Below are 144,179 nucleotides of genomic sequence, written 5' to 3'. Positions count from 1 at the left end.
CCGGTAAAGCACTCATACCCGCGTTCTGCTGACGTTTTTCATCGTTGTCGTTTTGTGCACTGACGCGAAACACTGGGTCAAGTGACTCATTCGTTGGAGTGAAAAATCATGAGATTTTCGGAAATCTCTGTAGATCTGTAGATGTTTCAAAAAGTAGGTAGGTGTGATGATAAATCTGTAGGTGTGGCAACACTGCTCTATGCCTGTCAAGTCAGCGGGCTCCCTGTTCTTCGCGTATGTCCGTATTAGTATGGGGAACCTCCGTGAGGTGGCGTCAAATCCCCAGTATAACCAGAGCCGTATATAGGGAGAGTTTGGCCATTCTTTGATGTTTCGCCGCCGTGGGAGGAGGAGCGTTCCGTGACGTAGAACGGGTCATCATCCCCCCACTTTGCGCCGTCCTGGTCGGAGCCGCCATTGCACGCCTCATCGCTCCAGCTGGTCGCATGGAGTAAGGCGCAGTCGTGCAGTGAAGAACTGCGTTCAGCTTCTATTTCGGTGATTTGGATCGCGGTTTAGCTGGACATGGGGTGCTGCAGTGCTGTGGGATGCAGCAATTCCGATCGGAAAGGTTTCTGCAGTATACTTTCCCGAGAGATGCGAAAAGACGGCGTGAATGGCAATTGAGAACCAAGCGAGGTGGTGGCTGGACACCGAAGGCAAAAAGCCAGCTTTGCGAGGTAAGTTTTTTGCATCTTGGTGTTCATTAAACATTCCTTGGTTAGTGCGGCGTCTTCTTGTTGATATTTGAAGCACATATAGCAAAGATAGGCCCAGACGCGGCCAGCTCGGCCTTGTGTTGTGGGCGTATCTTGCCGTGAGCACGTGCATGATCGGCCAGGCTTTAACCACTTGCCGGTTCAATCTTGTATGTGCCTATGTAGCCCTTTTTCTTAGCGTTTCACATCAGAGCTGCTGAGGACCGTTGTTGAGGATACATGAAGCTGTTTATTTCTTTTTGGCGGATCAGCAGTGCTTCTTAACATCCTTTAATCACATGCTACTGATGACAAAATCACAGTTGCATTTTGAGGCGAGCCAGTTTGAAACACACAGAGCAGACAGCTGGAAGAAGCTCAAGTCAAATGCAGTTCCAACCATCTTTGCTCACACAAAGCCAAAAGCACAGAGGGAGCCCCCAAGGGAAAGAGTTAGCAGCTTTGTGAGTATACGTATATAGCATGTCTTTTACTGCATTGCCCTGATTACCCATTCACGCTTCCGATGGAGCGTTCACTGCCCTGTTGTACGATATAGCCTTCCCACTTTCCAAGGTTTCCCAGCCACGGCAAACAGCTAAGACCCTTTCCACGGGCTGTACTTCAAATACATCGACAGGTAGCTCCTTGCCCCAGGTGAGTCCAATCAATACAGCATGTCTGAACAGATGTGACCTGTCAAATATTTTCAGAATCCCCCAGACAGCTTGAATCTGTCAACAAGTCACCATCCTTGTGACAGTGATGAGTTCCCCAAAAGTTCACCAACGCTTCCAGACAGTTCCAGACACTATTCTGTAAATCCATGTGTATATATGCCCCCATCACCCCCATGTGTATATAACCCCCCTGCACTGTATCCCCACCTTGACGTGGTGCTGGGGCTTGTGTGCTCCTATGACGTCATGAGCTATGTCAACTGTGGCATTTGTGCCACTTCAGGGTCACCCATACTGAACAGGTCATGATTGAGGGGAGAGACTAAGTGGGATACAAATTTGAAGTCTGTTTATGATGGCTCTCAATAAAATTGTTTTCTTTGTGACAACAGTGTCATTTTTGTGCTCAATGTGTGTGTCATTCATGTTGAGCCGGCTGGCGATTCAGGTAAACAAATAGTTGAATCATTTACTTTTCAGACACGATGAAAGATTGTCAAATGTCCGTAGTGTAGCACCACTATGAAGATTTAAACGATGTGCAACGGTCATGCCGCTCACCTGCAACGTTGTTCACATGGTACATTTGTGTAAGTTGTGATGTCCGCACATTCCAAGGGCAGTATTTATCGAGGCAATATTGAAAACTCTCATACAGTACTTCGCCACAGTTCGTACCCCCGATTAGCTACATATTTTTAACTGTTACCCGTAGTTTCTCTTGTTGCAATAGTTACTCGAATCGCCGGTTATAGTTGCTACTGGAATAACCGGTATGCGGAATGAAAGTGCTGGTCACATAAGAACTGAACAACCAGACGGCATTATAGAACGAAATCCCTCCGGACACGAAGTTTTAATCGCCATTTCGTCTAAAATATGCTCGTGATGTTCGTGCCTGAGGCGTCCGCGTCGTTCACCCTTCATGCCGATTTAATCACGGCAAAGGCGACAGGGCAAACATGTGCTGTTAGTTATTTCAGAACATCCACACAACTAAACATTGCGCGTTTGATTCTGTTGCGGCAGAGCTCACCAACATCCACAGAGTCCCAACTTCATACGATTCAAGCATACACGCCGGTGCGAGTGAGGCGCCTAATGGCGGACGCGCCCGGAGGGATCGCCGACCTGTCAATACTGTAACCTAGCGCCGGGGAGCGTCACATGACGCGCCTTGACATTAGGCTCCTCCCAATGGCCAAACTCTCCCTATATACGGCTCTGAGTATAACGATACGTGGGAGTGGATACGTAGATTTCAATGGGAGGCGGGGTTTCACAGGATATGTGGAGGAGTGAGGAATCTTGTATACAATGAAGTGGGGAGGACTGCAACGAGATTGCCCAAGTGATGGAGAAAGAAATAGCAGAGCAAGGCAACACCAAGGTAACTTATGAAGAGTTCATGGGTACGATGAGGGAGAAAATACACGTAATTAGTGGAAAGAAGCGTAAACATAAGGGTGGGGGGCGAGGAGATCCAGAAAGAAGTGGTGGGACGAGGAAGCACTGCACGCTATTCAGGAAAGAAAACAGCAGCAAGGGGATCTAGAAAAGGGAAGCAGACTAATTCGGCGATGGTCGAAATAAACTGGAAAGAACACCTAGAACTCAAAAGGCGAACAACCAAACTAGTACAAGACAAAATCCAAAAGGAGGTATGCGGTTGGCTCACAGAAATAAATGGTAGGTAGAAATCCAGCGAACCGGTAGAGATGTAGGAAGGGAGTTGCCTCAGGACAGAAGCCGCCGATATTTCGAACAGAGACTGTTCTTCTTCTGGACGAAATCCTTCCAGAATAAGAACAGTCTCTGTTCGAAATATAGGCGGCTTCTGTCCTGAGGCAACTCCCTTCCTAGAAATAAATGATAGGTCGATAAAGGATAGATCGGGCCCGCGGAAGTTTGGGGCTCATGTACAACAGCTGGAAAAGAAGACAGAAAGGACGCAACGACACTTGGTTACGGACGAAGGAACCAAACTTAGTGAGGAGCAGGAGGTGGATTACCTTCAGGACAGAATGGAAAAAGCGTTTCAACGACGGGGAAGCATGCCAGATATCCCGTGTAGTCAAGGGAATACGTCATATCCTATGGGGAATGGGACAGGGCAATGAAAAGTATACCCACGAACACTGCTACGGGATTGGATGGAATACCGATATCGCTAATACGGGCACTAGGACCACGAACTATGCGACTCCTACAAACAATAGTTAGTAGAGTGCTTCTCCTACAGCAGTCGATATTGGGGCATATCGACCAATTACTGTCACACCGTTAGTCTATAGAATAGCAATGCAGTTGCTAAAAGAAAGAATACAAAATTGGATTAAAGGTTGCCTGGGAGAACTACAGAATGGGTTTCGAAAAGAGAGGCGGCTGGAAGACAACCTATTTGTACTGACACAGATTATAGAAACGACCCTTGTGGTTGGGTTTTTTGGATATTAGGAGTGCGTATGATTCGATGGATCACAATATGCTATGGAAGGAGTTAGAAAATGCAGGTATGGACAGGGCAATGATTGGAATATTAAGGGAAATATATTAAAACAACGAAGGTGTAGTAACATGGGAAGGGCGAACAACTGGAAAAATAAAGGTAGAGAAGGGGCTCCGTCAGGGTGTCCATTAGGGAGTGACTTTTTCTTTTTTTAATTCCGTGTTAGCGCCGCGAAGCAACTGTGGCTATGAGCGGCGTACAGACGTGGATAGAGGACAGGAGGAAGGAGTGGGGGGTTAGTATGCGTCCTGGGCCGACTTCAGGGGGAACTGTGCCGTCTGGAAAGTCTTCGGAAAACCCAGGGAAAACCTCAGACAGCACAGCCGGTGACAGGATTCGAACCCGTGTCACCTCCCAGTCTCGGCGTGGAAAGCGATCATCCTAACCACTATGCCACGGGAGTTGGTTCGGGTTAAATGCCTTTCTCAGATTCGGGGATAAAACACGTGCTCTGGAGAGAATTGAACGATGGTGTATTGAATGGCAGATGTCCCTGAATCCCGACAAAACGGTGGTCTTAACAGTGACACTTAAAAAATCAGTCTCTGAATTTTGTTATTAGTTGAATGATGTGTCATTAAAAAGAGTCAAGGAAGTCAAATATCTGGGAGTTATAATTAAGTCAGATTTGTCTTGGCATTCCCACATCAATTATATCGTAAATAAAGCAAGCAAGAAGCTTTGGTACTTGCGAAGAAACTTGAAACATGCGACAAGTAATACTAAATTAACATTATACAAACCGCAAGTTAGGCCGATTCTGGAGTATACCGCCGTGGTATGGGACCCGTATCACAAAACTCACTCTAATAAGCTTGCAAAAATTCAAAATCAAGCACTAAGGCATATCTACAACACTTACGGCAGCGGCCACTCCATGGCTGACAAAGGCAATCTAAGTTACAATCCGTTCAACGCAATTTCACACTCGAGAGACCGAGGTTCTTCTTTCAATTAGCTAGGGGAGCATATGGGATAAAGTTTGGTTCTCACGCTAAATTACTCGAAGCCCGTCCGACACGAAGCTTTCATCCATTGAATACATACAACATTATGCGCATGTTAATTGCTTTAAATATTCCTTTTTCCCGCGTACCATCAATGATTGGAATAAGCTCCCTCACGCTATATTATCTGCTGATAATGTCGAGAAGTTTATTCAACGGGTTCACGGGCACCTGCCATTATAGCATTATCCATTTTGTCTGTTGTTTATGTTTTGTATCCCTTGTTACAGTGTTGGTTTTTTCTGTGTCTATATATTTGTCCACTCCTACCTGGATCCCAAGTGGGATTCGGAGGAAGATGGACGACCTCAGCGCCTTGATGGCTAGAACCCACCTTCGACCTGAGGGTTCGTCCTCGAAGTCCCCTTCCACCAGTGCTGACGTCCCGGCAACAGAAGAACGATCTAGAGGCCCGGCTAGCGACGACTGACCGGAACGAGGTGGCACCTGACGACGACGTGGTGAGCGAAGAGACGGACCGACGAGGACGGTAGCCCCGTTCCTGGGACCGAGCCTCCAAGTGGGACGGTAGGCCTGCCGCAAAGTTGCCGTCTTCGCTATTGTTTCACCTAGCCGTGGACCAAGAATGGAGACCAGAGCGGATGAAGTTCGACGGAAGCAGCAACCGAAAGCCACAGCATTGAAAGCCGGCCGCGTAGGTCACTGCCAAAGTCGTCTTCACAGCTCGCTTGCCACGCCATCGTACATGGCCTGGTGAAGAAGTGGTGTCGTCGGGGTGCGCAAAGTCAGCGTCAGTCACTCTTGCCACAATGTTATGTCTCCCGCATTTGCATTTCTCGTGCGAGTTTCCGACTCTGTAGTTTAAAGTGGACAACGTCATATATTTAAGTTGTGTCCACTTTATCGCATGTGGGTTATTGTCAGGATTTGTGTTATCGTCCATTTGAAGTATCATATCTCATTTCTAACCGTTTAGCAGAGTTCATACGAAACCGAGTTTATTACTGTCGCGGCTTGTGTTATGAATAATTTGAAGTGAATAATACGCGTTTCGTTGTGTTCATGTTAAATCATGTTCATTATTGTTAACGAAGTGCGTGGTGTTTCCTTCTCGCCTCTGCAGGTGCCCAGGTTGAGAGTATCCCCTTTTCTTGGTGAATTTTGTGCTCCGTCCCCTTCGGCTACGACAAGGGACGTCACAGAGTTACAGATGTTATTGAATATGTACGTCACAGTAGGCGAGCCCCTAAAGCTGGAGTTCAGCAGTGAGAAATCAGGTTGTATGGTATTTCGGGGTGCCCAGAACTTTTGACCATACAGTAGAAAACAGACCAAAATGTAAGTAAGTACAAATCTTGAGGAGTCTGGGTAAATACGGGCAGTAACTGTTTAAATAAACAGGAAGACTTTTTGATGAAAAAAGCAAAGCGATATTCGGTAATAATTAAAAACAGATGTCTATGGGCTTATAGCAGGTACGAAAAAATCCGTATGATTTGAAAGGGGGTGGGGATGAAAGGTTGGAAACGCAGTACTTTGCCCGAATCCGAGAATACAGTCCTGAAAACACGCCAGACGGGTGTAGGGAGACTGGCACTAGGCGCACATGGAAATACACCAACTTGCGAGGACGGAATGTTCCCATGTGCGTTATGAACGCAGCGTAGCGGCTGGCTAGAATAAGACGACAACACCAGCGCCACTCACAACTCAATTTTAATGTGACCAAAAGACACAATCGTGCACATCGCGACGCCACCTACGCAAGCAACAGCCCCAATCAGGGTCATCCCAAACACAGATAAGTAGCCTCCATGCGCTGCTATCAAGGAAGAAAATCTCCCTCTCAGATAATGTTACCGACGCCTGACTCACGCTCTTAACGCCCATCTTACTGATAGCATAGGCCTCTACTATTTCTCTAGTCAAGGCATTAGATGACACAGCAACAACTACAGTGTCTTGAAAAATCGGTTACATAGGAATAATGTAGTTGTCTCCAATGCAAACACCGGCAGTGTGAATAGTTCTGATCATGCGAAGTAACTTCATCTCAGTAACGTATCAATTCTAGGCTAGATGGCGCAAGCTACCGCCAGCTCCAAAGGGAAAAGCTACAGTATCCATCCATCCATCCATCCATGGAGGAAGGAGACACAAGGAGCGGCTCTTCCCTCCAGACCACTGCTCCAGACAAGCGTAGCCACCCTCTAGCGGCCGCTCGAGTCAAAATCGCCATTGCTTCCTGTCCGCCACGTGATCCCCTCTTAAGTTTCGGTTTTGCAAGGCTTTATTTCTCGCGCTGCTCTCCGTATGATTTTGGTTTTTGAAAGTGATTTATTGTGAAAATGTGAGCGTATCGTAATGTGTTCCTGTCCCGGCAGCGGCTCTCGTTGAACTGAAATCAGCTCTGTCACGGGAACGCGTTTTGTTCGTAAGTACACGGTAACTTGCTTCAATCGCCCGTGTGTCTTCGAGTCATCTTGAATTGTTCATTTGGGACCTCAAACTCTGCCGCAGATTCATTTCATATCTTCTGTTGTTGTAAAAATCTGATTAATGCAACGGCATTCTTTACTACTTAGTCAAGAAAAGTACGTACGTTGGAAGTAACCGTTGCCACACGTGATGTTTCCGGTCCCGCGTACTCCTTTTGCGTTCTGCACACTGTGACTGGTCTTCTAATAGAACAGTAAACATTCGAACACACAGAAATGAAGTGCAAGCACGCATTCAACGTAGTATTGCCATCTGAACTGCGACACAACTACAGCTCGCGTCGTCTGCTTTGCTGGAGCCATGCTGTCTGGAGGGTCACGTGAGCGGTCACGTGGTAGACAGGAGCATCCCAGAATGCAATGCGAGGCCGGCTACGCTCGTCCCGATAGAAAACTGTCGGAGGGGCTGCTCCTTGTGTTTCCTTCCTCCATGCATCCATCCATCCATCCACGTGCATCACGTGATACGCACGTAGCAGTTTGCAGTTGCAGCAGCCGACAGCCGTCCGCAAGCAGAATTTAGGCCAGTTCTCACTTGGCGACGCCCGACGAGGCGTCGTGTGCGGGAAGTAGAGCCGCATTTCCGCCGCCCCGTCAGTGCGCACACGCTTAAAAATGAACTTCACCGCATAGCACGCTCCTAGCCAACCATCATCTTGAACGATATCGTTATCTGCCCTGATTTGTTGAAAATGGGGGCGTATGCCTTTGTTGTGCAATTATGCTGTTCATAATTGTCACAAAAAAGGCGTACGCCCCCCGTTTTCAACAAATCAGGGCAGATAACGATATCATTCAGTGAGTCTTCACGCGCGGTCGTCATTACATCTTTGGAAGTCGTCAACAGTACGAGGCCTTATGTGTAAAACTGCGCGTTTTACTGTGAGATTATCACATAAAAATAATTACCGTGATCGAAAGACATCCAAAACGTCGCGCAGAAACAACAACCGCATTGTTTACAAACGCTTTGGCCGCTGATCACGGGCGCCGCCATCTTTAAGGTCACGTGTACCTTGACGTTTGCTGTGACGTGCGACCAGGACCTGTCCAGGATGCATTGCGTTCGCCCAGCACGCTCCTGGGCTGCCTCTGAGCGATCGTGTACTCTCTGCTGCCCATGTGCCGCTTGCGTCTTTCTCCTTTTCTGATTTTTTTACAAGGAATAGCAAGTCGGCTTCTGCCTGGCTGACCTTTCCTTTTGCGTGCCTTTTTTTTTTCGTAATAAACATATCCCCCCCCCCCTTGGAAATAAAGTGCACAACGGTCTCAATCTTCTTCAAAACTGATTTTCTGAAAAACGTCTTGCATTTTTTGTCTAGACATTTAGGTCTGCAGGTTCCAGGTGAGCTGCAACCATTTGGGGGGTTCTTGAATTCGCAGAATGGTGAATCGCAGTAGCAGACGAATTCTGACTATATATACGCACGTAGCGAAGGAGGGAGAGGAGGCAATGCTTTCTCTATCTAGGTGGTGTTTGCTCTCCTAACCGCGTGAAATATCTTGCAGATCAGTCACAAGATATTCCTTAGCAGACGACATGACCAATGGTGCTGTCTGCTCCAACCCCCGATATCTCGGCGCGGTGGGAATGCCAAATGCTCAACATAAGACGCAGCAGAAGTCTCGTCAGCAGCTTTTACTTTTCCTTCCACTACATGTCTCTAGAATATTCTGCGGAGATGTCCATCGTGTGAATACACGGTTATAGTGCTTAAAAACGCCATGGATTAATTCAGATGGCAGCCAGATTAAATTGACTAGCGCCCGGGTTAAATTGAATGGCGCTTGGATTGTTTCAGATAGCACATGGACTAATTCAGATGGCGGATGGCAGATGGACTGAATGGACGGGGAAACCTGTAGCCTCAGCAATCGTTCTCTTTGCGTGTCCTGGTTTACGCAGCAGAAAAATGTCGACCTTAACAGTATGGACATTGCATTTTCCAATGCCGCTGACAGCGTGTGATTTATAATTTCTCTGTACCTTAGAACTACCTCGAGGTATCTCCTCAAACAAATCACGAGGTGCACTAGCATGGTAGATGGGTAATACAATTCACCCTGATCTTGCAGCCTGATGAGCCTATCAGAAAGTGCGTCCGACGTATGTTCGATAGCCATGAGCTGACACTCTTCACATTCCTCTTTCACTGATATAACCCTTGCTAAGTAGCGAGGCACAAGGGCTGCTGATGCCGTTTGTGGATCTGGATGCAGGTGCTGACAAGCACAAAGTGCTTCCAGCAAATGTACGACGGGGAAACACGGTGGCATCTGTAGGTCCGCTGGCTGGACAGGCTTGAAAAAAGATTTGCAGCTCTCACAGTTTTGCAGCTTTCTGAGCCTGACACGTTGCTGCGTGCAGAGTCTGAGATGATTCCTGTGCACAGTATTTTCTCCAGTCCGGTTGATTGTGGTTGACCTGACATCGACCTGATCGTGGCACCCAGCAGAGCGCCGTAGGAACCAGAAAATGGCTTCAATCTGGTCACTTGAAAACTTTCTAGCTAAGACAAACCGAAAGTCGTTTTCCTAGAGCAGATAGCGGACGCAACGAACGTTTATTTATTTATTTATTTATTTTGAGGGTACCCATCAACGACCGTGAGGTCTAACGGATGGTGCACCACGACACAGGGAACACAACACAAAGCATAAAACAACAAACAGCAAATAATGAAATGTGAAGTGTTAAACAGTTCTCGCGTTGCTGTTAGGAAGAGAAGATTTAAATGATGAGAATGAGAAAAAAAAGACGTTGGGCACTTCTGCCACACAAGAGGGTTCTTCTGGTCACGGTGCGGGTACTGTTGCTAATATCCATCAGTGCGAACCATTTATGAATATGTTCCATGAATGTTATTGTTGGGCCTGTATCTGCAAAATTTTCATTGCACATATGGCACGCGTGCTCTTTCATGAACTGCGAAGAAACAGTTACAGGAGGAAAGAATACCTGAATTGCTCTAAGCACATTCATTTTCTCCAAGTTGGACGGTAACAGGTGCTTGAATGTAAGGCACCGGATTGGTTTCAGTATAGTCTTGTCTTCTGAACGTTGAAGATTTCTTTGATGAAATGAGATGAAATCTCGCTGTTGGCTCCCAGACTCCTCGCAAAAAATTGATTCCTCAGATTCTTCAGGATGTGTCACTGGTCAAAGAAGAGCATTAAGGGCTTCGATGGATCCGCAGGGCGAGGAGCATTATGGCCTATCTTGCCCAGGGGTCGAAACCGGAACTGAACCGTTACCGAAAACCGCTATTTTCTGCTGAACCGAACCCTAACCGAACCGTAAACATAATAGTGAGTTTTAGTATGCCGTTGATAAAGTTATCATCTCTATCAGAACCAATCGCACTCGTGCGTGACTCAGAATCTTATCCACTGATTGGTTCCAGTTGATACAGTGAGACGCTAGCCACGTTATCAACGGTCTGCTAGAACTCTCTATTTTCTCTCCCCTTGAACGAACCGGAACTGAACCGAAAAAATATGATGCGGTAACCGGTTCGCCAGACGGTAAAAGTGCCCATACATTCCCACTCGACTGCCGCGCACCAGCTCCCGGCCTCGCTCGGAATCTTGCCGAATTCATAGAACGGACAAATTGATAAACCAAGAAGTGGTGAGTCCGTGCACCTCATACAGCCTCACCTCAAAAGGTTTGTCGATATCCCTATACATTTTTGTGACTCCAGGTGTAAAAAAAAGATGTGCTACACGACAGCTACACTTTGCATTGTTGCCTCGGTTGCTTCCTTTCATTCAGCGTTGCAGTGTAAATGCGACGTAAATTTTAATAGTTCACAGTGACATCCACAATCAACGCAAACGTCTAGCGACCACGGGAAAGAGGTTGGCTTATGGTCCAGATCATAGATGAAGGAAACACTGGAGCGACCTCTCACCCTCGTTTCAACGGGGAGCAGTGTGCCGACCTGCGCATGGGACTTTGGGATACTCTTATCTACCACCGTGACCGCTTTCTTCTCTTTTTTCTTCTTTCTTTGCGATAGCCTTTTGCAATGGAGTTCAATGGTATGCTGTACGCCATTCGCCAGCACTTTTCGGTACAGTAAAGGATGATCTGCTGTGAACCGCATGGTTCTTTGCACCTATGAAGTGTAGAGGCGAGAGGGTAAGAGGAAGGAAGGAGGAGCAAGCGATCTCCGGAACCTGATATTACCTCTCACATGTGGTATACTGATTAGCACACCACACGTAAACCGGTTTGAACCGTTTAATATCGGTTCAAACCGTTATTTTGTGCGCTGAACCCGAACCAAAAAAAAAAAATAACGGTTCCGAGCCCTGATCTTGCCACCGCACAGTGTCTCCATTGCTCCGACGTTAATTTGTTTGACGACGTTTGTGGTTATGCGTCACAAGTCGGACCACGCAGAAACCGAGAGCTTCGATCTTCTAAATAACTTGCTTGATCAGCTTGGCCAGTAGTGTTGATGTACATCCTCTCGCAAAGAAATATCCTGCAGGGATTCTGTAGGTGTGTGACAGATCACATAACAGAAAGCAAGGGTTTTCCGAGGTTGACTTCGCCGACAAACGTGTCCCTTTGCTTGTGATATTGAAGCTTCTGTTGAATGTAGCATTTCGTCTATAATCAAAGAGAACGTCCTTGACATTTCTGAAGGCAGACTGGCCATTTCGGCCTTCAGTCTTCCTTGGACGTGTATTGTGAACCCTGTTTCTCCTGTTGAGCCTCCCAGGTACTAATTCCTTACGCGTGAACCGCATGGCCTGAAAAGCGTCCGAATTCTTTCCGAACCGAATTCGGACCGAACTTTTTTCGGAGGCCCGATCTGGCCAAGCCAGATTTTTCCTCCGAAACGGGAAGTGACGCCAACCGAAGTAGAAGCATCCAATGGCTATTCAGCCGGAAGCAACGATGATGTAGAAATCGGGTCGACTGTTGCCGTGTGTGCGACTTCTACCCTATATGAATACAGGGATTATCTCATTGAGGTGGATGGTTGAAAGGCGATGTCCCCCAAGGTCAGAAGTCTTCGGACGAAATTCATTCATTTTCTACCGGCGTTCGGCGTTCTACCTCAGTTTTATTCGGGGTGCATTTCGGCATAGCATGCGGTGATGCACAGAAAAAAAGTTCGGTCCCGATAGGCTTTTGTAGATATGAAGAGACGAAGCGATGGAGGAGTGTGGGATGGCACATAGTTCAGCAGAAGTAGATGAGATGGTGTGGGAGTCAAGTCTTGAAGACCACGGCAGGTTGTTAGAAGGAACAAAGTAGGCGCTAGAGGCAGAGTCTTGAGATACCGAGCCGTCGGTATAGATGAGACTGTGACAGCTGTAGTGATTAGAAATGTGGTCAAGGGCCTTGTGACGTGAGACGACTGCTGGCGCATGCTTTTTTCCTTGAATGCCCCGTATGGTGGTAACTGTGTTAGGGAAGAAATCTCTCCAGGGCGGTGAAGGCGAGTTTTCAGAGTCTTGGGGAGGTTGCAGCTGTCAGCCGCTCCTTAATGTTCTGGAACTTCTCTGTGGCAAGTCTTGGGGCAATCATCCTCTGTCTATGCTTTCACTATACAAAGCGCTCATACTAAGCCGCATGAACTACACTCTTTCCTTCATTGATCCCTCTTCCACCAACTGGCAGCGCCTAGAACGACTTCATCGAACTGGTCTACGCATCGCTCTGGGTCTTCCGCGGGCGTCTGACATCGAGGAAACCTTACTAGAAGCAGAAGAATGGCCAGTACGCATTCACGCGAACATCGGAAAACTGTGCAAGTTCTACCTCAGAAAAAAATTTCAAACAATTCTCGTGACCCTCGGGAACCAGTGCCGTGTATGCCAAAGGGAGTCTGGCCATTAGGAGGAGCCTAAAAAAAGAGGCTCGACCTGTCAATCAAACTTAGGTGCATTTCCTTGGTTACCGTTTTCCATGGGAGCTGCCATGGCACCAACATTTCTCCAGGATGGAGGATAGTGCTTGGAACGGCGAAGCGGAGATTTCATGACGAAAAATTTTCACAGACTACTTTAATTTAATGCTGTGAGTATATATCCTCATGTAGGAATCTGCAAAATCAGCTTCAACTTTCGCTCCGCCGCCATTATTTACGCGAAAAGGGGATGCTTTGTCGCTAACGTAGGCCTAGTTAAAGGGGCCGTAAACAGGTACAAAAGGTGCACATTTCTTTGTGTTATATAATTGAAACTTAGGCAGTGAAAACTCCTTACAATTACTAACGCTCAAAAACAAAAGGCGCTTGCATACGGATGAAATATTCACTGCACTCTTTCGCAATTTAGCTCTGCCCGCGCTCTAACTTGACGTCATTTTGACGTAGAGCTTTCCTCATCAATTACGATCGAGTGTTCCACATATCATTTTATTTCAAATGCGGAATTGGACTAGATGAACGTGAATCCTCTTCTATTCAAAATCTAAACAGTTACAGCCTCAAATTGAAAAAGAAATGCGTTTAATTTAGGTATCATACGCGCACTACGTTTTCTGGGCAGTAGCACGCAGCACACCACGAGCGCGAATGAATATCCGGGACTACAGTTCTGGAATCTTAGGTAGGTGCGCGATGGAACATCTTCGTCATCTTCGAATGGTTCCGACAACTGGGCTGTCGTACTCACTGATCTCGATTGTAAAAGGCTGGATCGTGGATAGGGAGCGCGAGCGTGAAGAAACCGCCGCAGCACCACCAACAGCCGCCGCAGCGATCATGGCAATTTTTTGCGATTACGGTCGTACCAACCGTACTGGCAAGGTTACAGGGCCTAAACTTATACAGGTGAGTCACTCTTCATCAAGGAATAAATAGGCGTCCATTCTGTACATTTATTTGACCATTATGAAGTGTTTTTTCTTTTGCCCAAAACGAGCACTGGATGCAGGTTGCTTGATCGCTCTTCCGACGTTCAATCGAGCACACTTGCATTTTACCCGGCGGCAAATACAGTTTGAGTGCATAATACGCTTGAAAGAACATGTTACACTACACAGGTAGTGTTGTCATCAATATATGTGCGAACACTCGAGCGCTTTTTTGCATGCATTGCTAGCATGGTACGCGGTGTTCTCTGCGGAAGCAAGTGCCACATTCATTTCTTTGAATTACCTTCGCGCACAAGTTCGGTATTACGTCATAATAAGACCACGATTGTCACATTTTTTCATGTATTGGTATTGTTTTGTGCCTTGGTTTGATTTGTGACAAAGAATCCTACGTAACGGTGGTGTGGCGCGACTTGAATAACGCCTTTGTGTCTGAGCTGTATCGTCAGCTTGTTACGATAGTAATAATTTGTAGCGTGTCGTGCTATTTGTAGCAGTTTTAAGGCAAAAGTGGTCTCTCAATACAGGTTTCGTCATGAGGGCTGCCCAGTGAATAATCTGTGCAGTGTGATACGGCTGGGTGTACAGGTAAGTATCACGTTCCTCATCCACTGGTTTCTACTTTACAGGAAGGAACAACCTCAGTGCACGCACTGTGGTTAGCCTCTCTCAGTTTTGCATATTTTCTTACATGTTCACATCAGAAACAGACCTTACACTTTAGGCTCCTTAACCCAGCAATATAATAATTAGAGATTATAATTCTTTTTAGAAGAGTTCCCCATATTCTTTTTAGAATAGTTTTTAATCTTTTTAATTATTAGAAGATACAGGGATTGTAAACCATGTTTTAAACTGATGTTTTAACATTTGTCCAATGCATTTATTAAACAACATATTCATTTTTAACTGGTTGCACCCAAACCAATGTTCTGATGTATTATTTCCTTTGTTGTCGATGCACCATAAAAATTGGAATAATCATCATCAATGCAGGTTACTTCACAGCTGCCTCGACATACTCAAGAAATGGGTGCAGAACCTGCGTAATGCCCACAAACTTTGACTACCACAGCATCTCCAGAAAGTAAAGGGATATGTGTCACATGGATTTTTTTAAAGGCATTCACAGTATATAATACCTTGTATGAACTGTTGTAGATCTAAGCAGCTTCTACAGTACACTCTCAGAAATTAAAACTTGTCAGGGAACTGTGATAATTGTTTCAGTTAATAGGCATGCACATATACGCTATAAGAAGACAATTATTTATTGAGAATGCACTTCTTTGGCTACTCATGTTGTTTACATCTACTGTTGATCACATTCATTTATCACATATTCGATCACATTAAATTTAAAATTTAGCATATATGAGAAAATATCAGTGGGGAAGTTGCTATTCATTGCTCATTCCAACCTAAAATTGAGTGCTACAAATTTAGAGAGCGTACCTGACCATTGTCATTCCTAAAATATATATTGCCATTGTAGCAAGGTCACAAAACAATAAATGTAGCCTTTTGCGACCTCCCTGCACGTTCATTGTATCCTGAAACGCATAAGTGCAAGAAATAAATCTTGAACTTGAATAAACTTGATGTTGTATAAACTTGACATAAAATGTTGAATAATATAATGAATGATATAAAATATTGAATAAACTTGAACTCGTATATTCTCTTTACTCATCATCAGTGATCTTCATTACAAAAGCATATCGTGTTAGACTTTTTTGTTTGCGTTTCACAGACTGGGTACACGAGGGCCAAAATGACAAAATCACAACTGTTTCAACCTCCAAATAGTCTTGTTGCAATTGGAAGACCATACGTGGAGCTGCATTGTTTGGAACATGCTCCACATAACAAGCATGACAAAGTCAGCACTGGATAGCAGGACCCCGTCCCCAAGCAGCTTTTCTCACGCAGCAGTTGTATTCAACAAAAGCATGTGAGTGCTGGAGAAGGACATTCAGTTTGGCACAACCGCGCCTGCAAATAATCAGAACAAATAAAGGAAGAAGCAAACAAACATAGAAGGGCTGTACTTCAAAAAGAGATAAGTCCTGTGTCTCAAGGAGGTGTTACCACTTTCTAAGTAACTTAATTGACTAAGCTTACATCACTACCTGATTAACTGTCCTAACGAGCGTGATCTAATTGCGTGAAGTATTTAGGGCTGCTTCGGTGTGTCCATATTTGCGAGGCAAAGCACCGCTGTCGTTTACTAAAAGACTGTTTCTGCGGCAGTGCTTGATATAAATCATACTAAACCCATACACGACTACGGCTGTGATTCTACATTACGATCTTTTTCTGCCATGCGAGTATATATCATCCCGGACCGTTCTTTATGGAACAATTTTTGTCCAGAACGCAGCACGGGATATTACATACATGGTTGTTGTTAACCTCACATCGTTTCTTATTGAAATATTGGCTGGGAAACGTACTGTAGTACAATCCCCAGCGCTGCCCTGCCGTGACGGTCTAGTTTCGGAATGCAAAACATAACGTAATTAAGAATCGAACGACAGGACACCTGTGAAACACTGTTAGTATACATCAGTATACTGGCACCTTACAAAATTGTGTGATGACAAACAACGATCAACGCCTGCAGCGCAATAAATACTCACAATCTCCGTTGCCTCCCATTGTTTTCTATGGGCGCACACTGCGTTTTAGGGCCTCTCAACATGGCGGCCCGAATGCACGCCTCTCCCCCACGAGCCCCTCTCCCATGCGCGATCCAGCCTTTATACATAGAGATCAGTGGTCGTACTTTGGTTTGAGCCTCGCGGCATCGCGTCACCAGCTCGCGTGGTACAGTGGATAGCCATGTCACGTCGTGACTGGGAGGAACCCGGGTTCGAATCGCGTCATGTGATAGCAGCCCAACTGTTGACGTTTGCGCCAGCCGGAGATGTTGAAGATGTCATGACGTTGAATTTCGGAACCACGGAGCGCAAAACGTCGTTTCACACACGCTCCGACTCACAGGTGATAACGAAGTATGTTTATTGGCTGGTAATTTGAAACGTCATGTGCGCAGCTCGGCCCCCCGATTGGACGGCAAAACGCTACGTAACCATGTGACGTATGCGTGGTGGAGAGAGGCTCGCTGGTTACTCATCTTTGAAAGCAGTTATATGGGTCAATGAGCTGGCACGAGCCGAACGAAATGTATATTTGGGTATTATGATCTGCGTTCTTTCATGGGGTACCATTATTTCAGAAATGTTTGATGGTCTGTTTACGGCCCCTTTAAGACCGTGATACCATTTTTTTGCATTATATAATTGCAATTTATTTATACGCACATCTTTGCTAATTTTTTATTCGATCTACTTACATTACGTGATTTAAAACTTCATACCGGCAGACGAAGAAGCGGTTGTATCGCTCTCCAGGCCAATCACTTCTGCCAGCAACCATTTCTGCACTTCTGAGCCTTCCCAACATGTCTCTTTCCATGCAGATGGCGTTGATAAACGTGGGCGTAAAATCTGTCGTTTTGATCTGTCACCAGTGATATCCGCTTCAATCCGAATCATTCGAGTTTCTCCAAAATGGTGGCACCCAGTAAATAAGGGTGAGGTATAAGTACTGGATGGATGCAATAACAGACAGCTGTATTTCGACCTGTGATTGGCTAGATACCTCAAAAAGTGGGTGGAGCCTAAGTTATAGGCATACACGGCACTGTCGGGAACTAGCAAGTACACTCTTAAAAATGAACTTCACTTTTCACAGGTTCATTTTTAAGACTGTGCACGGACTCTACAGATGTCAACATTTAATAATGAAATGTACATTTATATACATTGTATTCATCGCGTAGGTTTCATTCTTTTTTTCGCGTATTATATGAGTGTGTTTTAGGAAAATTTATTGCACGAACAGAATTACACACAAACTGTTAAACTAGACAAATAATGACACGATGAAAACAACCTGAAGCTAAAGGAAGCAACTCAATGTGCAGTTCGCTACATGAAGTCAACGCGCAATAACGTATGTATACATAAGTACATTATATACACGCTAAAACCACAGTATATTTACACTATGTACAATCACTATGTACATCAGTGTACGTTTACAAGACCGGTGCGCAAGGAAGCTTGGTTGCTACAAACAAACATTCATGTGCAGACGAAAGCCCAATGTGATCGATCTTCCGTTCTTATATTGTGTCAAGCAGTTCATCATGACGGCTTGGTTCGTCCCTCAGTTTCATGTTCCTCTTCACTCGGGGTCGACAACCTCAGACAACAAGTGTTCCAGATAAAAAAAATTCAGTTCAGGAAGAAGCCTTTGCTAAAATTCTTCATCACGCTCAATATGAATCACTTTGAAGTCCGACGGGGAACACACAGCTAGCTTGCAGTGCCTTCGGCGAGTGATATTTAGTCGCGCTTGAATCTGATAGAAATATCTGTGCTACAGTTGCAGTATGTTTTTGTGGAGTTTTACCCCGATGGAATGGCTCCTCGGGGAGGAAATGTGCGCGTGGACTGCTCCAAGGGAAGTGGCTACGAATACCCATGTCATGTCGCTGCTCTTCGATATAACACGCGCGGTCCCAAGTGGCACTCCTGTTTTACGAAGAGGACAGTCGGAAGGAGCCCATGTTCTGCCATGAAGAAGCTGATCCAATCCAAAGAAAAAGAACAGAGTCGTAGTCAGGGCAGAAGAACATTACATTTCTGGAAGCCCAAGACGTCCAAGGACCCGAAATTCAGGAGCGTTTCTGGAGACAAGGATTATGGTTCGCGGTCGGAGAAGCCAGACTTGTACAGTACAATATTTGTCACAAAAGCAGGGGAGTTCCTTTCCAGAGTAGCAATTACCGCGGAAGAAGCCGAGAACCTTGAAAGGTCTACAGTGGAGTCTACCTTGGAGGTCTACGGTAAATGGCCCGAAATGGCTTTCTGCGGCACCCTCACGTCCGCAGCAGTTAGCACCTTCCTGCTTATCTTCAGTCGAGAAGGATACCCTAACGAGATTGTATCAAATAACGGACCACAGTTCACCTCATCGGAGTTCCAGGATTTTCTCCACGGCCGCGTTATATAACATTCTTTCTCCTCGAACTACTACCATCAACCTAATGGCTTGATCGAACGTTTCAACCGGGTACTTAAAACCTTGATACTGGTAGCACTCCTCGAATGTTGAAGCTTGATAGCAGCAGTAGAGTAACTTGGCGTGTATCGTGCAACCCCCCACAGCAACAGCACAACCGGTTGTCCGCCAGATCTTCTCCTACATGGCCGCAATCCAAGAACCAGATTGAACATTTATCGGTATCCCTATTCCAGAATATCAAGAAAACACGGCATCGTCTTCGCAAGATCTTCGTCACAGGATTCCCTCAAACACTCTGCAGCTATAGAAGATACGTAGACAACAAACAAGGAGCTCATACAGTTCGAGTGAAACAACTTCAACATGTGTCATGTCTTCTCACCACCAAGGAAGGTTATTGCAGCCCTTGGAAACAGTTCCTTCTTGCTAGGCTACAATAAGGACAGGAATGCAAGCAAATTATCGAAAGTTGCGAAAGAAGCTGTCAAGAAGCTTGCCCTAAGTGAAATATAAGACGAACTTGATCGGTCGATACTTAGTTCAGCAAACTCAGCACAGCACCCGATACAGTCGTTTGACGTCACTGACGCTCCAGCATCCGCGCACGCACACATTCAACATACTCAGCCTTAGACTCTGCCCGCCCAACACAGCACCAGGAAGCAACTCCTGATTTACACTCTTAATTACACACTCCTAATTTACAGGACCAAACACTCCAGGGAAGCCGTAAGGAGACCACCGCAGTGGCTACAGTGTTCAGACTACAGTTTTTAATCAAAAAGTGAAATAACTCTTCCGTTTTCAATGTTCTCTTGGGACATTATTTACTAGACCTTTTCTTTGTGTTGTTTTCTCTAGAGGGGGACGAATGTGGTGTCGCCACATCGCTATCATCCAGACTCATCGTCACCAGTATTATAGATATAGCACCACTTTGTATATAAGCAATTGTCCGGAATAAAGCGTATGTCTGCTGCCTGGGATTTGCCGTTCCATACACGCGCTATCGGGAAGAGAGTTAATACCATATTCGTGCCCAGTTGGGATTACCTAAGAGCACATGGCGCCCACACGTGGCGTCCAGGTGAGATTTTTTGGGCTGATCCCGTACGGGGATTAGTCCTGAGTAGTGCTTGAATGGGGTAGATTAAAGTGGGTTTATTCCAAGAGCCCTGTTTTCGATACGTTCTCCTTTATGGAAGCGCTCGTTAGGCCGCGAGGCCTCCACGAGGACCTTGTTGGAATCATTTTTGTTTGTTCCAAAATTACGGCAACGTTGTTAAGGGTAGGGTAACGAGCGTATTTTTCTGTTACATTTTTGTTATTGCAATATTTCCTTGTTGTTTACTCTGAGATTAATGAGGCACAATTTGAGACACAACGCAGCGGACACAGAAAAATCGCACAAACGCGGAAAGATCGCACAAACACTGAGGCTTGTGTTTGTCAGTTTCCAGACGCAGGGTATGTTAGGCAGTCGAGTAGAAATTTTAAGACCCAAGTGAAAACGAAGCGCATAGTTATACTAGCTGCGTTCTTTTTATCCTGCATCTCCTGAACTATTGCGAGGAGTGCAACACTCGCATTCTTTTTGTCATGCACTCGCACTGCACCTGCGCGTCCCCATTCTTTTTGGGGAAGTGCTGACCTAATAAGCCTTCGCTGTTTTAATAACTTTTAGTTATTGAAACAGCGAAAGCTTATGGGCAACAACTTTTCACTCGTGTTACCTTTCGCCTTATGTTAACGTCGTTCTTGACGGACGCAACGACGGACGGACGTATTGAGGGCACAAGAGACTCTGCGGCACTACATCCGACTGCGCACGCAACACGACAGACATCCTCTGGTACGGAAAGTGCACCGTAGAAACTCTTCTTTCTCCGAAGCCGTTTCCCCATACCGCAAGGACCAGGGTGTCGAACCGAAAGGTTTTTCGTTCCGGTTTTCGTTCCGGTTACATCATAAACGATCCGGTACCGGTTCTGCTCCGGAGCAAAAAAATAACGGTTCATACCGGTTTTTAACCGGTTCCGCTTCTGCTGGGAATATTCATCCCCCCCCCAAAAAAAATCCATGTTACAAAATGTAAACCCGTTTATTCCGCATACGTAGTATTTAATATTAATAGACAGCTGCGAAATTGGTAGCTCCTGGTTCCTGTAGGTTATACTGTCTGTTCAAATGTTTGTCGTGATGTCATACGTAAAGTACTTTCTTGCTGGATTGGAGCGATTGCGTCCCATCCGAATGTCTGTTTCTACTGTCTAGCCAGCAAGCACCACCGCACGAGTACGACGCAAGTCGAGGAACACCTTCACTCACAAACGTGCTCGACGGCTCCGTTTTACTTTCTTCGTGTCCTGTCCACAAAAGAGTTGCCACTTTGTACGGGCTTGCCCTCGCGTATACGTAAATATATTCAACTTCGCTGCTCTCAAACAAGGGACGCGTTGCGCGACATTACCGATAAAGAAGCCGTTATGCAGCCCCCCTGGGTCGCTGTTTAGTTGGCGAGATTTTTGGGGGATCAAATTAAAACGAACACTACGGCACATTGCTAGAGAGTCACATGTACCTCAAATTCTGTGTGCGTGCGCGAACGATAAACCATTGCAAAGGGAGCCTAAGGGTCGTACTACACCGACATACATTCCACCGTAACCGTAACCCTCGTATAGTATCCATGACATGACTTCAGAGCACACGACGTCTGTTTCATTCGCCTATCCGTAGTCCAAACCGGCGAAGCTTTTTTCTTGGACCGAAAACCGTTAAATATATTTTTCGGTTTCCCTCCTGAGCGAAAAAAACGTATACGGTTTCGATTCCGTTCCGGTTCGCACCAAAATAGCGGTTTTTTTCGGTTTTCGGTTCGCTCCGACACCCTGCGCAAGACTCTGCCTAAGAGGCCTTCTCCGTGTACGATCTCACATCCTTCATGGTCGCTTGGCTGTCCTCGCATCTACACCACGGTGCCAGGTGTCCATCATCAAAAGTCAAACCTGCCGCCTTCGGCCCTGAAACAATACTGCCTGTCCATGTTGAAGAACAACCAGCCAAGAATTGCTATGTTCACCGATGGCTCCACGACGAAATCCGGATCTGCAGCGGCATACGTGGTACCGCAGCACTCCAAGGAGGGCATAGTGCGGTTATCCCGTAGGACCTCTTCCACGACAGCGGAACTGGTAGCTATACACCTTGCCGTGAGATACACTCTAAATCGTTTTACACCTTAAAGGGTGTAAATCAAAATGTTCATGGCGCACACCTTTTAAGGTGTATTTTAACACCCTCGTGGCAGTTGGGATGTAGAGGTTGTAACGCCGAATAGAACTGCTGGGTTCGTGGCAATATGCTGGTAACTTTGTATTCACAATTACCAGCATATTGCATATAATCACATTGAGGTCCATATATGTATGTACATCAATGTGATTAAATATGTGTGTAAACATGCACAGCCGACATACAGAAAATCATGTATGGCGTGGCAGCTGTGCATGGCAATGAAGCATGGCAGCTGTGTATAGCTTTTCGTGAAATTGTAGACCTTCTCATGAGCAGGCACATCCCCCATATGCATCTTCATTACTTAGAACGTCGCATTTATTCGTTTCTTCAAGGCTGTGCAGTGTTGTTCCCACAAATACCTAACTCCTGTAAAATGCATTACATTGTTCATTATCGGCGACTCATCAGGATGTTTGGTCCTCTCCTGGCTGTATGGTGTATGCGTTTCGAAGGGAAACACCAGCATTTTAAAGATGTTGCTAGAAAAACTCGACAATTTAAGAACATAACCCTTTCATTAGCAAGAAGACATCAATTTTATCAAATGTATGTGTGGTCGCAGCTCTTCATCAGAAATGCCACATCTGCTGATGGTTCCAACCAGATACTGCTTCAACATGCCCCAGAAGCAATTCAGAGTTACATTCATGACCGTGATATTCACGCAGAATCTATAGTCGATGTGAAAAGTGCAGTTGAGAATGATAACACATTTGCTGTTGGCTGTGTTGTTGCCAAAGAATCTTCCGAGGAGGACTTACCCGTGTTCGTTGAGATTACAGACATATATGTTTTTAACTCTGATACCATTTTTCCCATACAAACATTAACTACAGTTGAGAATGATGAGCACTACCGTGTATTTGTTCTGCCTTGCAATGAGGAGCAACGTGTTTTAAGAAATTTAAGCATCGTATCTCAACATATCTTCTAAATCTGCATACATTACTAGGTGGTAGACGTATTGTAAATCCACACCATGCACTTTTGTAATGTAAATTCCCGTTCTCTGTTGTTGTATATATTTACTTTTGTTCATGTGAACGCAAATAAACATACTGCCTTCTTACACCCAGGCGACACACTTATCACCATATTTCACCTGAGGGTGTAGTACACCATTGTTACACCCTCAGGAACTTCCAAAACAAAGTTGCAGGGTGTGAAAGGGGTGTGATCTTTGTTAATACACCTATTTTACGCATTTAAAGGTGTGAAACGATTTAGAGTGTACATAGCCATGCACGCGCGACCTGCGCACTGGATTGTCTACAGCGACTCAAAAGCTGGACTGGAGGCCATGTTGGCTTTCTTGGGGAACAGTTGGACAGCTTCAACGGTGAAGGAGATCCTAACGGAATACAAGAGATGTACGGACCTGGGACATGACGTTATCTTCCAATGGATTCCGGGGCACATTGGCATCCGCGGTAACGAAACTGCAGACGAGCTAGCTGGAATTGCACACCTGGCTTCCACCAAATACGTTGTGATGTATACAGGGTCGGACATCAAACTTCTACTAAGGTCCATGACAGACGACATGTGCAAACGCAAATGGCTACAAGGTGATGGTGGGTCATCTCTTCTCAATAACGCGTCCTGGAGTAGCCAGTCCCGAGTGGCTCGAGACTACCATCTCCATTTTTTTCTTTTAAAATCAATCAATCAATCTTCTCAGAAGAACAGACCCGGAACTAAAATTCAGCATCCCTCCCTCGACTGCCAGAAGTATCGCAACATTTCTACATCGTGCACGCCTGAACGTCCCGTACGGCCGGCATTTCCTCCATATGGTGGGCAAGGCGGATTCGCCGGATTGCCCAGTGTGTGGGATGGAAGAAAATACTGAACATATTTTTATGGAGTGCAGAAGACATCAGTCCCAACGCAAGACATTGCGGGCCGCACTAACTCGTCTGGACAGCAGAGCTTTCTCCATTGAGAAGGTCTTGGGGAAGTGGGACGCCAACCAGAGAGACGCCGCATTCAAGGCTCTCGTAGGCTTCATCTCAAGTTGTTCTCTTGATGTTCAGTACTAGTTTATCTGTACGTGACGCCCTGGTTCCTGTGTGGCGCGATCCTCTGACGGTCATGTGCCCGTGAACACTGCGCCGTACAGCCTAGCCTAGTCATCTCTTTTTTTTTCTTTTTTTTTTTCTCGGAGTAGCAAAACTTGTCAGGGGACAAGTTCAACCTCTCCGTACTATTTTTAGTCCGTCCAACTCCAACGCCAACGTCGTTGTTTTTGCTGCCTTTAATGTTCAGTTGGGTTCGTTACAACACTCATGCTATGACAGAGAACGTCTCCGTTTGAGACGCTCGAACCGACTCACTCCAAGCCGTCGGTAAGTGCCGGCGCAAAGTCCAGTCAGAGTTCAAAGACAGGAAACGGCGATCCTCACGTTTCTTCCGTCTCACATTGCCTTGCTTGGGCTGGCAGCCCAGACCAATACACAACAATCCCTTCCCACCTTAGTGAGGAATGGGGCATCCGTAAAAGAATGTCGGATGCCGCTCTCTGCTTGATCGACGTAGCGGTGGCGGTGCGTCTTCAACTGTAGTTGTCGACGCTCCCAGAGAACCCGCACGTGAAGGGGGCAGCGGTAGGAAGTCGTCCGCAGAATTTGTTTGACGAGGTCCAACTCCGCTCGTTTGACGGCGGCGTATCTGATTCACGTGTACGCGTTGTTCTAATCCATCGCTGCGTCGCACTCTGTAGATACAGCTGCCCTCTGTTGCCGTAATCGTCGCGGAACACCATTTGTCTGCCCCTCTGTAACTTCGTACGAACACCGCGTTACCTCTGCTAAACCTTCGCGCCGCCATAGGCAACTTTAGGTCCTGTTGTCTGTCGTTAGCAGGTCGCAGCAGGTCAAGTCGAACTCGAAGGCGGCGCCCTAACATGATCTCCGCTGGTGTCTTTCCGGTTGTGGCACTCGGGGTGGAAGGAAAATAGCAGCCTTGACAGTCTACATTCCCAGTCGCTCCCTTGCAGTCTTGAAAGACCAGACTTGATGGTCTGTACCATGCGTTCTGCGGAGCCGTTAGAAGCTGGATGGTAGACTGGCGCGAAGACGTGTCGAATCCCATTTAGTTTCGTGAATTCTCGCATCTCGGCTGACGCGAAGCTTGTGCCATTGTCTGTGACAATCACTTCCGGAAGTACGTGAGTAGCGAACATCCGTCGCAAATGTTTGATGAGCTCTGTTGCGGAGAGCGATGACACCTGTGTGACCTCCGGCCACCGTGAGTAAGTGTCCACTCCCACCAGGAAGTTTCGTTCATAGAAAGGGCCTGCGTAGTCACGATGAACCCGTGACCAAGGTCTGGACGGCGGAATCCATGGGTGCGGAGCTTCTCCAGGTGGCATGTTGCGCGTCATCTGGCAGGACCGGCAACTGCTGTATTGGTTTGGGCTGCCAGCCCAAGCAAGGCAATGTGAGACGGAAGAAACGTGAGGATCGCCGTTTCCTGTCTTTGAACTCTGACTGGACTTTGCACCGGCACTTACCGACGGCTTGGAGTGAGCTGGTTCGAGTAGCGTGGCCTTGTTCTGTAGGAACCGTTCATAAAAATTCACCATCCCCAAGAAAGCATGCAGTTCTTTTTTGTTCGTAGGCTCTGGAGCATTGTGAATCGCCGCAACTTTGCTTTTTGAAGGCTGGATCCCTTTAGCATTGATGTGGAAACCGAGGAATTCTAGCTCATCTTTAGCGAACAGCGTCTTGCGGTGGTTTACTCGCAAGCCTGCTTGACCCAGCTTGTCGAGTACTGCTTGAACACGTTGGTCATGTTCGTGGGGTGTCAAACCGGAGATTATGACGTCGTCCAAAAATGCTGCTACGCCGGGAATCCCTTTTAGCATCGTGTCCATCAAGCGTTGAAAAATTCCGGGTGCTGCCGAAACGCCGAAAGGCAGACGCTTTACTCTGAACAAACCTCGAGGCGTATTGAGTGTCAGGATATTTGATGAGTTCTCGTCTAAGGGCAGTTGCAGGTAAGCCTGGTTAAGGTCCAGCTTCGTGAACAGCTTGCCGTTTGATAATATGGCGAAGATTTCTGTGGCTGTAGGTAACGGATAGGTATCCGGTGAACTCACAGTGTTCACCGTGCATTTGTAATCACCGCAGATCCGAATAGTTCCATCAGTTTGCATACAGGCACAATCGGTGTTGCCCATTTTGAGTATGCAACCGGCTCCAAAACTCCGTCCTGTACCATTTTGTCAATCGCTGCATCCACTTTTCTTTAAGTGCGAACGGTACAGGCCGGCACTTCTTGAAAATGGGAATGGCATCTGTAGTGATGTCAACCGACACCGGCGGTCCTGTGAACTGCCCTAGTCCTTCTTGGAAAACCTTGTGGTTTAGCCACTTTGTCGCAGAGTCCGGAAACGAGTGAATGCCTTGCCTTCCGATTCCCAAGTCGTCAAACCAAGATCTGCCAAGGAGACAAGGTCCTGAACCTTGTACGACGAGCAGGGGCTTTTTGGCCGTTTCGTCGCGGTATTGGACTTGCACACTTCGGGAACCAAGCACCCGAAGCTGGTCATGAGACCACGTAGGAAGGACAACATCCTCTGGCGTGAGAGACGGGCTGTGTGGCCACAGTCGCTTGTACACAGTTTCGTTTATGATTGATGGGTTGGAACCCGAGTCGACTTCCATTGTTACAGGGTTGCCGTCGAGTTTGACCTCGACTCGAAAAGGTTCAGTCCGTGAGAAGTGGACTGGCGCTTGCAAATGAAACATATCGTAAACCTCTTCGGTTTTGGATGCGCTGTCTAAGACGTTGTGTAGCTCAGAAGTGGACTGCTGGTCGTCCTTCCTGAGTGAATGTTGCTTCTTGAAACATGCTCTCTCGATATGACCTTTTTTCTGGCAAAAGTTGCATGTGACATTGCGGAACCTACAAGTCTCCCTGTCATGGTTTTCCCCGCAGCTGATGCACTTTCTTTGAGTCATTCCACTTTGCCTGGACTTGTATGTGGCTTCTTGGCGGGTGTTCTTGCCGCCCGCATAAAGAACGTTTTCGTCAGATGCCCGTAGCTCTGAAACGTTAGGTGATGCTGCTTCTGCTGCCAATGCAAGGTCCATCGCTGACTTGAGCGTCAGTTGAGGCTCGGCAAATAGTCGTTTCTGTACCGTTTGATCCTGGATGCCACAAACCAGTCGGTCTCTGAGCATATTATCCAGAGCCTGGAAGTTGCAAAACTCGCTGAGACGCCGTATTTCAGCGATGTAGTCCATGATATTCTCTCCAGCTTTTTGATCCCGTTTATGAAAATGGTACCTGCGAAGGATCTCCGATGGCTTGGGGGCAAAGTGGTCTGTCAAGCGCTGTGCAATGTCGCTGTAGGTACATTCCGAGGGCTTTTTCGGGAGCGTCAGTGAACGTACTAGCGAGTAAGTCGATGCGCCGCACACGCTGAGAAACACTGACCTCTGTTTTGCTGCTTCGGTGATGCCGTTGGCTTCCAGAAATTGCTCGAAACGTTCGACGTAGCATGGCCACGAGTCTTGGTTGCTGATGTCGAATGGCTCAATCTGTCCAAGGAGTGTTGCCATTGATGTGCTCGTGAAGTAATCGAAGTAAGACAACACCTCGTCGCCACTTTTAATGTTCAGTTGGGTTCGTTACAACACTCATGCTATGACAGAGAACGTCTCCGTTTGAGACGCTCGAAGCGACTCACTCCAAGCCGTCGGTAAGTGCCGGCGCAAAGTCCAGTCAGAGTTCAAAGATAGGAAACGGCGATCCTCACGTTTCTTCCGTCTCACATTGCCTTGCTTGGGCTGGCAGCCCAAGACCAATACACAACACTGCCTTTCTGCCGTTGAGAGTACTCAGCTGGTGCGAGAGAGCTCCCCAAACTCATTCACTGTGTGAATGTCATTTGGTGTCACAGTGTTTCACTAAACGAATGTCATTCAATTTGCTGTGTTACAGGAATATGACAGACAAGCTAGCCAGTGTGTTGAGCATCAAGGCCTATATGTGTCTTCCTCATTAAGCGTATAGTACTTCATAATATTGCATTGCTGTCTTAGTCATTTTATCAAACGATGATTGTATGTTCAGGGCTCACGGTTCTGCCTCAGGTATAGTGCAGTGAAGACTATCCTTTAGGTCGAGGAGGAAACTGTTTCAATTGCCATTTTGTGTGCTTACATAATGCTAAGATTGAAGCCACTTCAATCTCAGAATCAGTTGAAAATATTTTAGTTCAGCTATACCTTCCATAATATTGCATATTTCATAGGAAAATGACAGCTACCCGAACAACACTCAAGGCTGCACTTATTGTGTCCTAAGGACGGGGACCAATCTTTGAGCATTTAGAGCCCCCGTCATGTTATGCCCTTGTACACAGTATCCTGAGGAAAAGTAAGAAGCTTTCACAACGGCAAAGGCAAGCTTCAAAGGTGCAGGTAAGTGAACTTTTGAATGTCTAGAAATTGACGGCCGCACTTCAATGTCCATTATTTGACAAAAAGTGAAGGTACTCTCTTTCGACCTAAAATTGCCACTGAACTGCAAAAACAATAGCTCACTAGCAAAAGTTGGAGTTTCGTTGTTCAACACGGCAAATATACGCAGAACAAAAAGGAAGTATTCGGTTTTGGAAATACGAACGAGAACACAATCACACGAATCCGCGGCAGCCCCTCAAATACTAATCTTTTGACTCAAGCTTTGCCAGCGATTGCACCACAAAGCAAAAACAGCTTAATTGTTCTCTGATGAAAGTTCGACGTTTGAGGGTTGAGACCGAACAAGTTTGGTTACTCAGCGCCTTGTCAGCGCAGCCGATGAAACTCGCACACACAAAATAGCGAGATCTGGTTGATTTAGTCACGCGGGGAATACGTCAAAATGACGTTTCCAATCACCAACGAAAGAGAAACCTGATTGCGCTTGCGCTCATTGTGCATGATGCGGAGTGCAGTCAAATGAAAAACCGAGACAAGATATGGGCAAAGGAATGGATACTGAAGGAACCCCACGGAATGCAAAACAGCCTTATCCCAGATCTCAGTGTGGACGACCCCAACGCCTATCTGTATTTCGAGAATGGACGTTGAGACATTTGATTTTATTCTCCGCAAATTAGGGAAGCCTATCTCGAAGCTGGACGCGAATATGCGCGATAACGTGCCGGGAAGTGATCATCTGACGATGGCACTGCGATATCTGGCTACAGATAGGAGATGATTAATTAAATTCAATACAATCTCTATTTCCTTTTCAGTTTGAAGAGCATCTTCCATTTACGGTGGTATACGTATTGGAAAGGTACAAGCGAAAGATTATACGTAGTCAAGGTTTGTTCACGGAAAGAAATATCATAAGGTTCCTACTTTGTAATACATTTCCCTTTTTCTCCTCATTGAGAGCTATATGCAACACTGCATTGCAGTCATCTATGTATGCGTTGCATAATTGTTGCGAAGATCTCCTTCTGCCGGCAGCAAACGCCGTTGGTCGTCAGAACCTGTGCAGGGAGGATAGGATCAACACAACCTGGTGGTGGGGAGGGAAAGGGCTTGCCGTTGTCGGCCTCACTGTCCTCTGGGAGCTCCATAGAGCATGATTTTCGGCTATCTTTTCCGATACGATACCTCCTCATTATTCCTGTCAATTATCGTTAATTTGAGTAAATTCGGCACGCTCTTTACATTGGTGGGGTACAAAAGTTTCCTTTACTAGCCAATTTCCGAGTTCAGTTCGCGAGAATTAACATAATGAAACTTAAGTTACATGTAGGGTTCCAAGTTTTCGGCTTTAATCGAAAAACGCCGAAAAGCATATGCAGGGTAAATTTTCCCTAATTCGGTTTTAATCGAAAAACACCGAATACAGATGGACATTCCAGGACATGAGAGAGATAAATTGCTGCACATGCCCAGCAAGTTGTTGATGCAGATCAGAAAACCATACAGAAATACGATGGTGGTACTTAGTCGCCACCACAGTATTTTGCTTCAGTCAGAGCGCATGGGGCAAATCTTCCTGGAATCTCTACGTGTAACCTACAGGCGCACGCAAAACCTCCGTGATAATCTAGTCAGTTCCAAGATCAACCGACCATCAAGTCCAACAACAGGTTGCCATCCGTGCAATCGCCGCAGATGGCAAATACGTAAACTAATGCAAAGTGCCCACGTGCTTAACAGCACAAATTTTAGTTTCTTCGTCAAAGTTCATGGCGCCTTGGACTGCAATTCATCGAACGTCATTTATGTAGCTCCAAGTAGAGCTTCAAGTAGAGCGAAACGGCTGTCCTCGGCTGGGAGTGCACGATCAAATTATAAACATATGCTCAACGTGCAGTCACAACGCTTCGGCTATTTTCCCTTTGTATATGTACTTGCTGGCATGCACTGCGGCCTCCACAGGTGGCGCCATCACCGTGGAACATTCATGTCTCGCCGAGACACACTGTTAGCGCCGACCCAAGATCGTATCACTTCCCTGTGCCGGGCTGACGAGCTCCAAGTAGAGCGAAGCAGCTGTCCTCGGCTACGAGTGCATGATCAAATTATAAACATATTCTCAACGTGCAGCCACAGAGCTTCGGCTATTTTTCCTTCGTATATGTACTTGCTGGCTTGCACGGCGGTCTCCACAGGTGGCGTCATCACCGTGGAACATTGATGTCTCACAAAGACACACCGTTAGCGCCGACCCAAGATCGTGTCACTTCCAAGGTAAATATAAATGGTAGCGAAGGTGGGAAAAAATATGAAATTTGTGTTAGCAACCCTGCGCCCTTTATGATACACATGCGAGCGTAGTTGTTGAGGGGCAAACTCATATACACACATTCATACGACAGGGATCGACGCAAGCGGCAAATGTTGAACATGAGAGAACTGATGTTCTGAGGCTGGAACAACATAGAAGGGACAATCACATACAAGGCCTCAAGTTGCCTAAGAAGTTAACGATGAAAGATGAGCCCTGGACCGGACCGTAGACCCAGAGCCCTGGACCGGTAATCCAGAAGATGTGGGTTCGAATCCTACAGCTGGCTAACCTTTTCAGTGACTTTCATCTTTCATCGTTAATTTCTTAGGCAACTTGAGGCCTTGTATGTTGTTCCAGCCTCAGAACATCAGTTCTCTCATCTGCAACTGACAACCGGCACGTATGAAATGGCAATCAGCACCCTTCGCGATCGTTTGGGGAACGACAATATCCTGATTCAAGTGCATTTACATTCTAATACTGGTGGAGGATAAAGGACGGATAAGAGGCGCATATTTTGCTGCTGTTGTTAATTGTCTGCCAGCCTTATCCACCACCACACCACTGAAACGTTAACAACAACAAAAAGAACGAAATAACAAGACAAAGCTAGAAAACAATAAGCTTCACGCACGTGTTCAGTGAAAGAAAAGTGGGCGTATTTTTTGTTTTGTTTGCTGAGTGCCTCCCGAAACAGTGTGGCGGATAGAAGCGTGGCGGTTACCAATGTTCCCAAGTTCGCAGCTGTGTCATTGCTGCAGGTTGCATCACGTCGTGAGACGGTCGGTGTCTTGGTGGTGGTTGCTTAGGTAGACGCTGCTTGTTTTCGAAGCTGTTTGTCGGTTGATCTCCCTGGCCGTGACACATTGTGACTTCGTTGGCGTTGAAGAAGGCCAGTGTCTAGACTGATGGGCAGTATGAACGCACCGTTGACATCGTAAAACTTTCGCAAAGCTTGTCAGTCGGGGCATCCGTGCACGGTTGGCATCCTCTAATCAGTCATGATAATGCCGGTAAACAACAGGCTGGGCATTGTATACCTTTCCCAGCACGTTTACGAAATATTTACCACACCTGCAGCACAGCCACCTCTCGTAGTTGGCTCAGACGAATAAAATGATGTGATGTGATAAAAAAAGAAGAAAATGTTCTGCTCGTCTATACCGGTAATTCACATTTTCGCGATTGCGTTTCTACGTCATGTTGCACAGCGTTTAAGTTTACTCCATGTGAAACTCTATTTAAACTCTAAATTTATAGCGCTTACTCTGAGACCGGATATATCCGCCACAGGGGATAACTGCCACGGCTTCTATGCGTCTCCACGTTACACGCCGCGTGCTCTATGCGCCGCGGCTCCTACACGCTCCCACTGTCATGCGTTGCGCGCTTTATTGGCTTCAACCGGTATGCACTACTTCAACTATATGCTATGTTTCCAATCACCACACTTCACACACCTGTGTGGAAAGCTAATTCAGTACACCTTTATTGGCAGACAGCACATAAAGATCATATGCAGCACCAATACTTCTGGTATCTATTAGGCCTGCGGGTGTATTTCTGACAGGACAGTTGGTTTCTTAAGCTACTGGATTTTCACAACAGAACTTTATTAGAGCAATGCGAGTGTGGTTCTTGCAGGTGATTTTGTTGAAAACATGTGAAATGCAGAAGAACATTATTCTTTTTTTTATGCTTGGATCAAAATGCATTGCCTAGATGGCGAATTACACAGAAACACACATAAAGCTGAACAATTTCATGCATCAACATGATGTTCTCTTGCTAATAGAGCAAAGCAATTTTAGAGCAGGTAACAGTCCACCAGGAGCACCAATGTCTGATTAACTTAAAGGGCACTGTAGTGAGTGACTTCAACACATCAACACACAAGGACTTCCTCAATTGAGCTTGAGGGACCAGGGTCACTATGATAAAAGGAATCTGAGTATAATGCCTATCGCATTCTCACTTTGGTAGAATGCAGTGAATATGATATCTCTCAGTACATTATAAACTAAAGTACGAGTGCAGTTATGAACGCTACTTGCTGCAACGCTGTTGCGGACATCACCGACTATCGCCCAGCCGAGATCCAGTCGCTGAGCGTAGGAGCGTTGTTGGGACCGTTCACCGTTGTCGTGTGCACCTGCAGGATGTCTCTACCGAGAAGAAGTAGTATATCGACATTGTCACTCAAGGGCGGGATTAAGCCTGCTATCTTCCTCAAGTGCGCATGGTGCTGCGCCACCTGCGGTGTTGAAATTTCGTTCCTATCATCAAGCATCTGAGCGCAGTCAATGAGTGTTGGGAGTGGAACACGTATGCGTTCGTCGAGAGACTCAACCACATATCCGTTCGCACGTCTCCCTGTTGTCTCGGTTATGCCTGCGCATGTCTTGAGCGTGTATGGCGATGGTCCGCATGCACACCGAACATTTCGAACAACCTTGGCTTTGCAAGTGACCTGTTGGTCTGATCATCCAGAACAGCGTATATCCTGAATGACAGGTCTGCTTGACCCTTTGGATGTACGTTGACCAAACATATCTTAGAATAAGATGTATTCCTTGAGCTGTCCCCATACACGTTCGTGCACCTTGACGTTACGTTCTGAGGATGCTCATGCTGAGTGGTGTCCTCCCCGCCGTGCCGGGTATCTCCTGTAGACAGGACTTGGTCTTGTCTGAGAGAGTCTGGGTGAAGAGTAGAACAGTGTCTATTGCTACCGCACACCGTGGACTTTATCACCTCACCGCAGTCTCTGGACAGGTGATCTGATGTCAAGCAACATCTGAAGCAGATTCCAAACTCTCAGCAAGGCTCTTCCCCTTTCCCTGAGTTGCTGCATTCGTTTATTTCTGGGCGTATGAGGCTTACTTGTTTGTGTCGTCCCGTAACTGTGGTCTGCCTCGGCCAAATCTAGTTGTTTAAAGCTCTTCGTTCAGCCAGAAGCTTTCGTCGGAAGCCTCTGCATCTATCTAGTGGATGTGGCTTGTGATGAAGAGGGCAGTCTTCGCCGGGCTCATAGCTCCAGCTGCAGTGAATTCAGGGTTGGGTCAGGGTGTCGTTGACTGAACTTCTGTTTTGTTGACAGTTACTGACATTTTGTTGCCGGGGTTCCTGGACGTGGGTTTGTCGTCACTTGAGCGGAATGTACGAGAGAGCGCAGTTGGCCCAAAGAGGAAGCTTGAGTTGTTTTTGGCCTTTGGTACGTCCCGTACTAACTTTGAGAAGACGGAAAATGGAGGAAAAGTCACCTTATTTTCTTCCTTGTACATTGACCCGTGTGTGACACATTTCTCTTGAAGGCCGTACGGTAGTTTCTCCACGATGGGGTTCACACCACGAGCAGTATCCAGGTAAGTGAGTCCTTTCAAGCGAGGATCCATCTTTGCCGATTCCTGTTCTAAAAGTAGGTCCCCAAGTTCTCGTAACTTACGATGGTCACTGTTTGAAATCCATGCCATGTCGAGACCAGCAGGAGGGTTGTTCACGTGTACCGATCTCAGTCGCTTGATGTGTTTCGAGGATTCATTGCCCAGCAATTTCACCAGGAGATCAAGTTCTTCGCCTGCAGCGACTTCCAGGATGTCGATAGCGTTCTTGAAGGTGGTGGTGGTGGTGGTGGTGGTGGTGGTGGTGATAGGCGTTCTTGAAGGAAGGCCTCCATGACATGTAGCTCTTAGGAGAATCGTCGAATCTGGTGAGACCGCTGTTCACCAGTTCTCGGCGGACGAGAAACTTGACCAACTCTGTCATTGTTCTGTCGACGGTTGCTGTGAGCGCAGCCGTCCAGCGAACAGGGTCGTAGCAAGTACTAGCCGTTTCAGGTTCTTGGCAGTGAGCACGTGAATTGGCACGTGGAGGATCGCGTTCTAGCTGTTGTCCCGCGGGGGCGAAGCTAGGGGCAAGGGGATTTCAGGAGAGCAGGAGAACCCTCTTCGAGCCACTGTGTGACAGCATCGGGCGTACTTGGGTAACGAGCCTGTTGCAGAGTATCCGTTTACCGACTCGCGTTTGGATAACTCCGTAGGCCTGATCCCTTGTAAGCTTGAGCCCGATGTGCGTGTTTGCGCTCGGCATCTTGGGCTTCGTGGAGCTGATCACCCTCCGTTTTAAAGTAGCACAGAGGCGATTTTTAACACCCAGTTTTCTTCCTATAAAACTGTTAAGTAGGCCAGTAAGATGCACCATGCGAAGTAATTTACACCACAGAGTCATAATTATCGCAGAAATTGAATTTAAAATACGCCGCAAAAAGCGACCGTGCGCAACGGTGGTGAAGAGCAGTACCAGCCTGTGATCTGCCTGGAACCTCGCGTTGACTTAATAAGGAGAACGCTCGCTGATTGGCCTAGAGAAATGTTGTCTGCTACTCCGCTGTCGTCTGCTACTCGGCTGTTCGGGGTTCTGATACAGCCACTGTAGTTCTGATAAAGCCTTTCTCCTTGCTCGGTAATGCTTCGGCCGCTCCTTCTATCCCCAATTATCCGGGAGAACTGGCAAAACAGGTTTACGGCGGCAAAGGGACAAGGCGCTGACCCCCACTGACCGGCGAACCAGAACGAGTTCTCCTTATACCGTCATCGGTGACGTGGCGTTATACCTCCTCATCCTCGTTATAGCTAGAGTGGCGAGTTAAGGGTGAACGCGCGGAGCTATGTTTATGTGAGTTTTTTTCTGGCAAACAAATTGCACACATCGAAACCTTTCGCGCTATTCGGTATAATGACACACACACTTTCATCAGATGTCCTAATCTGAAATTTTTTTGGATGGCCCTCTGTACTCTTTGAAGTGAGGCTTGGCCGTCCAGCGTTGTAGCACCGTGAACCGTTTTCGGCGAGTGTCGACTTGACTCTTCGACTGCTTCGGTAGGAACTTTCGTACCCTTCCCAAAGTCCATAGCGTTGGTGTTGATGTCCGCAGCTGCCTCAGGGGACCCTTCTTGCGCATCAACTGCATTGGCTTCTATTTCTCCCTGAAGTAGTTGAATGCTAGCTTCCAATTCTGCTTTCTTCTTCTTCTCCTCAGGAAGATGGCCGCGTCCTCGCGATAGCAGCTGCCACTTGTTCTTCCTCTTCAATTTGAGCTCTACGAAGCTTCATTTCTGCCTCCTTTTTGCCGTAAGCAGATCTGATCTGATTTTGATGATAGCAGTTCTGCTAACTCCCTTTTACCAGTGCTTGGCCTACACGTGTTGAACTCTTCCGATACAAATGAACATCAACCATCAGGTTCTTGCCTCGTGCCCTACAACGTGTACGACGCCGATCACTTCCAAGGTTTCACGTGGTCTGTTACGTCAGCAACTGGAGCGCCACCTCTTCTATCAAATACGCCGATCACAGAATCTGTCGTCAGTGGGTCGGGCAGCACCGCCAGCATGCGGCCACCTAATCTTCCGCTGCTATTCCTTATCCAGGTTGGTACTCGCCCGTATCATGCTTGTACAAAATCAAACAATCTATGTTTGGTTGTGTTGCCTGACCCCAGTGTGCTGCTTTGTTTATGCTATGAGTGCGCCACAGTATTACGTTCTCTCTTACTGCTTTCTGGAGACATCGAGTTAAACCCTGGCCCTCGTACCGAGGATCAAATAACCCATATCCTACAGAGCTTATCAATACTGCCCCGCATCGAAGCCGGACAGGCCGAGCTACTCAGTGAAATAAAAGACATCAAGTCAAGGCTAAATGTTACCGACTCCAAGGTCAGCGATCTAGCCATAAAGGTTTCTGCCATATAGAGTCCGAGCTGTCATCACTTCATGAAATTCGCACTAAAGTCAGAGATCTGTCCATTACAGGTTCGCTTGAAACTAGTATAAATATAATGAAAGGCAAAATGGATGGCCTGGAAAATCGAATGCGTAGAAACAACCTCGTGTTTCACGGTCTTAGCGACAGTCCCTCTGAATCTTGGGCGAATTAGGAGTCTTTGGCGCTTGACTTTTGTAAAGAGAAACTTTACATCATTGTATCCCCGCGTGACATAGAACGTGCTCATCGCGTCGGGCGTTACCGTCCAGACAAGTGCCGACCTATCATTATCAAATTTGCTTCCTACAAAACCAAGGAAGATGTGTTAAGCAACGGCCATAAGCTCAAATCCACTAGTTACTCAGTGACCGGCGACTATTCCTTTGCGGTTCGGACAGCTCGAAGACATCTTCTCACGTTTGCCAAAGCTCAAGCTGTCCCCTTTAAGTTACGTTTTGACAAGTTGTTGGTTGGAGGGAAAGTGTACATTTTTGACCATGTATCTTCGAAAGTTCTGGAACAGGTATCATAGCATCCCAGGTGTCTCATGCCAAGTGAAAACTCCTCTTCACGTCCTCTCTCTGTCTTATTCACGAACATTAGAATTGTCATACCTAAGCGGGACGAACTGTTCAGCTTGATCGCCTCGTCTGACGCCGACGTAATCGCTCTCACAGAAACATGGTTGACTACGGACGTTTCTGACACGGAAATATTGCCCCACAACAATGAATTCAAATATTTCCGCCGTGACAGAGAGGGTAGGCGAGGCGGCGAGGTTCTCATTGCCGTCAAAACCTGTATCGCATCATCGATTATTAACACAACATCCTGCTTAGAGATACTATGGCTAAGTGTTCAGTGTGTACGCACCAGTTCTGTGTTTGGGATTTGTTATCGGTCTCCCAGTGATCGGTCTGATTTTGTTACTCACCTACGCAATGATATATCGTTCATCTCAACCCACTTCCCTAACCACTGCATTACACTCATGGGTGATTTTAATCGACCTAGCATCACATGGTCCAATAAAGGTGCTATACCCAGTTCCGCTACAATTAACAAAGATTTCATCGATATGTGTCGTGAATTCAACCTCACCCAGGTCGTAACGTTTCCTACAAGAGTCACTGCCTCTACATCAAATACCCTCGACCTCGTATTATCATCTGCGCCTGACACCATTGAATCTATCTCAACAGTGGGCGAGCTTAGTGATCACAAAGTCCTGCATTTCTTCTGCCGCATAAACGCTTCTCGCCAGCGTATTGCAAGAAAGGTAATAAGCTTGTATGATAAAGCCAATTTCGAAGCCATCAATCAGGAGCTAAACAACTCTATTTCTTCTTTCATAACCAACAGCGCTCTACACTCAGTCGAAGAAAACTGGACGCTATTTAAAGGTACTGTAAAGCAGTAGACAAGCATGATATGCCGGTGATGTGACTAGAGACTTTGTTGCTTCTAAATACCATATGCGGAACCATACGACCGACAACGCGCTATAAATATTTTTAATTTGCCATGAAAAATGCGGCGTAGTGGAGCGGTGCGACGCCTGGTGTCAAACAACCCCTGTACAGCGGGCAACACTGAAAATTGGTATTACACACTATTACATCGGAACTTCGTTATTTTAGTAACCATATTATTAGTTTCCATGTTTACCTATGCATTCTGAAACCCCTGTTAACAGTGTTTTTTGTGAAGTAACCCAGCGCAGGCCGCTGTTCGATGGAGGCTCTCCCTACTTCTCTACTGCGCCTGCGCGCTCCTTCTGTTCGCGGCCTCTTTCGAACGAACAAACTCTCTCTGTGAACCTCTGTGAACAAACAAGTCCCGACGCTGTCTGGCTTCTTGAACGTCTGACACATTTTTTTCAACGGCTCAGCATTTCATTTCAGTTCGCTTATCCGTTTATCCTCAGATGTGGATCGTTGTGTGAATCGTTGTGGAAGGATTTTATGGTGGATTGTTATGTCGGGCCCAGTGTTATACGCATTCAATGTGGTTGCCGCCGTATGTGGCAGGAGTACGGAATCATTTCGAATACCTAGTACAGTGTTGCCCGTAATCTTTAATTGCAATTTTCTAATTAACTGCACCGTCGAATTGAATTAAACTTGCGCCGTTTTTGTCATGGTGGCTTGTACTATCGAATAGCCACACTAAATGACATTTGATCGGTGCTGCTTTACAGTACCTTTAAAACAATGCTACTTAATCTTGCCGACGCCAGACTTGTACGTATTTGGAGTATTGTATTCAAAATACCGTATTTTAAATACAATTTGCGGTATTTTGGTACTCTACTCAGTACTTTTTTGTTTTGTGTATTTGTACTCTATTTAAAATACATTTTATGGTATTTTCTACTCAATACTCTAATTACGTATTTTGGATCTCCCTCTCAAACTTTCTGTGTCTAGTCTTTCCATTATCTTGCTTGTTCAGTGGAAATTTCCTGAGTCCCTCGGACTTGACCCAGACATTGGCCCTTCTTGGAGGTCTCCATTTAGAGATTTCATGTCACATAGCGGCGACTCGCCGCATTGACCAGTGACTATATAGTAGTCACTTTTTGCGTTCAATGATAAACAGTATCTTAACTGTACTTCAAATACTTTTTGAAGTATTTTGTACTTTATCTTAATTACTTTAATTTTCATGTATTTATACTCTATCTTAATTACATTCTAACGTCAATATTTATTATCTTATCTTAAATACATTTTTGAGTATCTTGTACATGTCTGGCCGACGCCCATATACCCAAGATATCTATTCCTTCTTGTTCCGCTGCACCATGGTTCACCCATACGCTAAAATCATTGTCCAACAAGAAGAAACGATTATTTAGACATGCTAAGCGCTCAGGCACTGATAGCGCCTGGTGCAGATATCGTTCATGCTTATCACAGTACAAGCGATCGCTGAGGTTAGCGAAGCACAAATACTTTCAGATTGACCTTCTTTGTACCCTCCGTACTAACCCCCGCAAGTTTTGGAATACAATCAACCCGCGCTACAGTTCGGACATCCAACTTACTAACGAGAACGGCCTGGTGGTTGAACCATCTGAATGTTGCAACGTTTTTAATCGTACCTTCGCCAGCGTCTTCACGATCGAAGACTCCTTGGCCTTTCCCTTACCTCCACCATCTCCATACCCTCCCATGGAACCTTTAGTCATTACGGTACCCGGTATCATCAAAATAATTGACTCTTTAAAGCTCACGTCCTCAGCAGGCTTTGACAGTATTGGTGCTAAACTACTGAAAGGCACTAAAGAGACTTCCGCAATCTACCTATCAGTCATCTTTTACAATCCATCAGCAGAGGTCAGGTGCCATTAGACTGGCGATTAGGCAAAGTCATCCCCGTTCACAAGAAAGGCAATAAGTGCTCCCCAGATAACTATCGACCTATTTCACTTACAAGTGTGCCATGCAAGATCTTAGAACACATAATCTACTCTCACATCATCAATCACTTAGACAGCCTAAACATAATTTATCAGCACCAACATGGTTTCCGTAAGGGTCATTCATACGAATCACAACTTACGCAGTTTGTACATGACCTACATGATAACCTTGACAAAGGCTATCAGACTGACGCTATCTTTTTAGATTTTTCTCGCGCCTTCGACCGTGTTCCTCACAATCGGCTGCTACTAAAACTCCAATACATGTCCATTGACCCGTCCTTCCTATCCTGGATCTCCAAATTTCTCACTACGCGCTCACAGTCAGTCGCAGCTAATAACCACACTTCCGGATTCGTCAACGTTGCGTCAGGCATTCCGCAAGGCACTGTTCTTGGTCCACTACTCTTTATGATCTACATTAACGACCTCCCGTCTCACATCACTTCAAGTATAAGGTTGTTTGCTGACGATTGTGTAGTTTATAGACGCATAACCACTACTAATGACCTCACTAACCTCCAACAAGATCTTTTAATAATACATCAGTGGTGTAAGAAATGGCTTATGCCACTAAACATAGATAAATGCTGTCACGTCCCATTTTGCAGGAACAAACCGAAATTTCCTCATACATACCGATTCGACACTGCTATTATCCCCTCAATACATCTTACAAATACTTAGGCGTCACTTTACAATCTAATCTGTCGTGTAATCTGCATATCGCTAACATTACTGCCAAGGCTACTCGTACTTTAGGGTACCTGCGACGTAACCTCCATTTAGCTTCAGTTGACATCAAGCGCCTTTCTTATCTAACCCTTGTCCGCCCCCAGCTGGAATATGCTTCCGCCGTTTGGGATCCTCAACCCCTGTTTTTATCTGATGAGATTGAGAAGATTCAAAACAGGGCTGCACGATTCATTACAAATAACTATCACCGTGGCACTAGCATCTCTGGACTAAAACAATCCCTCGACCTTCCACCACTTCGTCGACGAAGGGCCATAGCCAGCCTCTGTCTTTTCCACAAGATGTTTCATTCTCCTCTCGCTGTACGACCATACATTGTCCCAGCTCATTTCATTTCTTCCCGCATTGATCATCAATACAAAGTGACACGTTTCGCCTGTAAAACATCAAGGTTCACCGGCTCATTCTTCCCGCGCACCTCAGTTGCTTGGAATAACCTCTCACACGACATAGTGTCCCTCGTTTCACCCACTCGCTTCCACGACGCTCTAGATCAGGCCATCTCATAATCATTCGAAACAGGGTTTTGCTCTTCCACCTTCTCGACTATCCTTGTTAATTGTTGAATTGTTAGTTAATCCACGACTACTAACGTGATTATGCCGTATTTATGTCACCATGTATTTGTTATAACATGTATTCTTCTTCCAATGTTTTATTATGGTTGTATTGCTGCCTCACCTACTCACCCATGTAATGCCCTTTTAGGGCCTTTGGGTTATGAATAAATGAAATGAAATGAATGAAATGAAATGATCTTTGCAGTTTCTGCATCAGCTCTTGCCCTTGCTGCTGATGCACCTGCGGACGACTGTACGGACATTATAGATTGTCTTTACGATACAGAGTGTCGGGAGGCTTTAGAATGAACCGAGACGGTTTCCAGAAGAACCTCCAGGCGTTGCCTTGCTTCAGTAGTTGCCTTCTCCGCTAAACCTTCGCGTGCTTCGTCAATAGACTTTTGTACATCTCGTTCTTGCAGGCTCGCCTATGCAAATCCGCCTAATCCGCGAATCTATGCTCGTGCGAATCCGCACGGGAAAGGTGAAATATCTTTCAGAGACAAGACAATACTTGTTGAAGCTGAACCCAAGATTATCCAGAGTTCGTCGTATGACGTCAGAAGACGTAGCTGCAGAAATACGCAACAAGCAGAGCTCCGTTTAGCTCAATGCATTGTCCAGCTTGTCTACGAAATCTTCTTTATCACTTTCGGACATTTCCAAAGCTTTCAACGACAAGCTCGCCTTGCGTTTCGGGCGAGCGTCTTGCTGTCCTCCATCACTTGCAGGATCACCCAGAACGTTGTCGTTGGAGCCGTGTTCCATGATGATGGCGTAATCCTCGAAGAGCAGTCGCGGTGGAGAGGCGCTGTCTTTTTACTATTCCGGTCTCAACACACGTTTGTTGCAAAACACACGTTTAATCGGACAGCTTAAACCGACGTAAGCATACATAGACGTACATGTGATTATATCCAGATATATGCTATACCATATGATGCGCGATGCGACGCAATGCGGTAAAAAGACTGTAGCATTCGGAAGCGACTTCCTGCCGCGCTCCACAAAATACAACTGAAATTCTCGCACCTTACAAGTCGGTGAGGCACCGCGTAAGGGGCGGGCGAGACGGAACCACGAAGGCAGAACAGGGCCAGTTGTCATATAACAACACACATATGAAAACCCGAGACGATAACAGACAGAAGATAAGTAGGGACGATAACAGACAAACACAAACACGGTCTCAAACTCAGCGGAGTTTGAGACCGTGTTTGTGTTTGTGCTACCTAACTTTCCTTTCGTTAACACTTACAATATCTTACCTGTAAGAGAGCAGCAGCACATCTGTCGTGTCTTTGACATTCCTGCAGCGCAGGACTCTTGCTGCTTGCTATTTCGGCCTCGCAGCCGGTAAACGTGAAATTTATCATCACGAAGTGTGACTGATCGAACACGACGGAACTTCGCAAACAAATAATACGCGACAACTATAATGCCTTCTCTTTGGACAACTCAGTTACGCCTGCCATAATTGTATGAGCAGCGTTTAATACTCGTCCGCCTTCAATGCATCGAGAATCAACATTGCAGTTCATAAATCTCAAAATCGAAACCAAGCAACAACCTGGATCCATGTTAGAGTTTAGATTCGCCACCTACAGGTCATGCAAAACGCGAACATCGGCAGATGATCACTTCCTCTCCATCACAATTCGTAGACCATGACGCCTTCCTGAAGACATCCGTGGTCAAGTCCCTATGCAGAAATATGGAGGATCCATCATTCAATAAGCACACATCGAGTTCTTCGAACACGTCGCTCCATGTTCTCTCTTGGAGATTACAAGTTTTCTGGTAGATACTTCACCTCACGTTCGTGAGCGTTGACGAGGGTGGGACGTAGAGGCTGGCTATATTGCGCAAGACGTCGTAGAAGCGTACTATGACATGACGCTACAGCAATGCACTTTTGAAGTGGCTGCACTCCAGTCACTTCCGGCACGCGCAAAATTGGCCTCCCATATTGCCATGCCACGGTGAAATGAAACAAATCCAAGGCTTGCAGCCTAGTGCTATGTCGTGGAGTCTGTTCATGTGTTTGCGTCATGAACAGACGGCCGAGCCAGCGACGGACGCATACCCAGGATACCATATCGATCTCCGCGTGCTCTCGCGTAGTATTCAGGGCATGTATTGCAGAGAATACAGTCATCTGAAAAAAGTAAAACCCACTCGTGTCACCGCACACCACCACTACAATAATTTTTTCCTTACAAACAAACAAACTACCACAGGAATTCAGTACCAGCCGATCCTTTTCGTTTTCGTTGTTGTTTCCGGTAATGGAGGTTTGGTTTGTTAGGGGTTTATAGGAGAATGTTAGTCCAGATTTTAGCCAGTTCCAATTTCGGTAATACATACCGTTTCTGTTTGTGTGCACTGGTTGTAATAGCGGCATCCCCTTTAAGGCTCTGTCATCTTGCTAAAAAATTATCTTGTAAATTTATGTCATTCCAATATTTCCTAAAGCAACAGCATATTCTTTTTGCAAAGCGTTTGCTCTGACATGACGGCTGGAAAAGACGAAACAAAACAAAACGACTGATCCCCACTATAAATTGTCACCTATCGACGTGCACCCCAAGCTCCCCCTCGGGGAACCTTTCAAAGGCTTTTTATATTTTTTTATTTGTCTGCCTTCTAATGGTTACATTGTGCTCTCAGCCGGAGGGGTCGTTTTGTCCTCCATTGTGGCTCACCGCAGGGGCCACCCCGACTCGCGCCGTTAAATTTGGACGCCATTTTGTGTCAGATGACACCACTGGCGCTATTCAAAAGGCTTTGACTCTTTGGTTACAAACTATGATGGCGTTGAAATGGCGACAGTTTTTGTTCTGTTCTCTCGCTATTTACTTTATTCACGGTCGTTTGACGCTCCAAACATAAATTCACGGCGGTTTGAATGCTTCTCAAGTGGTCTTCTTTCTTGAGCTGTTCATAACAGTCCCCATTTTAAGTGTCACAACGTGATGTACGCGTGTAACATCGAGGGAGCGTTTGGACGGAGGTATTTCGGTGACTTGTGTGGCAAGTACGTTTATGAGTAGGTTTCGAACTGATGTTCAATAGACTCAAGTTAACACCTGCCTGCTGATAGAATTTTCGGGTAATGCTAAAACGATTACCTTGCAAATACAAAAATGTTCAACTGAAAGGCGTATTGCCAAGGAAAAGCTGATACATGTGCATATGCTTCCTGAACGACGAACGCTACTGTCTTTTGTCCCTCTCTCTCGGTTGATACGCCCATGCCTGCCGCAGTTAGATACCGTCATATTCTACTCCAGTGAATGCTGAAGGTCGGTGCTGCATTGCCCGTCTCACTTTCCCAACAGCCCAGATGCATATGACATCGCCATTCAGATATTGCGGGTATGCAGTACTCCAGGAGCGCCATTACAAGGTTAAAGAGTATCGGATTTGGACCGTATAGGCCTGTTACGCTGGAGGCTTTCGCAGAGCCAGCTAGCGACAGACATGCAGACTAGTCCGTAGTTCAGCGGCCTCCCCCCTGTACATTTTTGCGTAATTTTCCTGCGAATGGGAAGAAGCGCACGAGAGCGAAAACATCGCAATATTAAAATTTAGTTGTTATTCTTGTTAGGTTGTAGCCACAGCTACAGAAATTCAGAAGATAAACATGTCTCTATACAGCCTTGCAAACAAACCATGCGAAAGGTGTCGCAGCCACTGTTGGATTAGTGCTGTTCGCCATGTGATATCAATGTTTACAAGATTCTCAATGGAATGACTCCAGCTACCTTTATCTAGGACTCAGACAAGACGTTTCACATGTCATTTGGCACACAGCAGGTGTGATTAAGTTCGGCAACAAATATGTGAAAGAACGTGATTCTAGCTTTGGAATTGCAGACGACGGAAACGAGTCTTCACGTTTTACAATGTCACATACGTTGTGAACCTTTGAACAGACAAAACATCTTACAGATCTTAACATCTTACGCTCCTGGAGTGCTCAGTCACCCTCCCAGGTGTATATCGCTCGCCGAGCGACCCCTGGTTTGCCAATTCGGAACGATGCGCAGCTACCCAGAGCTGACGAGCCGCAAACACGGCGAAACACGTGTCCTCTGGTGCTGTCGCATCGTTCCATGAGTATCTGTTTCTCTGCGTGCAGCCATAGAAGCCATCTTAATATGTAATTTTGAATTTCAAATACGTCGAGTGTCATTTACTCGTTTCTTTAATGGCTTTTTTTCCTGCATTATAATTCACTGGCTTGCACTGTGGCATTGAGGAGTGCTCAGTCACCCTCCCAGGTGTGTATCGCTCGCCGAGCGACCCCTGGTTTGCCAATTCGGAACGATGCGCAGCTACCTAGAGCTGACGAGCCGCAAACACGGCGAAACACGTGTCCTCTGGTGCTGTCGCATCGTTCCATGAGTATATCTATATATATATATATATATATGTATATATATAATGAAGGGAAAAAAGCCATTAAAGAAACTAGTAAATGACACTTTACATATAGTCACGAGAGCGTTGCATATCAGTCACAATCCTACTTGTTTGTTTGTTTGTTTGTTTGTTTGTTTGTTTGTTTGTTTGTTTGTTTGTTTGTTTGTTTCTATTGTGTGGCAAAAGTGTGCACAGCGTTATTAGTGACCCGAAAATTTTGTGTATCTGTACTTCTTTTTCCTCTTTTTGTTCCTATGTTCACTCCTGCTTGGGCTCATCAAGAGCCTGCAGTGTCTGTTAAATAGAAAAATTAATGAAACTGTCATGAAGCCCAATACTGATGACGCAATCAAGCATTATACGCATGGTAAAGCCGACTTTCACAAGCCATTGAATGTGCGCAACGACAACTTAATATCTATTGGTGTCGTACATATATAGAGAGAGTGGCGTTACGCAAAAGAACGTCCGTGCGTTTCAACCTCAGAAGAAACCTCTATAAAAAGGGAACAAGAGCTAGACTATAGTATATACTGTGCTTCGGAGGTAGAGATATGCGCAAAACTACATGCATCTTCATATTTCCACGACGCGAAACTTCCGTAGCAGTGTTCAACCTGAGAATGGCACTTCGGATGCTCTTTAGAACTTCATGATGTTTTCATGTTACGTTTAATTTTTGAAAATAACTCTTGTGAGCCATGAGTATGGCCCGAAAAAAATACGGGCCGTGTTTAAGGCCATGTGCTCTCTTCCTGTGTGTCAGGAGAAAAAGATGCGCCAGCGGTGCTGCTTTAAGGCTAAACGCAACAATAGCGTGAAATGCTTTCATTGTGTCTGAGTTATACTCGTATATTTACGATGCTCCTTGACACAAGATGTTGCTTGCATATGCATTCGATCGCTGAAGGTCCAGGAACTTTATGTGACCGCAGGGTGGACGTAATGGCTCGTTGGACTGCCTACAAATAGAAGTACACTGTAGATGTAACGACGTTCTGGTGTACAGTCTCGTTTTTATATGAACCAACACATGAATGTCTTTTGTGCCAATAAGGCAATGATCTTGCCACTGAGAATCTTGATCTGATCTTGCCACTAATTGAAAGCCACTGAGCGACACACTTGATCAATATATAGGAAACTTTAATGGCAATTTTTACGGTGGTCCCTCTTTCTTATGATTATGGAAAACCAAGTTTTCTGGGGGAAAAATATTGTTCACCTTCATTCACATAGGTTCGGCTCGCCGTATATAATGTCGGTTGTTTTCCGTCGCTTGGTGAGTTCCCCGGCAATGCTGTCACAGTATCAATAAATAACGCCCTGAATGTGTTGTATAAGACAGCATTTGTGGACATGTGAGGGAAATACACTTGGGAACTGACGAAAAAGTATGTGTCCAAATTGGATGATATAGGAAGAGAAAAACGCCTTTCAACAGCAATCGATCGAAGCGGTACTTTGAGCATCCCAGCTACTCTCATTGAACGGAACGACCCGAATAATGTCTTCCACCTTAATTCAATCGTCGAAGCGAAGAGAATCCCTCGTCGTCGTTATCAGCAGCATGCCAGTCGTGCATGCTTCAAGTGCCGAGGCAAGACGGTCTTATCGTGTGGCTCGACGGGGGGCCTCCAGGGAAACGGATTAAGGGCCTTATATTCAATGACGGCTCTCATGGCTGTGTGGCTCCCAGTGATAGTCACACTCGCGTGCCCCGTGTTTTTTCCTGTCACCACATTTAAAGATGAAATCAAATCAACAATAATAATTATTCCGTACAAAACGAGTGCCTGTCGCGAAATACCATGTTAATGCGGGATGCTTGCTAGCGCACTTGAAGTAGGTTTCCGTTTTATCACATTGCCTGTACAATAAATGTTATCGTCGCTGCCACCTTTGAGGAAATTGAAAAGTATTTCGTTTTTGTCCTCGCACCCCATTCCCGAGGGAGTCCATCTTTTGTACTGTCCAAAATTGAAAGCGTCTGCTCCTTGCGCGATAGCTTTCATCTCACTTGAAGGTGTCGACCGAAGTAATTGATTTTTGTGCGGACGGTACGTTTAATGGAGTCTTTCGCAAACCATTAAACCTAGACCAACTAGAAGATTGTCATGATGGGTCAAGTCACCAAATTCTTCGTCACACTGTTATACTATTTGAAAACCTCGTTGTGTTGATAGATAGAATTAAAACCTGTGAACACCTTGTTTATCACCTGACTTGAAGTGCCACAAGCAACGTGATGGAAAGTAGGTAAGTCGACGGAATGCCAGCGTACTGTAGTGGTTAGCGCACTCGACCGGCAATCGAGATTCCCGCCGACCATGTATTTGCATTGTACGCATGATTATCATTTCGTTTGTGCCCTGTGCATGTCATTCGTCTCAACTTGAATAATGGTGTTAATGGAGTTACAATACTCCAACTTTAAATAACCCATCTCGCGTTTGGCATGCATCCCTGTTCGTAGACAAGACGTCAGCAAAAAAAAAAAAAAAAAAAAGAAGACGAAAGAAGTGATCGCTCACCGTCAATGCCCATTATTTCAAGTGACACGGGAAAGAAAGGCAGTTTTCTCGGAGTATAATTAATTAAAGTCCTAGACCACAAGGGAAGGCACCAATGCAATCATCGAAATGCGCCAATTGAAGCGTGTATCCCTCGACGTACCACATTTTACGAGCCTTTTACGTTCGGTTGGGGTCATGAATGTAAACATGTCCAATCACTCAGCGACTTTTACGAGTCGGTTATTCATGTTGCAGACGGAGTTGCATGGCGGATTTTCAGCGAGATGGGAGGCTTTGGGGAAACGGCACGCGAGCGACATCACGTCGCATCACCTGGTGTTTTATCCTTCATCACAACGGTTCACTCACGCGAGGAACTACGGAAGCAGGTGCTTTCTCCATTACACTCAGTTAACTGGCCATCTGACACAACTTTGTTAGAAAATGTTTGTTACTAACGGGCGTCAACTTCCTCAACAAGCCGTTGTTTACATCTAAATTCCTTGTGTCTCTCTTGCACTGCTCGTGTATTGTAGTCTAAAATAAATATGCTATAATGAAGTATCAACATCGAAAAATCGGCGTATAAAGTTAGCGATTTGGAATGAAAAGTTCTTTGATTTCTAATTGAACGAAAAATTTCTGGCGCAAGCAATCTAGGGATTCACGACTTTTTTTCTTACCCACTGAGACAACAATTTAACGCAGAAATTCCTGTCTTCATTCGCTGAAGCACTTTCTTTCCTATCCCTTCGGAACTGCGAAATAAACCATAGACAAGGAGTACAGACAAATTCGGAATTGCTGGTTCTGCTTGTATCGGAACCATGTCGTCACGCTTCATGATACACTGCTGTTTCGTTCATGTTGTTACTGTAGCAATTTTGCCTCTCGGCTGTTCCGAGGCCAGTCACGTCTGAAATATCCAGCGTGATCCAGAAAGCCAACCCAAACAATCGATTGCGAGCCCTGCTATGAAACCGCGCCCCAGAGGGTGCTCGGCATACGTAACAAGAAAAACATTCGTTAGTCTGTGCAAAACTTTTTTTCGCTGAGATTACTCATTGAATCTAACTAAATTTGGGTGGCAGAGTTATGTTTGCGTTCGTTTTTTTTTACTTCACGCCCTGCCTTGCATGTCAGGAACGATTCAGGATTTCCAGTGGCTCCACTCAGGGGAACTTCCCAGAACATTTCTTCTATTGGTAAAATTTTTGCCTGGGCAACGTTCATATGCCTCGAACTGGAATGTGTGTTTTGCAACAATACACTGAAAGGCCGATATCATCGAACGCATAAATGCATTGCCGTTGACGAAGAAAATTCCGGAATTCAGCAGTAATGAGTCTGAGGCCAGAGTGAAAGAGAAAGTAAGCAGAGTCAGCACCTGTTATTGGATAACCACTTTCTCTCGCCAAAATGCCAACTCTTTATTTACTTCCTCACAGTGCGCACGATGCATGTAGCCTTCGCACATCTCGCAGACAGTTTTATTTTTATCGCACATCACTGAGCACATTTGCACGTATACCATCAGAGCGTGTTGCATGTGGATTGCGCAACGCGAGCTGAGTGAGCTATGTAAAACCGTATTAATTGTACGATACGACGGAAATGTTCCCCAGTAATATGGCCGATGAAGAGTGAGCTCATTTAACAATTTTCATAAAATATATTGACCGTTCCGCCCTGGTTGCAAGATGGTTGCATGTGGGAAATATACCTTTGGTGGGATAATCCAAATCTTGCGAAAACTGGTCCGCTTTTTCGTTGTCTTCCAATGCGGGCGCATCTGACGCACCATCACACGAAAAAACTGTCCTGTGTTATGAACGAATATTTTTCGTGGGCTTCATTGCCCTTGTGTACCGCACGTCAACATCAAACCTTTGTTCAATAACACACGCTTGAGCTGATCCCAGCCGGCGCACTCGTGGCGACAACCAGGTCTTTTTGATCGAATACCAATACTGACCATGGTCTAGTACTAACACACTGACCATGGGCCGTTCACATGGTACCGCGAGATCAAGAACCAATGGAACGGAGCCGAGAAATTAGAAAGCGTATAGTAAAAGAAACAAAGCTGGGAGGCAATTGGTTATTTGTTCATATCTGTAAAATATATGCAAAAAACAGCATCAACACTTGGCATTTCAACGAGGTTGAAAGAATTCATGTACCAAATGGACACCACACTCCTAGTGTCATACAACAAACCATTCCATCGGCGTTCCCTGGGTATGAAGGGTTCCTTCCTTGTTTGAATCACCGCACAAGTCTCTACCCAGTAGGTGTTTCCAGTTGATCACAATGGTAAGTGCATTTGCTGCGTGTTACCACTATCGCACGTGCTACAATTGAGAACAAAGAGCACCTGATATGAACAACAGTGCCAGGTAAAACCTCCCAGCTGGAGGTCAACGTTGCGCACCTGGAGCGGCTTAACGTGTGTCCGTTCGTGTAATTGCCAGCCATCTGGAACATTATCTACTGTAAAGAGGGAATTACGTACAGAAAATTTGTCTTCCCTGACAAGAAAGAGCATCGATAAAAGAGCGGTGAGGATAACGTGCCTTGGATTTTTTTCTTCTTTTTTTTCAGTCAGTTTTTTAATTTGGCAGGTTACGAGATGAACATATTGCGGAGGTCTCAATTTGGTTATTCTGTTGTGACTCACATTATTTGGTTTAACTCATCTTGTGCGTCCTATCACCAACGACTGATAAACCATCAATGTTTTCATGTTAGAATTACAGTTACATGAATGAAGTGATAGAACGACATCTAACAACCGGTCTTTCACAAAAAGAAACAGGTGCGCCTCTTGCGTGTTGACTCCACGTGGACGGCAGGTCACAGCTCAGCGACCCGAGGGTCAAACCGGTGTTGACCATTCAGCCATGTGTAGCCAAGCGTAGCCAAGCAAAACGTGTGAGTACACCGGTGTTAAAACGTGTCTGAAGGAAAGCTCTTCCGTTTCGTGTTACATCGGACGCGTTACTAAGAATCCAGCTTCGTTCTTCGTGCTTTTGTCTACTGCAACTGAGTGCGGAGAAGAAAATTTGCAGGTGAGCCTTTGGAAACATAAGCGTTGAAACTTTTGCGGTTAGAATCAATTTGATGGCAAGGTCCTTCCCAGAAACAGTCTTTTGCAGAAAAACACATTTGAATACCAACGTCCATCTTAAGGGCGCACCTGCTCTCACTACACAAGTGCAGTCCATCGAACCTTTTTATCACGCAAAGTGAAAGAGAAACAAAATTAATGGGCGGTTTCCTAGAAGAACACTTTTTATTTTATTTATCATTTGCGCGGCTCCTCCTATTTTGATGAACTCAATCAAGGTTCATTAGGAGTAATCCGCGACATCAGTACTCCAAGAGTCTAAAAATGACTACGGTATTAGCGAACAGCGATAATTATTTGTACTTTTTATTTCTGCCTGAGAAAGTAAAAGACGACGTAGGGTAGACGTCAACAAATACTTTCCCGTCATTGTTCTGCGAGGATTTTTATGGACACTCGAAGAAATCCCGACAAAATGCACCTTGATTGAGTTTTAATTTACACGAATGCCTTTGTTTCGTTTTAATGCGAATCGGGGAGTGCGCTGAATGTTTTACAATTTGCAGAAACCCCTTCCACAATGATGTTATTTGATGTTTCTGATGATTTAAAATGTCTTAGTCGGAGTGAGCAAGATCGTACGAATTCTACAGGGGTGGAAAATGTAATGCTTAAAAAATATCGTCTCCGCGTCGCTTATATAGTTCTCTCGCTATACGCAGCGGCGTAGCCAGAAAAGTATTTCGGGAGGGGGTTCTGTGGGGTCTCTACATGGGGGAAGGAGGATTTCACCCTCGTTTCCCTCTCCCAAATGCACTACCAAGGTACAACTTCGGGTACAACCTACCCGGCCACCCCTATTGAACTCGACTTTCAGTACATTGTGCTGCTTGGGGTGTGACGCTTTGACTGGTTGGATCTCTTCACTCTCCTGTCACGTGACCGGTTGGATCTCTTGACCGGGTTGGAACTCTTGACGCTTTGGATCTTTTGACTCGCCTGTCACGTGACCGGTTGTATCTCCTGACTCGTTGGATCTCTTGACCGGAAGCGCAACTTCGGGGGTGGAAACCCCCCACCCCCCACTGGCTACGCCACTGTCGCGACGTAAAGCCAGGAATTATTATTATTATCTTAGCAGCATACTTCAAGAGTTCACATACCTCAAATTTTTATAGAGACTTTGAAGAGCAAAGACTAATACAAAAATATTCATGTTTTAAGTAGCCACCATGTCCCCATATAGAGAGACGAACGCCACCTGTTCCATTCGGAGGATCCCCACTACACTATATATTCTACACTAATCTTGTGAATTTTTGATGATGCAAAATGGATTCAAATCCCCAAGAGAGAACTGATGTTCTGAGGCTGGAACAACATAGAAAGGACACACACGTACAAAGCCTTTCATCTTTCTTCGTTCAAATCCCCATTTTAGCAAAGACCGTAAATCCAATCCAAATCAAGTTTAGATTTAAACTTGTGTCGGCAAATCAAATCATTTTACATTCGGATAATCGTCTCCCTGAAACACTGTAACTTAAAAGCTTATATATATAGCAGATAGCTTATATACTGCGATGGGTAAAAATGATTTAGAATCGGCCACCATTACATATACAGTTATATGACAATAGTCGCAAGTATAACTAACAATAGTTTTATAACTATAGTGAGTACAAGGCTTCACATTCACCGAAAAATGAAGGTGTGCCGTCGAAACTTTCAGTTCAAGGTTCAGTTCCGAAAAGTTCAGGAGGACTTCAACCTCGACGGGACTGATGTCGTTGGAGAAAGTGGAGAAAAGGTGAAGGACGCGTACATTAAACTCGCCGGAAATCAGTCCATGAACGAAAGTGATCGGTTCATCACGGTGAACCGCTCGAACGAGTGTTTTACATCGCATTCGACAAGACATGATCGTTCAGCGATGTTCTCTCTGTCCGAAGATCTCTCCATCGGTTGGAGAAGTTCTATACAAGTGCCCAGATGAACTTTCCCGAGAGTCCAGGGAGTGAACCAGGCTCCCCTTTGTCTGAAAAACAGAGGAAATTAAAATGGCGAGAAACAGAGAGTGGAGGACGCGAAGCCAGACAGCTCAAGGAAACCCGTCAAAGACGAGCACAATAAAGCTGCGACGAGCTCAGGGATGTATTATTCGCACACTTGGTTTTTAGGACAGACCAATTGCATCACCTCATCAGGATGACGTCCAGAGAAACAGTAATATACAGCATTGCGATGCGACTACATCGACAAGTTTCTCCTTGATTTTTCTAGACGTCTTCCTGAAAGACTGCAGCCCTATCAGAAGGCTTGAAAAGGACACTGACGACGAGCGTAGGTATATAAATAGGTCCCTGATATAAATAGGTCCCTGAACCAAGTTAGCATTTCGGAAGGAGAAATCATTGTGACATTTCAGTCTCATACGGAAAACACCTCGCCTGACCTCGCCTTGGAGCCTCGTTCATTGTAGTTTTTTTCTTTCCAGTAAACCTTGTTCAGCTGGTTCCTTGCATCCTTGCATGGTTCAAGCAAGGTTGATACATTTCAATTGCATCTAAAAGTACATGACTGGGCCCCTATGCGAATATATTCCAAAAGCCGGGAATCATAATGCAGGAAGGAAAAAATAGCACCAACTGATGAAATTGTTTCATTTGTTCGGTGCTGTTTTTTTCTTCCCTCACAATATGTAAGATTGTATCACACTTTTAGTTGTTAGGATGACCTCCTTCCACGCCGAGAGTGGGAGTTGACTCGGGTTCGAACCCCGCACCGGCTGTGCTATCTGGGGTTTTCCCTGTTTTTTTTTTCTCGGCAGAATTTCCAGACGAATGACGGCACAGTTCCCCCTGAAGTCGACCCAGGACGCATACTAACGCCCCCCCCCCTTGTCCCCCGCTCCTTCCTGCTGTCCTCTATCCATCTGTCCATATGTGTACGCCGCTCATAGCCATAGTACGCGCTAGCACGGAAGTAAAAAAAGTATCACACTTTTTAAAAAAAGCTACTGCCCTATACAGAATGCTAAAAATACACGAAATGTGTCCCTATTCATTTTCAATGACCTCTCAAGCCTGAAAAGTGATTTCTTTGTGTCGCATCTCAAGCTGTGACTGGAGCAGAAAACGGTGATTATGGAATCGTTGCTGCATCAACCCCCGTATCCCAAATTTTTCCGTATCAATGCAACGATTTTAGACGCCTCGAGTCCGCTATACTTGTCAATGTGTTCTGTAAGTAAAGCAGACGCCAGGCAAAATGACAGTATGGGCAATTTACACCATGTTGTTTTGATATGACAGCACCATGCTGCATTTTTTACTGCGTTTGCGCACTTGTGAGAAGTTGTGAAAAGCTTCGGAACTGTGGGACTGAGGAAGCTGCACGTAGCCATGCTTGAATTTGTCATAAGGTGGCAACAAGTTGTAATGTTTCCTGAAACTCACTCAGCAAGAGGGCGGATTACAAGATGTCAATAATTTTCCTTACTTTGCCGGTCATCCAACCTCTTTCAAATGGTGTGGATGGTAGAAGCATTGTTCGAACAAGTCCATAAGCAACTGTCCATATGATAACGGGTACACTCTAAAAAATAAAACTCCTTTTTAGGTGTAATTGGGGTGTAGTTTGGGTGTATCAACTGCTTTACTCCCTTATTACACCCTCAAGAAAAAGAATACGCCCTGTTTTTGGTCTGAAATGGGTGTAATATGTGTATGTCCCGCTCTGCAGGGTGTAATTTCGAGAACTGGTGTGAAAAAGGTGTATGACCATCAAATTTCTAATGCTTCGCTACGACAGGTCTGGCAACAGTGTGTTGTTTACTCTGTGTTCTCCAGCTATGGCGGTTGGAGTTAGTTGTGGTAGTTTTTGTGTTCTTTGGGGAGGTCGTTTGGTGAACTACAGGTCCTTTGACCATCTGAGTTTAGTATGCACTGCAAGGATTATGGTTCCGGGTCTCGAACGGATGCAAGCACCAGATGCGTCGTGCCCATCGGATCGAGTAGCTTGTCCGAGCGTCTCGCTGCAGCGTGCTGTTTGGTAAGTGTTGTCGATGTATTTTGTCTTTTCTGCTTGTCTGGCTGATTGAGGTGCCTTTGAAGCGGGTATTTTGAGATTATGTTTGAACCTTAAGTGGAATGCACGAATTAGATCAGAAAACAGTGCGCGTCGCGTTGTAACGGTCACATGTGGCCGTTAGGCAAAGTCAAGGGGTATACGTAACAAACGAAGTTGGTGCAATTTGTGGTAGCAAGTGAAGCAGCTGGGAAGAGTCAACAGCTCAAGAGGTAGCGGGTAATGAAACCACAAGGCCACAACCCTTTGATTTCCGGTCAGATGTTCTGAGTCAATGTCTGTGCGAGTCTTCTGAACAAGGCCCTGGCAAGTTTATGTGTTGGCGATGTCAGAGGGGTGTAATTGGTGATACACTTGACCAGAAATCAGAGAGGTAAGGGTATTTTATTAAGGCATTTCACAGTTCATTTTTTCTTTCACTACAGAGGCATGACTTCTTTTGGCCTCACCGTGATACCTTCATCTTGGTAAACGTGTTGGTGGACACTTTTATGTTTTTTATTGTGCGGTGACTATGTAATTCTTATTGCAGTGCATGCGGTGTATTATTGGTAATCCAAATAAAGAATATGCCTGTTATTTTACCCGTTGTGTTTGTGTTGCCCTCGGCATAACACCCTTACTTAAGGGTGTTGTTTTGCCTGGGGGTGTAGAAATACACCAAAAAGGGAGTCAGTTATATAGGGTACCGCTAGATTACACCAAAAGAGGTGTTCAGAGAACACCCTTTCTGAGTGGTGTACTTTTGCCAGAAGGTGTATATATACACCGAAAAGGGAGTCAGTTAGGGTATCGTCCAATTACACCCAAAAAGGAGGAGGAGGAGGAGAGCCAACGAACTAGATTTCTTTTTCTTCTTAAGTTAAGTTAAGCTGAGTTAAGTCTCATGGTTAAGTTGAACACCATTATACGTGCGAAGCGACAAATAAAAGTATAGGCGACCTGCGCTTCGCTAGAGGCGCCACTAGCTATTGTGCTACAGCGCCCCTTGCGGAAAGCGCGCGCATACTCATGCTGTAGAGCGACGGGACAGGTGTGTTGTGTTTGCGCTTAGGTATGGGGGCTGAAATCTTCTATGCTGAATTTATTTGGCTTGCATGTGTTAACACACTAAATAGTAATTGGGAAATTTATGCGCAAGCGGAAGTTTACAGTATGGCTAGCTACATGCTGCACGTTCAGCCAGGTATAGAACTGCGGACAATTTTGACCACCGCTGCTTCCTGGGCTACCGAAATCGGCAGTGCACGAAATGGCAAATATCATGCAGTGTTCTGCATATTGGGCACATACTAATAATTCCAATTCCCTACACTAATACCAAAACACAGCACAGAACACATGTGGAATATGTCGCCCATGTAGGGCACAAGTGTGACCAGAATGCAAGTATTACGTATATTTCTTTATATACGTATTATTACTTGTGATATATTGTACGCCAGGTCCAAGTTATCTTCACTGAATTGACGTGCCCTACTATATAAGGAGGATGGCATGACTAACACGTGGTGCTCATTGACGACGTATACTATGTGATCATTGACTCCATGTCTACACGTATCTTCGGAAATCCTTGTCACTGAGAATCACATGGGCGTTTTGCACATGCTTGAGGAAGGAAGAGTCCACAATGATGTACAAATATGTACCCCTGCCACCGTACGTTTTCGAAATCAATGGTAACATGCATCCTGTCCTTCGATGCCTCTTGTCAGACACGTCCACGCTCGGCGTTTCGGGCCTTCGAAACTCTCGATCGCAATCATCTGATAAGGCGTGAGTTCGGGCCTTGTTACGAACTGTCGTGAAGATCCATATGGCGTATAGGTGAGCTCGATCATGTCGCATATTAGTGGACTTGTCGGATAATATCACACAAATGTGATGTCATCTGGTGAGTGCGCTAGTATGCGGCATGGTGGAGCTCACCGATACGCCATGCCGTTCACGTGAGTTCGTAACAAGGCACGAACTCACGCCTTATCAGATGATCGTGATCGTGAGTTTCGAAGGCCCGAAACGTCGAGCTATGTCACATCTACTGCATTCTGTGTTTGCCGAATTCGAAATGCCTGTTTCGGACAGAGATTTCCCTATAACCTATCCGACTTTTTGCACCCCCCTCCCCCCACCGAAATTTTGGATATAGCCCTGTGCCCAAAAACATGTACCCGTACACATATACACATATATCTCACCCTCATTGAAGCTCCCCCCACCCCCCCCTCCTAACAGGTCGACTTCTGGGTTAATCACTGATTCAGGCGCTATAGCGTATATTTTGTCTATAGGCTTAGGAAGATCGAATGTATGAGCCTGTTTGGACTCATGGACGCGCCACGCTTTCTTCTTTTTCTTTTTTTCCCATTTATTGCTTGAAATGGCGCATTTCGTAACAGTGCTGATAAATAACACGCTTGGATGGATTGAAGATCAGTCACTGGTTCTTTACCTCTCATTTGTTTCATGAGACATATTGAGAAATCATATACTTTATCTGCATGGGATAAAAAATTATCACTCAATCATATACTCGTTCCACAAGTGTATCCGTCCGTGTTCTTTATCACATCCGCCTGAGCTTGCGTTTACCCCAGTTATATGAGGCAATGCCTTGTCCGCGCGCAGTCGGACCTTTGCGCGCTGGCCTACACCACCTACTTATCGACTGCCCCGTCTACCAGCGGGAACGTGAGATCCTGCAGCACCGGATGCATGCAGTCGACCGCCACCCTTTTACCTTCGGTAAGGTGCTGGGCCCCCAGTCAAGCACGGTCTCCGTCACTTTTGGGAGTTTTTGTCATCAACCGGCCTCTCCACCATGCTTTGATCACTCGTTGTTCATGCGATCTGTGTGTTGTCGTCGTCTGTCCTTGTTTTGGCGCTTTTAATACGATGCAGCGGTACCAACAGGCCCAGTCTGAAATTTTAGCATTCTGTGAGCATAAGCAGTAATAAAAGCGGACCGCTGCTGCTGAAAACGCACCATTTCGAAGACCCGTCGTATAGCACTCACATTTATGTATGTGTATTTTTTTTCTTCTTTTTTACGCAGGTTTTGATGCTGCTTTGGAGGTGTTTTTGGCCTTTCGAGCAGGTATTTTGGGGGTATTGGTGGTGGTGGTGGGGGGGGGGATGCTGGGAAAATCCCTGGGCATAACCTATCAGTAACCATGGCACTGAACATCATACGTCGGCTGCTATACCGTTTTAGTACTGAAGAGTGGGATGGTGAAGAAAGTCAGCACTTGTACTCTAAGCATTGCATAGACTGTAGAGTATGATTTGTGAAAAACTGATATTTTATGGCAATTAACATAACTTCATAAGTGCCACAAACGCCACCCGTTTTCCCGAGAGATTCCGAGAGAACGATGTCATTCAGGAAGGTTGCGCGAGTTATGTGGTTAAGTTCACGTTATGCATATATATACTGGTACAATCCCCTCTACTTTAGTTTGGAACGGTTTCGAAAACAACCGAGATGCAGCTTCTATAGGACATACTGGAGTCGGTCTGCACTCTAATAACAGAACTTAACCGCATAGCGCGCTGTGCGCCAACCATTGCCACGAATGATAGGGTTATCGCTTCTGATTCGTAAACCGAGGGGGCCATACGCCTTTTGGGGGCAATTTGTATCTACGAAAATTGCCACAAAAAGGGCGTACGCCCCCCTCTGTATTCCAATCACTGGCGATAACACTAGCATTCGTGGCAATGGTTGGCGCGCAGAGTGCTATGCGGTGAAGCTCTGTTTCTAGAGTGTGACGACACACTTCTCGAGCTTCTCATAGGATACCGGTTGGTACGGCCAGACAGTGAGGATGGGGTCAGGGATATTCCCAGGATTTTCATCTCGGGGAGGGGGGTGAGTCGTAGGGGAGGTGACAATCATATCTGCTGCTTTTGTGGAGTTTTTGGCCTTTCTGGTCGGTTTTCTTTTCTCTCTCTCTCTCTCTCTCTCTTTCTTTTCTTTTTTTTTTTTGTGTGTGTGGGGGGGGGGGGGGTTGTTGCAAGATTTCGGGGTGTGCTGGGAAAGACCCTGGATGTGGTGTTCATCTTCTTGTTGCGACCCGACGCTAACTTGACTTAGTGGCAAGGATGGGCATAAATGCTTTTTTTTTTCACTATTTTAGATATAAATACAAAATGCTTTGTTGAAAGGGGTATTTAAATACTCTGCATAAATACTTTTCAATATGAGTATTTAAATACAAACTATAAATGCAGTGTTTAAATACTGTAACTACTATACCATAAATACCGTGAAGGAGGTGTCATCTGGAACTAGAGAAAAAGACGATGATCATAACAACAAATCAGCAAGAAACAATACCATTAAGTTGTTAGATCATCATGGCGATTTTAACATTCGAAGTTTTTATCAGATTTCATTTTCTTGGCGTCTTCTTTTCGGCTTTAGAATCAAATTCGCAAACAACAGCCTAGCCTCTCCACAGGTGAGAACTGATGTTCTGAGGTTGGAATCCTACAGCTGGCTAAACTTTTCAGTGACTTTCATCTTTCATCGTTAATCTCCACAGGTGTCAATGAACAAAGGCCTGTATTAAATCTGACGATGATGCTGTTATAGAAAAATCTATTAAACGTCATGACGCGAACTAAATGTTTAATGAACAAAGATGCTTCGTTCAACAGGGCCACATCTGTTCGGGGGTTTTCTAAAAACTTACTTGAACACCTCTAGCTGAGCATTGTTGTCATTTCCACTTGACTTTGGAAGCGTGTCTTTGAAAAATCGCCCTCGGCTACCGTATGTTTCTGTATACTTTCGTGCCTGTCCATTGATGGAGGACTTCTGCTCTGGGGTACCTAGCAGGAGCTCTGTCATTTTCTTCTGTTCTCCAGCCAGCTCTTTGGACGCCCACCTGAGCTTAAAAAGAGGTGATATACCGATGCGAGAACGGCCGCATCGTCTTCACCATATTGTGGAACCAGTCTTGATCAAAGACCCTTCAGAGGTGCCGCACACGACTCGTTGCCCCGCCAGAAACATATTTCGGCAGGTGTTCTATGGGGACTTTACATGTAGGGGAGGAGGATTTTCCCGCTCCCAAATTCACTACTAAATGTACGATTCCGTGGGGCCCGGGTTTGAACCACCTGTGCTATGGTTCACCATACGTGGGCTACGCCACTGCACCGATGGATAACAAAACGGTGTATAGTACACTGTGGAAATAAGACTCGGAAGAGCGAGATGACGTTCCTTACCCCTTCTTTATCTTACAATGTACATTTCTAATGATAGAAGAAAAAAAATTCTCAAGTCATTAACTGAACCCCCATCTACATGGGCTCGGATAATCACGCAATAAGACGCAACCCACGATTTTTAAGGTACATCCTCTTCATTGGCCGGAAACCGTTAGGGGGACACTAAACGGTGGTGGTTATCCTGAAAACAGGTGTTCAACGTTGAGTGCGGAAATCGGAAGTGCTGGTCGAATTAGCCGAGGGTGACGATTTATCCGGATTGAGTTTTCAACGTCGGTAGAAACACATCTTTTGAAATGATGATCACGTATATGAATTTGTGTGACGGCATGCTGCACGTGCCTCAAGGAAGTTCCTGAAAAAAGGGTCTCGGGGGAAAAAGGGTTCCGGAAAGAGTGCTCCCAGTCGGCATTGGAAGAAAGAATGGTCCCGTGCGCGCCGATGCTGCGTAAGGCTGCGTATGTCGGCATGTATGAAAAAAAAAATAATAAAGAAAATAATAAAAAGGTGAACGGAAACATACAAAAAATCGTTGGTTCCTTCTTTCGGTGTAGTTTAGTGAGCCTCGTTTTCCAGCATCAGATGTCCATGCATAGTTTAGCGAGTTGCGTTTTTGCTACAAACTCAGACGCGTTTGTGAAGTTCCGATTTTCGTATAAAGGAGGACTTGCGGGACAACAGCCGATATAAATCTGCAATGTATGACATTTCCAGACTTTGCCAACTTCTATTATTCGGCAAGGTCTGCAGGTATTCTGCATTTTCAATTGTGTTCCTCCAGAAACCAAACTATATAATGCTGTGAGCAGTGAAGGGCACAAAAGGGAGTCGATAATATTTTTGAATGCAAACATCAAGTAGACCAAGTACATCTTTCCCCGTTAAAAAGTATGAGCATCTGGGATTGCATTTATTTGTGACCTGCATTATAGGATTTGCGGTGCACGTTTTAGGGTTTCACTCAATTAAGGCGATTGTTCAACACAAAACTGTTTGCTTCCAAAGCGTTGGAGCTTTCTATTACTGATTATAGTTCAGTCGTGTGCTGTATATATAGTAGCTGTATAGTTTTCGGAAGCAATCACCACAGTGTCTGAAATATAGAAGTGGTACAGATGAGGGCGTTCCGTTTTGTTAATAACGAATATTTTAGTTCTGGTTCTCCGTCTGTAATGTTACAATTACACGATGAAAGTAATCCTGTATTTTGATATCCAATGATAAAGCATGTCCCTGAAAGTCTGCTATCAGTTGCTGCGCAGTAGGTATTAATACTATATATACATTACATTGCAAGCGGGTTGACCGTTCACCTTGGATGAAAGCCGCCCAATATTAACAGATTACGCCCGGCCGAGACATACAAGGATGAAGAAGAGCTTCAAGGGTGACACCTCGTCTTCTTTATAGCGCGTATTCTCACAGAAGAAGGAAAAGAAACCGAAACTAGTCATCGTGAAGCCATGCATTTCAAGAAACGTGATTCTCATAAACGAGTTTGGCTAAGACGCGACAGGTCGCTATTTTCCCTGTGATATATTTTATCATACGAGGCTCGTTAACTTATAGATACCTCGAAAACGAGCTTCGCTGACTGTTTCTTTTCCCTGTTTTCTTTCTTTTTTCTTTTTTTTTTTTTTTTTCGCAGCAGTCTAGAGGCATCATCGGAGAGCCCGTACGAGACCATTTTTTCCTACCATGCCATATAGGACCATATTATTTTCTCCTATACAACCCCGCAGGGTAGGAAATTTCCACCATCTGGGTTCTTTTGACGTGCGCCGACAATCTCCGATACACGGTGCTGGAACTGGAAGCAATGCCTACCTCCCCCCCCCCCCCCCGGCCATTGCTACCGCTCTCGGCCGTGATCGGACCCGCGCTCTTGAGCTCAGCAAGACAGACTAAGCTACCGAGGCTGGCTTGACGAAAATTTCTGTATAGGGCATGCTCGTCCATACTGTATATATATGTTCAACGTCCTTCAACCGCGATCACATTTCAATGGAATTCAAACGCCGTATGTTTAAGGTGGAAAATATGAACTGAGTTTCATTCGCTTTTATTGGTTCTCAGTTATCTTCCTCCGAAGTATGATAATAATCTCCACATGGGTGGGTCCACAGAGAAGGGAATATTTAGGTCCCCCACCTCTGAACCACGCTGGGCTAACCTTTGCGATTTTAAGACTGCAAATAAGGGCGTATTAATCAAGAAAGAAAGGCTTACCTTCCATAAGGCCGTACGTTCGCGCAAGATATAATCGCAGGAAGGACGGTCTTTTCGATTGCAACAGACAATTTTGACTACTCTAGAAACACTTCGCAAGTATCATCATAATCATTCCGCAGTATAGATCACTTTGCGAACTTTTAATTCTACCTAAACTTTCTTCTTCTTCTTTTATTTATTTATTTATTTACTTTTTTTTTTTTGCTGCATACTCACTACTTGTATTGCATCCAGAGCCGTCGTGTGGCGAGTTTGCGTCCAGGACAGGGTGAACATGAAGCGTCCCCCCCCCCTTCCCTTACTGCCTTCAGAAGCTCTGTAAATACAGAAAAGAAAACGCTTTTTTTTGCAATGCCCAGATGGTAATTTCAAATTATCTTCATTCCCGTTTTATACTATCCAACCAACCTGCCAGGGCCCGCCTTCGGCGCCGTCTCTGGCGAGGGCGCCCGGGGCAGCTGCCCCTCTCGCCCCATCGCTACTGCTCTGATTGCATCCCAACTTCGCATGCACTCACTAATCCCACTCAAGAAAAAAAAAACGTGCTTTAACCCCATTCTAATCCTTTTTGATGTGCCGTTGCACACATTTCTCCACCCTAAGCGCCGAGGACGAAGGTTGTTCACCATAGTACCAGGGCCCAGTGGTTGGAATTTTCCGTCAACGCAAGAGTTGGCTCTCACAATTCCCTTCATGCCTCTTTCACACATTTCCCCGGCACATTAAATACGCTGCAAAGGACAAGAACTGTGCTCAGTAGAAGTGTGTGGAGTAGTAGCGAACACGCTCTGTTTGAAATATCGACGGCACCCGGCCTATAGGGCTTCTGCTTCGATGTACTCACACGTATCGCGGAACTCACCACATTTCAAATTTTGACAATGGCGATCGTTTTCGAGCTCAAACATGTTTCGGTTGTGGCACATATTCCGTTAATGTCATTGTGATGAGACTTCGCAGATCAGCTGCCAGAAACATTAACCATAAGCAATTTACTGACAGCACAAACAAACTGGAGATTGATCGCTTGATGACGGTGGGCCGAGCTAGCCGTTGCACGGTCGCACGCCGGAACACCAACAGCGCACCGACATAAAACAAAACCAAAACTTCCTTTGCGACCTCCTCACTCGCTGCGCATGCTCCGCCCATCGCCACCTGCCCACTGGGCGGTGCCTGTCCTCTGCTAATCCCCCACGCCGTAGCGTGCAGACACAGAAAATTTGAGGCAGGTGTCGTACACCATGTTTCCTTTTTGTTTTTGTCGCTCCCCTGAAAAGGACTAATCTTGCAAAACAAAAACGAGTGAGAAAGATGGCGAACGTTTAAAAATTCACGACGGTTGCTTTCGCTGCCATTTTCACTTCTACCGAGCCATGTCAATCACGTGACAACGGCATTCGGGATTGGCGAAACCTAGAGCCAATGGAGACTTGCGCGTGCCGCACGCGTGCTTATGACGTCATCCTTTTTTCGTTCCTGCGTGTTAGCAAGGAAGAAAGGGAGTAGCGAAAATTCGGTTGCGGAAAGTTTGGTGCTGGAACGGTTTCGAGTCTCAGTGTTCGTGGTACGCGGGTCGCAACGTGTTGAAATATGTGATAGAAGATTTGAAAAAAAAAAAGGCCGGTTGAGTTGACTTGATTCAGGTATGTTGATTTGCACGTTTTAGGGGCATGACGTAATAATAATTCTCTGTGACAACAATGCAGTGCCTGTCAGGAAATGTTTTCAACAAAGCATTGGGGATGTCTAGTGTTGATCCTCACTTCGATCCACACATCTCCACGGATACCACCAATGCTTTGTTGAAAACATTTCCTGACAGCCACTTGATTGTTGTCGCACAAGCAGCGGTTACATAAACCCGAAAGAAACCGGTCGAGTTGACTTATCACACCTCCTCACATCAATCCTCCCTAGCAGATTGGTTGACACGGCATGATAGGAGAGGATTTGCTGCGATAAACCAACTCTACCCGTTTCTGTCGCGTTCGTGTAATCGTAACAGGGTGCAGACAATGAGACATGCTTCAACTGCAAGTTGACCTTTGCAAAGCTATATGGCGTATACTGTGAAAATTGTTTCATGCAGAACAGGCTGTGGCACCAAATTTTACTCGCGGCTTCTCTTTAAACAGTAACAGCTACTAACCGAGTGCTCAGAGGCATTCGGTAAACGAAGTGGCATGGCATATACTCAAAGTATCTCAGTACACGTTGCAAAACAGAACTGCTATACAAATTAAGCATGCATTTAGTGTATCGGACATGCGCTGCTCACGGATCGAAAACCTCGTTTATCCAGTCCGGTGGTATGAACTTTCTGACCTTCACCTCGCGCCTTTCCAGTCCGGCAAATCTCAAGACGCCGAATGCGCTGAATTAAGGACGGCAGAACCGTCCACGGTAGCTCAGTCGGTAACGTGCTGGCTTGCTGAGCTCAAGGTCGCTGGTTCGATCCCGGCTAAGGGCGGTAGCAATGTGGGGGAGGTGAACATTGCTTTCAACACCGTGTGTTGGAGATTTCCGGCACACGTCAAAAGAACCCCAGGTGGACCCTGCGGCACGTGCAACATGTCGCCACACTGCGCCGACAAACCTTACGTTTAACATCACGGTACCATTATTATTATTATTTTAGGGATGACAGGGCGTCGGAAGTCTACTGAGGTGCCTGCATAGAACGGGGGAGGACTAGTAGCTATTTGTGTATACAGAACGATAGCGATGACATAGTAATGTTTTATTTGTGTAGCAAGGAAAATATGTTACTTCGTACCGTCAAGATCCACACACACACATATCCATATATGTTATTCACAAATGCTAGTCATTTCCTAATTAACCGAATATCGAAAGTATATTTGTGGTGATTTTGCATCGCGTGGAGCGTACACTACCTGCAGTAAAGAAAAGCGATATACGTCTGAACATACAAATTAAAATATGCTAAATATGAGAGAAACTGATGTTCTGAGGCTGGAACAACATAGAAGGGACAGATACAAACAAAGCCTAATATATGTTTAGAAAATGGGGGCGGGTCATTATTAAGGTTACGTTGTGTCTAAACACTGTGTCACCGACATGGGTCTATAGCTAAAACAACAAAGGCTACCCCTGGAGTGGGTGCACCGGAAAAAGAGGCAGGTGTGTCGCCGAATTCTGTGTTGGGGGTTGAGAGGTTTAGTGGGGTCTGGCACCGGCAGTCAACATCACTGACATCATTCTCCCATCTGTGCTCAGCTCGCCGTGACTTGTGAATAAGCTATTATGGAGGCTTTGAAATCATTCTGATAGCCAGTTATATACAACGTTGCGGTATGACCTCTCATGATAGCCACGCAGCCGAAATAAAGTATCGAAATGAAACACAAGCTGGACGAGATTCTTTTCTTCTTCCAGGTAAATAAATTACAAAACAGCGTATGCATTGTTATACTGATATTGTTATTGATATATAACATACTGTTGCACTGTTCCATAGTCATCTGGTCCTGCATCTTAAGGGCACTGAGCCTCAGGACTTCCTTCTTGGCGATACCCATCTTTCTGCAACACATCTTCGGGTATCTCGAAGTGACACCACCATTGCGCGCTCTCTCATATTGTAGATGACGTCGGCACACCCCGTAGTTCCTTTCACAACTCGCGGTAAGCTTCTTTTCCAGCTTGCCAAAAGTGGTTCACGTTCCTCCTCTTAGACCTGTGTTCGGGATTCGGCAGATTGGACTCTTAATTAGGAAAGCCAGTCTATAGGTGTCGTTAGTCGACGTCCTATATGAGGAGCGAGCGTTTCCACGGTATTAGTTGCTGAGGCTGCCAAAAAAAGAACCGCGCCCATGGACAGTCAACGCTGTTTTCCGTCACCTTCTTCAGCGCAAAAAAAGAAAAAAGAAAAAAAAAGGGAACCCGAGAAAGGGACAGAGGAGGGACGATACGACACGTTCTCAAACACGGCAAACCCTTTAATGACTCCCAGTGCCTTCTTGATCCTCTCGGCCTGGCCGTTTGTGACCATGCAAAAAGGGGTATTTGTTCAGATTCCATTTCGGTTGCAGAATTCCGCCCCCCCCCCCCTCCCTGTCTCTCCCTCCTTTTTGCTGTCTTCTCTCCATATGTCCACATCTGTACGCCGCTCGGAGCCACAGTTTTTTCGCGGCGCTAACACGACATTAACAAACAAATAAAAAATAAAAAACTTCCGCCATTTCTCCTATATATAGTTTGAAGATGAAATGACAACACGAGGAATATAGGCTACGGAACCTCACAAAAACATGCGCATCCCATTAATGATGTTCACAAGGGCTTCATTGTTCGTGCTTCTCATTCGCTTAACCTTCTATAGTCAATACAGTAAAACCACAAGGCAGGTCCATCCATGAAAAACCCGAGTAAAATCAATGTATTAAGTGTATATATGCAAGTGTGAGTGGGGCATGCTTGAAATCCCGAACTGAAAATGTTCTTGCCCAACTTTGGCATTTCTAGCAGCTCGAGTCTATCCCAGAAATGGCTTGTAGCCCGTGTATGTTGTCAATGTATGATCTGCACTTTTCGTTCTTTTCTGATTATAACTGACGAGTGTTACACAGTGGCGCATCCACGTTGATGAGGTTTCTTTCTATATTTTTATTGCAAACTCACCCCAAGGGGCCCTATATCGAGCGCCACCGACAGTGTCTGCAGAGAAGTATCGGTAGGGAGTGATTACGACCACCGGGGGGCGGTACCCGCCAGTTTTGGTATGTGTGGTGGTGCAAGTGAAGGAGCTCTCCGTTGTCGGCCTCACGGAGGTTGGCAACGTCATGACTAACGCTCTGGAGGGAACGTGCGTCCTGGGCCGACTTCTAAGGTGACTGTGCCGACATATGTCTGACAGCGTCTGAGGAAAAACCCGGAAGAAAAAAAAACAGACAGCATGTGGTGTCGCGCAGAGCCGATAGCGCGCGAGTGTAAGAAGCACCATGATGATCGCTATCAATAAAGGATTCTGGAATGGGATGTCTGGCTGAGCGGACACAACACAGCATAGCCGGCAACGCGATTCGAAACCGGGTACTTTCCAGTCTCGACGTGACAGGGCCAGCACGCTAACCTGAGCCATGCGAGCTGGTTTAGGTGGTGGTGAAAGGGATCACCGTTGTCGGCCTCACAAAGGTTGGCAAAGTCACGACTGACGCCCAGGGGGAATGTGCATCCTGGGCTGACTTCTAAGGGAACTGTGCCGACATATGTCTGAAAGCGTCTGAGGAAAACCCTGGAAAAACCCCAGACAGTACAGCCGGCACCGGGATTCGAACCCGGGTACCTCCCATCCTGGTTTATACTTGGGTGCGGAGCTAAAACGTCTCGGAACGAGACGCCGCGATCTCAGCCAATGATGCTTGTGACGTCGCACACAGCCTTTGCGCGCCTTGTAACCACGTGACGTGGGAAAACATGGGGATGCGTCACTGGCGTCTTTCTGCGGCCCGAATGAGGCAACAGCATGTCTTTTTACAATTTTCTTCCGTAATTGCACGCATACCGCAACAACTCACGGGATGCCCTCCTACTATGACTTCAGTACGGCAATAACTTTTCCAAGGTCATGTGACCAAACATGACTTCACACTGCACAAGCCTCAATTCGTAGCAGGAAGAGAATCACGTGGAATGCTGCTTGTTTTGAAAGCAGACGACGATGACAACGACGCGTTGAAGATGAGAAAAAGTCTCGCGCTTATCACCCAACGTATGGTGAACCATAGCCTCCTATATAGGAGGCTATGGGTGAACTAGTCACAGGCGAAAGGAGTGGGGAGAATTAGTCGCGATAGTAAATTCCAGCGAAACAGCTGTCAGGACAGTTTGCAAGTGGAGAAATGTAAGCTTTAGGCATACCTTTGTGTATTGTGCTGATACCGCACATGGATGATAGTGAAGTGTAGCCTCCGCAGTGAAGCGGTCTCATGAAGAAATTAGTCTCATTTGATACAAACGCGTTGTCGTATGATCTAAATACCGGTGCCAACCAACCGTGCCGGTGTTGATAGGAGCCACGCGAAGTAACTTGCAGCGTACCACTTGCAGCCACCTTGCAGGCTGTCGGCCCCGCGAGAGAGACGCGTTTGGGGCGCGAGGGAATATACCACATTCTCATCGCTAGCATTACGTTGTGTCACACAGGGATGGGCATAAATACATTTTCTGAGTATTTAAATATAAATACAAAATACTTTATTGAAAGGGGTATTTAAATACTCTTCATAAATACTTTTCAACATGAGTATCTAAATACAAAATATAAATACAGTATTTAAATACCGTAACTACGTACTATTATAAATACTGTGAGGAAAATGACATCTGGAATTACAGAAATAACGATGATCATAACAACAAATCAGCATCGAACAATAGCATTTATTTGTTAGACAATCTCGGCGATTTTAATATTAGAAGTTTCTCGAAGACTGCATCTTTTAGGCATCTTCTGTTTTTTTTCCGTATACAATCGAATTCGCTAAGAAGAAAAGCATCTCCTCAGGTGCCCATGAAAAAATGACTGTATTAAATTTGACGAAGATGCTTTGTACAACGAGGTGGGTAGTCGCGACCGTTGTCCGCAACAACAGTGAGAAACTTGTCATCTAAAATGGTTTGTTGCATGCGCATGCTAGCGCAAACACGGCATAACTGCGCCCCAAACTCACCCTTCTTCCCGAAAGGCAAAATCCAAGGCAACTTAAGAATCAGTATGTACTGTATTTAGGAGTATTTATAAAGTATTTACAAGAATAAATACCCGAAAATTGGTATTTAAATATAATTATAAATTCATTTTGCAAGTCTGTATTTAAATACAAAATATAAATACATGTATTTATATTTTAAACAGTATTTTAATTACAATGTATTTAAATACTGCCCATCCCTGGTGTCACATACCACGTGCGCTCGCTCCCGAACGACACGTTCGCGATACCGACACGGATCGGAATAGGGCCCCAGGTGACGCATTCCTTAGACTCCTTCCAATAAACTCCGTAAAAGGTACAACTTTGTACTTTTGAGGGTAGAACTGTAGGGGTTTCTATACAACAGCATATAGAACGATTCTACGCAACAGTTGAACAATTATACTTTGTGTGTATAAATGTCTGATACTGTAAGGGTATTCAGCTGGGCCATTTGCTGCTTCAAAGTTATGCTCTTGGTCCATCAGCTGTACTACAAAGGTTTACTGCCCTATACTCCGCACAGCCGAAGATCAAAATGTACCACACGCCATGTACATCAGGTGCGATAATGTGGGTTTTGGATGATGACGGATAGAAGAAAACAATGGGAGGTGAGTCGCGTGCATGTTGGATATTCTTTCCAACGTGGTGCTTCTTTGCGTTTCCCATTCCAAGCCCCCAAACTAAATAATATTGCAAGTCATATAACGAAACGTATTCACAATTTATTTAACACCTTCATTATCATTCCAAGCTTATATATGATATGGCTACTTTCAAATGTGTTTTCTCTGAATCAACATTAACAAAATAAGAGAACTTAGCAGCTGAAATGTGACTGTGGCCTTGGAAGTATCCACTGTCCAGAACAGTGCCACGGTAGTGTTGCCAGGGCATCTAGTATAGGAAGGAACTTCTATCCTTACATCTTCCAGGTATACAGCAAACTTGGCAGTGCAAAGGATGCTCCCCTGGATAGTGTATGCAGGGTAGGTGTAACGCTTCCCGTTTTGCAATAAAGCGAGCTTCAAAACTTTGAAGTCGGTGCTAAATGAGCAGAAATGAATTATTTCTTTGAGCCGGTTTGCTAATGATAAAATAGATAAAAAGCGAGCGAGCTGGTGTGTCAAGCATAAATGGGATGACGACATGCTCCGCTGGTCAGGACATGCTACGATCACATGGGGTGGGACAGGTCAGGGAATGCAAGTCCAGAACCCGCAACACATACGCTCCCAAGGCATGCTACGCTGACTTGGGGGTAACGACAAGGAACAATGACTTACTGTAATGAGAAAAGGTACTTGGGGTCTTGCTAGATGCGGCAAAATGAAAATCCGAAAAATAGCAACAGAACGCTGACAAAAGATGCTACCGTAACTGTCTCGTTACGTTTCACGTGGAACAAGAGAATGTTAGGCTAACGCACGGTTGGTCCTAAACGCCAGAAAAACAACGTCAAACGCTGAACGTGGAATGCAGGTGAAACACTTTGTTCAGCCACCGCAAAATTGCTCTGCAGAGACACCAAATTATAAACTACTGTCTGCATTAACGAGACAGGCTGAAACTTACTCAAGGGGGCTCCTAGTCTCGAAAAAGAGAACGCTAGAAGCACTGCCGTAAAGGAACATGTTGCTGACATCGACAAGATATAGCTTCACAAAAGACAAGAAAAAAAAGAAAAAAGAAAGCCTTCGGCACTACCCCAAGAAAGTGACTCACTGAAGAAGAAGCATGTCCAAAATGTGGGCCGAAAAACATTGAACGATATTGCCTTGAAACCCGATGAATCTTCTGGTCCTGCCGGCTGCGCCATGTCAGGCGTAAACGGGATGACGACGTGGCACCGCTGGTCGCTAATGCCCGGTGATGGTGAAAACGGCGACCCAGATGACGTACCCGTTTAGTCAGACGATATGTTGAAATAAAGCAGGGGTCTCCAATGCGCGCCGCAGGGGTCGCGGGCCGCATTGGCCTGGCCTACACCACGGCGGGCCGCGGATAATGAACGTAACACAAAAACTCAGCCTGATTTGGGGGAGCGCGTGGCCGAGGCCGAGTGGCGTAGCGGCAACTTACTCAACTGTCTTTAATGTCACACAGAACTCGTTCTCAGGGCGATACATGGATGCCGTTGGCTACGATCCTATATCGTCTAGGAGAGAAGCCCGAAGGAAATACGCAGTAAAACAGAAAATATCGACTTTATTACAGCCAACGACAGGAGTCTATGCACCTCGGAATAAGCTGAACGCGAACAAGGTTACATGAGGACGCGCTCCTTGCGTTGACGACACTTGAGGCCTTCTCTTCCTCACCAGATTCCCGAGGTTCACTTGTAGGTTGACCGTAGTGGCAATTCTCAACTGGGCTCGAAGATGGCCATCAGACGGCTGGGACATCAGCTTAGTCCTTTTGGCATTTATCATTGAAAAGAACTTTTTGCATACGTATGTGTTTCCAAACATGGACAGAACACGGCTGACGTCAGACATCCGGAGGGAAACGATTTGCTGTCGACATATTTGTAGAACAAGAGAGAACTGATGTTCTGAGGCAGGAACAACATAGAAAGGGCAAACACATACAAAGCCTCAAGCAAAAGAGTGGGTGAGTGAGCAAAAAATGTAAGAGTGAAAGGAGGATGAGTGAGAGAGAGTGGCTGGTTTGTCCCTTCATATGACGCACCCTTCACTCTTAAAAATGAACTTCACTGCATAGCACGCTCCTAGCCAACCATCATTTCGAATGATATCGTTATCTGCCCTGATTTGTTGAAAACGGGAGGCCTACGTCTTTTCTGTGACACTTGTGCTGTTCATAATTGTCACATAAAAGGCGTACGCCCCCCGTTTTCAACATATCAGGGCAGATAACGATATCATTCGAGATGATGGTTGGTTAGGAGCATGCTATGTTGTGAAGCTCATTTATAAAAGTGTATAGGATACAGCGACCTACACCCTTAAAAATGAACTTCACCACATAGCACGCTCTTAGTCAACCATCATCTCGAATGATATCGTTGTGTGCCCTGATTTGTAGAAAACGGGTGGCGTACGCCATTTCTGTGACACTTATGCTGTTCATAATTGTCACAGAAAAGGCGTACGCCCCCCGTTTTCAACAAATCAGGGCAGATAACGATATCATTCGAGATAATGATTGGCTAGGAGCGTGCTATGCGGTGAAGTTCATTTTTAAGAGTGTACTTGAACGTTCGTGGGCACGCCTTCCTCTGCAAGCGTGTCTTTAAAGCGGGCTACCCGATCTAGATTGCGATTAACCTTTGAAGGGCTCCATCAGTCGCTACTGACGCGAGATTCTCCCACCTAGGACCTGCTGCTTCGATGCTGCCTCTACCGCGCTCCACCGGTCGCTCCGCGTTGTCGTCCATTTGAGAGGGAGCAGATCAAACAGTTCATCGTATGTGTTCAAGTTGTGCGTGACACCGCGGATGAAACGCACTGAGCAATATCATTTATGTGTGTGGATTCGTCAAGTGCTATGGAATATGCATAGAAATTAGAAATTCTTCGAAGTATCGCGCAGCTGCATTTCCAAAGCTGCACCCATGCCCTCAACACGCCTAGCGACAGTATTTCCAAAAAGGCTAATCTCATGAAAAAATCTTTTGCGGTTGGGCACACAATTTCAGCTGCATGAATGAGACACTTCTTTATGAAAGGACCTTCTGTGAAGGGTTTTGACGCTCTTGCGATTAACTGCGACAGGGCGAAGATTGCTTCAACGGCGACCTCACTTTCTCCATTAGCCTTACGAAAAACATTCTTTTGTTGTGTGGCTGCCAATAGACCTCTACCCGAGAAACGTCATCATGACGTTGGTAGACAGACTGAAACCGAAACAAATTGGAAGAAGACGGCTGGGTTCCACGAATGGGCGCTTGTTCCCTGCCTCCTATTGAAAGAAAAATAGGACCGAAGGTCGTGTCCCTTTCAGAGACCATCGTAATCCCCTCAAGACCTGGATTTCTTCGCTATCCTCGCCCCTATCTTCGAGAGCTGTTCTACTCTACCAAATTGGTGGTGCTGTCGAACACTATGACGTCATTTGTTTATAGACAGGGAGAGGTCTACTTGAGCCGCATCACCTTTATTTCTTCACGGATCTCTCGAGTAAATTGTGCGTACTGTTCTTTGTGAAGCGCTTCGTAATGACGTCGGAGATTGTACTCTTTCGGAACAGCAATATGTTTTTTTTTGCTTTTTTTTTTTTGCACATCAGACATTGCGGGACATTGTTTATATCCGCGAACAGATACTTTACCTCCCAATGCTCTTGGAAGGTGCGCTTCTCCTCCTCTACCGTCCGCTTCAGATGTGACTTCGAGCTGGCCATACTCCCGACGCTTTTTTGTAGTCGGTCGCAACGACATAGAAACACTGCAGAGCGCAAACCGACGTCAACCGGAGGCTTGATAGTTCAACACGGGATTATGGAAGAGACGCTTTGACGCCTTCGAATTCCGGAACTATAGGTATAAAACGACCTTCGACCGCTCGGTCCTTCCGAAGAGGCGGTGGGTGGCGGTGGCCGCGGCAGAGCTCAGGTGTGAAGGTGGGCCTGTGAATGTTGTGATTCGATGGTATTCAAGAACTTGTGGGAAATTCTTTACCTAATCCCACGCTCGGAGTCGTCCTCGACCCGTTCACCCTCCCGGAGGCAGAGGTCGGCAAAATTCTCATGCATCGCGATAGCTCACGATATGCACAATCACGATCGCCGACTGCGTGAGTCCCGCGTGTTTTCACACCGCGGGGCAGCACCTCTGCGATAATTTGCCATCACGTTGGCGTAGAAACGCGAAGGACTGCGATTATAGACGACCTGCGCCTCTACGTCATTGTTTACGTAATGCTGCCGCACAAAGCATGCCGGTGGGTATTATCAGCTTTATCAGCCTATCAGCCAACGCGTTTTTCTCGCTTCTTGCCCACCACAGCAAAATATAACCTCGAACCAGTCTTCTCGTGACATAACATGTTTGTAAACAGAGGGTCGTTTATTGTGTTCGCACTCACGCTGCACTCAGATATCGTGAGCTCGCCTTGCACTTATGTCTCTTAGCGGTAGTAACGGTAACCACTGTGTACGGCTTCGAACGAAATCATTCGCTTCAACGCCATTATCGCGTGAGTACGCGATCACTGTCCTTGCGTTGCTACGGCAGTCTGACGTTCATGTTCATTTTTTAATTTTTTTTAATCCGTGTTAGCGCCGCGAAGCAACTGTGGCTATGAGCGGCGTACAGACGTCGACCGATGGAGAGAGGACAGCAGGAAGGAGTGGGGGACAGAGAGGTTAGTATGCGTTCTGTGCCGACTTCAGAGGGAACTGTGCCGGCATTCGTCTGGAAAGTCTTGTGAAAACCCGGGGAAAACTTCAGACAGCACAGCCGGTGACAGGATTCGAACCCGTGTCACCTCCCAGTCTCGTTGTTCAAATTGCTGCTGCACATTCGCGCTTGCTTTCTGGAATGTTTTGTATTAGTGTATCTCTATTTCTATTTTTCCTTGCCAGAGGCAAGAGAGCACGTTGTAAAGTTAACCGATGGGGTACTGTGTTTCAGCATTGCAACCGCGCACGCCGCTTACTCGCACATTTCAAATTTCTTCTTTTTTTTTTTGTCTCTCTCTCTCTCTCTCTCTCTCTCTCTCTCTCTCTCTCTCTCTCCTTTCTTTTTTTCAGTCAAGCAGGCGTATCATGCATCATAATTTTGCCAAAGGGTCCATTCTACAGAATGGACCCTTGTACCCTTCCCGTGTGTTTGGATCTGATTATTTGCTGCAGTAATTTATGTCAGCAACGACGATGATATATGAGGAACTTAGTTTGGTGATATGTGGCACACTATCCCCGTGAAGTGAGCCTCAAATGCCATGCGTGTGCACTGATTCTTAGGTTAGTAGTAGGATATGTGTTGTTCGGTTTTGGTTTTCACACGTTCGGCGTGCAAAACTGGATCTGATCAGTGATTATTTCGCCCGGCCACTAGCTTTTGATGGTGGCGTTTTACATTGGGTTGGTGGAAAGGGCTGACATAGTCAACGGATTGCTCCAGGCTCTAGATAGGCCCCTTCTTGATGAAGCAGGACTAAGGTTAATCTAAGCATAGCCCTTGTAATCTGACCTTGTGAGAGCGCAGTTGTTTACTATTTTGTTTGGAAATGATTTCACCGTCCATTGTACTTCCACATGAAGTCAAAGGAAATAAAACTGAGCAAGTTGATTCCGGAGATTAATGGTCTACCAATCATCTCCACCCACCGCGTCAAGATTGTGGCGGTCTACGTTTATCTATGCTGCTTTTCGCTAAATACCGAAAACCAGAAGCCTTGTACCAACTGTGCAAGGATATTTCAAATTGTTCCGTTCCGGGGTTTTTTTTTCGTTTTTTTTCTCTATAATCAAACTCAAACTTCAAATTGTTCAGCACTTCTTTCCTCCGCCCTTCTAGTACACTATTATTTGCCACCAAATTTTATTTGCCTTGTCGCCTTCGCATTCGTTCAGCTATAATTGACAAATGGGGCTTTTCGAAATAAAGCAAAAGAGAATAATTCTCGTGTTCCTAATCTATCTATCAAGGTGTATCTCTGGCCGCGCTGTTCTAGCAACACGGCGGTTCAGAGCGACATGTCGTAAGGATGTCGCCGCCCGTGTGTCTGCTGATGCAGCACGCGATAACTCGTGACACGAAACTGTGCGACTCGTCGCACGAGGGGTCGTGCATTTTGTCGTACATGTGTTTCGCCCTTAATTCTACATGCCTCTCGTCGCAAAGCTGAGTCCGCTTATACAGCTCCTTTCGGAAACTGCGTTCGTAATCCGGCGGGAGAAATTCGTTCACCAACAGAGGTGGGTGTCATGGAATGACCTGTACCTCGGCTGCAGCCGAAGCCGCGAAGGGATTCTCCGAACGGGCCACCAGTGCGGCCGACTAGGCGTCAGGTAGCCGTAGTGCGTGCCCTGCAGATGCTAGCCTGTGCGGAGTTGTCGATGAGACGTCATCGATAGTTCCAGATCATAGGACTATCGCGCAAGTACTACAGGTTCCACTGCGACTAGGCAGGGTGTCTTTCGGGAGCAGGACCACGGAGTTGCGGGGACCTCACTCTGCCTCCTGAAGTCGCAGCTGCGTAGCGGCCTACAACTAACCCGGGCAGCAGAGAGCTGGTCACGAAAAGGGGAACTGAAAAGAACATAAACAAAGTACATCGGCTGACCCTCGGGTGCCATGCCACAACATTACCAAAACAAACATACATTCTCCAGGCGAACAGGCTCGAGCCCCACGTTGGGCGCCAAATGTGGGAAATCCTCTACCTTCAGTTCCTTAAAAGACACTAGTCCCACGCTCGGAGTCGTCCCCGACACTTCACCCTCTCGGAGGAAGTACAAACGACATCGTAAAGAACAAGAGAATGGTTTATTTTACCATCCGGGTTTCGATGCAGATCGCAGCCTGCTTCCGCTCATTTTCGTGACCAGCTCCTCCCGGGAACACCAGCGGCGCTTTCTTCTCCAGTTTTTTTAACCAGTCAATCACGCCACTGCAGCGCCCTCACTCTGGCGCGTGTGTAAGCTGTGTGCCCCCCCCCCCTCCGATTGCGAGCGGATGATTTCTGATACAACACTGCAACACTGATAACTTCGATGTCTCTTGCTCGAGATGACTCCGTGGCAGCCTTGACAGCAACCTGCCGAGAGTCCTGATCACCGCTTGGCGTTTCGGGCCTTCGAAACGCACGATCACAATCATCTGATAAGGGGTGAGTTCGCTTTGTTACAAACTGACGTGAAGGTCGACGTGGCGTATCGGTAAGCTCGATCATGCTGCATATTAGAGCACTCACCGGATAATATCCCACTGATAAACAGAACAAATGTGGTGTTACCTGGTGAGTGCACTAATAGGCGGCATGATCGACCACACCGATACGCCATGTCGACCTTCACGTCAGTTCGTAGCAGGGCCAGAACTCACACCTTATCACATGATTGTGATCGTGAGTTTCGAAGGTCCGAAACGCCGAGCTATGGTTCCGATAAACTAAAGGGCTTTCCGCAGGCCCACGATTGCCCATAGCGTCTACTAGCTTTTTTTTTCTTTCTCTCTCTCTCTCTCTCACTCTCGTCTTTCCCTTCCTTTCTTTTTCTTTCTCTGTTTCTCTTTCGTTGCTGGAGCCCCGCGAGCCGCGTGTTGGAGGTTCCTGCACTGAAGGATAAAGTCGAGATAGTTAGTAAATACTCATTAAAGCAGTTCAGTTGAGAGTACGTAGTTGTCTGGTATCATTGTCTTCGTTCGTGTCTTTTGGGCTGCGCTACAAGTATGAGCGATCGATCCATGTCGGGAAACTAACCATCACTGATCACCTGTGCTAGCGCTGGTGTGAGCGACATTGCAGAACGCAACGACTTATGCACCATACAGCTCGCTTGATTCCTAGCCATTTTTTTCATTGCAACTACTTAGCCTTTAGCAAAATAAATTCATTCAATGCTACGCTTTCAAAAACCGCGTGCCTACAGTGTCTGCCAAGATTCCGAAGCAGAAATAGATGTGAGCGGAAACGTGGATCCTCGGCAAGCAGGCGAGGATTTGGAGCGTCAAACAGAGGCTCCTTGTAGGGTTAAACAGAGCCACTCCCTTTTGAGTGCAAAAGTCAGTACTTCTTTCTTTTAATTCCGTGGTAGCTCCACGGAGCAACTGTGGCTATGAGCGGCGTACAGACGTGGAGAAATGGAGAGAGGACAGCAGGGAGGAGTGCGGGACAGAGGGGTTAGTATGTGTCCTGGGCCGACTTCAGAAGGAACTGTGCCGACATTCGTCTGGAAAGTCTTCGGAAAACCCAGGGAAAACCTCAGACAGCACAGTCGGCGTCAGGATTCGAACCCGTCTCATCTCCCGGTCTCGGCGTGGGAAGCGGCCACCCTAACCACTATGCCACAGGAGCTGGTAGAAGTCAGTACTTAACGCGCCTATTGGAGGTGTTCGGTGATAGCTCCAGTTTGCTGCGTTGAATGTCGCAAAGCAGAGCAGATGATGGCCACCGCAATTATAGCAGGTTAGCGACCTTGAGGATTGGCAGTCCCATGCAAAGTAGCTGATCCTGCCACATCTCAAGCAACAGGGCTTGACCAGCAGGAGCTTGCCTTTTTCTTTTCTTTCTTGTTTTTTTTTTTTGTCTTTTTGAAGAAGGAATGGCCGCTTTGCAGTCAGACCTGATTCGCAGATGAAGAACCCCAAGTACGGAAGATCTGGCTACGGAAGAAGGCGGCTGTAGCATCATGTTTCAACGAGCAACACAACGGGAGGGACAGTAAACTGGAATCCTACAGCGAAGGGAATAGAAAGTGGAGCCGTAAGGAGTTGTTAATAGGCACGAGGGTCACTCTCGCACAGCGGGCAAGGGCGCGGACATCGGATCGTCGATCGAGCGGCTAATGACAGTGCTAGGCCCGTCAAGACTGTGGCTGCGAGGCGGTAAGAGCAACGACAATCTTCGCGACTTTCAATGTGGCTCTGCAGAAGAGTCATAATGTCAGAGACTGATTGAGTTCTGCTTTATGGATCTGCTCGCCCCACTGCGACGTTCGAGAACCTTCCCGCGTCCGATTTGCCGTTGGCGAAACTCGATGACAAAGTCCTCCGGAAGGCAGTACATGAGAACACGGTCAAGGGCAACGGCATAACCAGGCAGATTGCGGCACACTAAGGTTCAGGTGACATCCAGCCCTGAACTAAATGTTGCCTTAGATCTCTCGAAGCTTGCCAACATCCTTGGCGGTGGAAACCGAATGCAAGTTCAGTAAGTTATCGATATGAGCATCCACGAGAAGTCGTCTGCCGAACTGGCTGTGTGAAGCTAGCTATGCTCGTTGTAGTTGGCTTCCAAGATCCCGATGCCCTTTGGTGTAGCGTTTAGCCGCACTAGTCACATATGAGAGCAGGTATTTAAACTTTTCGATTCGGCCGCTCTGAGCACTCGTGAATGCTGGTTCGGAAGTGATCCCAGAATCCCTACCAGTCTTCCAACTTTCCCGAGAATATCGGCATGTGAAGGTTGGGAAGGGCGAGGGAATGGATTGTATCTGGGTCGTTCCTGTCATGCTACCGGAGGTATCGCGAGAAGCGGCTTGGCCAAATGAGTGCAGTGCTGCTGCTCGTCGAGCTCTCGATAAGGCAAAGCAGACCTCTTGGTACCGAGATGCGGTGGTGAACACTGTGTCGAAGGCCTCATCGTCGATCTCGTTTTGGACGGCGTTGTCGAGCTCCTTCAGCTGCTGGGCGTTTAGTTAAAGGAGGTTGGTGGTATCGTTTTTGAGTGCAGCGTTGCCGGCAGGCAGGAGAGTGTCTAACTTGGCGATCAGCCCGGTGACTGCAGCACATACAAGCCCACTGTTCTTCTACGTGCGACTTATATCGGAGCAAGGGCGAAAACCAGGAAGACGATCAATGGGACAAGGATTTGTTCCAATTGAATAATGGCAGTTGATGTTGGGGGAGGATCACAGTTGTCTTCAGCGACGTCAAGCCCCGAATTATGAATTGTTGATGTTGGGGGGGGAAATACGTTACGATTACGCTACATGTGTTAATTGTTCCACTTCAGAAGAAGAGTATAGGGGCTATCCCGGGTTCCGGCACTAAAAAGAATATGCTACAAAATGTCGAGATGATCTGAGCTGGCCCACATCAGCTTAAATGGGCTATCGCACCGGAAACGTGGCTACGAAACCGCGTGACCAGAATCTGTGACATCGTGCGACATTCTATACAGATCTGGTCATTTTTTTTCCCTCCCGAGAAGCGCTTATAGGAATTATAGGCCAACGTCTGAAACTCGGACGGTGTAGAATATAGGAGGAAGATGCAAAATAGGACAAAAAGGGCATATATTTGAACACGTCTGTAGATGTTGCATACAAGCAAAGTTAAAGACTCTTTTGTTGGCAAAGTTATGGGTCTTTCGTTAATACTACTAAGAATCGAACTGCCCAAAATGTTGACGGAAGATGCAGGACAAACAAAGCAGAGTATTGCACATGTCTGTAGATATCCTGCCAAGATATAAAGGAACCATATGAGTTGACAAACGTAGTGCAACAAACACAGAAGAAACTGAATTGTTCTTTTTCTCTATTTTACAGGTTTCAAGATATCCATGCCTCACACTGGTAAGTATTTCAAACAACGGCTGTTAGCCTTGAATTCTCGTATAGTGAGTTCCATTTTCCTTGTTATGAGGGGTGGGGGTGAAGTATATATGTTTATTATGAAAAATAAAGGAGGAGGGAAAGGTTGGGCATTGTGCGGGAATGTTTGAAATATATCCTCACCTTATGTCGACCAATGAAGTGAACTTAAAACTGCCTCTTTCACACGACGATCTTTCACAGAGGCAATTCCACCCGTCTAAATATTTTCCAAACTGGAAAAAGGGCACACGTCATAAGCTGTACCGATCAGAGCACATTCCGTACTCATTGCGCCGTAACGATTGCTACAGGATCCACGCTCAAGGACCAACTATGGATCACAGGCACTATCACAAAAACTACCACGCCTCATTAACTCACATCTGCAAAAACAACATAATCACGGAATCACGCTCACCACGTCAGTCAATTTAATGCATATCGATTAAAACTAGTCCTGCCTGTTTTTGTAATATTACCAATCATATCATTTCTGTAAATGTATTTGTATCTTTACTAGTATTTTGTTATGTATACCGAACGTGTAATTCCTCCTTTAAACTGCTGTTAACTGTCAAATGGAAAGGGGGGTCAGGCCTCGTCAAGCTTGTATACACTCTAAACACAGAACTTCACCGCATAGCACGCTGTGCGCAAACCATTGCGACGAATGATATGGTTATCGCGTCTGATTCGAAGAGACAATGGGCGTACGCCTTTTTGTGGCAATTTGGATATATGAAAATTGTCACAAAAAGGCGCACGCCCTCCCTCTCTTTTCGAATCAGACGCGATATCCCTATGCACTCTTGGCAATAGTTGGCGCACAGCGTGCTATGCGGTGAAGTTCTGTTTTTAGAGTGTAGCTTTTTGCCTGCTCCTCCCACCAAGTGGTTGGTAAAATAAAGGTTATTATCATTATGCTGCCTTTGCAGCTTTTTCCGTGACCCCGCCCATTTGTGCTGAATGGGAAATAAATAAATTGAAACTGAAAAATAAATGAAAATTATTTAGTGGAGGACTAATGTAATGCCGTTACATTTTGTTTGATTAACGCATAACGGCATTACACATTGCCAGAGTTGTGCAATTTCCTAAAAAAATGTAATTAAGTTACAGTTACTGACACTGAAAGTAATTAGGTTTCAAGAAAAGTGACTGACTGAATCACTTGCAGCTACTTCTCAAATGCAATTGCGTTACTCTTGAATTACTTCAGGTTATCCGCATTTATAGTGAGGAAACTTCGTTGCCAACAGAGCACTAAAAATAACTGTAATTATTTCTTCAACTTATTTATTGGTTTTAGTTCTATTTAATTTTTGTTTATTTATTGGTTTATTGAATAGACCTGATGGAGCTATGACATGCCATGTCACGTTTGTATGCGCATCAAAACGCTCCTTGAGAACTTAACAAGCGCCTATGTACCTACATTACAATAATACACACAGACCATCAAAATTGGATAAATCGAAAAGGAAGTTGGAGATCCACGTTGTTGACCTTCACGAACTGATCATAAGCTAAAAAAATTGTTTGGTATATAAGTGCAATGAAAAGGGGAAATCTTGAACTGTAGAAAATGCTTAGGCTTTAAAAAAAGCAATATTGCAGACAGAGTTACAACACATTCGTTTAAGCCACAGCCGCCATTTGCTCCCTTTTGCACACTTTTGAAATGTCATCCGTAACGTCTGATAATAAGTCCGCAAAACGAGAAGTGAAAGTAATGAATCGCCTGAGAGGACTTCACAGAAGTTGTACACTCTTAAAAATGAGTTTCACCGCATAGCACGCTCCTAGCCAACCATCATCTCGAATGATATCGTTATCTGCCCGGATTTGTTGAAAACGGGAGGCGTACGCCTTTTCTGTGACACTTATGCTGTTCATAATTGTCACAAAAAAGGTGTACGCCTCCCGTTTCCAACAAATCAGGGCAGATAACGATATCATTCGAGATTATGGTTGGCTAGGAGAGTGCTATGCGGTGAAGTTCATTTCTAAGAGTGTAGCTACAAGGAATGTTGTACATGTACCTCGACGGCATGCAGCTTCATGCAGCGTCTACGATATCCGCTTGGTTGTTAGTTGTCGATCTCTCAATTCAGATGCGGAAACACCCACATTAGAAGTACGTGCACTCAATGCTAAAAGCTTTTACGTTCCCAATCCAATTTTTCAACAGGACAGCATGAATAACTTATCCGCCGCAGAATCTGCCGTTCTCCTCCTCTATGTCTGATCGAGAAAGGCCGCTGACATAATTAATGCAATGGTACGTTTAGTCTCAACACATGAAAGAGAAAAAACTTGGCGATATGATAAAAGTCAAAGCCAACTGGTTCTTGAGTACAAGTTACAAGCAAAATGTTACTAATTTTAGAAAGTACTTATATACAGTAACCCTAAACGTAAATAATTATAGTGACTTATTGCTTGACAGCTCTGCTCATTACATGGGTTGAAAGCCCACGCGTTGTCTAAAGTCAGCATGCAGATACGAATTGCGGCTGGTACAGATGTATCTTTTCCCAGCCATCTTTATTATCACTGACCAGGCCACAAAGGAGATGAACAGAGCTCTTTGAACACCAACTCCTCCTGTCCTGCAGTAAATCCTATCTACGATTGCTCTCTCACCCTTCGACGAAATTATTCATCCGTAGCGATTATGCAGAAGTTCCAATTGCTACCACCAGTAATCCCTAACGACGTAAAAGTCTCTTCACAATACGCCCGTTTAGCGCGCGTTAAACGCCACAGAGAAATGCGTGAGAGACTTTTGGCAAAATGTAATGGCCAAAGTGATGTTATTACGTGATGAAAGTAATGACATTAATAGCGCAGTACTAAGCATGGAAAATCAATGAGTAATGTAATGTAATACTTTAGAAAACTAATGAGTAATGGTAATGCATTACGTAATAAAAGTAATTTCCCCGCACCTGATAATGACTGAATGTTCCCGAACAAGCCTCCGCAACAATATTCCGCACAGTTTTAGCAACGTGCAGTATGATATCGTTATCTGCCCTGATTTGCTGAAAACGGGAGGCGTACGCCTTTTTTGTGACAATTAAGAACAGCATAAGTGTCACAAAAAGGGCGTAGGCCTCCCATTTTGAACAAATCCGGGCAGATAACGGTATCATTCGAGATTGTGGTTGGCTAGGAGCGTGCTATGCGGTGAAGTTCATTTCTAAGAGTGTATAATTAAGTAAAGCTACCGTGGGCGAAGGATGTCTTTAAATTACGTTCGTATAGAGCGTGTTTGGTGTAATTGTCTTTTTTTCTCTTCTTGTTCTTCTCTGTTGAACGCGGGCGAAACGGCACCCCTGCACAGGGTGTCCCAGAAAACGTGTCATTGTATCATAATAAAAAAACTAGAGTCATGCGGCCTACGGCATTTATTCTTACTAGGTTTTTGCCACCTCCTGATGTGGATGTCGTGTAACGGAAGTTTAATTATGAAAATTTGCGCAAACTGAAGTTGGTAATTTGCTAAGTAGAGGCCACTTTTTTACACCACTAATGTGAAGAGCGTGCCTAATTTACTAAAATTACTGATAATTGACAGGGATACTCAGGAGCTATCCCATCGGAAAAGATAGCCGGACATCATGGTATACGAAGCTCCCACAAGATAGCGCGCAGCGACTTTTTCAGCAAAATCGTTGCCAGTCCGACGAAAGGAGGTTGGAAACCCAGCGCACCCCGACATCGCAGAAAGAGATAAGTCAGATAACACAGGCATTGCTTATCGCGTCCGACTTTCGCTGGGATAATGCTTTCCCTCTCCCAATTTCTGGATCTGTTACTTTTTCTACTATCACTCTGTGGGCTGGGTTTGGAACCTCCTTTGGTCGGACTGAGAGCGATTGTGCTCAAAAAGTCATCGCACGTTATGATCCGGTGCTCCGAAAGCATGATGGTCGGCTTTTTTTCTCGATGGGATAGCTTGTGAATATCACTGTCAATTATCATGCATTTGAGTGAATTCGGCACGCTCTTCATATTGGTGGGGTAAAGTGACATTTACTTAGCAAATTTTCGAGTTCAGTTTCACAAATATTTACTTAATTAAACTTGCGGTACATGACATTCAGATTAGGAGGTGGCAAAAACCTAATAAGAACAAATGCTGTTGACCGCATGATTCTAGGTGGCGTAGTTCTTTTTATTATAATTCAATGACAGGTTTTCTGGGACACCCTGTATGTTCTTAGGCCCAAATGTCCGAGCACCGAGTGATTGATTCAGAAAAGAAACATATGGAGATGTGAGCCCCGACAACATTGGGACATGCTACCTCATTACATGTAAATACACCGAAAGCACCGAAATATCCTCAATTGAAGCCACTTCTGTATATCATTTCCACCGTACTGTAGAAGTCCTTCTTTCTTTTTCTCGTGCTCTTCAGTAGAATTCCTTAGAACTTTGGAGTAACAAGCATGGGTTCGGTTCCCCAATCACTTCAGAGATCGTCCTCAGGTCACGTGACATATCAAGACATCCACTTATGTGGGTTCGGTTCGTTGGGGTAATGCCACCTATAGTGTATAGCAGTTACCTCACCTTCTCCAGTTTAGGAGGATTTCAAAGCTGCATAGAACCGGAATAAATTTTTGTGTGTACAGCTCGAAGTACATTTGAATACGGTTCTCACTGAAGGACTAATAATACAGCATCTGAATGTTGAGGGGAGGAAATACCTCTAAGCAAACAAAAAAGAAAAAATACCGTGTGTAAGAAATCACAGTACCATATTTTGTTTACTATAATTCTCTACCACGAACAAAAACGTCCAAAATCGAAAGCTGCTATCGAAAATTTAATTTTGTGTTCAATAAATCGTACCCCTCTTTCTTTCTCTTTAGGACAGGTCGTACAATAACAAAAAAGTTTGCGCCTTTTCATTACTGTCGTTATATGCCGGGAAATATTTTACCTCCTCGTTGTCTTGGGACATTTATGGAACTGGGAGTGGCTACTGAACCGAAAGTTACGACAGCGGTTCCCGCTAGGCGCTTTATGGATGTGGCTTCAGTGAATCGCCTTTGGAGAAAGTTTTGACACAACGATCGCAAAATATGACGTTAAAGAAAGAGATTGCGGTTTTTCATAACAGGAATCATTGGATCGCTCACGCTGCCCCAATTAGGGGGCGTGGGGATATGTTTGTAAAAAAAAAAAAAAGAAGGGAAAGGTTAGCCAAGCAATAGCCTACCTACTATTCAAATAGAAAGAAAGAAAAACATAGAGTAATCACAGTAGCGTGACAATGTCACAGGGAGTTAATGAGTCCTGAAGCAATTACGGTTCAACGAGAACGAAGTTTCGTGGCTACGACCAAATTTGCCATGAGGTGCTTTTATTCAGAAGACCGAAGCGGCCTTTTGTTTTCTTCCTTTCTTTGTACTTCATCACATCACCATCACCAAGCGAGAAACCTTCATGTCGCTCAAGAGTCAAGACTGCAATTTCAGCTTACCATACGGAAATAAAAGCAGCAGGAAGGACGTGTGTCAGGAGTCGTGTGTGTGCGAAGGACGTGGGATAGGATGATGATGTGACTTCATGGAGTGCTCCATAGTTGAATAAAAGAGCACAAAGCCCGCACGTTTTATTTAGCTTGCACGTCATATCCACAACGATGGAACAGTGTTGATTAAATAGCATCGCTATTTACTTTTTGACACATCTTATGACTGTAGGTCAAGCAGGCATCAATCAGCTTGGCGGAGTGTTCGTCAACGGACGGCCACTGCCGGATTACGTGCGACGACGCATCGTCGAGTTGGCCTTGATGGGTGTACGGCCTTGTGATATATCGCGTCAGTTACTCGTCTCGCATGGATGTGTTTCTAAGATCCTTACGAGATTCTACGAGACCGGCTCAATCAAGCCAGGCTCCATTGGAGGTTCCAAGCCTAAGGTACATTCCCGTTCCCACATATGCACCTCAGTACATAGACGTCTCTCTTTTAGGTTTCAAATCCGCAGATGATGCGCCGCGTTTTACGCTACAAAACTGACGGTTGGGATGTACGTCAACTTTTGCACCAGCAACAGCATGCTAGTATGGTGGAGCGATGTCCAACTGAACCGATCACAAGTAACGGTACGTCTCATTCTTGACAGTCGCGTGACAACTGAAAGAGTTGATTGTTTGGTGAAAGGAACCTTCGCAGAGGATCCAGCGAGCCTTCCAATCAACCCTTATTACCCATACCTACACCATATGACTTCGTTCAGCGCTCATCCAAGCACTTCGTCAACAACAGCGGTCCGTAATGAAGACGATGATTATGCAGCTGCGCCGAGACCCACCGAGAGTAAAAGACTGTCCTCGTACTCCATAGACGAGATCCTCAGAAAGCCATCTGATGGCAGAAATCGAAGCGTATCATCTGCGCCGTGTAAGTTGACCTGCTGTTGTTGCCTGACTAGCAGGCATTGGTGTAACTTATTCGGGGGTTGCAGCGCAGTAAATAGTAACACAATCATGTTTCATCTTAGTACTCGTATCGTGTATGTATTACAATGAATGAATATTACTATGAATGTATTTGTATCCCTATTATACACAAAATTCAAGTATCACATGTAGTACTCTATTAGTTTTAATAATTACTGAACATTATATTATTCTTAATTACAGAATTAATAATTACTCAAGTAATTATTACATCTCTGGAAGCTGTAATAGTTACCTCGGTATGTGCTACCTACCGAGTGTCATCGGTGCACTATATCGCTAATTTTCCAAAGCCCACAAACGTTTGGTCACAAACAAGGCACTTACTATTGACCTAAAAGAAAACGTAATTCGAGAATGACTGTCTGAAGTATAGTACACAAATTACGCATATTTCAGCTTTTTCTTTTTTGATAGCCCGCGGGCTGAGTATCAGTATTCGCGTAGTACATTCAAGTGTTATGTATTACAGTATCTCGGAATCACGGTACTGGAATACAAAATGTGAATATTGCCCAACCCTGTACTTATTATCGCCGTGCATATGGTGCCATAGAAGTGACAGCACTCGACAGATTTTGGATAAACCCCGTAATAGACATACTCTAAAAACTTTACAGACATTGATGACTTGGTCATTACGCACATGCTGTCGTTAACGTGAGCTGATCCCCGTCATTACAGCAACTCCACAACCAACGACTCGTGGCTGACCATAATGACCACTGGTCAGTCGTTAAAAACATGACCAAGTTACCCTTTAATGGCAGGAATCGCCATCTGTCGACGGCTGGCGAATTTAATTAACTCGTACCACGCTCCGTTGATTTTAGCGGGATTGCGCGCACCGCCTCGTGGGAGTTGTCACGGTCCACGGCGTCGCAGACGAACTCGTTTCATGGTGATTGGCAGCAGACGACAAAAACGGGACCACTGCAAAATGGCTGATAATCTCACCGGATGGGAGAAAGTCTCAAGAGACCCGTGTTGAAGGACGACACAATGAGACAATTTCTGCTCTGTTAGTGAGTCAGTATTGGTGGCTGTTGTAAATCATGTTTGGAGCAGGTAACTTCTTTGTCGCGGATCATACATTATGGTGCGCACTTTTCTGGCCCATACCCTGAATGGTCGTTTCTAGCACTCTCCCACGACACCTATTTTGCATTGTAAAAAATATCATTGGTAAGGCAGGCACTTTCATCGACGACGTCCCTGAAAATCACGTTCCATTTCATTTAGGATTATGCTGACAAGAAATTCAACCAAACCTGCATTCAAGCTTTTGGTATATAAGCCATTGTTAGCAGCACCTTCTAAATTTTCACGATTAACAGGAATGGACCAATGAAGTGAAGAGACAAACTTTATATGGCCTTGTAGCTCCCTCCAACAGTCTGGACCTGGTCTTTCCTGTTCAAGTTCATTACAAATGCTTATCTTGGAGAGTACTCCGGAATCCGGAGAGTACGCGAGCGAAGTAGTGCCATGAGAGCGCAGTCGAAAGGTGTTCGACAGCGCATCTTGCAATACATATTTTTTAAATTGCGTTATTTACAAATAAAGCTACTACACTTAGTAAATGCACTGGTAAAGTGCTCATGAAGTATGCGTTGTTTAAAGTAGCACAGAAGTCATTTTTAACACCCTGTTTTCTTTGTATAAAACTGCTAGCAGGCCAGTAAGATGCACCATAAGAATTAATTCACCCCATAGAGTCATAACTAGCCCAGTAATTGAATTTAAGCTCTAATAACGTGTGCTCTCTCTCTTCCTTATGAAAGCAGGCGATGCCAAATCCTCTGAAGTTGACGCAGAAGTCACGTCATCCGTCGATAATGAAAACAGCGGCTCCTCTGAGCGCGGGACTACAGAGCAGACCTCCACCGCTGCCCCATTTCAACCCCAGGCGGCAGCACTTACCCTCTGGGCCGGCTCTGGATTTGCTTCTTTCCCTCTTACAAGATTCACCCCCATTGTGACGTCGTTTCCGTGTTCATATTTTCCAACGATATATCCTGCCCAGCAGATGACGTCCCCCATTGACGCGGATTCAGCCACCCCATCATCTCCAGACCCGGCAGGAAAACCAAGCTCACTGTTGTCTCCGTTGAAGACTATTTAGTGTCGTACAAGGGTATATTGAAGATAATTGTAAGAAGCGTTTGTGTGAAAAATGTAAGGTATAAATGTGTCAGTGGCTTACTCATATGTCGGTGTACACGACCAATCCAACGTACCAGTAGAATTAACTTAATTAGATACCAGTATGACAGTTTCCCGTAAACAACCACTAATTACAAAAGTAATGATGCGATCGATGCAAAAGTGGTATTTAAAATCCTTCCTTGACTACCATGCTGTGGAAGTATAGAGATACCAGTGCAGAAAGAATCATGAGAAGGAGCGCGATCGGGAAGCACCATCAGTATAAGGTCCACCAACGTTATACCAGTGGAGTGGAGCAACTTACGAAGACATTGCCCTGTATATGCAGTTAGCAGTCGTTGGAGATTCGAAATGCCATCCCTCCCAGGCTATCCCCATAATAAAGCAATGTCTTGTAGAGTGTCGGATTCCTATGTGATACGCCGACGTTTCCAATACAAGTACAAGTCAGTACAGCTTCCTACCACAGCCTGAATGGCCCACATCCACTGATATGAACAATTGCGATATGTCACGATAGTATTTTGTCTCATCAAAGTGAATTACCAAAGCAAGAATACCGCAATGCCGTTCATTATGAGAACACGAGCATGACCTTTGTCGTAGTGTCTGGCGAAAAAAGTAATTTTTAACGTTATAAATTACTTGGCTAAAATTGTAATAAAGTGACGGCTAAAAAAATAACGCGTTACTTTGATCGTTAGTTTTAATAATAATAAATCACATGGCTAATTAAAGTTAGTGAAGTTACATACCTTGATTCGCTTTCTGAGGTCGGAGTTCTTGCCTTTGAACAAGATAGGAGCTTTTGTTGTTGTTGTTGCTCCTCAAGCGAGACGACGCTTATCCGCTAGGGATGTTGGCCAGGACTATTGAGGTGCGGTCAACAGGATGTTTTATTAAAAAAGAGTGAATCGGTTAGAGCTGGAGATGAATGAGATGATACTATGGAGAACAGCGCGGTCCCAAACGCCGTTATGGGAGGCTCCAAGGGATAGCAGAGATATCAGGGAGAGCTGAGCACCGATGGAGAGAAGAGGGGGGACGAGAAGGAGACGACGAATGGTGACATAGGAGGGGCAGTCAAGAAAGAAGTGATGGGCAGTCTCGTCTTGACCGCAGTGCGGGCACGCAGGTGACGATTCGAGGCCAGCACGGTGCGCGCGTTACAGAAGTTTCGGACTCACGGCAGCCACAATGCTCAAGATTCCAACGGAATAAGAGGTGTTCATAGCCAGGACGTGGAAGGCGACGCCGCGCGAGAGAAAGGAAACGACTGTAGCGCGCCCGGACGATGGCAGCTATACTGGAGGAAGGATATCCAGGATTGGCCCAGAGAGTGCCATATTATCCACGGTGTCAGCGGCTTCGTTGAGCGGGAAACCGCGGTGACCAAGAATCCAGGTGACAAGGAGATGGGAGATGTGGCTAGGTGCAAAAGCAACTAAGGTGGCGATCAAGGGGCTTGTGGGGCTCTCAAGGGAGGAAATCACAGAAAGAGAGTCAGAGAGAAGGAGCACCATTTTGAAAGTGATGGGAACCCTCAACAGCGCTGTGAGCATGGCCAGAAACTCACTGTGAAAGATCGGTGTGTAGTCAGGGAGGCGGACGGGACAGTGCAAGTCGAGGAAAGTGCCCACTGTTAAAAGCTGGAAGGGGGATTTCAGTGGGAGTACACCCGCCTCAAGATACAGAGCGTCGTTTGCAGTATACTTGGGGAGACCGGGACACATGCGGAGCGCTTTCCTCTCTAAGGCGAGCAGCTTGCTTATCCGGTAGTCAGGGAGATGACAGAAAAGGACACAGCCATATTCGAGGATGGGACGGACATAGCAACGATAGACATAAAGGAGGGCGTTCCTGCGCATACCAACACGAACCCTGGAGCAACGCTGGATGCAACCCAGTGCCGCGGGGTTTCGGCCGCCATTTCTATGCATCTCCTTCCAAAGTGTTGACCTTTGAAGTCTTCACAACGAAGCGTTCAGCCGCGCTACATTCTAACTTGGAAATCCCAGGTGACTCAATACAGCATGTTGCGGTAGGTCACCGGGCACTCAAAATACATGTGGGGAATGCTATTACTGGAGAATATGCCGGTGCAAAAACGAAACACAGAAGAGACAAACTACCCCAAGTGTCTACGCTAGTCGAATATGTTATTATAATGGCCTACACTTAGTTGCGACATGCGAGTTCGCAGTTGCAGTGAGTTGCAGTGCAAAGTGCAGAAACGAAAAGCAAAATTTATTTTTTATTTTGTTTGTTTAATGCAGCACTCAGCATATGAAACTGAAGGTGCACTCGCACTTGCACCTCTAAAAAAAGTACGTTATGGCATCTAAAAATGTTCGAAAAGGCTACAATTCATTAGAGTCGATAAAAACTGCAAGGAAAGGCAAATGCCTAGAATTACGGGCCCCAGTTCTCACACAACACTTTATGATGTGCAGCCGCAATTTTCGTGACACAAGAATCTATAAGTTCAGCCAATAAAACCAGTGACTTTGCCTGTTGGTAATTGGTTCATCTTGTAAGTGACAAAAAGTGAGCAAAAGAATGATGTGAGAACCTTTTAGTGTTACATATCCTGCAGTCATGATCGCTTTTATGAGGTGACACTACCTAAACTAAGGACAGCACGCTCACGACCAGGGATGGTCAGTAATGCTCATATTTTGTTATTATAATACTAATACATAATACTTCCTAGAAATCGGTATTATAATACAGATACAAATACATTTCAAAAATGAGTATTACAATACATAATACTAATACTTCTGTGTATTACACGAGTAATACTTGTAATACATTGATACTTAACTTGGGGAGAAAGAAAGGAAAAGAACAGAAGAATTACTTAGATATATGCCCATTACTTATCCAGACAATCATTCTCCAATGACGTTTTATTCACGCTTACATTTTTGCACATGGCCTGATCTTTCCGAATAAGATCAGATAGCGATGATCAATTCGATCGCAGTGAACAACTTGCTCTTACTGTGGCAGAGCCCTGATTTCATCCACTCTGGACGATAAAATGTGGGCCGTTCAAAAACCTCTAGCTCTCCATAGTGCAACCACGTACAGGGGTGACTGGCTGCACTGGACGCACTCTTTCATAAGACAAAGGGCTTGCACTGGTATGGCTCAACCTTACGGATTCTGAAGTGGAAGGAATGCGAGGAAACCTCCCGTAACCTTTGGCGCCAAAGTCACCTGCTTTGGGATAATTTGGGGCAGGTGAACACTTTAATCGGAGCGTTGTTCGTGTTCAAATATTTGTGGGACACGAAAAATTACTGATAAAGTGCACCGGTGACACTTTGCAGGTCGAACTTACGACCTCTTGGAAAGTATTACACCTTCAAAAGTATTATAATACATGTGATACCTGGTTTTGTGTATTATAATACAGATACAAATGCATTTCAAAAATGAGTATTATAATACATAATACAAATACTCAAAAGTATTACAGTAATAGTATTATAATACAAAGTATTACTATTACTGCCCATCCCTGCTCACGACATACATGAGTACCCTCTCAAATCAGAACGACTGCTGCAATGGGAATATCTCAGCCACTCATAGTTGCAGCAGTTGCAGGCTGTTTGAAAAGGTGAGGGTTAGGCCTCATATCCTCCAAATGTCCATTTCCACCGACGTCCCAAATAAAAAAAAAAGCTCATTTCATCCGAAAAAAATGTTTGGAGGTTTTGGCTTTCCGTTGATCTAGCACGCGGTAGCAGATCATATCCTCCAAACGCCCATTTCCACCGACGTCCCAATTCAACCAAAAGCTCATTTCCTCCAAAAAAATATTCGGAGGTTCTGGGCTTTCGGTTGACCTGGGCATGCGGGTGGCAGTGACCCATATTCCCCAAATGATCTTTTCATCCAAGCGCCCAGAACCACCGAAAGCGGGATACTTCAAAGGACACGCGTCCACCGTTTAACAAGGAGAGGAGGAAGGGTGAGCGGTTCCCAAGTATGCGGGAATCCGATGTACAGCTCGAGGCAGAGTTAACTGGAACGCCACTTCGACTGGCGGAGATAAACTCGGGGAGAGAGCAACCCTAGCGGCTCTTACGAGAAATAAAAGCAAATAGTGTTCCGACTGTCCCACTGTTGCTGTGGAGGTGTAAGCCTTGCCATGAGCTATTGACTCGGCATTGCCCTTAGCTGTGGTTAACGTCGCGATGTTTGTTTGTGTTTGCGGCGATTATGTGAAGGTGTATGAGATGAGATAACAGCATCGTGTCCGCGTGATATCGACCAGCTTACACCTTCACATAATCGTCTCAAACCCAAACAAACATCGCGATGATAACCACCGTTGAGAGTAATGCCGAGTAAACAACTCATGCCAAGGCGGACACCCTCGCAGCACAGCATCATGGCGAGTGGTGGTCATTTGGTGGCAACTTTTCTTTTTTTTGACAGATCCCGAGCAGTCAAGCAATCTTGCATGTTCGCGTGGCACTTTCCGCGCAAGAGAGAAACTGATGTTCTGAGGCTGGAACAACATAGAAGGGACAGATACAAACAAAGCCTCAAATTGCCTAAGAAATCAACGATGAAAGATGAAAGTCACTGAAAAGGTTAGCCAGCTGTAGGGATCGAACCCACATCTTCTGGATTACCGGTCCAGGGCTCTAACAGCAGATGACGCACCCCGAAAGTCGCTGGAGAGGCGTGTTAGGTTAGCCCAATTGGTAGAGCCCTGGACCGGTAATCCAGAAGATGTGGCTTCGATCCCTACAGCTGGCTAACCTTTTCAGTGACTTTCATCTTTCATCGTTGACTTTCCGCGCGCCCGGAATTTCCCAGCTATTACTTTTTTCGTCCGGTCTCGAAACGATCGAGCAGCGGGTTGCCCAACTATATCCGGTGTCGTCAAATCCGCACTGCAACGGTGGCTCTCATTGGACCGCACGTCGAAGTTCACGTGATTTAGCAGACGACGGAACCCGAAGACAGGCGACGGCGATGGCCCTAGCGTGATCCAAGTGTACGAACTCTGCCCTGATTCAAAAGAAATGAGACGAGCCTGATCCTGATCCTAAAACCGCAATTTCCTAGCAATTTCCGAGCGCCAGGCAGTGTTATAATTAAATGACCACCACAATTCGCCATAAGGACAGTGGAAACATTATTTCCCTTTATTTCTCCTAAGCGCCGCTAGGGTGATTCTCTTCCCGATTCAGCGGTCGAAGTGGTGTTCCAGCTAACTCTGCTTCGAGCTGTACTTCCTTCAACTCGCCAGAGAGGGTCACGTGGGTTCCTGACTGCTGCTCATCCGGTGCTCGAAATGTTCTGTAGCATGAGGTATGCGGTCCGTTGATTTGCACAGCTTCCTTTGTTCCCCTGCTTACTAATAATTCTCCTTAGAGATGTAACATATATGACTAATATAAATATGAGAGCTGATGCACGAGATCTATATTAAAGAAGCTTGATCGTAGTTGGATAGAAATGACACGACACTCGGTGTGTACAAATGAGATCGCGTTCAAGAAGTGATCTGAACGGAGAGGTATCCCGAATATGAATTTTATTGGTATGCACGTTGCTGACGGGAGAAGCACTGTCTTCGGAAGGTAATGGAAGTCCGCGTCATGATTCACGGAAAAAGAGCATGGTGGGAGTGGTGTGTTCTGTGGCTGGAACATTTAGCGGGACGGCGGAAAACAAACAAACCTCAAGCGCCTTCAGAGGAGATCGACAGTTCAGACGATATGTTGGTTTCATGCATTCATACTGTTTGCAAGCTTTTTCTAGGGGTTGTTTCAGCCGGTTAATAGCGTGTTTTCTGAACGTCTAAACTGTATTAACAGAACGCATAAAAGAAAAGTAAAGGAGGAGGTCCTTTTTGTAACCTTCTTCGAGACCTAGCTGTGAAGTGGGCGCTTTGTTACTACGCATATTTGCTTTCCACTATGATGACCTACACAGTGCCTGGAGCCCTGTCACTCACATGGAAAATATCTCTCTGTTCGGATCGGATCATTTCTTGTACGCGATCGACATCAATACGTAATACCTTTCCTTTGCAAACTTCACTTCTGACTCAATTGCAGGATTGGATTCCCACACACCCAAAAACCGCTCAGCCTTCCTCCTCTCCCTGACAAACAGAGGAATCGTGTCCTTTCAAGTATCCCGCTTTCGGTGATTCTGGGCGCTCGGATGAAAAGAGCTTTTGGGGGATATGGGTCACTGCCACCCGCGTGCCCAGATCAACCGAAAGCCCAGAACCTCCGAACATTTTTTCGGATGAAATGAGCTTTTGGTTGATTTGGGACGTCGGTGGAAATGGTCATTTGGAGGATATGAGGCCTAACCCTAGCACGCAGGGGGCAGTGACCCATATCCCCCAAATGCTCTTTTCATCCGAGCGCCCAGAACCACCGAAAGCGGGATACTTCAAAGGACACGATTCCTCTGTTTGTCGGGGAGAGGAGGAAGGGTGAGCAGTTCCTGGGTGTGCGGGAATCCAATCCTGCAACTAACTCAGAAGTGAAGTTTGCCAAGGAAAGGTATTATCGCGTTCAAGAAGTGATCCGATCTGAACAGAGATATATTTTCCATGCGAGTGACTAGGGTACAGGCACTGTGTAGGTCATCATAGTGGAAAGCGAATAATAACAAAGCGCCCAGGGCACAGGTCTCGAAAAAGGTTACAAAAAAGGACCTCCTCCTTTACTTTTCTTTTATGCTTTCTGTTAATACAGTTCAGACGTTCAGGAAACACACTATTAACCGGATGAAATAACCCATAGAAAAAGCTTGCAAACAGTACGAATGCATGAAACCAACATGTCGTCTGAACTGTCAATCTCTTCACACGGCGCTTGAGGTTTGTGTTTCCACCGCCCCGCTATATGTTCCAGTCACAGAACATACCACTCGCACGCACCATGCTCTTCTTCCGTGACTCATGACGCGGACCTCCGTGACCTTCCCATCAGTGCTTCTCCCATCAGCAACGTGCACACCCATAAAATTCCTTTTCGGAATATCTCTCCGTTCAGATCACTTCCTGAACGCGATCTCATTTGTACACACCGAGTGTCGTGTCCTTTCTATCCACCCAAGCTCAAGCTTCTTTAATATAGATTTCGTGCATCAGCTCTCATTTTTATATCACTCATATACGTTACATCTCCAATGGGAATTATTAGTAAGCAGGGGAACAAAGGAAGTTGTGCAAGTCAACGGGCCGCATACATCACGCTACAGAACATTTCGAGCACCGGATGAGCAGCAGCCAGGGATCCACGGGACCCTCTCTGGTGAGTTGCAGGAAGTACAGTTCAAAGCAGAGTTAACTGAACGCCACTTCGACCGCCGAATCGGGAAGGAAGTTACCCTAGCAGCGCTTGCGAGAAATAAAAGGAAATAATGTTTCCACTGTCCTACGGTCGCCCGTCACGGGTAGAGTCACTAAATAAGCTTCGCTTCAGAGTATCGACACTGAGGTCAAAGGGAGAGCAAGTGCGCCAGCTTGTTTCCGCACCCACCGGTACCATCCCCAGTTGAGGACCAAAGACGGCTAACGTAATACTCGCTGTGGGATAGAGAAGCATGTATGACCGTTGTGCGATAATCCATGTATTGTCCACCAGAGCGTCCCGAAGATGTCAAGGTGAACTCAAGGCCGTCAACTGCTGCTTGTAAATGAAAGAAACATTTCACCCGCGCATGATAGATGGCATCGTCCGCTAACGTGCGCAATGCGCGTGCGCGTGGGTAGCATGGCGCGGAAACAAAATGGCGCACGCTTGCTCTTGGAACTCAGTGTCGATACTCTGAAGCGTATTTAGTGACTCTAGTCACGGGCGTCCGTCAATGGCTCTGGTCGTGTCGGGTTCCGTCGTCTGTTAAATCACGTGAACTTCGACGTGCTGGCCACTGAGGGCACTCGCCACGTTGCAGAGCGGATTTGACGACGCCGGATATGGTTGGGCAACCCGCTGCTCGACCGTTTCGAGCCCGGACGAAAAAAGTGCTAGTTGGCAAATTCCCAAATGCGCTCGGAAAGTACCACACGAACATCAAGATTGCTTGACTGCTCGGGATCTGGCAAAAAAAGAGAAAAATAAAGCTGCCACGAAATGACCACACGAATTGGTCATTATGTTGCGAGAGTGTCTGCCTTGGCATGAGTTGTTGGCTCGGCATTACCCACAACGGTGGTTATCATCGCGGCGTTTGTTTGTGTTTGAGACGTGTTGATAACCTCTCCTGCGTTTCCGTCTCTTGTCTGGCTCGATGCTACGCACTTGATACACTTCAAGTCAAACATTCTTGGTTGCGAGTACAGGTTTTCCTGATATGAGGTATCAGATATACATATAATCAAACAAAAATAAATGCAAGAAGGCTACATGCGTATGTTTTTTCACATACAACTCGAGCAGCTCCAGGTCACACTTGAGCCACTCTAAATGGGCAAAAATTCCAGAGTAGCAAAAATGAGGTCAAAACACCCCATGAAAAAAAAAAAATAATAATAATAATAAAATAAATAAAGAAATAAAGAGTAATAACTCTCAGGGACGCTCCAAAGTAGAGTTTGTCTGCTGCTACTTGGCGACTGTGTCAGAATGCTCACAATCCACATATAATAGGGCACAGAAATTTTGCTGTAGTGCAGTTCTTCGTGCATTCTACCGCTACTTGAACGAAAGGAAAGTGTTTGTCTGTTATCGTCCCTACCTCGTCTCGGGTTTTCAAGTCATGGCTACTTGAACGTTGAGTCTTCTGTCTATTCAGTGCACATGGCAGTGCTGTTATTTTGTAGATATTCTTGGAAACCCATGAGTCAGTTCAGGTAACTGCTCCTAAATGTTCCATATGGTAAGCCACACTACATCATGCAACAAGTTAAATCTGTGATTAAACGTTGTAGTGGATGAGGCAATCAAACGTGGGACAAACACAACACAAGCCTCAAAATGCCCAGTTGCATACTTCAACTGAATGGTGGTAGTTGTAAGGCACCAGTAGTGGGATTCAAACCCACACCCTTTGATGTCGGTCAGAGATGCTACCAATTACACCAGGCTAGCTACCCTCTCTTCAGCATACATCTCTGACAGGCTTCAAAGGGTGTGGGTTTGAATCCCACTGCTAGTGCCTTTTCTTCAACTGCCCGTTTTTAAGACAGTTACTGTCATCATAACATTTATATTTTGCTGCAACTGTGGTTGGGAGTCACTCTTCTGGGGAAAACTTCCTGTGGGGGGCAGCTACTCTTCGGTTGAGTGACCAAAAATCGTACATAACCCACGGGTTACTCAGATTGAATAAGGAAATGTGCCCTGCCATTTCAGCCAATGACATACAGTGAACCCTCGTTATTATGACCATGGTCGTTCCCGAAAATTTTGGTCATAATGCGGAATTGTCATATTAACGGGGGTGATTTAGAGGGGTTTCACAGCATTGTTCCCCAAGAGTATGGTCGTAAAGCGCGTATGTCAGATTATCGAGGGTCATATTAACGAGGGTTCACTGTATTAGAGAAAAACTGTCCCTTGATATGGTCCGTCAAACTCCTCATGATCACAAATTCTGTTACGACTGAAATTGATGTTCTGAGGCTGGAACACAGAAGAAAGGACAACACAACACACAAGCCTGCAAGCCCCTTTTGTTACGACATTTATTTGGTTGCTGCTGTTTCAAGCGTAACATGCAACAAACCTCAACACAACATCTCCACATAGGGCACCCACTTGACATTTCAATGCAGTCAGTGCTTTATGTGCTAGTGATGCAAAAATTGCTACAATGGTTGACGTATTCATCGACACAACTCAACATTGCTCTGTGTGAACCTGCAACACAAGTACCTCTAAAATGAAATGTTGCACTTTTTACACTACATACAGTCATGTGACATTCATGGGCTGTAGTCATTCATTCTGTAGACTTGTTTTCTACGCTGTTTTCCATCAACGGTGAAGGTCAAGTGGATGTCAAGCATTCTGCAAAGATGTAATCCAGTAACAGGTCATAATAAAAAGATAACATACCTGTGATGCTCAGCACTTGGGTTGATTGTGATAGTGCCTCTGATGATAGAGTCTTGTTTCACGTCCACAGGGTTTATGTATAGTACTGTTTGCTGCCAGTGTGTTTCTCTGAAAGTTGATGCAGTTAAAAAATCAGTTAACCATGACAATATTAACTTTTACGTGAGCTACAGCTCTGACAAGACATGTGGTTAACAAAATCATAAAAATGCATACGAGTCGTAAGGTGATGTCGAGAGGATGACATCTTGTGGAAATTCTACCGAGAACCAGATGACAAAAGCGTGGACCTTTCCATGTCCATAACAGCAGCACACAAATTCCTCCTGAATATTTGAGAAAGTAAATTTCGCAGTAAGACTTGTTTAAACAACTTTACCTCTACAGAATGCAGATCTTCTGGCTTGACAGTATACAGGTCAAGCTCCAGAAAACAAGTGCCTCGAGAGATGACATTTTCGACATCTACAGCCTTGACCGTTATGTGTTCTAGTCAATGAGAAATTTGCATTACACAGCTTTGTAAAATAGTAACTCGAGACTCACTATATAGCTCTGCCTTTGCAAATTCTACAACGCAGGACATGTCGACGTGAAAGTTGTCTTTGACCATCTTCCAGAATTCAACCCTACACATGAAAGTTTTATTGTAAAATTGGAGAAAATGGATGGATGGAAAATACCTTTCGAGGCCTTCGTCTGGATCCGTAAGTGGCGCTATGAACATGCGAGCTTTTTCTGGTAGAAGTACTCCGTCCTTACAAAAGCATCATTATTTGAGGGTGAGGAAGCAACATATGTAATAATGACAGACCTTTTTAAGCCACTTATCCCGAGCATAGATGACAGACTGCAACATAGATTCATACAGTAGCATATACCCCTGAAAATAAAGTCACAACAATGTGGCAGAAAATGTAGTAAACAACTCTTTTAAGACAAGCTGAAGGCAAGTTATAGCGATCTCAAAAGCAACTTGTTCATCAAATGTGCTACTGTTCCTTACTGGTGGCCAATGCACATCTTTGGCTTGCATTTAAAAGGCCTTTTGTCACTAACGAAATGCACCAGTCATGACTGTCATCATGACTACTCTTGGGAATCCGGGACTTTGGGATTGTTGTCGGCCAATCCCAGAACAGGATTTCGTAATTTAGATAAAACTGAGACAGCATGCATGGACAGTATTGGCGCAGCATCTCTGAGCTTTCCTGTATGCATTTTTGTGTGTATTTCTCCTCAGCGCTCTGTGTCCACATGTCAATCAAAAGATTTGTCCTAACTTATTGTTTTCAATTGTGTTTTAGTATGCGGTGCTTCTTATAAAAAAAACTGATGTATTCTTTTTTATGTTCTCCTCAAAAAACAGGCTCAGTAGTTTTATATGCAGCTGTCACGTGTAGCGCCACTCCAAGCTTCAACATACAATAGTAACTCATGAAAGCATCAAAACCCGACAAGAAACAAGAAATAAGTGGCTGCTTAACGATGAATAAAAAGCTGGCTGTCTAGACCCCAAATGGTATATTTGCCAAGTGCGTGCTTCATGTTACATTGAGGGGGATGTGCGAGTAGACCTTTCGTAGAGGGCCCAAAAGTTTACAGTATCTTGCTCCTGCACTTAGCATCTTTATCACGCAATATGTAAAACCACACGCCTTACTTCTGCTGGAAGTCGCTATTCCTCATTTGTGTGCTCACTGTAGAAGTGAAACTGTCGTTAACTCAAGCCTGTGCTAGAAATTAAACTCAAAATTATTCTGCTATTATCCAACAGTAGCTTTGCAGTATTCCACTCAAGCCCTTACATACCAGAATTAAAAAAAAAAAATCCAGAATTGCTCCAATACTGCAAATGCCCAATACTAAAAAATCCTTAAATCCCGATTTTTTTTTTGCAAATCTTGGGACGTTAAAAACAGCCAGGATCCTGGGATATCCCAGATTCCAACACCAATCATGACCATAGCAAATTTCACTGACTGACTTCAACTTGCTTCTTTGTGAAATTTGTGCAGATATAGAATGTTGCAACCTTCTGAACACCATCTGTTGCAACATTTGTACATCGTAAATTTGCTACAACTGGATTCTGGATTTGGTAACTGTTACTGCACGATTAGAAACAACATAAGGTTCATTTTGGTTGGCTATCCCCATTTGACAGAGAGCAGATATTGTTACAGAATTTCAACACTTAATGTGGTGAAATGAACAAACTCCTGTGGAAGGCAATACTATGATGAACAGAATGTATGTCCTGGCAACATACACAATACAGGTGAAGCCACCTGAATGTGCTGCTGTTGATGCTGTCACTCACATTTGATGCAGTGAGATTGCTTATAGTGAATGCTTATAGTCAACTTTTCTGTAACCCCTGTGGAACGCCTAGGCAGGTACTTGTGTGTTTCTTTAGTTTTTATCATGTCCCTATGATGCCTTCATTACTATACTGCAACAAGTTGCAGAAGTTCTCACTTTCTTACCATCCATTCACTAACAATGACATCAACTTTATCAGGAAGATCAGCATCCTGGAATAAACAATAACGCAAGTATTTGCATGGTGATATTTTGAAGCACATCATTGTTTCTCAAACACCTAGAGACTTACTTCAACCCTGCTCTGTATGACCTCGACTTGTTGCTCTACACCATTAGAAGACACCACCTTTCTTGCAACTTGAGCTACATCACTTGCTTCAATGGCATACACTGAGTACAGAGGGTGAAGGGTGGTTTACACTGCGATGGAAGTGACTGCGGTGAATAGGATAATGATGGAGCATGTGTGTTGCTTACCTCTCTTTGCTCCTGCTTGTGCACAAAACATGCTCAGAATTCCTGCGAATTGAGAATTATGTTTTACGGATAGGAAGACTTGCACATATGAAACTGAACATGAACTTGAAGCTGTGTACATAAATCTAACAAAGCTCCAAAAATGTGGACACCTTCATTTTCATGAGTTGGGCACCAAGCATACAGAGAAAACAAAATCCCTTTGCAAACTTTCAGCAATGGTCTGCTCAATTGATCTGTAGCGCCAAACTGACATTTTCATAACGCAAATCATACCTGTGCCTGCTCCAACGTCGAGCACAGTCTTTTGATACAATCTTGCATAGTTATTTAGAATTCCTTTCCTGTACGCAAACGTTCTCGAAGAATCACCAATCATTTCCCGATGAATGTCCAAGCCAGCGTAGCATCTTGAAATTATTATTGTTAGCTTACATCCATTAGCTGTCAAATGGTTACCTGAAGTACTCGTTGTCATGCTTGGTGCGAATTTTCTGGACTTCTTGCCTGTAAACGTACGCCCAGAACCTCTAGAGACGGCATGGTCGGTCATCAAAAGATGTCTTTAGTTTACTAAAACAGCAAAACCACACCTCTTTTCTTCAGTGTCCTCACGCTTTCGCTTGAGATCGCAGTTGTCCCCCGAATCCATTTTAAACGGTGCTAAATAGATAAAAGAGGGTCGGATACCAAATTACAACGAAGCAGCAAAGATCGTTTCCATCACCAACAAGAACGCGCTGGATCAACGGGTGAAAGGCTATCCTACGCCATTCCAACAAAAACGCGCAATACTCTTTGTTTAACTATTTTTTTATCATTTTTTTCGCAGCGTATTTTGTTGCCAGCCCAAGGGCAGTGGCTCTTGCTGATCTTGGCTTTCCAAAACTTGCTTGCGAAAGCTCGACAACAGGGAGAAGGGAGGTTACAAAAAAAAAAAAAAAAAAAAGAGAGAGAGAGAAATGTAAAGCTATAATGCTCATTTATTTAGCTTACATGAGAGTTTAGTGGCCAGTTTCAGTTTATTTTTCTCAGCAACATTATTCAGTGCCAAATCCGCCAAATCTAGAGGTGGGCGCTACCGCTGCCGCCGCGACACAAGCGCTTGGCGACAGAACACAGAACCATAGAAACGGCTCGAAGCGTGACTGGAAACGTCGTTCTGACGGTTTTGATGGTTTTGGTTTTGACTTATGCCTGGTGTCGGTTGTGTGTAGTTCGAACGTCGGTCTGATTGTTCTGGTTCTGTCGGTTGCGTCCTGCGGCCTCCTCCTTTCTAGTTCCTACCGTTCCTACTTTGTGGTTCGAATCGAAACTGAGTACCAGCGTATTGTAGTGCTCTCGGATAAGTTTTATGGTCACATCAAGAAATAATGGCAAGTACTAGACGTTTGAGAATTTTGCGATTTTATTACACAGTGCAAATGAACTTTGTGCTACGCGTACAAATGCCGAAAGATAAAAGGGCATAAATAAAGGGAAGCTGGCGGATGAAGTCCGTAGTAGACAAGCCTAAGCATGGATGTTCGCCCATGCTCAGGCTTGTCTACAGTGAAATGATGACACATTGTGGGGGCGACTGCTCAAGATTAGTAGTCATTGTGATGTGATCGAGTACAATTATGACACCCCAGCTCTGGATGTGTAAGGCGCATTGTGAGTTCACTTTTCTGCACGCACCCTTTACAAACTCAAAACACAAAACGATAGTTTTCATTAGTCACCAACCTTTCTGCAATATCCCCTTTCTTTCTTTCTTTCTGCAGGCTCGAAATGCGGAAAAGGCAATGTGAGTACTTTGCTGCCAATGTTCTTTGCAGTTGATTACTTGACTGTTAATTTTATTGTGAACTCTCAGGACCACCCTTGCTCGGTGGCGTGCAGCCCAGCTTGCCGAACAAGGCAAAGGGATCCAGGAACGAAGACCCTATCTTGCTTCCAACTGCCATGATTTAAGAAGATGTGAAAAGTGGAGGATGCAAGTTATACGGGAAATAGCCAAGAAAGTTGCACAAATCCAGAATGGTATGCAGGACAGTAAGTGTCAGCACAGAAATCTGAGATACTTTTTTCCCTAGCTGGTTTAGGAGAGTTCAGAATCCGTGACCTCAACGACGAGATCAACAAGTTGTTGCGCGAGAAGGGCCATTGGGAGGACAGAATAAAAGAACTCGGTGGACCGGATTACAGTGTAAACACAATTTTAGTTTCTCCTTAAAAAAATTGAAGTGATAACAGATATTTTTACATATTAGAGAGTGGGACCTAAAATGCTGGATCATGAAGGAAAAGAAGTACCTGGAAATCGTGGGTACAAGTAAGTACATTTGAACTTGATCCACAAATAAGTACTATGGAAGGTTGTTCTCTATAGCTAATTTAAAATGAGCATGGAAGGGCTGGATAAAATATGTCAGGAGGATTAGAAATTAGGATTACAAGCCCTGTATTCTGAGTATGGCGCAAACTCCTGGTGCGCAAGAGAGTGTTCAGCCTCGCAGAGCATTTCAGTCATCCAATAGTGATGCACACTCCTTTTTTTTTTTTTCTCATAATTGTCTCCACCTCTCCCGTATCTGAAGCAGAGCAGTCGATCCATTACCTTGCTTCCTTCCAACCAAATAAGGGTACTCCACCGATTTGATGTCTCAACACGTCAAACTGACAGACAAATAGATCAGGGTCACTTTGTTTAGCATTTCTCAAGACCATGGAGCTTGTGGGGCACCTCAATCAATGAGTACTGGCAGCGCCTTGCACTGGTGGTATTGGGCCTTCCTCATTAAAATAAACATGAAACCTGAAACACAAAGGTCTGAGCATGTCCGCTTACTGAACCTAAAGTTGTGGGCTCACATGCAAGCAGCTTGGTGGCAGGGTACAAGTTGCTTTTTGCAAGGGAAGTTCAGTACGGTGTGCTGTGTGCTTAGATGTCGACTCATTAAGGAACTCTCAGGTGGGCGAAATTAATTCACAGACCATCCACAATAAGCATTTCTCATGACCATAGTTGTCTCACCATGTAAAGCCACAAATCATTGACGAAGGTCCAATACTAGAGGTGTAATTTCAATTGCATCTAGCTGACACTATGGGATTGGAACTGTTTGAACCACACAGTATCCTGGGCCTGATAACTAGAGTCCAAAATTTTTTTAGTTTATTTATTTCCAGAATGTCTTTTTTGTAGTGTAATATTTTATTTTTAGTTATGTGTTCTCCATTCTGTTTCCACTTTGGCTTCAGTTTTTGCCTATTGGCACTTGAATGGCCTTCTGCTATGTTGCAGCAGTGTTTTCTATCCCATAAGACATGTCTTGACCTTGATGTGACCCCAAAATTACATGACATGCCTTAAAGTCAGAGAAATGCATAAATTTTTTTTTTATTGACCAATTCTAAATGCCCATCTGTGTTTCCATTGTTCTTGTTGTGCATTGTTTGCTCGACAGTGCGTGTTAGTTGTGTCATGCTCATCTCATTGCGTATCCCTGTTGCTCAGACAAACATATCTTTATTCCCTATCTGCTCAAAATGCATTGCTCGAGTCTCTTCCCGGCAGCATTTCATGATTTTTCATGGAGCACACAACCTGCTGGACATAATGTGGGTTACTGCAGTTTGCTCTCCAAGCATCAATTCATAGATTTTTGTTTCCATCGATAATTCTAGCTCACTGAATCCTTGCTTTACCTCTTGCAAACTTCAGCAGTATAATATATCTGCATTATAAGTTTTGCGAGATTCCAGCATGTAGACGTATGTGTGACATCGGTGTGATGATGTTGTGACGACACTAGGACACTAGGACTAGACTGTAGCCTAGTCCTGTCTACTTGTGTTCTTGTCCCTACCACCGCCTCGGGCTCAAGGAAATGATACCACCACCATCTGAAAATATGTCGATTTCGCACTGTTCGCAGGAAACTTGTTTTGAGTCTCCAGCCAGACATACTTCTTTGAATTATGCTAGGAGGAAATCTTTTCCTTTAATCAAGTTAGGAAATAGCAGAACAATTCCTTGATGTCTGAGTAATGTTACATAAGTCAGATTCAATGCCCAAGAGAGAGTAACAATGCTGAATTTCTTTCAGGTACTTTGGAGCCGCGAAAGATCTGCCAGGTGTTCGAGAACTGTTCGAACAAGAACGTAAGTCCCCTATCCGATGTGTACAACAAAAACTGTGTCCTGACCTGTCTCTGTGACAGGTGTTCTAGGAAAAACCATTCTAGGCATTGCAAAGGCCAACCAAAGCCAAACTGAAAGAATAAAGAGCAGTTCTACACCTGGTAGTTTCTTAGTATTTATCACTATGAAATAATCTGTTTATTTCTCAAAGTGTGTGTTTCTCCTTGAAACCACTGGTTATGATAGCATTCTTAGAGACCTACTCTTTTGTCAGCACCAGCTCCACCAAGAAGAACACGTGCAGAAATTATGAAGGACATTGATGCAGACTACTATGGCTACAGAGATGACGACGATGGAATTTTACTCCCACTTGAAAGGAAAGAAGAGGAGGCGGCCATCGCTTGTGCTGTTCAGAAATGGAATGAAACACGCAACCAACATAATGTTTCTTGTGCATGAAACAAGAACAATTGTGAAAGTCTCTTGTGTCCCGTGCTCACTTTCTGCAGACATTTTTTGAAGCATAGCTTGAGGTGACATGTACAGTGTTTTAGTAGTAGCACAGTAGTAGTAGTGTACAGTAGCTTTGTTGTATTATGTACAAATATTTGACTAGGAACCTCCTGGACATTGTTCTTGGTGGTCCTTTCTCATTCACAGACTAGAGGTGGTAATATATTGTGAAGGTGGATCAACATTGTTCACACACTCAGCTACAACAAACTACAATTTGGTTTTGAAACATTCAGGTCATAAAAGCACATGTTGCAAGTTTTATTGCCCTACCCTACCTAAAAATACTTGATCTGGGTGTCTTCAGTAAAGACCTGACAAAAGTATTTTGCAATCCTTTGGAAGCGAAACTGAAACCCATGCATAGACATTTGCTGATGTTGATTGCTTGTTGCAGGTTGATGATGTTATGATTGCTTTATAAGGCAACAAGTTATGAAACCTTCATATAATTGTGATATGCAGCTGCATACCACTGTCACTCCAAAATAAATTTAGAAAACGGCTCTCAGTGGCGGACACAAATTTATCGATTCTCTATATAGTAATAGGGCAACCATCGAAATGTTCTTTCCATACGTGGCGCCTCCAGCGCTGCCTTCCCGTTCATGTAGGGCCGCAATGCTGGTGGAATTCCAATGGCTCCATTTTGCTCCTGGTGGGACTCGCAAAGTGCTATCAGCATCCGTGGAATAGCGCACGCAGTTCCGTTGACAGTGTGCACATGCTGCTGTTGGCCTTCCTTGGTCTTGTATGTTATGCCAATCCGACGTCCCTGGTAATCAGTGCAGTTTGAAGCGCTAGAGATTTCTCCGTAAAACTTATGACCAGGCATCCAAGCTTCAATGTCAAATTTCCGGTATGCTGGGCGTCCAAGGTCGCAGACAGGCATGTCCATGATCATGAAATGAAGACCAAGCAGGTCGAAGAGTTCTCGCTGAACACAGACAAATTTGGTCAGAAGGTCATCACTCTGGCTAGGATGACAGATAGCAAACATCTCGACTTTGGTAAACTGGTGTACGCGGTACATGCCTTTTTCCGCCTGCAAATGTGAAAGTCTGTTTAGCTGTGGGCACAAAACACCCTTTGGCTGTGTCACAAGAAAGAAAAGCAACTACAGAATGATATCTGCAGAATGATGGAACTTTATAATATTCAACTACACATAACACAAAGTAATAGGAGTGAAGACAAAGGAGGAATGAAGAAAGGTTTCTTTCAAAACTCTTACCTTAATGTTGGAAATCTCAGCCCTATAACACCGACTAACAGCAGCAAATTTCTGAGGAAGTTCTGCAATATCAAGGCACTCATCTCGATACATATTTGCCAAGGCCATTTCTGCAGTTCCAGACAAACAAGCCTCTGTATCCCAATGTGTTCGTAGCTTGTATACTTGTGACCTTTGTCCTGTTGTGTTCATTCCACAAGCTTCAATATCACTCGGGTGCAGTATGTCTGGCACGGAGACGGGCACAAAGCCGCGTTCTAAAAGTTTTTTCATGCTGAAGGTAATTAACGCCTGTTCCATCATGGCGAGATCGCCCCTCAGATAGTAAGAGCGCTCGCCACACAAAATATGATGGTTTGCGTCCGACTGCAGAGTTCCTAGTTTTGACGCCAGCGGTTCAAATCGGCGTGGAATGAAAGTAAATGCTGGTTTTTCATTGACTTGTTCGATTGTTACAGGTTCATTTGTGGTATTTGCTAACACATCGGGATGCGTGGTGTTTGGAAGCCTGCCCACCGCTCGCAACAGTTGATGTCGTATGGGTTCGGCTACCGTAGCATCTGATGTGGACTTGAGTTCCCGCCACAACTTATAAATTTGGTCCAGATCGGCTTCGCAGTTCCGACGAGAAAGATTCGCTTCGAGTGCTTGACGGTTGTCCGGGTTGCAGTAATATTCGAGATCTAGATCAAATAATCGTGACGTGCCTCCTCTGAAGAACCGAACCATGGTAAGTTGGACAGGTTTTATGAAACTCTGTACAGCCCGTGTGATCTGCATCGCTATATTTTGCCCTTACAGTGAAATCATGATGTTTTCCCGACCCTTTCAAGCGTGAGTGTGGGTGCTGCCATGTTGGTTCCATTGTGGCCAGCCAGAATGAAATGTGAACGATGAAAGATGAAAGTCACTGAAAAGGTTAGCCAGCTGTAGGGATCGAACCCACATCTTCTGGATCTCTTGAAATGTGAAGTTATGAACGCCGCTGGAAAAAGCTACTCGTAAAATTTTTGGACGAAACCTTGAACATTGCCTTGAATCGTGCCTTGAATTATACTTCTGTATATGTGGGTGCCACTACAATCCACCTATCCATCCATCCATATGTCGCTACAGATTTTCCTATGGCACACCTGCCAATACTTTCTTAACATGTTATTTAATCTGTTTAATAGTAAAAATATGAACACGAGAGTATGGTGGTCCCACGATGACGAGACAAACAAAACATATGAAAGGATGGCTAAGACGAAACCGAAAGGATTTTATATTACATTCTTGACGTCCTTGACGTCACGACGACAGGCATATTGGGTCGCAAAAGTATTGACGTCACACTATTGGAGCATTGCAGTTTGTGATTGGTTTACATCCGACACACCTCCTTCTGTATTTTTCTATCCTTATTCTGGTAACCTTGGGCCTTGGGTTGGCTTGCCACTGGCACTGGACTCGCCATGGTGTTTCTGTAAGCTCCTGAAATTGTGGCTTAGTTACAGGAAACATCATTATCAGTTCCTGAATTGTGCATTGGATGTTTCATTACCACGGTACTACACTACAAGATTTCTAAGTGAGTCAAGTAAGGACGTATACCCCCAACCCTATATGACGTGTCTCTTTCAGCTGCTACTGGCATTTTCGGATATACATGTTCGTATGAATGCATACATACGTCTACTGCGTTTACTTCAGAAGCATATAGTACACATACCCTGCGAGTATTGGGGAACGCTTAATAGTTGCCTAATTTTTTCATTAGCTGTTCTATTTCGTTTTTCCTTATTGCTTCATAACCGCAAACGAAACGAAACATAAACTCAGTAGTCTCGATTTTGATTTGTGTTAGTATTCAAATGAGCACAGAAACGACGGTCTTTACGCGGGCTCTGTATTGCCACATGAAATGCGTTGCCCTTTTTTTTTCTGTTCTAAGGAACTTTTCTATTTTTCCAGCGAGCGCCTTTTCTCTACACAGAGCTTTTGAGCAGATTGTCACAAGCACGGTTAAGCTACGCATAGGTGAGATTTGTTTGATGTATGGAATTCAAAGAAAACGTCGTTTGTATGTTTAATACGTTATTGTGAGGATTTCCTGATGGAAATGAGTTTGAAGAAAGTTAATAGGAAACAAAAGGTATCCTGGCACGCGTGTGATCCTATGGTCAAACAGAAGTGTCAGCATACATGCATGAGCCCCCTGGCTTTCTAGCTAGAAGAATCCTGTAACATTGGAATTGAACTGTGTCCTGGGGTGCACCAACAATCCATCCATCCAAATATCCATCCAGTTTGAGCTATGTTGACTATTACTCAGTCTGCAACTTCAACTAGAGCCCTGCACGGGCTGACTTTTCTGGGCCCGGCCCAATGGCCCCGTGAATAGAGCCTGGCCCGGTGACTTAGCGCGTAGATTTTGGCCTAGCATTTCCAGATGTGACGTACGCGTTTGTAGCGCTTATCACACAAATTTATGGGGGATTCGGGTGGTCATTTCGTAGTAACTTTTTTTGCCAGATCTCGAGCAGTCATGTTCGCTTGGTCAAAATGAAGCAATCTCGCATGTTCGCGTGGCGCTTTTCGAGCGCTCGGAATTTGCCAGCTAGCACTTTTTTTGCCCAGTCTCAAAAAGATCAAGCCGCAGATTGCTCAACTGTATCCGGTGTCATCACATCCGCACTGCAACGATGGCGAGTGCCCTCATTGGCCCGCATGTTGAAATCACGTGGTTTAGCAGATGACAGAACTCGAAGACGGGCGACCGCGACGCCCCTAGCGTGATCCAAGTACCTAAAACCGCTAGATTCCTAGCAATCATGTTCGGGTGGCAACGGTCACGTGATCCAGCTTGGTCGCCGACCTAGCAATTTCCGAGCGCTCGGCCGTGTTGCTACGAAATGACCACCCGAATTCGCTATTATAAGTAAATTTGTAGGAAGAAAAGACACGGCCACAGACATACAAGAACTGTCGGTTTGACACCACAACAACACGAGACCAAATTAAATCCAGGACGCACACGGGCAAGCGTGTTACCGTTACAAGAACTGTCGGTTTGACACCACAACAACACGAGACCAAATTAAATCCAGGATGCACACGGTACCGTTACACTACCAAGTTTTTGTGGATGTAGAGGATGCCGGCGACAAACTCCTCCCAATCCTTACCCCTCTCGCCAAGCTTTGCGAACGTGTTTTTGTGTAATACGTGAGGAGTCAGGAGCAATATAAAGTGGCTTTGAGAATGTTAAAGAGGGTCGAATCATGCGCATAATGCAGTGTTCCTTGCTTGTTTTTGCAAATACGATGCACAGGAATGACGCAAGCACATGATGATATGAACTAATAGTCCTCCCAGGGTGTCGAACCGAAACGTTTTTCGTTCCGGTTCTATCATAAACTGTCCGGTACCGGTTCTGCTCCGGAGCAAAAAAATAAGCGGCCCGCCACGCTGGCGTCTTTTGTCGGTCCGGCCCTGCCCGCGATGTTTGCGTATTTTGTCGGCCCCGGCCTGGCCCGAAGCACACAGCCAATAACAAGCTTGGCCCAGCCCACGGGTCGGGGGCCCGGGCCCGTGCAGGGCTCTAACTTCAACTACTGTGTTCAGTGTTACTTCTAATGCTGTTTATTGCCATGTTGGGATTACACTATGTTAGTGATCCACAAATATTTAGTTCTGCTGCAATGGTGATGGATTGTTCAAACCCACACAAAGTTAATGCTGTGCATTTCATGCAGGTTTCTGTTATGTCTGTTTGATCCAGCTAGCCCAGATTTCTAGATGGAAATTAGCTGCAGGTCCGCAAGGTGATTCCATATGAACTTGTTGAACATATACTGTATAAGTAGTAATTTTTGTGAGGAACTAATTTTTGCAAAATTCGTGAGCTCTTCTTTTTTTTCCGAATTTAAAGTTCCGCGAAATATTCTAACCAATGACAGAAAAATATGCGAACGAAATATGTAATAAGTTCAACCCATAACGCAGAGGAAACTTATGTATGCGGTTTCTTACGCTATTGCATGCACTGCGTTTCCTTACACAGTGTTCCGTTCTTCCCCGCTGCAAGTGGAGAGAGTCCCGCCTTCACGAATCCCACGTGGATGTCGCAATCCCTTTATTCCAGTTCTTCGTAATCCTAGATCATCCAGCAAGCATGTATGGGTTTAAGCAAGCTGCCACGCTGATCGGTCTTTGTAAAAGGCGGTGATGAGAATGATGGGAGACGGGGCAATTCGGTAATGACCCGGATGCCAGCCGTGTAAGGACCCCCTAATCGCAGCCTTCTCAGTCAGCAGGGCTCAGAAGGAAGACAAATGCAACAGGTTATTGCACAGTTGTGGTACCTTTTGTTAATTTTTTCCCAGATGTTCGAGGTGGAGGGCCCCTAAGATGCCTGACCCAAACAAACCCCCTTTGCGAACTCTCTTTTTCAATAAATAATCCTTTAATCCTCATGGAAATCACTTATAGCCTGTCATAATTTCTACACAGTACAATATCTGCGCTTCTGCAAAATAAAGACAGAAAATAGAACATAGTAAATGGTCTTCAAATGTGATGAGTACCCCAACATTATGGCAGAAGCTGACTCCCCTGTTGAAATCACCATTTTTTAAAAATTTGACTTGGCATCAATGGCACCAGTAAGATGACACAAATTAATTAGTATTTTTTAAAGCAGTGATATAATAAATGAATTATCTACTGTATGTCACAATTTATTGTATAATGATAATATTTTATTTTCTCAACATATGTTTATAATGCAATAACGCCTGCTTAAGCCAATTGGCTTGTTTTCAGGTTGCAGACAACAGCTCCACACTTCACTAATTTTTGCCAGATTCTTGCATAACTAAAGACATTTCAGACCACTACTGACTAGTCTATAGTACAACAAACTAATCTGCTATTAACATACAAACTAACTAGTAACATAATACACAAATAAACTGCTACTAATAACTTAACCTGCTACTACTACCGCTACTAATAACATAATTCACAAACAATTGAAAACTTGCAAAAACGGATGATTGCGAACATAAATTTTAAGGCTAGGAGCGTCATAACGAGTTCAACAGTCACGTTTTTTTTTTTTCATGTTTCGCACAGATTTCAATGCTTTTAGTTGAACAGATACTTGGTTAAACTCCCAGGGAGCAATATAATTCCTATTACACTTCCAGTATTCTGTTTTAAAAAAGGTGATTTTATATTGTGTACCAGATCTTAACATACCATATCTTAAAGGTGTTGTGACAGTTGGTTTCCAGCTTTCCCAGATAAATACGAAAAACTATTCTATCACTCGACATCATCCCATATTCAAGTTTTGAGGTCCATGACGTGAGCAGGTACAGAGAAAAACGGCCCCGAAGACGTTACGTTTGGTTACGTCACATAGTAGCAGCGAGGGAAGACGCGTGTCTCCCAAGCCAAATGGGGGAGAGAGGTCCTTGAGGTCACACCGTGGGCCGTCGTTTTGTGGCTGCGCCTATTTTCTGAACCAATCTAGCGAGAGGAAAAATTCTTTTTTCCACGGTGTTCTCATAATGAGTACAATGCATATATATTATGCTTCAACACATCAGAGAAAGTGTCGCAACACCTTTGAATTCGGTTGAAAAGTGATGTTTGCATAAAATCAGGGTTGTCCCTGGAAAATTTTAAGAGGTGGACATCTGCCGACGAAGGGGGGGGGGGGCACGGGGATTACGCATGGTCTTGCCAGTTGAAATATTTATTGCCACACTCGCAGTATGGTTTGACTTCCAATCTCTTAGTTTTTTTTAACTTGGCCCACTTCTCCGCCACCTTGTCGTATGGGAAGTGTTTCACATTGTCTTGCAATTGAAACCATACCTCCCACCACACGAGGGAGAACGCAAATGCCATACAAAAGGGAGAGAGCGAAAGGCGAGCCCACATGACTTATTTAACCCCTCACTTGTCAGCTGTGTCTCGTGAGTCGTGTCTTTTGGTTCGGTGGTTCGGTGCTAGTTGCACTTCGTTTTTCCACGTGCCTTTCATGATGGTCCCAAAGAGTGTTTACTATTCTGCCGCATTCGAATGGAAAGTGATTGGAGCAGCTGAAACCACTAACAACAATGTTCAAGCTGGGCAGCGTTTTGGAGTTTCCGAGGCAAACGTACGAAGACGACTTGGATAACGGATAGAAATCTTCAACTGTTCCAGCATGAGGAATACCTTCGGTGGGCCAAAGAGTGGACAGCAAGCTAACATCGAGAAGGAGCTAACTCCTACTGGACGTCTGAAGCGTGCCTCTCTGAGCCAAGTAGTCACATGAATTTTGGACATGTGGAGGGCAATCCCTGAGAACATCTTAGCACCTGTAGTGCAAGAAATCTCGAATGCGATGGATGGGACTGAAGACGACTTGCTGTAGGATGACTCAGACAAGGATAACAGCGGTGATTCCGACATAGATGAAACTTGAGTGTTGTCTTTTTTTTCTTATTTTTTGTGATCATTTTTAGGGTGGTCGTCTTGCAATCGGCGTCATCTTTCATTCGAGCAACCAAGGCAGACGATAGCGTAAAACGATAGACATGGTGGGAAGGGCCCCCATCCTCCTTCACCGGACCTGGTCTCCGTGCGGGCACGCGCCGAAGGCGCAATATCACCGGCAATGTCAGTATGACCGACGTCTGGTGGGAAACATGACAGAAAGCAGTGGTGGGCGGGTCAGCGCCAGAGATGGGTGATCAGACTGAGTGGTGTGTGCCAGGTCCACTGCTGCCCAAGCCCAGCGTGGGGAGAACCCTGCATAAAATATTATATTTATATAAACCGCTAAACTTTAATATTTCCGACTTTCTCTCTATGTATCGTATATTCTGAGCTTTCTTATTGTAACTGTGGGAAGGGACAATGTATGCATCAGCATATGTTATATTATACAGTAAGATGGGTAGGTCATACCAGAGTTCAAATTTTTGTGAAAACTTGGCTCTCCTCCATTCACACTGACCCCCATGCGCAGTATTGGCCATTATGAATGGCGCAGTAAGGCCATTCCCTTATGAAACCAGCAGTGGTGCTACAACTTCTAAAACAAGCAAGGAAATTCCATTCATTGAATGTTTTCATGATGCATTTTATCTTCTCCTGTATATCCCATTCCTTCCTATGCTCTTTCAGTATTAGATCTGCGCACAGGGCTTGGAACTATGCTGCATTAATTAGGATGAAAACACAGCATTTTATCTTCACTATTGCCTCAAAGCCTTCAGGCGTGTCGTAAGCTCCTCATCACAGGGTGGGGTGGGTGGCAAGCTGAAGTTCGGGGGACTGGCACATCAAGAATGTTCCATATCCAAAAGTAACAAATGAATAAAAGAAAGTCTGAAAAATAAAAACTAGATGCAGTGCAGATTTTCCTGAAACATGCCTTGCCTGAAACAGCTTTGCCTTGAACAATTTTAAGATCTTTGCAGGTTGGTAATCCATTTAAAAGTGATATAACCCTAGTGCAAGGTAAAAATGAACAAAGGACAGAACAAGTTAAGACATATGATGACTGCACGGATGAGTGCATTTCAGTGCAGTGGTCATGTGCCTTTTACGTGTTCTGTCCTTTGTCCTTTTTTACCCAGTACTGGGTATTTATCGCTTTTTGAAGTTACCTTAAAGTGACCTTACTGCATTCATTCAGGCAATGGCCAGACTTTAGCTCTGATTCACATGATCTGAATGAGATATAGCTCTCTTGAGGTTTGGAATGCATTTTGTGCCTCAGGGGTAGTGATGCTAGTAAATGTATTCATGCCAAGTAACAAATTCTTCTCAATTAAAAAATGTTACCTCCTGTACTAATCAAGATTCATGCTGGTAAACATGCAAATAATGTAAGAATAACTTATTAGAGTGGTTGTCCTACTTTGTCCGACGTCCCCCTTGGTAGCCTAAACTAGTAATGTCACACCAACTACCCCAACTTAGCACTTTGGTGACTTGTTAGAGACTGTCAGGCACCCTATCTGATCTCCGAACTCTATGCCTAGCAGGGGGTCCTCCACAGCCTGAGCCCACTGGCCTTGCCCCCACCCTCCGATGCCCTCTGCAAGCCCCGTTTAAACAATACCTTAATATTGTGTTTGTCAGTGCACTCATTCTTGACTTTCACACATTTTGTCACTTCTTTTTGTTATCAACTCAAACAGCACAACAGACAGGCAATGGCCCACTTTGGATTGCTGCTTGACATCGACGGTGTCATTGTGCGTGGTCGAAAAGTAATATCGCACGCTGTAACAGCCTTCCAGAAGTTGGTAGACCGTCATGGAAGATTCCGTGTTCCCACAGTGTTTGTCACTAATGCAGGCAACTCTCGCAGACAAGATAAGGCCCTCCAGCTGTCACAGTGGCTGGGCATTAAGGTGACCCTCTCTCTGGCAGACACTCATTGATTATGGTTACACACCTGCATTATAACCAAGGTGATCCTCTTCCAGATAAGTGAACATCAGGTTGTGATGTCGCATAGCCCACTCCGTATGTTTCAGCAGTTTCACGACAAGCATTGCTTGATATCTGGACAAGGCCCAATTGTGGACATAGCGCACGGGTTAGTGACAAGAGGGAGTTGTAATTGTTTGTAAGTGGTTTTTCCTTGCAGCCTAGGTTTTCTGAAGGTATCAACGATAGACAACTTGCGGGCTCATTTTCCTCTCTTAGATGCTGTTGATCATAAAAGACGACAAACTGAGGTAAGAACTGTCTGTATATAAAGCGGCAATACATGTTTCATTAAACCAGTAAGAAAACTGAGTCATTTTTATGGTGCTTACAAATGCCTTGTCTTTGTAGCCATCTCCATATGAAAGGTTCTTTCCAAAAGTAGAAGGTAAAAAATAAAAGAAGAAAGTGGACATGTTCTAAAAGTAGTACTTCTTTACCTACAGCCGTTGTTTTATTTGGCGAGCCCGTCAGGTGGGAAACCAGCCTCCAGCTCATCATTGATGTCTTGATGACCAGTGGACAGCCATGGGCAGCACCTCAACTTGTTTCACATCCTCATATTCCTGTCCTAGCATGTAACATGGATCTACAGTGGATGGCGGAGGCTTGCCTACCAAGGTAGGCTTCGAGCACATAGGGATTTCATTGTCATAGTACAAGTCGTTCTTGGCAAGTAACTTGGTTGCAAGCATGGAGAAAGCATTCATGCTAGCAAAACCTGGAGACGAGGGACAAGGAGTGACATACACGCACAATGTCTCAAACACAGCTTTAGAGTTTATTTTCACAACATCATACTCAAACCACACAGAGACAAAAAAGGGGTCACACATTTCCCACAACCCAGGGTTATGAGGTTAATTTTTGCATCTTTAGCGAGCCCGACGTCCTTTCTTCACATGGGAATCAGTCTGGCCTACACAGTTCCGATTGTTTCCAGCAGATTGCGCTTGGGAAGTAACCTGTTCGATGTCTCCATATTCTGTACCAGCATTGTGATAGTGCGAGTAAACGAAATCACTCATCAATGATGCACACTCGTTACGCTCTGCTCCTGCTTTTGGTATACAAACCACTTTGCAGGTTCGCATAGGGTTGCCACAAGGCCGGTATTATACTTGCACGGCCAGTTATTTGCTCGCTCTGCCGGTTGCCGGTAGGAAGGTGATACCGGCAGCTTTTTGCCGGTATTTGTGGCTCAAGACCATTCATATGGGCTTTTGCGGGGTTTCCCCTTCAACATTCCACTACAGCTTGAATAAATCTGGAGCATAGACCCAACTCCGCAAGTCACAAGTTCTTTCCTTAGTTATTCATTATTATTATTATTACACACAGGAACATATGATTCCTCGTATTATCTTGAGCTCTTTCTCTCTCTCTCTCATTTTCTGTGTGTGCTGTCCCACCCCTCACCCACTTCCCTTTCCCGTGAGCCTTTCCTCCTTTCTCTCTATTCCACCTCCTCTCCCTCAGCCAGTATTTTCCACTACGAAAGGTGACAACCCTAGATTAGCATGATGGCGAGCTGGATGTGTCAGCATCAAATGGTTGGCATAAAATCCCAACGCGTCTCTATTGCTATTGTGCAATTTCACTACACATGATCTTTTGCAGCTGCCTCTGTCTTGTCCACAATGTTGACGTGAAAGTGCACTACGATGCTACTACAGTCAACCCTCGATTTATGAACACCCTTGGTTCTCCGAAAAATTGTTCATAAATCAAGGGATTCATAAGTCGAAAATTCCATTGAGTACTATCGAGCAGATGAAACGGTATTTGTGAGTTGGGATTGTGTTTATAATGCAATATATTGTGTAATTTTGCTTTTGACCATACCTGTATCAATCCTACAAAGAAACGTTAGCGCATTCGCACTCTGGTTATTATGCATTGCTAAACTGTTTAGGGTCTGTGTAAGGCCTGCTCGCTCCTTTCGGGCTCGCGAATCTTCCATTTCGAGACCACGAGGAAAAGTGATAGCTGCGGCCCTCATTGACACCGTATATTCTTCCCAGACATTCCGTTCACTGAACGGGTGAGCCACCCTTGTACACTTCGCACGACAGCTGACGCAGTCGAGGACCATGTCAATGGTATGCTCTGAAGTTCTTCTGACCCCATAGTGTTGCTGCTGGTCTGCGTTTATTAACCTCTGGGTGAATGCGGACACCTTATTCATGAACTGAGGTCAGGAACACTTGGTCGCCCTAATGCATCCCCGGAAAAACCGTTTGGTGTTTGGATTTTTGAGGGTTTAAAAGCCCAGTGTGCAATATCTGGAAAAAGTTTCGTCCGTTACGGCATCATTCATAAGACCACAAAATCATCCCTGTGAAGATTTATGTTGACCTCGGAACGATCCATTCATAAATTGAGGGCAAAAATGCTGGGCAACGCCTAGTTGGTTCCCAGAAATCTCATTCATTATTTGGATATCAGGGTTCATGAAATGAAGGGAAAATGCATGTAAAAAGTTTGGTTCCTCCTGCTTCTGTTCATAAAACGACGGAATTTATAAATTGAAGTTTCATAAATCGAGGTTTGACTGTATACCAGTCCTTCCACATGAAGCGATCCAGTCGCGTAGATCGTCCACCTTGGATCTTTTAATTTTGTTTTTACTGGTTGACACTGTAGAGAAACCATCGCCCACAAAATATTTTTGGTGAATTCAGAGGCATTTTCATGTTAGGTAACGCTAGACACGTGGGATTCGCCTAAAAGTGAGGTGCATTTGACTGCTTCTCCTGGAGAAACGGCTAAAGGTATTTTAGGTTTGTAAATGTCAGAGTTGTCGAAAGGATTGGTTGTTCATTCTGTATGAAGAAATTCTCATGTTCATGTGCCTTTTGTACCATACTATAGGCCTAGAAATCCACATTTTTGTGATATGTTTTGTATCTCTTACTGAGTCACTGCCTGAACATATGGGCATAAAATTTGGTAGACATGGAGCTATTCATTTGGTGAATGTGTGGAAAAAAAAATATCAGGATATATAATAAAAAAAAAAAAAGAAAGCATGGTAAATTATGCAGAATTTGATTTGTTCGCTGTATTGCTAGCTGAAAAAATTTGTGGCCAACACGATACAAGCATTTTGTCAACGCTAAAATGATAGTGACGTTGTCCACTTCAACATATAAAAAAATTGGGAGGGTACTTTTTCTTGTTTTTTAGCAATGGTTTTTTTGGAAGTGACACAGATGCTACAGGAGAGCGCAGTGCTAGTGTATGTTGTTGCCCTGCTACAAGGAATAAATATACAGCAGCACATGATTAAAAATACACTTTGAGTGAAGCATTACCGGACGAGGAGGAGTGGCAACTTTACTATTTTTACTGAGCAACTGTACCTGTAACATAGTTACTTTTTTCATGTAGTAACTGTAGCTTAGCTACTTTTTAAAGTAACTTTTCCCAAGACTGGTATAAATTGTTCTCCTTCAGGTTTGGCCATGGCGCCTTTCTTCTTTGCTTAGAAAACCTCTACAAGGTAAATCTTAGAATACAGTGTTTTGACTCATTGTCATAGTGAGCATCCCTCGCAGAAAATAACCGGCAAAGACATGATCTACACTGCACTAATTGGCAAGCCGAGCGAGGTTACTTATCTGCATGCAGAATCCTGCGTTCAAGAAGAGGCCCAGCGTCTTGGCATCAAACATCCTGTCAGGCACCTTTTTGCAATCGGGTAAGGCACAAGTAAATGACACTGACATGCATCTTGACTAGCAGGGTTCTTTCAGGGACAATATTAATACGGATATCTATGGAGCAAACCTCTACAACCGTTACCTGCAACGGCGCCGCAAAGCAGACGCCACAAAAGCCATCCTGGCGGCCGGCTCCAACGCCTTGCAACAGGCGCTCAAGTCGGACGCCAACAAGTGTGCCACGTCGATTCCAGAGGTTAGGCCTTAGAAGCTGTGTTATTTAAGTTCATCCATCTAGAGTTAAAAGATATTGCACAATATTGTGTTTCCACTTCACTTCTGGGGGCTATCGCATCCATCACACTCAATTCCAAAACTGTAGTGCCATTTTGCTCCACGTTCATCACTGATTATAACGCTGAAAATCAGACTTGAATTGGTGGCGTTGTTCCTGTGAAGTTTGATGTAACATATGGCAAGAGCAGACGACGCATATTGTGAGTATTCCGGGATTCCCTTTCTGGAAACGTCACCTGGAAAAGGCTAGCCTTGGTAGCGTTGGCCACCAATCGGCAGTTGGGCGGGTAAACCAGAATATTAGAGGAAGGCGTCTGCTCTGTGATCGGCTTGCGGAATGGTCTTTCTGGTTAGTGTCGGGTGTGTTCGTGCAACCAGGGGAATAACACTGCGTTCCGCGCAACATGGTCACGTTAGAACTCACACTGTTGAGCGAAAGTAGGCGTATTTACCAAGGTTATTTTTCACTTTGTATACTGCGATGTGAACACCAAGCAGACAATCTCGGAGAAAATCGCCTGCGCTGCGCTTCCATTTGTATGCTTGGCTTCCGTCATTGTGGTGTTAGCTGCAGAGGGAGTGCAAATCTTTAAAACTTGTTTATTTAATATATAAGCAGAATTTGGAACAGAAACTTGACCAAGTTGACTGTGAACCGGTGACAAACATTACCGTATCCGTCTCATACATACGTTCGCAGATGCGATAGTCCCTTTAACTAGGGCATTTGAACTATTCCTATGATCTGAAGCTGCCCGGGATCTCACTTTCCTTTATCTGAGTAGGGCATTGCAATAACGACTCCAATAACTTTTGTCACTTTTGCTCTTGGTAGTTGTTAAAAAACCCGTATTGAAACCCATATCACTTGGCTACTGCTATGTATTCTCATATGCTTAGCAGTACGTATATGTATGTATGTATATATATATATATATGTGCAAATATAAAAACGAGCGAATGCTCCATGGCTGCACGTGAGGCATATGTTTACAATTCAAGCGTGCCACCATCTCAGCTGTGGCCGTCCACAGCTGGGATTGTGGCAGGCTTGAATTGTAAACATATATATATATATATCTGTATATCAATAAGAAAATTTAGGCTTTGGGGGAGCTGGGAAAAACCCTGCCTCTATTAGATTCAAAGAAGGGTAACTGAGGTATTTTTGTTAGTTTCCTTGTTCGTTGCTCTGGTATTTTAAATTCTGTTTCTGATACCAGCCTTACAATTTCCTTTCCATTACCATTTCTGGTAATGAAACAGCTCTTATAGAGTTGCATGTGCACACCACTGTCGAGTCTCTGGATGTTGCTTAAGCACTGCTATAGTCTACATAGCGCGTTCACACAACTACAAGTAATTTGACTTCTAAATGACATTGTGCATATTCCGGAAAATCTGTAGAAACATGTCTGCATCCTGCATAATGTGCTGCTCACTTTCAGAATCCAGCATGTCTGCATGGGCAATGTGAATTTGAGCATATACAGAAGGTTTCTTTGTGCACTTGCACATGTGTTGTTACCTGTTCAACATCATTATAACAATGTCAGCCAAGGGATTTATGCAGTGGGGGAATGTGGACCTTTTCTTTTTTTGGTGGGTTACAAGGAGCTTCATGAGATGATAAGCAGAGGGGCAATGTCAGAATTCTGTCAACCATCATCGTTAGGCAGTGGTGAACCGATGGGCTGAGCACTAAAGCGAAACGGCAGGAGTCAACTGCGAGGAAATGGGCATATGGTGTCATCTATATAAGGTCGACTATATCTCGGGAGTTGGAGCCCTGTAATTACACACGTCGTGTGTAGGAAGCATTGAGTCCAGCCCACATCACAATATGTGCGAAAATCATTTACAGAAAGAAATATATGCATGTCAAATCGTATAAACCAGGGGTGTCGAACTCATTCGTGCCCGTTGGCTGCATTGAGCCATGGAGGAACTACGCGAGTCCCACACGCTGGCTTTGGGGTAGCCTGTTTCTGATATAGATGACACAACACAGAACCTAAGACGATATAAAACATATACGAGGGTGGTTCCGTAAGTGTCCGGCCCGAGGTAGAAAATATATCCTTGCGCCAGAAAACTCCAAACTCCAAACTCCAAACTCCGAGGTAGAAAATGCGCGTGAATTTGAAAATGCGATTAAGGACGCGTGGCGCCATCTGTTGGAGGGCCGGAGCACCGCCCTCAACCCTCTCCATGCTTTTGTCGGTTGGTGAGTGGCATTTCAAACAGCCAGGGTGCACTCTTCAGTTAAAATGGAAAAAATCGAGTACCACGCTGTGATAAAATTCTTGACAAAAGAGGGACTTTTGCCTAAAGAAATTAAAGCGCGACTGGACAACGTGTTCAGGGAAGCTTCTCCGTCGTACACAACGGTAAAAGACTGGGCTAAGCAGTTTCAACTGGAGCGAGCGTCCATTGAAGATGATCCACGCGATGGTCGTCCAGTGGAAGTGGTGACACAAGAAAATTTGTCTCTTGTCGAGGAGGAAGTGCTGAGCGACAGGAGTCTGAAGGTGAAGAAAATCTCAGAAAGGCTGGGGCTTTCCAAAAGAACCATTTTTCGCATCATCGGCGATGGCCTTCACATGAAAAAGGTCAGTTCTAGATGGGTGCCACGACTTCTGTCGTCAGTTCAAAAGCAACAGCGCGTCGTCTGTGCCAGAGTTTTTGGAGCTCTGTCAAGAGAACGAAGAAGAAATATTGAAGTCAATTGTCACAGGGGATGAGACTATGGTGCTCTACTATGATCCCCTTTCGAAAACGGAGTCGATGGAATCGCACAAACCAGGAGAAGCACCCCCAAGAAAAGCCAAGGTCACACAATCCACAAAAAAGATCATGGCAACAATATTTTGGGATTGTCACGGGATCCTCCTCATCGACTTCAAAGAGAGGAACACCACAGTGAATGCGACTTATTATGCTTCACTCCTGCACTGACTGCGAGATGTCATCAAGGAAAAGAGGTGCGGCAGGTTGAGTCGAGGTGTCCTGTTGCTCCAGGACAATGTCCCTGCCCACATGGCTTCTGTTGCCAAGGCTGCACTGAAGGAGTGCGGCTTCGAAGAAATCCTCCACCCACCCTACAGTCGAGACTTGGCACCGAGTGACTACTTCCTGTTCTCAAACTTGAAGACTGATCTCAGAGGACGGAGATTTCAAAATGATAGTGAGGTGCAAGAGGCAGTTTTCCAGCATTTTGCGGACAAAACTTCGGACTATTTTTTCAAGGGTATAAGAATGCTGGTTGAAAGGTGTCAAAAGTGCATCGAAGTTAAGGGTGACTATGTCGAAAAGTGATACACTTGTTTCGTCTCTATGACTATTAAATGTTGGTCGGGCCGGAAACTTATGGAACCACCCTCGTATATATGGGTTACTTAGCATTGCTCAATCAGAGAGCAAGCAATCTTTTTTAGTTGCTGCGTGATGAAGGAATTTGGCGCATTTTGTTTTGGACTATTGTGTCAACATTGTGTGAAACTGATTGTCCAGTTGGTGTCTTAAAGGGACCATGAACTAATTTTTGCGAATCCCGAGTACTCTGCCGGAAATGGTTCTCACGATCACTCATCATCATAAACACATTGACTTTTAATCGTATTCAGTGCACCGGTGGCACAGTTACCATGCAAAAATAGCGGGGCGTGACCGCCTCCCTTCGACGCGGGCTTACGTCATCCAGTCCTCTCAGACAATTGTGGACGACCGGGAGCACACACACCACGGGACCACATAGGCGCATGGTTTCGGTTTGGACAAGAAATGGAGTGTAAGTATATCTGCTGTCGAAATCAGTAGAAAGACGGTCCCTGAATACTCTTTCTGGTCACGAAACTCTGCTCAAAAGTTCGCCTAGCAGGCCCGGCAACACTTGGCAGCGCATCGGTCGTTTGGGGGAGAGATTTTCGTGTCTGCTGGTGCCTGCGCGTATAGCTTGCATAGTGTTTCTGCTTGTATTTGGGACTGTGCACTTGTTCCTTTTTATTTTATTTTTATTTTGTGCTTACCTTTTGCGAGCATAAACAGAGGTTCTTTTTTGAAATATCCTTGAAGTTTGCTACAATCTTTGCATTCCATTCATATGGAAGAATGATCTACACAGATCAAAGAGACTGATTCGAGTGCGTAGCATTTGATGATGACTATATTCTTCATGGATGGGGAGCCGGAACTTGGCAAGAGGTGAATCAAAGTATTTTTTCTTTGCTACAAAACAGCGATGAAATTGCATACGGTAATAAACACAAAATATTTGCTCTCTGCTTTATTGGAGATGTAGTGCAATAGGCGTGATTTGTCGAGCTCCTTCAGGTTGATTGCTGTGTGACATGTGTTGCGTCAAACACTAAGAACCGTAAAATTTTCACAGGATAGATCTTTCAACATGATATCAATAAAATAACATTTCTTAGGTACAACTTGTGGCGAAAGATGTAATGCCAAATCTACTTAGTAAACATAGTTCACTAATACATACTTGTTTGCTAATTTAGATACCCGTTTACTAATTTACATACCCGTTTACTAATTTACATACCCGCTTATATACTTTTTTTTGCTTAATCGGAAGTGGGGAGCGGGAGGGGTGATGTTTTTCTCTTTTAACCTATTTATTTTTATTTTCCTTTCAGATCTGCGATGCGTTAAAAATTTCTGCGGACCATAAACTACATAGTCTAAAGCTTGTTCATGACCATGTATAGTGTTTAAAAAATATAGTTTACTTGTCTTCATCATTAATTTCAAGCGAAAAGCTGACTCAAGAAATTTTCTGCATTTCCCCTTACTTGTCTCTTTCCAGCTCTTATTTCTTTGTCACCAGATACCAGAACAATGTTCACCTTTGGCCTATCCTAAAATTTCCTTCTAAGCTATGAAAGCAGTATCCGCTCCGAAATAAAACTTAATTCCATCATTTTAAATAGTTTGCTTATTGGAACGTCCTGCAACTGATCTGACTGATATGCCGAGGCTATCTACAACGTGTTGATAGTTTTCCTGCTGAATTTGACATCTGAATCTTGTCAGTCAATTTCTATAATTGGAAAGTGCTATTAGGCCATACTTCAGTAAGCAGAAATGCAACCCTGTTAATTTACTAACCCGGTTTGAATTATGTTGGAATGTCATTACTCATGCTGGCCAGTCAATCCAAACTACAAAAACAGTAGAAATACTATGTAGTATCCTTCAGAAAGATTATCACAGAATGATCGTGTGCATTGCCTTTAAAAGGAACGAGCTAGAGCTATTGGTATCTTAAGTAGATACATACATCCCTTCCCAGAATGTGCAAGGTTGGCTATCTACAATATGATATACAGTAAAAGCTCGTTAATTCGAATCCCGCGGGGACGCGAACAAAGTTCGAATTAAACAAAGTTCGAACTAACGAAAGACAAAGAAACAGAGACACGCCCAGCTACGAGTTCATGAGGAACAGTAAAAAAATTTATTTGTGAAATAAATCAGTTATTGACTTTTGTCTTAGACTGTTAAAACATAGCACGGTGAAGCTTTGTTCGCACGTACGTGCCGTAGTGCTTAGTCTTGACCAGAGTTCGAGGTAACTCGTTACTGTAACTAAGTTTCTTTTTTTGGTAACTTGTAACCTAACTCTGTACTTTTGCGCCGTGGTAACTTTCAGAGGAACTCGTTCCTTTATCAGGTAACTTCGCCAAAGTAACTTGAGTAAAGTTTCAAGTTACTTTTAACGCGCTTTTCACTCACGTCCACATATTTTCTTGCTTTCTCTCCGGTTCCTTCATGGCATTTTTTTGCCATAAAACGTGATATTCAATCAATGACAGTATTTTATTCAGGAAGTATGAACCCCTGCCATTGAAATGAAGCTGAATCATTGTGCTCCCACAGGGAGTAAGGTGTAAAGCGATCGAATAGACCTCTACCAGAGAAACGTCATCATGACATTGGTAGACAGACTGAAACCGAAACAAATCAGGAGGAGAGTGCTGGGTTCCACGAACGGACACTTGTTCGCTGCCTCCAATTGAAAAAAAAGTAGGACCGAGGGTCGTGTCCCTTTGAGGGACCATATAGTAATCCTCTAACGCGCGCTCCACCTGCGTAATGCTATTTTGTGTCCGAAGTAACTTGGAAGTAACTCATCCTTTTTTTTAAGTAACTCATTAACTGCGAGTTACATTTCAGGCTGAAGAACTTCGTTATTAACTTAGATACATTTTCCATACGGTAACCTATCTTGTAACGAGTTCTTTTTGACGGGTAACTTCTCAATCTATGGTCTTGACCTTCCTCAAAGCTGAAGAAAAGGTGCACGAAGTTCGGTGCACCTCTATTTTTAACGGCCGCACTGGGAACTCCTCCCATTCCTCATCCGCGTCGCTGCCCACAGGTCCATCCTATGCGGGTTTGTCTCCAATGGAGATCTGCACAATTATCGTCTCGTCCATAAAAGTACTGCAAACCGCTGTGGAACTGTCTACGTCAACGAAGTCTGCGAAGCAAACATCCAAAAAATCTTTGAGCACATCATGCACGGCTTCAGGAACTATATCTTCCGCCTTGAGGTCGGACTCCTGTAGGGTGTTTTCATCCACACTTGCGCAACTTGTGGCAACAAATCCACAGTGGCAAAAACAGTTTGCAATCATTGATGGACTGACCTGTTCTCATGCGCGCACCAGCACATGCAACGCAGTGAGCACTACTGCTGCACTCGATACTTCACTCGTGGACTAATAGCCAACATTGCGCAGTGAAATTATGACAGCAACACAACACAGGCAAGATTCAGAAAAAAGACAAACGGCCTTCCCTAAAGAAGGGTAGAGGAGGATAATAGTATAATGGGATCAGCTATTGTCAACGTTGTGTGCGCCACAGCACCACATCGAAAAACAAAAGTGTATTTCTTCACCAAAAACGATAGAGCCATGCAATTTATAGCAGATGAATCTCCCGGCTCTCATACTGCCAGAGATGACTTTCAGATTATTAAAATACAGGATTTCTGTACTGTTATCCTTGTGCCAGTATATTAAAGTCGAATCGAATCAAAACAGGATTTATATAAGCAGTTCTGAAGTCTTATCTGTCTGCGCCGAAATAGAATCACATCTTAATTTTATCTCTGTCCGAGTTACAACAAACCACTACGGGGAAAACAAGAAAATCACTCATTTGGAAAGTTTCGCCCTCACACAATAACTTCTGAAACCGTCATTGCCTTGCAATATAGCGCTAATTTGCGTGATTGTGTAACAAAATGCATTAAAATGTTTCTCGACCTTCATTGAGAGCCATGAGTGAGTGCAGAATTAAAATTTTCCATGTCAGAAAAAGACAACAGCAAAAGTTGCAATCTATGTAGAAAATCTGCAAATTTACATTCACTGAACTGAAATGTGCTGACTGAATTCATGAACCGGTTTGAGAACTAATTATTTGTACTCTGAATCCGGGGAAACGAAGTTTAAAAAGCAGCCAATCAAATCTTCCCTGGAACATGCAGCGCTATGGAAACGTTGTCTGATCTGCGAGGGTGACTCCCGCTGACCGACGCGATCGCCCCACGTGGGAGCAACTGTCCATAGATGACCTTATCTATTGTATTCGAGCGGAGTTTCCTGACCAGAAAGAGTATTGATGGACCGTTGTAGAAATGAGGTGAAATGCAAATTGTCAGCGATGGAGGAAGAGATTAGAGAGTTTTCGTTTATCATACGCTATCGCTGTAACAGCGTAAGTCGTACTACGCCTAACGTATCGTGTAAACTCTCTATTATGCGATGCACACAACATCTAGGAATCGTTCCGTAGGCAGCTCCCGAAAGGCCACCGACAGAGACATTTTCTGATGAAGAAACTCAGAGAGGAGAATGTGCTCCGACGTGCCGACAATCAGCGACTACCTTACACTTCCGGAAGCTTCTATGTTAGTGATTAGGTACGATCGAAGCTCCAGGTCAAATTAAAACATATTTCATGACGAAGCTTGCTTGCAAATTTTGCAGTTCGCTTGCAAAAGACCGTCGGGCAATCAGCAACATACCCTGTGTTTGATGTCACAGCCAGTTTGACTCGCAGGCGGGTCGTAGTTGCCACCGTTCAGGGCCGTGGTTAAGAAGAGTATTTTCGCTATTTGGATGATTGTCAACTTCATGGTCCACAGGGTAAATGCTTTAGTACAGAGGAACAGATTGAAAATGGTCGTAGGTTTGTTGAATATCCATTTATGGTAAAACGACCAAAAACCTGAGACAAGGAGCACAAAGGAACACACACAAAGCATTCTCAACATGCTAAATACAATCTGTGGTTTAATCGAAGGATCATCCACCTCAAATGTAGAATTTCAGATTGCCGTAAAAAAAATTAAACATAATAACAGAGTCTAATTGTGTGAGTACGCACAATTGTTCTTTAATAATACGCTGTGTACATTTATTAAAACCGATCCTGCAAAGTTTTGGAGGCATATACTTCCTAAACGCAAGAATGTCCCTATGCATAGGCTGGGTGACACTGTCGTGGAGGACCCAGACGCTGTTGCCAATTGCTTTAGTCATGACTTCCACAGCGCTTTTACTCAGGATAATGGAGTACACCCCTGTTTCTACTGTTCAGAGTCGGGCCAAATACAAAACCCTAGCATCTCGTCTGAAGGTGCTCACTCAATCTATTACTATACATCAGTGTAAAGAAAAGATGTTGGCAACATGTCCCTGAGCTTGGGGAAAGGACAAAAACAAACAAAGCCTTGTTAAGGCAAAGACAAGCCTTGTCTTGTGCTGTTCATTTTAGTGATTTGACTTTTGTCCTTCCCCCAAGCTCAGGGACATGTTTCCAACATTAAGTATATGCCAGCTTGCTTGCATTTTACTTCTATGTACAGCGTAAAAAAAAGCTCCGGTTCAGACGGGATACCAAACGAACAATTTCGGTGTTACGAAGACTGGTGGGTTTCTGCCTTCACATGATAATCCGAAAGTCCCTCACAACTGATGCTGTACCAGCAGATTGGACATTGAGTAAGGTTATCCCGATACACAAAAGTGAAGGTCATCTGGTCTTGCTTAATTATCGACTTTGCACTTAATTTAACGTATTAGCACATCGTGCAAAATTATGGAACATCTTCTGCACGGACACATCATTATAGTTATCTCGAATCCAATCACAAATTTGGTGATCAACAAAATGATTTCAGGCGAGCTGTGTCCACAGTTACACAGCTTACATAACTTGTTCACAACCTAGCGCTCACTGTAGACTACAACTCCCGAACTGACATTATCTTTATCAACTTTGCTAATGCGTACGACTCAATATCACATTCGAAATTGCTCTTCAAGCTGAAGCACCTCTTAAGAAATAACATGCTGGTATCATGGATAGAATCATATTTAACAACCTGGAGACCGTACGTTCAACCACGGCCCCTCGATCGCTCTCTCTGCTTCGCTTGGTGCGGCCTGCCGAATGCTCCCCCGCGCCGGTGATCGGAAAATTTCTTATTCCTCACGCATTCTCTGTGAGAACGCTGACCATCTGGGGTCGTCGGCGCTTGCTCGCACCTCGCACGCGTGTTTACACGTGTTGTGTGCGGATATAGATGCGCTTTCGCTTCATTTTCAGTGACATTATGGTTCTGTATTTGAGGACTGAATACATACAGCAGATATAAATTTCTGAAGCTGATCAAACATTTACAGTGATTTCGGTGGTGATTTTCTATAGCGTTTTGTCAGCATGATAGAACTGCCTGCAAGTGAGTTTAAGCTCAATGAGACAGCATGCCGAGCTCGGAAGAGACTTGAGTTAGAGTTGAGTTTCATTGAGGTTTGAGTGTGGCTGCAGCGAAATCTGCTCGAGTGGACACGACAACACATCGGAAGTGGTTGGGTTCAAGGAATTCGCCCTCCAGTCTCCGTTCCTTTTTTTTTTTTTTTCTTGTTGTTGTGGCGAGTGTGATGAAGAAATTGTAATGAAAAAAAAAAAAGGTGAAGAAGCAAAAGTAGGAAGTGGAGTAGGAGGAGGAGGAGCTAGAATGGAACAAGAAGGGCTAGAGGACATGTGGCAACCTAGACGTGGTACCAGACACCATAAGGAAGCTAAGAACAACGAGACACACGTATACGACCGCGAAGAAAACCACAGAGGAGGACCAACAGCGGCACAGACTGTCTGTGTGATGTGATACTGGAATCCTGAGGCTGTCACGTTGGTGAGATTCATTCTTGAATCTGTGTTTCTCAGCATAAACTTTTTTGCACTTCTTTGATTAAAGGTGTTGTACTTCTTGAGTGTGTTTGACTCTTCTCCTTCACTCCGAATAAACCCAGTTTGTGTTTACAGTGACCTCAGCACAGTGTCGTCTCACTAACAACCTTCCCGAACCGCAATCTCCGGGTCTCTTAGTCAGCTGGACTCTCGCCCCTTCTCTCTATCAAAATTGCTTCATCTCTAGCCAAATTCAGCCCACCAACATTTTGCTCTCAGAGCTCATTTGACCTTTTTGGACACAATAGGACTTCGATCCTTATATATTGTGAAGGGGCTCATTATTTCATTCCCCACATCACCACCAATGATGGGGTAGAGTATCGCCTCTGGCGATGAAACTCCCCATTCCTCATCCTAAAGATAAAGTTGTTGTTGTTGAACTGTCTGGGATCCACATACAGTAACTATCTAAACGAAGCTTGAAAGTATTCAAAGGTGATCTGCCAGATTCATCTTCAGGGATTTTTGACTGAGCACCTCTGCATCCTCATTGTGTTGCAGGGCTAGCCTTCCTTGGATAGATCCACTGTTCAAATTTTCCAGACTAAAGCTTCTACACCAATCACTAAGTAACTCACTGCTCTTATCTACCAGATTACTATTTGATAACCGACCTTCCAGGCATAAGCATGACTTTGCCCTTAAGGAATTTCACCCCAGAACTGATATATTTTAACTCCCTTTCTACCCCAAAATGGTTCACGACTGGAACAGCCTGCCGAATGAAATCTTTTCCGTGCAAAACCCATCCGAATTTTACCATAACCTAGGGACTTTCTTGTACAACCACTGCACCTGTAACAGTCCCCAAGTGTAGTGCCAACAGTATGTTCAAATAAATAAAAAGTCCAAGTTCTCTTTTTCTTTTTTTCAAGAATGCCTAAGTAGAGAGAGAGTGAAGAAGCAAACTGGCCAGAAGGCGTAGAATCTCAACATGGTAGTCATAGCAGGTCAGGGGATCATGTCACTTCCGACAGTAAGCAATTAGCCGGCCTCTAGATACATGCTGGCTTAGAGGCTTACCGTGAAGTCAGATCTTGTCACAATGACATATGTGCTCGTTTTGTGAAAGTAAGTACATATATCTAATGGCAAGTTATGATACACTGTGCGAATAAACTACTGATGTTAAAGTGGCACTTCAATTATAGAAATGTATGACAAGAACAAAGTGTGAGGATAAAGGTCGTCAAGTAAGCTGATTTGTCTTTGTCATTGTCGAGCTCAAATTGTTGCTCCAGCGCCCATACTTTTTCATCCCCACTACCTATATTTCGCGAACCTTAGTTCGCAAGAAAGTTTGATCTCGAAATTCGCAAAACTTAGAGACCATGAAAGGATATTTGACAAGCCTACGATAATTTCCATGTTCTTCCTTTGTTGTAGAGCATTCATCCTATGAAATATGAAGTCGAAAATTGTTCAGATAGCGAAAATATTCTATATTAACCATGGCCGTGAGCAGCTGCTGTGACCCGCCTGCGAGGCGAACTGGCAAAGACATCACACACGAAGGGTGTTGCCTATTTGTGGACTGCCTTTTGTGAGCAAATTGCAAAATTTGCAAACAAGCCTCCGAACTTTGCCATGAAATATGTTTTAATTTGACCTGGAGCTAAGATCATATCTAATCGTTGACACAGAATCCTACCAGAAGTGTAATGTAGCCGCTGATTGTCACCATGGTTACCTGAGCACGTTTTCTTCTATGAGCTATTTCTTCATCAGAAAATGTCTCTGTCTGTGGCCTTTTGGGGGTATGGAATGATTCCTAGAAGCTGTGAGCGTCGCATAATCCCCTCTGTCGCTGACAATTTGCGTTTCGCCATATTTCTACTGATTTTGGTGGCAGACATACTACGTTGTTGCTCTCCTAACAGAAACCATGTACCCACGTACTCCCGTGGGCTGTGGTATTCAGGTCATCCACAATCGGTGTTGTACCCACTACCTGATAAAGGTAGCGTAATACCGATACACGCTACCTGAGCAAAAAGTACAGAAATCCCGATATCGTTATACGTTTCTAAAAGTAGTGGAATACCGCTACCGTTACCCTAAAAAGTAACGCAATACTGCATGCGCTACTTTTTAGGAAAGAAAAAATAAGTAACCATACCTAGTAACGAATTCGTTAAGAGGAAAAACAACGCATAACAGTTTTTGGAGCTGACACGTAGGTCTCCTCATTGGTCACCATTTGTACAGATTTACTAGAAGCCGCTTTGGTCGATATCCCGCGTATCTTTTTCTCTTCCTTTAAAGCAAATAAAGCACAGAGCAATCCTACCTCTAAAAGCTCTACAGCTTTGTTACAAAAAGAACTGAGCTTGCCCGGAATGAGAAGTTAGCAAACGTACCTTGACGTGCCTTTTCAAATTGGACGTGAGCTAGGACGACTCATAGCTAGCGGGGACGGCTGCACAGTGCAGTACGGATGACCCCAGTTTGCAGAACACGGAACACCATACACGGAATCTCCAAGAAGGTTTATCCCAAATAGAAAACATGTAGAGTGCCCAGCCTCTTTTTAAGATAACGACCTCCATGCCCTCCTTTCGTGCTTTTTGCCCGGTCTTCGTAGAATGGACCATGACATTGGGCAGTTTATTGAAAGGTAAGCAGAGTGTGAAGGCTTGATGTTAGGTCGTCGATTTGTCGCAAACCCGAGCTCGGAAAGTAGCAAATTTGTAAAGGAAGTAGTTCTTTCATTACCAATTTAAAAAAGTGGCACGATCTCTATTCCGCTACAGAAAAAAGTATCGGATACCGTAGCTCCGCTACTAGTAATGGTGCTATGTACAACACTGTCCACAATTGGTTTAGAGCACTGGACGATGATACATAAATCCGGTTCGAAGGAATGTATCCAGTGGTCACGGCCTGCTGTTTTTGCGTGGTAACTGCTCCTCGGTGCACTGAATAAGGTTAAAAGTCTGTGTGTATGATAGTGAGGGATCATGAGAACAGTTTCCGGAAGAGTACGCGGAATTCGCGAAAATAATTTCATGGTCCCTTTAAGTCATCACAAAAACTTCCACTTTTACAGTATTGCAGATTTTGTGTAACTTCGACCGTTGTTCCTCTTTGCTCTTTATGGTCCAAAAGCGATAAAAACGCGCTCTCAAATAGACATACCCTTCTCCAAGTGAATCCCGTTAAAATGTTTCCATTCCGTCGGTGGATTCGCACGGAAGAGACGTGCAAACGCAGCGATGTTGTGCGCATTCTGGCGATGTTTGGCACCACCTAGCGAAGAAGTGGTTAGCTTTAGACGGAAATATTTTGCATTTGTCCTGTGCACATAAAGTGGAACATTACAAAACATTTTTGTCGAAATCCATGATGGTCAAGTCAACAACCTCAGACGTTTGAACTGGAATCACCCAAAAGGCTTGTGAAGATGAAGCCTCTACTAAAACGATTCTTGCTAAGCTGAAGTGTCCAGGTGAAGGATGTACGCTGAAGATCCCACGTTCTGTTTCTCACGCTGTTGCTCGTGCAGTATTCATGAAGTGCGCTACAGAGAGCAAAGATCACTCATATTCTTGCGTAACATTAATAAGGAGTAGCGAAATTCAATACCGGCTGAGCTTTTTCGTTTGTTTTGGGTATTCGACGAACATGGTATTTGCTTCCGTTGCCGATATCATTACCATTCCTTGATTAGATTCCACTTCCATATGTCGTATTTTTAACGTAACATTTGTCTTTCTGATCCTTGGCTACGACTTAAAGGGACGGTCGCATCAGCTGTAGCCGATTTTGAAACTATGGTGTCATTTCATGCCTTTTTGACCGCTGACCATGGTATGCCATTGTTGATTTTGAGAGTATGCCAAACTTCCCTCTCTGAAAAGAGGCGAAAAGTCTCATTCCCTACACCACGAGTCAGGGCACGGCCTTGTGAAAAGGGGGGGGGGGGGGGTCCGGACGGCACGTTTCTCCTTTGATTGATGCTCTCTCGCTCCTCCTGTTTGTGAGTGACGTCACACTGACCTCATTGACGCCGGACCCTCTGCAGCTGCAGAAGCAGCGCTGATCTGTAACATTTGCTTATTTAATATTTAGGCATTTTCAGACCTTAAAATTAGTCGCATTGATTGTCGCCTGATGGCACTGTGGTAGCTTTTTCATAGATGGGTTTATGGATGCGACCGTCCCTTTAAGAAATGTTATGTAATATTGTGGTGTTACGGTTTGGTGTGCGGTTAAATTAACTACTTGACTTAATCCAGTTTTAAACCGAATTTTTTTTATTTAATGCAATTAATGAAATGATTTGTAATAATTAATAAAATCGTTGCCGGAGTCAGGGGGGTTGGTGTGCTGCATTCTGTGGCTTTCCCCGGCCCCACCCATCTCTTTGATTTTCTCCATCACCATCATTTTAATTCAATTACATTGTTTATTTCCCATCACTGAATGGGAAATAAACAACTTGATTGAATTAATTAAAACTTGAAAATTGTTATGCCCAATTTTTATGTAGACGTCTTGAAGTGAGAAATCGCTTAATCTTTCCTTGGAATGCAGTTTATTTAAATGCACTTAACTATTACCTTTAATCTTGTAGGTTAACACCATTGGCGGCTGTGGTGCCACTAGCTGTAGTTCGATCCTTGTTCACACGGGCGTGTACTGCAAGGAGCTGCATGATGCAGACTGCGACCATACACCACGTGATTTCCTTCCTGCCGAAGTTGGACTGAAAGAACCCACCTACTGTGTAGACAATGTCCTCTCCGCAGTTGAGCTCATCTTTGACCGTGAGGGCTTCTCTTGATGGCTTCCTTCTAGTTTCCCTTTGAACTTGTTAGGATTTTAAAAATTTCCTACACATTGCAAAAAATGCTCTGTTCTGTACATACTAGTTTCCAACTGAAGAGCCTTTTCGTAGCAGTAGCTATGTGTTATAAATTGAAAAATCTTGAAATATACTGTGACATCTTTACTCAAGCCAATACAACAAATTAATAGTCCACAATTCTAATGCAGTGCTTTTGAATTCCTCCTGCAAGAAATTTGTCTTTGATGGTGTGAGGAGATTATTGTATTACTTCTGCTGTAATATGCTAGCCCCGAAAACTGAATATTTGGAGCCATTAGAAAGAGTGTTAGTAGACATTTGATCACATGGTCTTTGGAGTTCCGTATCTGCCATACCTAATAAACAAATAACATTTCAAACCACCTTCATTTTTAGCTTTCCTACAACATGTCCTTGTTTCAATTTCACAAAATGCAGCCCCTAGTCTATCTCTGCATAATCTGATTTAACGAACATATGCTGCTTTATTTGCCTTTTTTTGCCCATTTGTCCTTTTTGCCCTCTTGCCCTAGTCATACAGAATCATTATGCACACATGGCCCTTGATGGTTGTTCAATGTCCTTTACTTTATTTATCAGTTCATGCAGACTTTGCAAGCAGACTTTTTTGGAATTTTCATTTTTTGTCACCCCTTGTTGTTGTTGGGAAAGTATTCTTGGTACAAGCTGCATCTGCATAGTGTGGAAGACGAGAAGTAATGAAGCGACATCCAATGGCATTTCATGCATCCAGTGTTTCTTTCAATTTGTAATAACACTCTCAGCAGCCAAGCTTGTGAATACATATGTACAGCCATAGCCTCCTATATGTAAGATGACATAAACAGTATTTCATGTTTCTACAACCAAATCCTGCTTGGCACCACGGTCGGTGGGGTCCTCGAAAATGGGAAATTTTTAAAACTTTGGAGGACAAAAAATAATAGGATTTGGGACTTTGCGTACGAAGTGCGTGGAGTGAGGCGTACAGAGACAAAGCTCTATCTGTGTCGTTTCTCAACCCCTTTAAAGGAGTACAGAGGGCCATCCAAAATATTTGCAGTTGATGAAAGTATATGCATCAATTTGCCAAATAACACAAGGTTTTGATGCATGCAGTTTTGTTCCCAGAAAAAGAAAAAGATTTACACAAACAGCCGCGCTTTTTCACTCTCGACTCGCCTGCCGTGGGGGTAACGAGGAGAAGGACGGCCTATGACGTCATAATGTATGCGTGGTCAGTCGAGGTCAGTGCTCGAAAGAAGTGACAGGGCGCTGACAAGCTGGTGCATGATGAGAGAGGCGGAACCCGAGACGGGGAAGGAGAGAGACGACACAACAAGAATTCTCGAACCATTTCTCGAGGTCAGTGCTGTTTCTTCTTTTTGTGCGTAAATGCTTTCTTCTTTTGTAGTCAGTAAACTTGTTCTTGTGAGGCAAGATAGACCAAGGGAAAGGGGTGAAGAAAGGTGTTAACGCTGGTGATGGACCCGATGTCCCTGGCTATCTGCCAAACTCAAAAGATTCAGGAATACGGCATTTGGATAACACACACATACAGTTTACTAGCACTCTGGTATGATACATACAATGAATAAATGACTGGAAAGATATACCTAGCAATTTGGGTGATGAAGGGCCGAATGAGCTAAAGCGAGGATCCAACAGACGAACGTCGTACGATGAAAGAACACACAACAGCACGTGGCACGCGCTTATAAGCATGTAACGGCGCCACTGCTGGCTCATGACAATGACGGTGAGGCCGAACTGAACAGGTTGGTTCTCACATGCCCACCTCTAACAAAAAAATGAAATGTCCTCATTGCGTTATTACACTGAGGAAAAAATGAAACGTTACAATAGCGTTAATGCTGAAGTTTAGCAGTTTAAAATCGAAGCTGTTCTGAAACAGGATAAAAAAAAACATGATTCATGCCAGGGCCCTTGGCAGAAGCATGCAGCATCTTTTGTCCTGAAATGCAAAACAACCTAGATTTAAGAGACTTTAATAATGCACCCTCAAAGGAAGTAGTTGAATCTCCTCATTCTAAACACATTGTGAATTTGTTAACATTGAAGTACAAAGTTTGTAGTACATGACATAGCACAGCATAGCATGAATAGCATTGTGACATGCAGTACATACACAGTACATGTAGTGATACGAAAGTGGAGCGAAATAGTGCGAAGAAGAGAGTAAATTCGAGACTAAGACGCTAAATTCGAAATGCAGAAAGTTGATCTGAAGAGGTCAGTAGAAGGGAAATGCTAAACAGCAACAATGTAAGCGTATGTTTGAGTGTGGCTATGTGTGTGAGTAACTAAGAAATGTGGAAGTAACCCAAAGTGAAAAGCAAACGAAAAATGACTGCAAAAACATTCATATTGTAGACACTGGATACGTTTAAAGCAATGTAGTACAAAGTCATTTATGGACCAGAGCCTCCCCTGTCCACGAATGAACGACATTCACCAAGGCGTCCCTATGGAATGTGTGTACTTTGAAACAAAGTCAAACGAGGTCGTACGCATGTAATGGTACCCTTTCTTTGGTGACACGTCCAAACCTTCTCGTGTAAGGTGGACTAAGTGTTTCTTCGGATTCTGAAGAATTGTCTTAATAAACAGATACATTCTCGTCACTGTCTATATCATGAAAGGTAATGTTAAGATCCCAATCTCGCTGATCCTTGAACAGTTTCATTTGTGAAACATGAACTGTTTTTGTTATTCCTTCATCCAGACTTTGAACAGTACAAATGTCATGGGGATGAGTGGAAATAACTTTGAATACCTTGTCCTTGTACTTAGGATTAAAAAGGTGAAGTTGAAAAGGATTCTATCCAAAGTAAGTCATCCACAGAGAACTGAGACGGGTTTCGACCGTAGTCGTAACGTTTCTTCTGAGAGGACAGAGCTTTTTCTAGGTTTTCGCGTGCTTATGCACGTATGTCATGTAGCATTTCAATGCTCTGAATTCGTGACATGTCGTCAAGAATTACACCAACCTGAATCTCGATTTCAATATGAGGTTCAAATCCAAAAGAGAAGGAAATGTGGTTAAAATCTAGTAGAACCTTGTCTTGAAGTCTTTATGGAAGAAGTGGTGTTTGTAATGTATTGGTCCCATTTCGAAGGATTCTCAAAGCAATATTTTTTGAGAATATTCTCTATGGTGGCTACAGATCTTTCCACGAGACCATTTGCCTGATGGAAATAAGGACAAGAAGTTGTGTGTTCAATTCCTGTTGTGGTTAGGAATTTTTTTTATCTTCTCACTCATGAAACCTGAACCTTGGTCAGAAACAAGTGTCATAGGAATACCGAAATTTGTGTTGATGTTTTCCTTAATGAACTGTATGATATCTGACAATGCTGTTGATTTCACAGCTTGTGTTACTACAAGCGTGTAGTGTGGTCAACACATACAATGAAGTACAGTACTTGTTTCCATTTCCTGTTTCCGGAAGTGGACCAATGTGATCGAGGGATATTGTGGTGAAAGGTTGTCTTGGAAGCGGTCGAGGATGTAAGTATTCCACGGGCTTCGATGTTTGTCTGTTGAAGTGCTGACAAATGTTACAGCCCTGGACGTACGCTTTGGCGTCCTTGTTAATGGACGACCACCAGTGTTTACTTAGAATACTGCTTTGGGTCTTGAATTTCTCCATGTGACCACGTTTATCACGAAACTTAAGCAATATTCTCTTTTCTAAGAGATTCTGGTATTACAATCCTTGTTTTTGTCAGTCCGTTTTGCTGAGTGCTTTTGTGGCAGAGTATGCCATTTGACAACATGAATGGATTCCGCATCTTCTGAGCTTTGCGAGAATATATATTTGGATTTTTGAGGATTTCGAAATGTCTAATAACGACGGATCTGACTGTTCGTGATTCAAGAGTGATATTAAACGGTAGGAGCAACTTGATCTACTCATCACCGGCAACTTGACATCGCCTATTTTTCTGTTGGTGATTGGAGAGATGAGAATTCTCGGCAGTGAGGATTAGTGACGCAACCAAAGGTTGTGGGATGCGACATAGAGCATCAGCGACAACATTGGCTTTTCCCGAATGATGTTGTATCTTCAGAGGAAGTTCTTGAAGATCGACAACCATGCGAGCAAATTTTCTATTGATTTGCTGTGCATTGGTCATTAATGGGACACTGTAGTTGTCTGTCCAAACGGGCACCAGCATCGTCCAGCCCGTCAACACCGACATGCTATTGTACGGCATGACGGCAATAGGTCTGAACCACTCGTTCGACACCATACCCGTAGTGCCGGCGAGTTTCGAAACGGGCAACCCGATGACCGTAACGGAACAAGACTTTCTCTTTCAACCTGCACGCAAGAAGATGGCACAGAGCTACTGGGGACCCATAAACGAGGACGTGACAACTCTAGAACGCGTCGAAATACCTACGTGGATGGGCGTGCCCAGACACGCAAAGGCGTACGAAGCGATCCTCTACACTGCGACAATCGCTGTCCGCACCTAACGAAACACGCGAACGTGTTTCCTTTCAAGGGCCACGTCGGAATGCCAGCCATCAACTACGAATATCGCTTCAACCCGTCCAACGCATACCTGGCTATACCGACCGAAAGACCCGTACACAAGCACGTCGTATCCATCACCAACGCAGACGACTTGCGAGCATCGTTCAAAGATCCCACCAACAGAGGCAACTTGGGAAAGATGGACATCATGATGACTCAGGACATAGACTTGGCACAAAACAATCGTTACTACGCAGTAATCGAACGTATCCACTCCAAGACCGGACTGGGCGCGGCACTCGTTCGACCCTGTCAACCGAATTGCAACTTTGGCATAATGGCCGTCTCCAAATACCACAAGGACGACGTCTCGTCCAAGAACCAATTTCAATACATAACGGCATTCTGGCAAGTGGACAGCGAATTCATCGTCTATCAGCCGCGCAACAGCACCAGTAGCAACTCGTAGAGATCTGCGGCGATAAACAGATTCTACAACACGTGCGCCGATTTCAGGTTAGGTTACAAAGGCGAAGGAGAACTGATCAGACCCGAGATCGGATGTACCTACGGAGGTTATCCGAGTCTCGTTTGGGCTCCGACGCACCGAGACGAAACACTATTGAGACCTGTGCCCGGCAGCGTGGGCCACAAGACGCGCAACCAGATACCTCCTCCTCCTAGACCAACGCCCGCCGGCGTAATGCAATCGGACGATCCAGTCCCCGCCGTGGAATCCTTCAGACAATCGGAGCAAGCAAGAGAGCAAGCAGAGCGCCAACAGGTCGCTGCAGAAGAGGCGAGAGTAGCAGCCGAGCAATTACGTACCACCCAGATACAAGCGCTACGCGAAGACGCAGACTTGGCCCGATGCGACCACGACTTCATACTGCAACAGTTGAGATAGAGAGAACAAGCAACTCGCGGCGGTGGCAGAGGAGGAGGAGGAGGAAGAGGCAGACCTCCGAGAGAATTTTAACTACCCTTCGAGCGAATAAGAGGTTTATTAAATCTCTCAGTCAATCAATCTCTACAACTCTATAAAAACTCTACAACTCTATAACTCTATAACTCAGCAAGTTGGCATAGCAACAGTCAGTGTTGACGACTAGATGTAGTCGACCACACCTTACATTTAATAAAAGGTATATATATATAAATTCTTTAAGCTCTGGAACTCAACACCAGCAATTCAGCATAGCAATAGTCAACTTCATTGTCTGGCGAACATGCTTTCACAGGAAATACGGACATCCTTTCACAGGAAAGCTTTAACGAGTGGTGGTTTGTTAAAGACTTCCTTCTATTGTCTGGCATTTCACAGGAAATGGCCACATCCTTTCACACGATAACGGGATGTCTAGCACATTTCCATTCCATTGTGTGACGTCACATCAAGAACTTGCTTTTACAATAACACTGGTGGGAAGAAGCACACACCGTCTAAAGCAGTAATAGCGGGTTCACCATGTAGAATACCTTGTGTAGAATACTAGATGTCCACCTTTTGGCGAGAATCATTCTAGGGGCTTGGAATTCCATGTGCGATTTTAAAGCACTCCACGATTATAAGATTGAATAAAGTGACGCCGGCTTGAACCTTTCTGAGCTGAGTACTTGCCCATTTTTCGTTTCGAAAAATGTTCACCATCAGCACGACACCACAAATTGGATTGAATGGTTGGTTGGTTGGTTGGGTTGTGGTTATGGTTGGGTTGGGTTGGGTTAGGTTGTGGTTATGGTTGGGTCGGGTCAGGTCGGGTCGGGTCCGGTGAGGTCGGGTCGGTTCGGGTGAGGTCGGGTCGGGTTAGGTCAGGTCGGGTTGGGTTGGGTTGGGTCAGGTCGGGTCGGGTCGGGTCGGGTCGGGTCGGGTTGGGTCAGGTTAGGTTAGGTTGGGTTAGGTCAGGTCGGGTCGGGTCGTGTCGGGTCACGTCAGGTCGTGTCGGGTCGGGTCAGGTGGGGTCGGGTCGGGTCAGGTGGGGTCGGGTCGGGTCAGGTGGGGTCGGGTTCGGTTAGGTTAGGTTAGGTTAGGTTAGGTTGGGTTGGGTTAGGTTGGGTTGGGTTGGGTTGGGTTGGGTTGGGTTGGGTTGGGTTAGGTTAGGTTAGGTTAGGTTGGGTTAGGTTAGGTTAGGTTAGGTTAGGTTAGGTTAGGTTAGGTTAGGTTAGGTTAGGTTAGGTTAGGTTGGGTTGGGTTGGGTTGGGTTGGGTTGGGTTGGTTGGGTTGGGTTAGGTTAGGTTAGGTTAGGTTAGGTTAGGTTAGGTTAGGTTAGGTTAGGTTAGGTTGGGTTAGGTTAGGTTGGGTTAGGTTAGGTTGGGTTAGGTTGGGTTGGGTTAGGTTAGGTTAGGTTAGGTTGGGTTAGGTTAGGTTAGGTTAGGTTAGGTTAGCTTAGGTTAGGTTAGGTTAGGTTGGGTTAGGTTAGGTTAGGTTAGGTTGGGTTAGGTTAGGTTAGGTTAGGTTAGGTTAGGTTAGGTTAGGTTAGGTTAGGTTAGGTTAGGTTAGGTTAGGTTAGGTTAGGTTAGGTTAGGTTAGGTTAGGTTAGGTTAGGTTAGGTTAGGTTAGGTTAGGTTAGGTTAGGTTAGGTTAGGTTAGGTTAGGTTAGGTTAGGTTAGGTTAGGTTAGGTTAGGTTAGGTTAGGTTAGGTTAGGTTAGGTTAGGTTAGGTTAGGTTAGGTTAGGTTAGGTTAGGTTAGGTTAGGTTAGGTTAGGTTAGGTTAGGTTAGGTTAGGTTAGGTTAGGTTAGGTTAGGTTAGGTTAGGTTAGGTTAGGTTAGGTTAGGTTAGGTTAGGTTAGGTTAGGTTAGGTTAGGTTAGGTTAGGTTAGGTTAGGTTAGGTTAGGTTAGGTTAGGTTAGGTTAGGTTAGGTTAGGTTAGGTTAGGTTAGGTTAGGTTAGGTTAGGTTAGGTTAGGTTAGGTTAGGTTAGGTTAGGTTAGGTTAGGTTAGGTTAGGTTAGGTTAGGTTAGGTTAGGTTAGGTTAGGTTAGGTTAGGTTAGGTTAGGTTAGGTTAGGTTAGGTTAGGTTAGGTTAGGTTAGGTTAGGTTAGGTTAGGTTAGGTTAGGTTAGGTTAGGTTAGGTTAGGTTAGGTTAGGTTAGGTTAGGTTAGGTTAGGTTAGGTTAGGTTAGGTTAGGTTAGGTTAGGTTAGGTTAGGTTAGGTTAGGTTAGGTTAGGTTAGGTTAGGTTAGGTTAGGTTAGGTTAGGTTAGGTTAGGTTAGGTTAGGTTAGGTTAGGTTAGGTTAGGTTAGGTTAGGTTAGGTTAGGTTAGGTTAGGTTAGGTTAGGTTAGGTTAGGTTAGGTTAGGTTAGGTTAGGTTAGGTTAGGTTAGGTTAGGTTAGGTTAG

At 44.8% G+C, this 144,179-nt stretch overlaps 6 protein-coding genes and 1 long non-coding RNA gene across 19 annotated transcripts; 4 read left to right on the top strand and 3 right to left on the bottom strand.

The window, feature by feature from the left end:
- Positions 1-26,739: 26,739 nt before the first annotated feature.
- Positions 26,740-28,161, bottom strand: LOC135387707 (uncharacterized). The gene has a single exon (XM_064616805.1). It carries the CDS (start codon positions 28,159-28,161, stop codon positions 26,740-26,742), a length of 1,422 nt encoding a protein of 473 aa, XP_064472875.1.
- Positions 28,162-36,629: 8,468 nt separating this feature from the next.
- LOC135389787 (paired box protein Pax-5-like) lies at positions 36,630-90,655 on the top strand. 8 transcript variants are annotated; one of them, XM_064619819.1, is made up of 8 exons: positions 36,630-36,776; positions 38,316-38,392; positions 38,476-38,516; positions 81,345-81,371; positions 87,116-87,336; positions 87,390-87,522; positions 87,581-87,820; positions 89,664-90,655. In XM_064619819.1, exons 4-8 carry the CDS (start codon positions 81,359-81,361, stop codon positions 90,002-90,004), a joined length of 948 nt encoding a protein of 315 aa, XP_064475889.1. In that variant the 5' UTR covers positions 36,630-36,776; positions 38,316-38,392; positions 38,476-38,516; positions 81,345-81,358; the 3' UTR covers positions 90,005-90,655. The 8 variants fall into 8 exon arrangements, with proteins under 8 accessions (XP_064475889.1, XP_064475891.1, XP_064475892.1 ...); XM_064619821.1 differs by having other exon boundaries at positions 38,219-38,392; XM_064619820.1 differs by lacking the exon at positions 36,630-36,776 and adding an exon at positions 37,037-37,064 and having other exon boundaries at positions 38,219-38,392.
- Positions 90,656-99,712: 9,057 nt separating this feature from the next.
- LOC135387759 (protein arginine N-methyltransferase 6-like) lies at positions 99,713-103,785 on the bottom strand. 2 transcript variants are annotated; one of them, XM_064616859.1, is made up of 13 exons: positions 103,502-103,785; positions 103,368-103,415; positions 103,185-103,318; positions 102,909-102,950; positions 102,721-102,821; positions 102,593-102,640; positions 100,918-100,986; positions 100,787-100,860; positions 100,650-100,732; positions 100,483-100,592; positions 100,320-100,429; positions 100,104-100,211; positions 99,713-100,055 (listed from the first exon to the last, which is right to left on the bottom strand). In XM_064616859.1, exons 1-13 carry the CDS (start codon positions 103,558-103,560, stop codon positions 99,971-99,973), a joined length of 1,071 nt encoding a protein of 356 aa, XP_064472929.1. In that variant the 5' UTR covers positions 103,561-103,785; the 3' UTR covers positions 99,713-99,970. The 2 variants fall into 2 exon arrangements, with proteins under 2 accessions (XP_064472929.1, XP_064472930.1); XM_064616860.1 differs by having other exon boundaries at positions 103,368-103,438; positions 103,502-103,784.
- A 220-nt stretch (positions 103,786-104,005) lies between these two features.
- On the top strand, positions 104,006-107,521 carry LOC135387758 (pre-mRNA-splicing factor ISY1 homolog). The gene is made up of 7 exons (XM_064616858.1): positions 104,006-104,284; positions 104,675-104,697; positions 104,767-104,933; positions 104,987-105,099; positions 105,164-105,225; positions 107,003-107,058; positions 107,312-107,521. The coding sequence occupies exons 1-7, from the start codon at positions 104,282-104,284 to the stop codon at positions 107,497-107,499; spliced, it is 612 nt and encodes a 203-aa protein (XP_064472928.1). The 5' UTR covers positions 104,006-104,281; the 3' UTR covers positions 107,500-107,521.
- A 278-nt stretch (positions 107,522-107,799) lies between these two features.
- Positions 107,800-109,668, bottom strand: LOC135387757 (serine--tRNA ligase, mitochondrial-like). The gene is made up of 2 exons (XM_064616857.1): positions 108,788-109,668; positions 107,800-108,598 (listed from the first exon to the last, which is right to left on the bottom strand). The coding sequence occupies exons 1-2, from the start codon at positions 109,565-109,567 to the stop codon at positions 108,080-108,082; spliced, it is 1,299 nt and encodes a 432-aa protein (XP_064472927.1). The 5' UTR covers positions 109,568-109,668; the 3' UTR covers positions 107,800-108,079.
- Positions 109,669-110,173: 505 nt separating this feature from the next.
- On the top strand, positions 110,174-136,720 carry LOC135387755 (haloacid dehalogenase-like hydrolase domain-containing 5). 4 transcript variants are annotated; one of them, XM_064616853.1, is made up of 11 exons: positions 110,174-110,360; positions 110,744-110,809; positions 116,980-117,195; positions 117,271-117,383; positions 117,435-117,525; positions 117,626-117,662; positions 117,721-117,895; positions 120,734-120,779; positions 120,835-120,977; positions 121,033-121,195; positions 136,103-136,720. In XM_064616853.1, exons 3-11 carry the CDS (start codon positions 116,995-116,997, stop codon positions 136,310-136,312), a joined length of 1,179 nt encoding a protein of 392 aa, XP_064472923.1. In that variant the 5' UTR covers positions 110,174-110,360; positions 110,744-110,809; positions 116,980-116,994; the 3' UTR covers positions 136,313-136,720. The 4 variants fall into 4 exon arrangements, with proteins under 4 accessions (XP_064472923.1, XP_064472924.1, XP_064472926.1 ...); XM_064616854.1 differs by lacking the exon at positions 110,744-110,809; XM_064616856.1 differs by lacking the exon at positions 110,744-110,809 and having other exon boundaries at positions 110,175-110,255.
- LOC135387756 (uncharacterized) lies at positions 121,207-125,993 on the top strand. 2 transcript variants are annotated; one of them, XR_010421250.1, is made up of 3 exons: positions 121,207-123,303; positions 123,360-125,026; positions 125,889-125,993. It is a non-coding gene; the product is annotated as an uncharacterized LOC135387756 (long non-coding RNA). The 2 variants fall into 2 exon arrangements; XR_010421249.1 differs by having other exon boundaries at positions 121,207-125,026.
- Positions 136,721-144,179: the final 7,459 nt, after the last annotated feature.

This window comes from Ornithodoros turicata, chromosome 3 (genome assembly GCF_037126465.1).
Source record: "Ornithodoros turicata isolate Travis chromosome 3, ASM3712646v1, whole genome shotgun sequence".
Lineage (NCBI taxonomy): Eukaryota > Metazoa > Arthropoda > Arachnida > Ixodida > Argasidae > Ornithodoros > Ornithodoros turicata.
This window is presented reverse-complemented; position numbering and strand designations above follow the sequence as displayed.

Excerpts from the sequence above, each read along its gene's own strand:
- LOC135387759 (XM_064616859.1), bottom strand. The coding sequence starts at position 103,560 with ATGGATTCGGGGGACAACTGCGATCTCAAGCGAAAGCGTGAGGACACT. Across the intron at positions 102,951-103,184 it reads CGACGTTGGAGCAGGCACAG|GAATTCTGAGCATGTTTTGT; the intron begins GTATGATTTGCG and ends CTCAATTCGCAG. Across the intron at positions 100,733-100,786 it reads CCAGACGAAGGCCTCGAAAG|GGTTGAATTCTGGAAGATGG; the intron begins GTATTTTCCATC and ends TTTCATGTGTAG.
- LOC135387755 (XM_064616854.1), top strand. The coding sequence starts at position 116,995 with ATGGCCCACTTTGGATTGCTGCTTGACATCGACGGTGTCATTGTGCGT. Across the intron at positions 117,526-117,625 it reads ATAAAAGACGACAAACTGAG|CCATCTCCATATGAAAGGTT; the intron begins GTAAGAACTGTC and ends TTGTCTTTGTAG. Across the intron at positions 121,196-136,102 it reads GTGCCACGTCGATTCCAGAG|GTTAACACCATTGGCGGCTG; the intron begins GTTAGGCCTTAG and ends TTAATCTTGTAG.
- LOC135387758 (XM_064616858.1), top strand. Across the intron at positions 104,698-104,766 it reads CGAAATGCGGAAAAGGCAAT|GACCACCCTTGCTCGGTGGC; the intron begins GTGAGTACTTTG and ends GTGAACTCTCAG. Across the intron at positions 105,100-105,163 it reads TCGGTGGACCGGATTACAGT|AGAGTGGGACCTAAAATGCT; the intron begins GTAAACACAATT and ends TTTACATATTAG.
- LOC135387757 (XM_064616857.1), bottom strand. The coding sequence starts at position 109,567 with ATGCAGATCACACGGGCTGTACAGAGTTTCATAAAACCTGTCCAACTT. Across the intron at positions 108,599-108,787 it reads CTGAGATTTCCAACATTAAG|GCGGAAAAAGGCATGTACCG; the intron begins GTAAGAGTTTTG and ends TCACATTTGCAG.
- LOC135389787 (XM_064619822.1), top strand. Across the intron at positions 87,337-87,389 it reads TTGGAGGTTCCAAGCCTAAG|GTTTCAAATCCGCAGATGAT; the intron begins GTACATTCCCGT and ends TCTCTCTTTTAG. Across the intron at positions 87,821-89,663 it reads AAGCGTATCATCTGCGCCGT|CAGGCGATGCCAAATCCTCT; the intron begins GTAAGTTGACCT and ends TCCTTATGAAAG.
- LOC135387707 (XM_064616805.1), bottom strand. The coding sequence starts at position 28,161 with ATGGCAACACTCCTTGGACAGATTGAGCCATTCGACATCAGCAACCAA.